Source organism: Gymnoscopelus braueri (assembly GCF_963280865.1).
Source record: "Gymnoscopelus braueri genome assembly, chromosome: 2".
In the NCBI taxonomy this organism is placed as follows: domain Eukaryota; kingdom Metazoa; phylum Chordata; class Actinopteri; order Myctophiformes; family Myctophidae; genus Gymnoscopelus; species Gymnoscopelus braueri.
Genome location: NC_137604.1, coordinates 37,318,317 through 37,462,495, shown reverse-complemented (window position 1 = coordinate 37,462,495; position 144,179 = coordinate 37,318,317). Strand labels below are relative to the sequence as shown.

At 41.1% G+C, this 144,179-nt stretch overlaps 2 protein-coding genes across 6 annotated transcripts in view; both read right to left on the bottom strand.

The window, feature by feature from the left end:
• LOC308100270 (prolyl hydroxylase EGLN3-like) overlaps positions 1–5,739 on the bottom strand; it is an 18,144-nt gene extending 12,405 nt beyond the window's left edge. For both annotated transcript variants that reach the window (XM_080449253.1, XM_080449254.1), the window contains exon 1: positions 4,718–5,739. In XM_080449253.1, coding sequence (XP_080305379.1) covers positions 4,718–5,503 — 786 coding nt within the window. In that variant the 5' untranslated portion in view covers positions 5,504–5,739. The remainder of the gene's footprint in view (positions 1–4,717) is intronic.
• A 42,033-nt stretch (positions 5,740–47,772) lies between these two features.
• sipa1l2 (signal-induced proliferation-associated 1 like 2) lies at positions 47,773–142,285 on the bottom strand. Of its 4 annotated transcripts, none has more exons than XM_080415133.1 (24): positions 142,134–142,285; positions 129,153–129,256; positions 100,130–101,793; positions 96,999–97,126; positions 94,906–95,094; positions 91,647–91,821; positions 90,981–91,084; positions 89,009–89,166; positions 88,130–88,316; positions 87,630–88,025; positions 86,334–86,608; positions 84,197–84,439; positions 77,704–77,850; positions 75,391–75,470; positions 74,889–74,986; positions 71,767–72,191; positions 70,315–70,530; positions 66,541–66,664; positions 63,226–63,460; positions 61,129–61,260; positions 55,163–55,213; positions 54,172–54,286; positions 53,563–53,644; positions 47,773–51,631 (listed from the first exon to the last, which is right to left on the bottom strand). In XM_080415133.1, the coding sequence occupies exons 3-24, from the start codon at positions 101,487–101,489 to the stop codon at positions 51,485–51,487; spliced, it is 5,067 nt and encodes a 1,688-aa protein (XP_080271259.1). In that variant the 5' UTR covers positions 101,490–101,793; positions 129,153–129,256; positions 142,134–142,285; the 3' UTR covers positions 47,773–51,484. The 4 variants fall into 4 exon arrangements, with proteins under 4 accessions (XP_080271259.1, XP_080271260.1, XP_080271262.1 ...); XM_080415134.1 differs by having other exon boundaries at positions 100,130–101,788; XM_080415136.1 differs by lacking the exon at positions 55,163–55,213.
• Between the last annotated feature and the right edge of the window lie 1,894 nt (positions 142,286–144,179).

Genomic DNA, 144,179 nt, shown 5'->3' with positions numbered 1-144,179 from the left:
GGGTATAGCTGTAAAAGAGCATTGACTTCCTCCGATTACATAAAGATAACGTGGTTTCTCGAAAAGTAGAACGCCAGATGGTAGTTGTTGTCACTTGTTTTTAAGATTCCTGGAAAAAGTATACTGAACCTAGTGAGATGATCCTACTCCAGTGGCACATCAATTTGACTTTTCTTTTTTTTTAATGACTCCACTGGTGGACAGACAGATGAGGACCGAGACATTATGTTTTCATGTTGTACATCTGTCTGTCCCTCCGTATGTCCATCTGTCTGTCCGTCCAAATACTGTGAACACGATATCTCAGGAATGCCTGGTGGGAATTTCATGACAACGTCACCTTGGACTCAAACATGAACTTCGTGCTTAGATGTAGGTGGTAAAAGGTCAAAGATCAAGGTCACTGTGACTTCAAGTCCATCCCACTCTTGTGAACGCAATATCTCAGGAATACGGTATACCTGGAGGGAATTGAATTTTGCTAGAGGTTATAGCCGCTCCATATATGATGGTGATTTTTCTAGAGCTCCCTATATGGCGCTGACTGATTTGTTTGCCCCTGATGCCATGACAACTCATTGAGGTTAGACAACACACTCCATACTTCACACTCCATACTTGGGCGTACTGTAGGTGCATTTGGAACTCCTTATATGGTTATATGGCCGTATCAGGGGCCCAAAACCCACACAAATCGTGTCATGTGAACATGTATCATTCCGCTTTTTCATATTCCATTACGATTATGATTGTCTTCTAAATTTGGCAGAGGGGCCCATTTGACCAAAAATGGCAAAAGTCATCAATGCAGCACCCAATCTACCCCAAGTTTGAATCACACATTGAGGGAGTTCTAAATAACACAGAGCGATTTCACTTCCACCACAAATGTCACTGTTGCAGAAACACAATTTGTTTCCTCCGCACTAGGTACAATGGTCTTGTGAGTCATGTGAAAATGACTGTCAAACGGAACTGTCACAGTAGTACGGTAGTATTTGTGTTTGTTTGTGTGTGTGCGCACACACACACATGTATGTGTGCGTGTGAGCATTGGTTGATGTATTGCAGCTGGCCTCATTCCAGACAGGCAGAGAGCTACGTGCGGAGCGTGATACTGCTCCCTTGAACACTGCCCAGTCAATCCTTACACACAGACTATCCTGAAACTGCAAGGGTGTTCAGAGAGCACGCCAGGACAAGCAAACACACTCAACACAGTAGGAGCAGAGTTTCAGCCAACCAATGAAGGCCTTGCATTACCTTGCTGGTTCAGCAAAATAACTTTTTACAAGCCTCTTCATTCACATCTTCCATTTCAATGTTGCCAACTTGTTTTATATAATGGAAGATGTTATGCATTTTGCATTTTGTGGTGTTTGTGACTGTGTATTTGCAGTATCTTTTTAAATCTACCACTGTGAAGCCAAATTTTAACTAAGAAAATAATCAAATTGCCTTCACATAGTTTTCCACATTTTGCAGAGCAGTAACTGTATAGAATCTTAAAAACAAACAAACCACCACGCAGTTACTAAAGGTGTGAGTCTTCACTGCCCTCAAGATTTGACGTGGTTATGATTAACCTATAAACGATTTTATTCTACGATGCATGGCGATGCAGAATGGTTAAGTAGGTCAGATTGTCCAAAAATATCAATACATCTACAAATCTCTGTATCTGTCCACCTATGGGCAGTGAAAAGCGCTTTTGAAACTGGTCTCGATAGAGGCCCCTAAACATCCGATTCCAATTTGGGGCTAATTTGATTTTGCCTTCACGATATATGGCTTTTTTCTTTTAAGAAAAAAGAAAAGATATGCACCTCCCAAAAAGTTTGCATCGAAGTGAACGTTAAGGGGGGAGACGTGAAAAGTTTGGGAGGTTGAAGACCTCTCAAAACTGAGGACCAGTAAAAGGTCCATGGGGTCACCAAAATCTGTAGTCTTCATCCTAAGATCTGCCTAATAGATTCATTTGAGATAAATTGTATGCAAGTGGAAGGTTTGTACTAAGGGGTGGCACCAGAAGAAAGGCCATGTGGTCACCAAAATCAGTAGGGGCCATCCTCCAGATAGGTGCATGTGTTTCATGGCAAACACCCTATTAGATTTGGACAGAGATATATTCTCTGCCTCTGGAAATGTTGCCCTAATGGTGGGGCTAGAGGAAAGATCACAAAAATCAGTAGGGGGCCAGATTGTGTGTAGAGCATGAAGTGCAAATTCCATGGTAATTCAGCCAGCAGTTTTCACGATATCTTAATTGGGAGTCAAATGGGTGCAAGTAGACATTTTGGCCTAATTGTGACCATAGAGGCTAGAGGAAAGGCCATGGGGTCATAAGTAAGCAGGGGTTACCAACTGACATCCTTGGAGCCCTGCTGCTAGTGGAGCAAGAAAGGTTACATATTCTATTGTGTAAATAAATACAGCTGAGCTGAATTTTACAGTTGAGCAGAATTGTATTGTTGCTCCAACTAATTGCTGCACATACTGCTTTCTGATTGAGAGAGAGAGAGAGACACACAGAAAGAGAGACAGAGAGAGAGAAAGACAGAGAGAGAGAGACAGAACATGCCATGTTTCTTCAGAACTTCAATGCCAGTTTTCCCCCTTACTGACTTGGTAATGTTTTAATAAGTTATATAGTTGCTCTCGGGTGGAAACCGCATATGTCCAAAACTGTTGGGTTTCAGAATTCAAAAGTAGCGAAAATAACATATCTTCAAGCGTTGCGTGTACCCTGAACCTTATCGCTGCTCACAGGAAGAGCTGCCAGATCTCTCTCATTCGATCCTGTCGAGTGCTCGCCACACCAGGAAGTAGTATGGATAAATATGATTTAGCCTCTACCCTTGTTCCTGGTATACTAATATAGTCGCTGTTGGGTAGAAACTGTCCAAAAAATTTACCTTTCATGAAATGGCAAAATGTAACCAGTGTTCCAATGGATTCAATGTAGTTATTTAGTCACAAGCTCTTGTTAATACTTTTCATTGAAAACTGTAGAAGATTGACAGGCTATGACTACCCCATGACTACGACCTGGGTCTAATGGGATTTGGAAACAAAGTGGATTTACACTACCATACAGTCAGGAGAAGTGAAATGAAGAAAGGGTGCAACACCACTTCCAACTGCTTGTGTTGGACAATCTATTTTCTTTGACAGTGTGTAGATTGGGGTGGTGGGTGATTCCATATCTACTAATGAGACACTAACAGATAGTTGTACACCATATTTGGGCTGCTTTTGAGTTGTGCAGTAGAGTCGTCCAAATTTGTGAGGGGGTTGACATTCTGTGACATTAACACAATATTGTGTTGTAATAAATATTGTATAGAATACCATATTGTGTACTCGTTCTGAGCTGTAATGCATTTATTCTAGTATTGTCAAATTTTGGCATTAGTTGAAATTTTGGTGGTGGGCGCCGGGCCGGGGCAGCTTTTGATTGATGAATGCCATTTGGGGTCAACGTGTTCTTTTTTTATTTCTCTCATTACAGTTCTTTCTGACATTTTTTATGTATGAAACATGTGTGTTGAGCAAAACTTACCATGTGTCATGTTTAATTTAGTTGGGGGCCAATCACTCAAGTTGAAGAGTTTTATTTTAAAGCTTTGCTATATTTCATGGTTTCAATTCACATTTGAGTATACTAATGCACCAATACTCATATGTCACTATGTAATTCACATTTACGGCTAGTGACAAAAAAAAGCAGGATATTTTGCGGAGAAGTCCACAAGGGTGTAATTAAATATATGCATGCATAAATGCATTGGAAAAGTAGTGCCCAGACGTGGGAAGTTGAAAAAAAAGTCACTTTCTCATGGTTCAGCAAATTGCCTATAATATTGATATTAGTAGTATTAGAAAAATTTAGATTTATCATTATTATATTATCATCATCATCATCGTCTCCGCCAGGCCGAAGGCGTGGCCGATGTGTCCTGTGTGTGTGTGTGTGAGACGTGTGTGTGATTGTCCGTCCATCCGTCTGTGGACAGCTAATCTCCGGCACCGTTGGACCAATTGGCATGAAACTGTACACGCCTTGAACAGAACCAGTTGCCCAAATGTTTCACATCGGCCTGTTATAGCGCCACCAGCAGGCCAATTTTTGCAAAACAATCCGATTATCGTGAAACGTTGCATGCACATTCTCGCTAGGCTAAGGATGAAATTCCACCCTACATTTTTTTGCGCCACCAGGAGGCCGATTTTTTAAAAATACTTTTTAAATAATACTCATACAGATTTTGTCCAAACATCACGCAAATCTGTACACATTATCTACTCTATAGTCATGTGATCAAGACGGATCTGTCCGATGATTGGCATCTGAAGTTCACAGGAGTGGCTCGTTTTGAATAAAATGCCTCAAATCATGAAAGCAGCATTTAGTTGGCCTGAAACTTTGCATGCACATTCCCACTAGGCCGAGGAAGAAATGCCCTACATGTTTCAAATTGACCTCATGGTGGCGCTATAACAGGACGATTCACGTTTTGGCCTATAACTCTGGATTCCCAACATTGCTGGCCCACAATAACATACCTGGCCTGGCGGAGACCTGTGCTCCGAGGAGCACTTTTTCTAATATCATTTATTTTTGAATAGAAAAGTTCATGAAGCAGCCCTATGCATGATTGGCTTTTTTATTATTATTATGATCACAGCATCAAGTTGGTATGTTTGCCTTACTTACTTTCGTCCTTCCATTGATGTTGTAGTTTCCCAGTTTACTATTGCAGTGTCGCACTAAATCGTCCATACAACTCATCAGAAACGCTATCTTCTCACAGCCGGGCTCTTTTCCTTCAATCCAAGTTATTTTGTCCCCTCTTATGTCTTTAATGTCACTGCTCTCAGGGCTCCGTTGTTGGCTCACCAGCTGTCCATCAGTAAATTTACCTGTCTCGTGGAGGGCTCTCACGTCCTCCAAGATCCCCATTCCGGTTTCCTCTCCAACAAAATTATCTACAACACAGATGCCATGCTTGTTCATGCATGGAACTATGTATTCTTGGGACAGTTTATGCGGGGACGACCTCGTTGGTCCGTCAGGCTTAGTGTGGTGGTTGTAAATTCCTTCCCCTGCAGCCTGTCTGCTGTCAGTGGCTCTACTCGCAGAGCTCGTTGCTGAACTGATAGAATCGCTGGTTCTGGTTCTGTCTCCGACCCCGTCCGTGCATGAGCCGGTGCTCTGTGTGTTACTCTGTGCAGCCATGTGACACTGTTGTTGTTCACTGCCCGTTTCCCCCACCTGGGTCGGTACTTGTTGTTGTGGTGGCTGCGGTTCGGCACGTTTCTCTGCTCTACAAATCTGTTTATGTTTCTTCCAGTCCTGTTTCTGGTGTTCCTTGCTGCAATAGAACGAGTTCCGACACCGGCCGCACTTGAGCAAGTTTTCCATCTTGCCACATAGCTCACAGTACTGTGGGTCCCGGTCCAACTCGGTCTCGGGATTCCCCTTTGCGGCGTTTCGCTCCATGGCCAGCACAGAGCAGCGCAGCGTCGCTTTAAACTTGCCTCCACTGACTCAGGTGCTTTTTGAGTTGACAAGTATCAACTATGCGAGTGCGACAAGTGAAACGGAGAGTGTCAGCTTGGGCTCTCCTGGTGGTAAACAATTTCATCACGAACTTAAACGATCCCCTCTTCGGGGTTTGACACTCGTAAATCGTATCGTCGGACCCAGGGAGTTGTAGTAGCCCGTGTGGAGTGTGCCGTTCTGCTCTGGTCGCATGGCGGCGGGCGCCGGCGTTCTGGCCCCCTCCTCTTTAACTTCACTTCACACGTAGTCCAACTACACCCGGAGTGGACCATGACGTCAGCAGCATATATGATGCCGTGGCCGTCGGTATTCTTGAACGTGCATTCCCTTATTCTCAGTTCTGCTAGAAGTAGGCTCCAGATAATCTGTTCCAAATAAAATATATGTAAAGGACCACGTCACCCATTTTCAACCTATCATCATGTAGGCTAATTGGTCCTCAGTGAATAGTGTAATAGTATATATTATAAAAAATGGTACCATATTATAATGAGCATTAGAGGAATCCTCACTAATGCTCATTATATTATGGTACCATTTTTTCCTATTATTGGTCTCGAGGAGAGGGGTGTTCAGAAACCTGCCTACCAGTGACATCATCGGTAGGCAGGCTTGACCATTTCAAACAAGATTTTTGTAATAACCCTTGCATTGTGTTAGAAACCTGCTGGGTCTACTTTGACCCGTGATTTAACAAAATACTCAAAGTTTATATCTTTTTTTTTCTCCCCCACCTCATAGCTGACTTGTTATGCATTCATATCCATGTAAATCCTATTCAAAATATTATTTTGGGTTAGGGTGAGGGATGGGTTTCATCTTTCAATATATCTCGTTTTCAATTGAAAATTGAATTCACTCATTACATTTCCTAGAATGAAGACAATGGATAATGATGTTCTGGCTATAATAGACTAATACTAGAACACACTTCCAAAAATAAATTACTGTTTTTTAACTTTTAAATTGTTAATATTATTAACAATAGTGACATCTGTGGTGTTACGGGTCAAAATATACCCATATACAGATTTTTTTTTTTCATAAACCCAAACTTTATTTTACAATGGCTTCTATACAGGTGTGTAGCCAGGATTTATTTACATTTCGGGTCGACAAAATGTCAGGCGCCTCCGTCTTTCAGCAGGAATAGAAAGCTTTCCAGGAATAGAAAGCCTGCAGGTTCCATTAGCTTGGATTCCCCGTTGATAATGTCACTGGTTTCTGAACTGTCCTCCACAGCCCTCCTCAGACCGAGTAGACAAAAATGGTACCATATTATAATGAGCATAGTAAGGAAGGACCAATTATCCACAAGTTTCGTAGGGCATGCTGGGCATCACTTCCTGTCGATTTGACCTCTGATACCTGATCAAATCGACAGGAAGTGATGCCCACCATGCCCTAGGAAACTTGTGGATAGGCTATGAAGAAGATAGGTTGAAAATGGGTGAAGTGGTCCTTTACTGTTTAATGAACACAAGAACGCTCGCCCCAAGACACACTCACCCCAGGTCAAATCCGACGACCTCCGAACGGTCGCCACCAGGTATTCCTAAACGTAACCTCAGTAAAACTATGCCTAATAGTCAGGGGATATTAAAAAAATCTTGGAATAAATTCCTTACCAAAAAAAATCTTCACCAATGTGTTTGTAAAGGTGTCTAGTAACACATCTCACAAAGACTGAAATGAAGTTTCCCTAGGAGAATTTGTGACAGCTCCTGAAAGTTGGGGTACCCAACATAACCTTATAAACACTCCTTGGGCTAAAAACGGCCATAGCCATCCTTTTCCAGGTATACTTTTTGTGTAAAAAGCCCATTGAGATTGGACCGTTTTTAGCCCAAGGAGTGGTTTTGGTGCAAAACAAATGCTTGCAATGGATTCAGAATAATAAAAACACCCTAGTTTGACCCGTCACATGCTACTTAAAACAGAATTAAAATTGGATTCCCCCCCCCCCCGCATAAGGATATGGTGGGTACCCCAACTTTCAGCAGCTGTCAAAAATTCCCCTAGGGAAACTGCATTTCAGTCTTTGTGAGATGTGTTACTAGACACTTTTACAAACACATTGGTGAAGATTTTTTTTTGGTAAGGAATTTATTCCAAGATTGGAAAATGTTCTGCTAATATCCCCTGACTATAAACCTAACCTTATTCTTAACGTAAGCTCAGTAAAACTATGCTTAACCTTAAACGTATTCCTAACCTTATCCTCAGTAAACGAAAACAAGAATACAAGAACTGCTCGGGGCGAGTGGTCCGTGAAATAAATGGGGGCGAGTGTGTTTTGGGTCTTTGAGTCTTCTGGTTACCAATGAAATACTTCACCCAAAAAATACTTATTTTCTATTAATTACTCACCCTACGAAGCCTTGAATTTATGGAGATTGTTTTTGTTTTTGTCTCATTCCTGAGCCAATAATCCAATAGGCTGACACTGCTGTGGTAGGAGACCAATGCTAAACTATATAAAATAATAATATGCACTCCAAAACAACTCTCACAGTGTAATCACTGAGAGGCCTACTGATGATCCAGGTTCAAAGAGAATGTTTTAAACATAGTATTGCTCTTGTTTAGATTGGTCTCATATTAACTTCAAATAGTCAAATATTGGATTATTCGTTCAGGAATGCGACAAAAACAAAGACATGCAAATGTGTGCACGGACACAGTAGCTCCTTATGTTGTGTAGGTCAACAACTCGTTTGACCAGCATTGAGCATAGGATGCTGGGTTTGATTGATTGATTGAAAATGTTATTAGACAGAAATGTAAAAACAGCACGAGTACAGTCAAACACTTTGTCTTTGGGGTCCTAGGTATTCAATTCATCAACATATTCACCTGTTTCCTAGGCTGTGTGTTTTCCACTTCCTGTCGATTTGATCCAATGAAATCCAATGAAACTGGTCAGATGACCAATGATATCCAATGAAATTGACAGGAAGTGGAAAACACACAGCCTAGGAAACAGGTGAATAAAATAGCACCAAACATTCAATATCATCACAAATATAAAACACTATATGTACAGAGTAGGAACAAAGGGGGGGAATGGGGGGGGTAAAGAAAGGGGGGGGTCGTCTGTTTAAGGGAGAAGTAATAACTACCTTCCCCTTTGGCCTCCTGAAAGGTGAATTTTCAGGGCTGTTTTAAAGGAAGCCAGCCAGTGATAAAAAAAAATTAGGGATGGGGGGCATTCCACACTTGGGTGGCAGTGCTCTTTTGTTGCCGAAAAATATTGTTCTTGATCTTACTTTTTTGATCACCTTTGTTTCCATGCTTTCACGTGTCAGGTATTTGTCAAGAATACAGACCAATTAGGTAATCTCTTCCTTGCTAGAGATTACTGTGTCATCGACTTTGACCTTGAAATCATTTGCCTTTATCTTACTGAGGGAATGTTTCGTCCCAAAAAGAATGGATTCTGTTTTACCAAGTACGGATGGATTTTGGTGAGTTCTGAGCATAGACTGTAAAAAATCACACCCAGTGTGAAGTGAGCGGAGCTATGAGTTATTAATTTCATCATGCATCTCGGTAGCCAATCACAGCACGTCCTGCGAAGTGACGTGCTTAAATTTTTTACATTATTATTAATCTCATCATGCGTAATTCGTTGCTGATTCTAAGATGAGATTCCTTAAACATCACAGCCTAATGGTGTTCATTCCATAGCTTCACTCACTATTTGCATGTTTTAAAATTCATTAGGCCTACACTGTTTACCATTTTGGGGTGGTGTGTGCGTGCATGAGAGTGAGTGTGCTTGCATGAGTGTGTGTGTGTGTGTGTGTGTGTGTGTGTGTGTGTGTGTGTGTGTGTGTGTGTGTGTGTGTGTGTGTGTGTGTGCGCCTGCCTGCCTGCGTGCGTGCGTGCGTGCGTGCGTGCGAGCGAGCGAGCGAAGAGAGAGAGAGAGAGAGAGAGAGAGAGAGAGAGAGAGAGAGAGAGAGAGAGAGAGAGAGAGAGAGAGAGAGAGAGAGAGAGAGAGAGAGAGAGAGAGAGAGAGAGAGAGAGAGAGAGAGAGAGAGAGAGAGAGAGAGAGTGTGTCACTAATGCGTAAATGACAAGGATGAATGTTTCCCCAGTTATTACTGTGACAGGAAAAGGACAGATGAAGACGCATGAATATATTCGTGCAGTTCCTATGATGTCCTCTAGAGTGTGTTCTTGCCCAAGATTTGGATCCCCTTAGCTGTTCTCAGTTGCAGGTGGGGCTGAAAAAGCAACTTGCAATCCCTCATTGCCTGCTGAAAACTAGTTCACTGGCACTAACTAATGAAGTGGGGTTGGGGGGGTGTCAATATTAGCCGAAGACTTTTTGATAACACAACTTAACAAATCTTTCTTTCACATATCCTCTTCAACATTTGTACCTCAGAATTGAACAGGATTAACCACATGATTTTAATTCCTATTCTGAGCATGTCATACTAGGTGAACATTAGGTGAAAACAAGATTTTCAGGCCGATACGCGGCCTTCAAATCCAGTCCTATATTGCACTGATCAGAGCAATGGTCACTGAGTTATGGCCATTTGAAATGTTAGAAACTGTTGTAACACTGCTGTAGTGCCCCACATGTGTGCAATGTTTTTTATTTATTTATTAATTTAGTTTGAGACCATTGTCATGGAACTCCACACCCCAGAGTGTGTGGAGGGCGGGTTTCAAGGCAATCCGACAAACCAGAAGTAGGAAGGAAAAACCGGCAGTGCAAATTTCTGATGAATTTGGAAGTTGGTGGGAAACACCCACCAAGTTTGGGGCCTGTAGCATGCTTGGAACTGGAGTTATGGCTGTTTAAAGCCCAGCCAATAGGAACACAGAGAGGGCGGGGCTTAAGCAATTACAGCCTGTCCCGTAAGACCACCCACCAAGTTTCGACCCTGTAACATGCTGGGAACTGGAGTTACGGTCATTTAAACCCCAGCCAATGGGAACACTGAAGGGGCGGAGCAATGGTGCGCCTGTGGCCCCTGGTGTGGCTATTCTGATGGCAGACCCCTGACCAGTGTTGGTGCCAAGTTTTATGCAGATCGGAGCAACGGTGCGCCTCACACGTCCGCATGTTACGTTTGTGACATCCACCGTCCACCGTCGACCCACCCTCTAGGCAATTTTAATATAGGATAGGCAGGCAAGCATTATGTGAAAATACCCAATCTATAAGCTCAGAACGGGTCATTCTATATTCTGCTAATAGATTTGGCGTGGAGTAAGTGGTTATCAGGGACTATAGCTTTTACCTATGTTCACCTGGTGGTAATAAGTCTGTTTGCTGATTAAAGGACAGGTGAAAATTCAACTTCGGAAAAGCAATTAGGCTAAGAGATTTAAAGTAGGTGAAAGGTCACAGGTTACCTGGTAGCCCACTGCATTTAAATCATTTAGTTGTTCTTCATTTGATCTCATGATTTATTTTTGATGATCCGGGGTTCAGGCTGCAGGGGTCACAGCTGCCCTCCATGCTATTTAAAGATCCCAGTCTCTTGCCTCTTTGTTTGGCTAATTGGTTTGACCTTTCTCTCTTCCTGCTATCAAGGCTTTGTTTAGCCACCAGCAATGCATGGTGGGAAGACAGTGTATCGCCTGTGTGTGTGCGTGTGTGCGCACGCGCATGTGTGTGTTTCAATATGGATCTTTTGAGGCCGATACAATTATGATACTTTGGAGATATCCATAATTAATGTGGCAAAGTCTCTACCCTAAAAGGGATGTGCCTTTCATTTGTGCCCGATTTGACTGTATCAGTTATTCTGATATATCATACAACCTAAAAACATATTTGAATATTTAATCTTTTACATTTCTTTTTTATTATTATTTTTTCAAATACCCTTTTTTTCCGGGATTATTATTGCAATTATTTTACACAGAATCAAATGTTTTATGGTCATGATTCACCAGGAGCCTGGATGGCTTGGTTACAGGCTTAAAATAATTTAGATAAATACTTTTGGAAAGTATGAGTATGAGAGAGGGAGTAAGGATCATGTGATTTACCTTGATGTTGTCTTTGTGTGTGTGCGTGCGTGCGTGCGTGAGTGAGTGTGTGTGTGTGCGTCTGTGTGTGTGTGTGTGTGTGTGTGTGTGTGTGTGTGTGTGTGTGTGTTCCCTACCTGAATCTTAACAGCCACATTAACACAAGTACAAAGTCAGCCTACTATCACATATAATCAAGGATTAAAGGACTTATGTCTGAGCAAGATTTAGAAAATGTCCATGCATTCATCTTCAGTAGACTTGACTACCTCAAAAACTAAATCGATCAGACGACTGTAGTTGATTCAGAACGCTGCGGCTGGAGTCCTTATTAATACCAATGAAGTGGAACATGTCACTCCGGTTCTTAGATCACTGAAAGAATTGATTTGATGCTGTTGGCTTATAATGCATTGAATGGTTTAGGGCCAAAATACATTTCTGTTCTTGTGCTACATCATGAACCATCCAGATCTCTCAGGTCAAATGGGACAGATCTGCTCTCTGTACCCAGAGCAGCAGTTTTCAGTTTTTATGGACCTTCCGATCAATCATTTAGTATTTACAACTTTTCCAAACAGATCTCTCACAATTATATTTTCATTTGAACAAATGTCCATCAAATCAAATACAAGTTTTTCTTCAGAGGAAGAAACAGTGGGATGGGAGAACTGACCTTTAGGTGATACTGATAGCCTTTCTAACAATGCCCTTTTCCTTCCACTTGACATTTCTGCACTGCTCTGTGCTGCTGTTTCTGTGAGTGTGAGTGTGAGCGTGCACGTGCACGTGCACGTGCGTGTGCGTGTTTGTGTGTGACAGTGAAAAAACTAAAGCTCTTTGAACTTCATAAGTAATGGGACAGCTTCTTTGTCGGCTGGCTGATTGATTACTCCTTCAGTTAGAAAGTGTCATGTGACATATTGGCAATTGCTGTGACCTTTCCGTTGCATGACAGTCTCTCTAACCACTAGGACACCCTGTCACCAAATAATAAAGAAGACCTCTATTGGATTTTGCTCTGCAGTCGCTGAGTTCATTCAAATATTGATACCATGTCATTTACTGTACGGTACAGTAGAGTATCAGAGAGAGAACAGTACAAGGATCACAGAACTGTTGCAACCAGAATCATGTGCAAAAAAATGGATAGGAGCGCAACTTCAAAAGGAGCAACAAGAAGGGCTTCAAAACTGGCCCAAATCTATGAAAACATGCAAAAAGGTGTGGCGCTTCATTTGAGACAAAGACTAGTGTACTTAACTGGAGAAAAAAGTGTTGAAGCAAGTCACTACACCGGCACCCCCCTCACACGAGTGAGAAGTCAGAGCTGTCATGGGTTAACCACCGAGACTGGTGACTGTCAGTCTGAAGGTGACGGCAGCTTTATGTTCGAGCAGGAGTTCAGTAGTGAATACATCTCTGCTAGACTGCTACTAACCTTTACTGATAGTCACAGGTGTCACAGTCACATACTTTGCCTGTCTTGTCTATAGTCACGGGTGTCACAGACTTTGCCTGTCTTGTCTAAGTCTTGTATTTCTATGTATGATGTTCATGTTCTAGTTTTCATAGTTGTAGGTCTTCCCCAGCTGTATCTCATTTGTATTCACCCTCATGTGTTCCCCATCAGTCCTGGTTGGGTCATTGTCTTGTGTTGCATGTTTAGTTTGTGTTCTTCAGTTCTTGTCTTTGTAACCTATTTCACCTAACTTAGGTTTTTTGGGGTTCTCACCACACCTGCACACCAGCATGTGACAACAGGGAATTGTGCACATTTAGTATCATTACTCATGACCCAGCTCATGAGGGGTCCGCTCATGAGACATGACAAAAATGAGCTATGGAGGTGTGTCAGATGAGTGGTTGTAAAAGGTTTATATGAGTGTTGAACTACAGTAATTGCATATTGGCCTAAAACAGGGGTCTTCAACAGGAGGTTCAGCGGCTGCCAAATTTCTCTGTGATAGGACCATTTTGTTGTAAATGTCTGAAAATATACATTGACATGAATCCAACATCTTATTAGCACCGATAAGGTGTAAAAAATTAAATTAATAATAATAATACATATTTAATTTACACAACACTGGTGTTGGTGCTGTTAAATTAATCTATGTAGCCATCAAAGCTGCAGCATCACTTATGGAGACAACCCATAAGCACAAGAACAACTTGTGGAAAAAGTCCCAGCTAGTCTCAAACCCACACACATTGATGAGACCTTCAGCCAAATATGGTGAGCTAGCTATGGAAGCCTCTTATCAAGTTCCATGGAAGGCTTTCTACAAAAAATTAAGATAATAATAATAGTGGATGCCCCTGCAAGCTTTGCACCTCTCTCAGCTAAGGGGTCCTTGACCTGGAAAATATTGAAAACCCCTGGCTTAAAATGTACAGTGGAAATACATGCATGTATATGTGTTTTGTGTGAATTAACCCAGAGACAATCATCATAAATGTATACCTTAGGGTCAGATGTAGATATAAATATAGACAGGAAGTGTGTAGAAATTAGTAAGCTATTTTATTGTGTAGGAGTGAGTTAAAAGTTCTGTGTGGAGTCACACTGTCCTCTACTGGCAACGTGTACTGCTGCTGTATACAGTTGATTATTTTATTGCTTGTTGATTATTTTATATGTTCGTCTTTATTACTATTGCAAATGCTACTACTACTACTATAATATCCGAGGAACCAAACACTTAAGAGACTTAAGAGACAACAATTAATTAATTAAGAGACTGTCTGCTAAATGTTTAAATTGTAAATTGTCTCTCACGCAAGGTCCCTAAGCTACACTGTGTGTGTGTGTGTGTGTGTGTGTGTGTGTGTGTGTGTGTGTGTGTGTGTGTGTGTGTGTGTGTGTGTGTGTGTGTGTGTGTGTGTGTGTGTGTGTGTGTGTGTGTGTGTGTGTGTGTGTGTGTGTGTGTGTGTGTGTGTGTGTGTGTGTGTGTGTGCACACATACAGTACCATGCCTATGTGTTTAGCTTGTCACTGGAGGCCATGTGATGTCATCTGAACAATTAAGCAGCTTCAGTTGTTCCTCTGAGCTGTCTTATCCATGAGGCCTTTCATTATTAAAATGCCTGCGTTCACTTCCTTCAAACTAGGCTTATTTGCATGGAAGCAAAACCAGTCATATACAGTAAGTATACAAATATACAGTAACTTCTACTCCACTACATCTCAGAGCCAAATGTTGCACTTTTTACTCCACTACAATTAATTGAAAAGTTTAGTTACAGTTTACTTTATAGATTTAGATTATTATTGCAAACATACATTAACCAATTAAGCCCTATTTTATACTATGTATATTAAAAATAGACAATCTATAAGCGCACTTTGCAAACGATTCATTGTGAGCTGATAATTGTAATTGTATTCATGTATTCATGAAATGAAAAGGAACTTAAGAAAATGCCAGAGCTAGAAAATGTATAGCACTGTATTCTAAACCTCAGAGAAACACACACAGAAACCCCAGCACTAAGCCCAGGGGGAATCAAACCCACCTTGGAACAGACTTTTTCAAATGAACTTTAAGCTGTGGCCCCACTTCAGCTCTCAATTCATTATTCATATCAGGCACTGCATGACCATGTTTTTTATTTTGCCCAGTGATAAGTAGATTGGGGAATTGTAAAGAGATTTGCTAAATAAAAACAGTGTAGATATCCTGTTGCTCAGTTAGGGTATGTCACCAACACAGTGCTGGCATTAGTGTTTTGATTCCCAAAGCAAAGGGGTCGGCTAAAGAAGAAATTGTAAAGCAAAGTTGTAAATTAAATGATGGGAGCTTGTATGACAAAGAATTCATCCACTTTTGTACACCTGCAAACCTGTGATGGATGTGACATTAAAGTTAAAGTGCCATTTGACTAAGCAACAGTGTTGCTTAGTCAAATGTCATATCTATCTACTGGAAGGCTGTATGTGTGAGTCACAGATTGCTGGACCGTTTCGTGACCACTGGAACAACCCTGACGTGACAGTTGCACAAACCCGAGCCAAATTACACATCAGTCCTTAAAGCCTGACAGATAAATTCTCTGCTGAAGGAGTAGAATGTGTTGTGATATTTTCATTACCACGTTCAGAGTCAGACACCCCGAGGGACTGTGTGAAAGCCAGGACAGACCAGGATAAATTAAGTCTCTTGTTCCAGTTTCATTTAATTAAGTTAGGACGTTTGCCACACTTTTTTTGTGTTGAAAGTTCCTTTCAAGGGAATACACGCTTTGAGCAGCAAATGACAGGATCCCATTTGATTGAATGTTGAATATTTATGTGTGGAGGGATATGTGTACTGTATGTATATACAGTATGACATACTGCTCAACTGCAGTTTATTGAATTTTGACTGTATGTAGAGTTACTGCTAGTCTACTTGTCTGTAGTCTTCTGCAAGTTGCTGTTTCTGCACCAACTATCACCATTACCAAAAGGATGTGTACCATTTTGGAACAAAATACAATGTGGATCACTAAATATTCTGCACCATCCATGTTATCCATCTAGTTGAACTATACTTGCACAAGACTGACCCAAACTCAGACATTATAAGTCAGTCTGGATGAGCTAAGACAGCTAAATCTCCATTATCTAAATGTCTGTGATAACATGCAGAGCTTGGGTCTGTCCTGGTCACAGTTCAGACTCAATGAGTTTTGACTGTTTGCCAAGAAGCTAAACAGTTTTCTGTCATGTCTCCCAGTGTGTTGGACTGTTGATGGTCGATGGCTGGTCCCACTTAACTTTGCTCCATTGCAACCCAATGTGCTGTGTGAGTCCAGTGATAGGCGGGTGCAGTTATGGTTTGACCCAAAACAAATTGCAACAAAAGGTTTTTCAATGGATTATTGTAGTATTAGGTGTACTTAATAACATATCAAAAGTTTACCAAAATCGGACCACTAGAAAGGTAACATTTTCAAGATGGCCGCCACCAGTTCCTTAAGACCATTACTCCTTCATTATTCATCCTAGACAAGTAATGTTGGTGCCTAACCCCATGTTTTGGTAATCTTGAAATCTAATTAGCATATATAAATTATAGTCAAGTGATTACAAGTTCAATTTTAAAGGAATTGGTTATAGGCATGGTTATAAGCACATATATATAACATTGTAATTGGACATTTTTCCCTTTTCTACATAATGCCCAGGATTGGTGAATTGGTAATTCACATTCTGTTGAAGCTTTCAGGAGATTTATTTTCATACCAAAAAGGAATAAATTCATTATTACTGGGTGGTACTGTGACATTTGTAAAAACATGGCTGTAAGTGATAAACTGGGAATGTTACACAAATCTTGGAAGAAATTCCTTACCGAGAAATGTCTTCACTATTTTGTTTGTAAAGGTGAAATGAAATAATAATCCTAGTCCACTAGGGCAGTGGTTCCCAAACTGGGGGTCTCACTCAACAGTAAACAAATCAACATACAGTATAAGTGTACAGGGTATCTGCACCTTTCTAAAGTTACAATTTAATGACTCTTAAGACCTTTTTAATAGCAAATTGGCCAAATTCTCAAATATTACAGTGGAGAAATGGCCCCTTATGGACCTGGAGAGGATGTGCAAGTCAGCACAGAGCTATCACAACATTTAGTGTCTACTGTGGGGGCGGCAGTGGCTCAGGGGTAGAGTGGACGGGTAGAGTGAACTGGAGATCCCGGGCTGGGGCGCTCCCCTAGAGTTAGTGTCGAAGTGTCCTTGAGCAAGACGCTGAACCCCTCATTGCTCCCGATGAGCAGGTTGGTGCCTTGCATGGTCCCTCCTCACTAACTATGCCCACTCACGAGTGCCCATCTCGGGCATAGGAGCCAGCATGGAGGTCCACTTGGGACCAGTGGGACTATCCAGTGAGCCAGGCGACATAGGGATACTCAAGCTTCATTTCTGCCTCCTCCTCACTCTGTCCTCCAGCGTGAGGTGAGCGCAGGCTCCCTGAGTCACTTGGAGTGAAATCTGGCAAGATACAAGTGTATCTTTCATGTATCGTTTGGGGAGCTGTCTTCGTTGAAATGCGTGGCGTATAATTTCTCCTCCTCCACATGACAACCCTCCGAGCTCTGGAATAGTCCAGCAATCCAACTGTGTGACACGTCATAATTGTTGTCACTTCAAAATGACGCTCCTTGCCTCCTCGCTCGGAGGCAGGGCTTAGGCGGGAGTGGAGGACTTGAGGATGGACACTTGAAAATTGGAATTTGGCAATCGCGATGCACAACGTGCATCAGGGGCTGACAAGCCCCATTCTCTTTAGCTGCCTATGAGCACTCGTCCTGAGCTCCCAAGTGCCCCACTATAGCTTTAATGGGACATGTCTGAGCCAACTGTTGAAGGTTTTGCACCTCGGACATGGGGGAGAGGAGAGGCACAGGGTCTCCTTGGCTCCTATAACTTTGCTCTTCTGTGCTCCAAGTGCCCAGGGAGCAATCCAGTGACCCCCACTACCCATACTCCCCTGTACCCACCTGAGGGGAACCCTAGGCCCACTAAACTCTACACCAGACCCCATTTTACCTCCTCACACAACCCCACCCCCATACTCCCCTCTGCCTAGGCACCCAGTAGAGAAATGGGTTCTGACAGCTCTGCACTAACCTCCGTAGCCACCCCTCTTTACACACTCACACTGATTGCCTTCCTAATGTGTCTACAAGATGACAGTTTGATTCACATTTGATCCGCAGAGCTATCCAAAATGTTTCAATATTGCAAGCAATACTATATCAACTGACAATATTCTCTTTCTCTGCCACCTTCTGAATGACTGAAAATTGTGACTATTGTTTTGTTGTGTATTGAGGATATCTTGAAGCCTTGTTCCAGTAAAACAAATATAACTAGTTGAAACGGGTGAACATTTCAGAGGGTTTTAATAGAGTCAAAAACAAAATATTGGATTTCACAATTATCTAAATGTATCTCTGCAATTTGGACAAGTCCTGTGGATTTCTATGCCCCCAAAACATAGGGTTAGACACAAAAAGTACTTGTTTAGGATAAATAATGAAGGAGTTAGGTTATTTTAAAGATTTTTTGGCCATTTTGGACGCCATCTTGAAAACAACACCTTTCCAGTGATCAAACTTTGGTAAACTTTTAGTATGTTATTAAGGACACCTAATACTACCAAAAACAGTTGAAAAACGTTTTGTTGCAATTTGTTTTGGGTAAGGTGCTTTTTTTCAATAACTGCACCCGCCTATGAACCTTACACAGCACGGCATGTTACGGCTATTTCTATTGCTTCCTTTTTCATATGTTTTCATGTATGTATGTGCACACACATGAACAAATATGGACAAACATTTCTACACAAACGTATACAGACTCACACACAGTCACATCATCCCCAGAGAGACCTTCCCTAAGACTCCCTCAGTGCTCTGTATTTATCCTGCGGTGCTAGCAGTGAGGTAGGTTGTAGAGTCATATGGCATTGTAGGTGGGTGTGTCAAAGCATGCAACCACAAAGCCTCATCCATGTAGGAGTCGTACCACCACCAGTGGAGTATTGACAACTTTAAAATGGTGTTATTATTTGTTTACAGCAGCTTGGGGGGGGGGTGCTTCCTCCATGCTCAGCTCATAGTCATTTGTGTCACCACAAACACAAACCCTCAGTAACACTAACTATTAGGATCAGTGGACAGCCCCTGAGCAGAACCAGGAAATACAACAAAAACGCAGTCAATTTCAAACCCCAGACCTTCTTGCTGTGAGGCAACAGTGTTAACCACTGAGCCTTTGTGTCACCTGCATTAATCTATTCTAGAAAGACTCCAGTAACCATTGTTGAGCATTGCAGCTGAGCTGCAGCATTGGCTGACCTTAGTCACATCTGTGAGTACCTTAGATAAGTCAGACTTGAGCTTCACTGGTATGCCTTTACGAATGGTGCAGGTCAAAATGTAGGAATCTGTTGTCAGCGCCTGTCCCCATAGGATTACAAGCTGCTTTCATCAGAAAGTTTTGGCGAAAACCTTTTTTTCCACCAGATGTTTAATTCAGCTGTTATGTCCCCTGCTGTGCAAAGAAGCACTTCAATGAAAAGCAGATTTATTGCCTGCATAAACTCACACGTACCACAAAATTACCAGCATATCTCAACCAAATATTTTGATCTGGCCCCAAAGACCATGGCTACAGTCTTTCTTGGAGAATGAATCACATTGAGGACTGGAACCAATTAGGTTTGGGATGGTGGAATTACCCTGGTAAACCAACTCTGAATCACAGCGTACAGACTTGTAGATCTACTGATTCTACTGATTGTGTCTGATCAGTGTTTCCGTCTGTTTTCTCTTCCATGAGATGGTTACTGAATAATTCACTAAAACCCTATAGTGGCTCACAGAGACACACACACACACTCACACGCACACACACACGCACACGCACACGGACACGCACACGTGTGCGCGTGCGCGTGCGTGTGTGCAAAGTAACTAAGTACATTTACTCAAGTACTGTACTTAAGTACAATTTTGAGGTATTTTTACTTTACTGGAGTATTTCCAATTCTGAATACTTATACCTCTACTCCACTACATCTCAGAGGCAAATACTATACTTTTACTCCCCTACAATTATTTGAAAACTTTAGTTACTAGTTACTTAGATTTTACAAAACATAGATTACCCACTTCAGCCCTTGTAGATCTGCTATTTTCAAAAGATTGGTGTACATTTTATTATTTATTATTATTTATTTGAAAACTTTTGAAATGGGACATTCTACTTAATGTGTACTTACTACTTTTGGTACTTTAAGTACATTTTGATACCAATACTTTTGTACTTTTACTCAAGTACATTTTGAATTCCGGACTTTTACTTGTACAGAGTATTTCTACATTACATTGCAGTATTGGTACTTTTACTTAAGTAAGTATTTGAGTACTTTTTCCACCACACACACACACACACACACACACACACACACACACACACACACACACACACACACACACACACACACACACACACACACACACACACACACACACACACACACACACACACACACACACACACACACACACACACACTAGTTATGGGGGGTTTGCATGGCTATAATGTCTGCTGATGAGACACGCCAGAGGAATGTTTAAAAGGAATTGTGGGTTATTAGTTCCTCAGTGGAGCAGAAGTGGAGTAAGTGGAGGAAAGGCAGGAAAAAGACTTCCAGGGTGTATGTTTATGATGCAGGTATGTGCACATGCATGACAGGTTGTGAGAGTTCAGTGGCGTCAGTTCAGCAAAAGCTAAGGTATGGCAAGGTTAGTGTTGCCAACTCCCAGAGATTAAAATAAGGGACACATAAACCTTTTTGGGGGTCAAACACCCCGAAACCCCTGAAATGCATAGAAAACTATGCATTATAACACAATACAAACACAATGGTCTTACACCTGCATTAGGCTACTATTCATGATTATATAAAAAAAATAAAAGTATATATATATATATATATATATATATATATATATGTATATATGTATGTATATATGTATATATGTATATATGTATATATGTATATATGTATATATGTATATATGTATATATGTATATATGTATATATGTATGTATGTATGTATGTATGTATGTATGTATGTATGTATGTATGTATGTATGTATGTATGTATGTAGTTGCAACGTATGTGTATGTGTATGTGTATGTGTATGTGTATGTGTATGTGTATGTGTATGTGTATGTGTATGTGTATGTGTATGTGTATGTGTATGTGTATATGTGTATGTGTATATCAACCCCAAATCGGAATCGCATGTTGAAGGGCCTCTGTAGAGCGCATCTCCAAAAGCAAAAGGAGCCACAAATACGAAAAGTTCAACCATCTCTTGCCAACGCCATTTCACCCCGCAGCTTCCTCGCATCTTGCAGGCTGCAACCCTTGACTGACACAGCCCTGGGTACTTAGGCAACCCAGCCTGCCTGGCAAAGACCTACTGCAGTAAGACCTGCACTCTGAGGAGCGACCTTTTGTAGTTTATACTGTACTTAGTTGTGCACCGTTGTCGTGCAACGACAATAACTGATCGACATGCTCACAATGCGTGAGCATTGAGGGCTTGTAGATCGGCTATTTTTGGTGCACCTGCACGCAACTAAGTATAACTTAGGCTTTATTTAGCCCCAGTTCTCATGGAGACTAGTGGCAGTGAACTATGGTAATGTGATCTCTCACACCTCACGTTCACGCATAATGAGATAACTCCTGTCACAACTCATGACAACAGGAGACATGGTTACCATGGTGATGCGATGCTAATTCACTCTATACAATAACAGGTGCAGCTCATGTTGACATGGGCAAAGTTTACTATCGTTGAATTGAGGAATGGTTCAAAAGCTCTGTTTTGTTTCGTTCAAGGCACTTTAAGCTCATTTGATTCCACTTGTAAAATAGCCTGCATACTGTATAGTTTATCAAATACTTTTGTCTGTGTATTATCTTACTGTATATTGTTATGGGCATTGTGCAGGAAGTAGGCTACACATACTGTAGGTATAGGTGCATGGGGAGTGCCCTTCCTATGTTTGTCATGAAATTCATCTCCCACAGTCAGAACTGCAGATTCACTCCCATCTTCTGCTGCAGTCTGAAAACTCACCTCTTCTTCAAACTCCACTTCAACTCACTCATAATCCTTATTTCTTTGCATCAGTACTTATTTAGATACAGTTTCGATAGATGCTAGTTATGTTGGTTAGTTTTTCCACATATGCTATGTATGTCAGATGCACAGTATGCTGTTTTCCTGCCCAGAGATACAAAGTATGTTATTTAAACAGATGCTATGATTTTTACTCACTGTAATTGCTTTGTAGCACTTCATTGTTTTCTTGGCACTTTGTTTACTTACCCTGCTGTTGGCTGGATTCATGCCGCTTACTCCGATCTTGTACTTTGTAAGTCACTCTGGGTGAGAGCATTTGCTGAATGCCAAAATTAAGAAACATGGCTTGGATGTTGGAGGAGAGTGAAGGTGGGCAAAATATACATATCAACAGTCAAAATGACAAAACACAAAAAAAGAAGTAAACCCATCACCTCCAGTTATGAAAGTGATCTGTTTGAAAAGATGACTGTCTCTTCAAATCATTATAACAATTACCACTCACAACTGTATGTTACAATGCCCTTAACTACACAGTTAACACATGAATGACTATGTCTTTATGTAACCCAGCATCCCCAAAGGGCTTAATAAACTACTCATTCATTCAACCTAATTCACTACAGCCTACAGTCAAATGGAATGACATGCCATATAGTGTACAGTAGCTGCACTTTAACATTTATCACAACATACTGTAGCGTACACCATTTGGTGGAAGCATTTTACTGTAAGTGCCTTGCAGTATCTTGAGTGCATGCATTTTTGACATTAGTGGCCCCAACGGGAATGGAACCCTTAACCCTGTTCGCTAGTTGCCATGCTCTACTCATCCAACTACAGAGACCATACTCGATATATCGGCTGATGTTTTGCACCAGACATAGAATAGATTTCAATAGAACATACCGTTTCTGTCACTGATTGCCAACCTGAAGCAGTATTTTCACCTTCTCTGAGCACATATTACCAGGCCAATATTTCCACCTCAGTGAGCAACACTGGCAGCCTGCATGGAAAATGTACAGAGACTGAAACCAGTGCATTTGTTTAAAAAAAGAAAAGCATGCCCTTTGCTCAATAATAGTCAATGTCTCACTGTTATGAGGAACAATCTAAGCTATATAGGGACATAGAATTATTTTTGCTTTTGTGTGGAGCAACATCGTTGCAACACTGCAGTGACAGTGCAGTCGGAAATTATGTTCATGAAGTGAAATGATTTTAACATCACCTTATTCCTGATTATTTCTTCATTTTGAGATGTACTGTAGGTATCATCTTCTTCAAGAATCATTGATGTAGCTTGTACTCATAAAGAATGATTGATTACAAACCACTAGATGACAAAACTTCACAGTAAAACCCTCAGTGTTAATTTAACTCTGAGAATGTACAAACGTTTTGGTCCTGGGACCTTCGTCAGTGCTAAGTCCTCTGCACAACAAATGGCAGCTGTTCCGGTGTGTGTGTGTGTGTGTGTGTGTGTGTGTGTGTGTGTGTGTGTGTGTGTGTGTGTGTGTGTGTGTGTGTGTGTGTGTGTGTGTGTGTGTGTGTGTGTGTGTGTGTGTGTGTGTGTGTGTGTGTGTGTGTGTGTGTGTGTGTTTGCGCAGCCGCAGGCGAAGCAACATCAGCCAAAATGAATCTCCACTTCCAATCCCTCCATCACCTCTCTGGGTCATCAAGGTTACGGTTTGTCTGCTGAGTCACACCTAGATGGGAACTCTATATGACAGCTAGGAGTCAATTCCAGGGCACAGCTATATCTGTACATTTATAACTGCTGTTTATGAAGAAAATAAATCAATAAATAAAACCTCAGATTTGCTGAACTTTGAGTTTTTGGGAGTGGTAAAGATTCCTGTCAAGGCTAATAATCTTAAAACTTGGACCAAACAATATTGAGCATAATAATGATAATACACACAGTAAAGATAGTGGCAGTGGCGTTATTAAAGATTGCTAGTACGGTAGTAGTAATGTAGTAGTAGTAGTAGCCTAGTAGTAGTAGTAGTAGTAGCAGTATAAAGCACAATAAGCTCCTTCCCACGTCCAAACCTTTTTCTGAAAAAAAAGATAACCTGACACGGCCTGTCCCAAACAGAATTGTTTTCCGACATCGGAAGGAGCATGTATTGAGCTTAACAATTGTTTGTTTTACTATGCTCTTTCTCTCTCTCTCATCCCCCCCCCCCCCCACACACACACACACACACATTCCTCTCTCTCATGCGCGCGCGCGCACGCACGCACGCGCACACACACACACACACACACACACACACACACACACACACACACACACACACACACACACACACACACACACACACACACACACACACACACACACACACACTACAATACTGCTCTGAGTGAGTGTCACAGTGAAGGTTTTAATGGTTAAGCATTTGAGATGCTACCCCCAGGCACTGCATGTGGTTTTCACAATATGGTTTTAACCCATATTCACAGGGTCTCTATGCATTATTTACCATCCCAAGGTCATGTCAAGGACAATGTTAGGTCACCTGCAGTTCAGAAAGAAAGAAAAAAGAAACAATGTAAAAGTTTTAATCAACAAGACAAAAACACTTTTGTGGCTCTGAAATCTTGTCTCTGTTATAAAACCACATAAGGGAAATTCACATCTGATGTCATGTATCGGCTAAAACGGTGGTTCTTAAACAATTTCATATCAAGGACCCCCAAATTGATATGTATTTGGCCACAGACCCCCATGTGACATTATGGACTCCAAGAGAAAATTCAAGATTTTCCAAAAAACGATTATTTTTATTTTCTAATAGCCATATTCGATGTAAAATTATAAAATATTGTTTAAGCGGTTATAATCTCTTAAGAACAGATTCTGCTCTGCGTTTGAATCTGTCGGGGGGGTTCGTCATATCGCGTACGCACTGGCCTACAAGTGGGCGTGCCTTCAGATCAGGAAGCAGGCCGCGCTTTACCCAATCAAATGTAGTGGGCGGGATTTACGTGTCCGCCGATCCTTCCCCACTCGAAACAAACCGAAACTCATTTAACAATAGCGTCCTCGGAGCAGACAAAACCACGGAAAGATATTCACATTTTAACTTGCTCTTTCATCATAGAAACAAGTGGGCTTATAACCAAAACGATCCATGTTCTCTGGGAGGAGTGGTGTTAGTGTTCCGTGTAGAAATATTGTTATTGGGAATGAAAACATGGTCGCACCACCGGAAGTGAAAGGCTGAAGGCAGACCAAAACCCTGGTTTCCCTGCGCACGGGTGCTACGTCAACTTCCTCCCAGAGCCAACTGAGATAGTAAAAAACAGCAGAGGGCGCTGTTTTTCCTTTTCATTTGGCGATGGGTTCCCAGATTGAAGCGGTTATAATGCTAGATAAACTCATTTTGCAGGGGAGCCCCCGGAACCCCCCCGGACCCCTCTTTGAGAACCACCGTTAAAAGAGTTGAACAGATAGTTTCCAAACAAAGAGTTGAACAGATAGTTTCCAAACAAAGAGTTGAACAGATAGTTTCCAAACAAATGACTCACTGCAGCTCCTCCTCGGCCACAACTTTGTTTCCATCAGGAAGTGCAGCATCAGGTTAAGGACACTCTTCCTTTTCATCTTTTACCGGTTCTCATCAACTCATCAAAAGCAGAGTACAAGAGGTTTTTATCTCATTATTTTGTCCTGAAATCCTGTGCTCAAATCCTCATGTTCAAAGTAAAACTCTCTGCTTTGAAGTGCGTTAGAGTTTGGCGGAGGGCCACAGTGAATTTAACACAGAGAAACGTGGTCTATTTAGGATGCCGATAGCTTCACTCCCTTCCATGGATGAACAATTAACAGAGTACTCCAGTCCAGTCTACACCTCTCACAGCTGCTGCATCAAATCCACACCCACTGTACTGGCAGAATCCATTTAATGTCCTCATCCAGGGGATTATAGAGAGAGTAAGGCTAGAGAGAGAGACAGAGACAGACGGAGAGAGAGACAGAGTGAGAGAGAGCAAAAAAAGCAAACATCCCATTGCATCACATGATCATCAACAGTGGAAAAATATGGCGGAAGGGGGAAAGCAAGGAATTGAGACAAAATATAGAACATGGTTGAAGAAGGAAGACAACGTGAGAGGGGGACTGAGACAAGCATCACATGATATTTCACATTGACAGTAACAGTAAGGGTTGGGCAGATAGATGGGGAGATGATGGAGGATAAAGTAGGGAGGAGATCCCATGGGGCACGATGCTCAATCAGTATTTCCCAATAGAGGAGAGAATGAGATGAGGTCCAAATCCAAATGAATTCAGAAACCACTCAGATTCCCAGGCCATCTATTATTGCAGTCAACATAACCTATAGCAATCAAACCAGTCAGGCTGTCCAGGCTGAGACTCATGCTGAATTATGAAGGGGCCATCTCTGTTATGTTACTGTCGAAGTGTCCTTGAGCAAGACGCTGAACCCCTAATTGCTCCCGATGAGCAGGTTGGTGCCTTGCATGGTTTCCTCCGCCATCGGTGTATGAATGTGTGTGTGAATGGGTGAATGGCACAGTCAATGTAAAGCGCTTTGGATAAAAGCGCTATATAAATGCACCATTTACCATTTTACCATTTATGATATGACCTGTCTGTCTGTCTGTCTGTCTGTCTGTCTGTCTGTCTGTCTGTCTGTCTGTCTGTCTGTCTGTCTGTCTGTCTGTCTGTCTGTCTGTCTGTCTGTCTGTCTGTCTGTCTGTCTGTCTGTCTGTCTGTCTGTCTGCCTCTCTCTCTCTCTCTCTCTCTCTCTCTCTCTCTCTCTCTCTCTCTCTCTCTCGACATGTCATGGGTCGAATATGAATGCTGTATGAAAATAATAGATCTTTCTCCCAGGGGTGTATGTGGGGCTGGAGTTGCATGAGAGGGAGGGGGAGGGGCTACGATAAAGGACATACAGTATCAGTGATCATGCTGTCAATCAAACCCAAGAGGGTACAATAACTAGCCAGGCAGAAAAAGAGCATCGCTAGGAAATAGAGTCAATGAGATGGAACATCCATCCTACTTACTGATTCACTTTAACATTTACCTCCTTAGACACTTCTAACGTGTAGCAGCTACTTAGCGTTTAAATATTTAGATAATGTTCATATCCACACAGTGAATAACCAGGGGGATTGAGTTTCTCACTTGAGGGCCCTTTTACAAGACATACTGTATGACTACGGATAGACATGTTGGGGATTGAAAATGTAATCTTTAAGATAATGAACGTTCTCTTTAACGGGTCAACCCCCCAACACGTTCTTATACAAAAGACAAGGTGTATATAGCAGCATCTGGAACAATATACAGTATAGCCTATATATTTTTTAAGAATTTAGTTGCTGACGTTTTGGTGTTTATCAAGTGTATTGATTTCCTCCTCATAGTGTACTTAGTTGTTTACTAAGATGTAATTAGCAGTTGGGGCTTGTGTATTGTTCCAGCTTCTCCATTAAAATTATAGCAACAAAATACAGTGCATTATGTGTGTGTCGTTGCATTATACATGTTGACCCATAAATAGTGGATATACTCATATGTACTGTACAGCACTGAAATCCTGAAACCCACCTAATTTTGTGTCTTCCTATGGGTGACAGTGGCCTACTAACAGTCACACTGTTTCGGACAGCATGCAATACTGTATGTCTATGTGACAGTATGTGTAGCGCCAGTAGGTTGCAGTTGGTTGACTGCAATGCCATTCATTCAGGTTCATTTCAGACTTGTGACCCTTGTCACATGTCATCCTCTGTCAGTTTATTTTTTACTTAAATTCTTAACTGTGCTGTGTAATAAATCAGAACCATCTCAAAAACAAAACACAAAGTGGATTATCCTGCTCCTCTGTTACGACCATGGAAGTATACTGAAACATGAATACAGTGTGCTCATTTTGAAGTGACAAGTTATCAAAACATTGTGACAGCTGCTGCTCTTACAAAGTGGTATCAGAAACAACAATATAACTTGTAACACTATTTTACAGAGATATTACATGATGAAATTCATAACATCCAAAAATGTGCTTAACTGTATCGAAGGGAAAGAAATAACTGTACGCTCTTTTTTATCGCACAATTTTTGTAACCCATTTTTTCACCCAATGCCAATTGCCTAAGCTGTAATCCTGGGTGCTACTCTCCCTCTGCCAGCCTGGGGAGAGCCCCGAACTGAGTTCATGCTTGAGCGCTCTTTTACAGCAGCCTGTTTCATATACATACGGTCACATTGCAACCACGGGCTATTGGGCCTACTGCTGGCCACTTATCCAACGGGCTTGAGGTGCTGAAGCACAGGGCACCAACCCTTGGGGGGGCACCAAATGGCGTCATCCCCCCCCCCCCCCCCGCTCCGGGGGGCACCAAACCGGGTTCAAGCACCGGGCACCACGAAGGGTTAATCCGCCCCTGGCCACTGAGCAGTTCAACTGCAGTTGAAAGTTAAGCGTGTTAACCTACAGTGTAAGTTAACCTACACTGACGTTCCCAGCTTGTTCGGCCAATTTAAACTGTTCCTTTTTCAGCCATAAGTGCACCTCAGGTAGGATAGGTGGGAACTTTGCTCACCCAGCATCATACAGCATTAACAACACACAACATAGTAAAAAAAAAAAAGGAAAAAAATATGCAGTCTATAAAGCAATTACATATTTCACAATAGTAAGAAATATCAGAGAAAGAAAATATTGACTTTCTTTCACTTAACAAAAACATATAATGGCCAAACAATTGTTGCTGAAACAACAAATTCCACAACAAACCAAGGGCAGACTTAACAGCATTTACTCTGACTGGAGCAGAAACACAGGGTCTCAAGCATGTATACAGGGATGTCCCTGAGGAATGCTTGGACTCCCCTGGCTCTCTCAGCACTCATGGAGAGAGATGGACATGGAGATGGACATGAGCTAAATGCTGGAGAAAGTATGTTGGGGAGCCTGGCTGCCTGCCTGACAACCAGGAAAGACCCCCCACCACCACCACCCCCCCCCATCCCGACTGACCTACATACTATGAGACATGGACAATATCCCTGAGACAGCACGCGGTCGGCCGAGCGCAAGACAAGCCATTACGCAAGAAGGAGAGATAGCGAGTGGGGGAAGAGAGAGGGGAGTATGGGATCAGTGACAAGGCGAGAGAGAGAGAGAGAGAGAGAGAGAGAGAGAGAGAGAGAGAGAGAGAGAGAGGTGTGGCTGGTGGTGAGACCAAATGCCAGAATCAAAATCATTCATTCATCCATCGTTTTGGTGACTGGCCTTCTAATAGGGGGCTGTGTTTTTTCAATTATTTTTTTTCATTTATTTTTTATAATTTCTTTGGAAATGGAAAAAATAGATAAATAAATCAAACAAAATAAATGAAAAAAGTAATTGAAAAAACACGGCCCCCTCACGTATTAGAAGGCCAATATCAGTCACCAGGTGTTTTCAATGAATCTAACATGGCTAAAATGGAGTTTGAAGTTACAATGGGTTTGTATAGGAAGGGGGCGTGTCTGATAAAAGGAATATCAAATATCTGTATTGAATCAAGCAACTTAAAAACTGTCTTGACATATTTGAAAGTGAAATATCCCTGTAATTGATCACAGATAATATTGTCTTCTTATGATCAGCCACACTTATTAAATAGAACCACATAACAAAATTACTTACTGTATGTATAGTTACACAAAGAAATTATTTGACTTCCATCATGGGGAAATTTGTCCTCTGCATTTGACCCATTCTAAGTGTTAGGAGCAGTGGGCAGCCACTGAGCACGAGCAGCACCTGGGGACCAGCTCTAAGGCCAGTATGTCTCCAACATGCATGTATTTTTGGTGTAGGAGGAAAGCAGAGCAAACCCTGGTGAAGGACATAATATACACTCCACACAGAAAACCCCCAATAAGGTTAAAACCAATAGGACCTATTATTGCTGTGAGGCAACACTGCTAACCACGGATCCACTGTGTGTGACCGCTGACATGAAGATACATACAGTATATCATCAGTCTTCAGGCCTTAAGGGCTGTTCACATCTAGCACTATAACTATAAGGACTATTAATATCGTTCACCATTGTCTTTGGGGATGTTAGAACGATTTCTTCAGTTATAGTGCTTGATGTGAACAGCCCTTTACTCACAAAATGGTGACACTTTTTGCACCATTTCCATTTTTGCATTTTCTATTTTTTTCCTTTCCTTTCCTTTTCTTCTTTCTCCTTCTTCCTGCATTTGATCAATACAAAAATGTTAAGCTTTAATATCTTAATTTGATATTTAATATATTTTATTGCCAGGTATGTTTGCACATACTGTACAATGAATTTGTGTCAGTGAGGTCAGTGCATTATACTGAATATAAAACATAAAATATATAAAATATATAACGGTAAATATAAAGATGAAGACAAACTAGAAAAAGTGCTCCTCGGAGCACAGGTCTCCGCCAGGTCAGGTACGTTATTGTGGCCTCCTGGCGCTATAATAGGCCAATGTGAAAAGGGTGCCATTTATTCTTAGGTCTTTCACGGCAATCAGACATTGCATTCATGATTTGAGGCATTTTTTTCCAAAAATGTGTTTTGCTAAATTAGACCTGCTGGTGGGGCTATAACAGGCCAATGTGAAAAGGGTGGCATTTCTTCCTCGGCCTAGTGGGAATGTGCGTGTGAAAATTCACGGAAATCGCAAGCTGCGTGCATAGTTTGAGGCTTTTTGTTCAAAACGGACCAATCCTGCAAACTTTGGAAGCCAACCATAGGCAATGAGGATGGAATATGGGAAATCGGACAGATTTGTGTTGATCACATGACTATAGAGATACTGTGTACCAATTTGCATGACGTTTGGATAAAATCTGTAGGAGTAATGTAAAAAAAAGGGTTTTGCACAAATCGGCCTCCTGGTGGCGCTATAACAGGCCCATGTGAAAAAATTGGGGCAGTTCTGAATTGGCATCCAGGGAGTGTGTGTGCACAGTTTCGGAGCGACCGGGCCAACGGTGCCAGAGATTAGCTAATAGCTGCTAACACACAGACAGGACACACGGACGGACGGACGGACGGACGGACGGACAGGGGCGAAAACATACTCTCTCGCCATGCCTTTCGGCCTGGCGGAGACAACAATACAGGCTAATATGGACAATGTGGTTAAAGGGACTACACCATGAATTTGAACTTTTTCTTCTTTTTTGTGTGTTTTTGGTCTCCCCTACCTCTCTTCTATCCCCAAAAATACCCCAGTTTGAACACTCAGGCTTTCACAGCAAATCTGGGGTTTTCTGTAAATTGGTCTCTAAACAGGCCAAACTGATTTGCACCCTGACGTGATGTCACGTCAGGGTACAATACCTCCCGTTTTTCAGTTCCACACAGAACCAGGAGATAACATGCATACAAACTGGCTCAATAGCGCCCCGTGCCAAACAGGACAATGTGGTATTGCAGGTGAAAGTGCTTTATAAGCCAGAGAGAAGTTAGTTGGAATGAGTATATCTGAGGCTTGATTTAGGCTCAAACCTTTTGAAAAACGTTAGAGGGACATAAACAATATGATATATATATATTTTTTTTTTAATTCATGGTGTAGATCCTTTAAATAGATAAATATGATTATTGCATGTCGTGTTATTTACACATAAGTTATACTGTATAGCATACATTCCAAATTGCACTTCTTTGTATTATGTACATACACACAAGTATTGTTTTCTGAATCCTTTATTTAACCAGAATAAATCACATCTTCCATCTCTTTGTCAAGTGGGCCCTGGCTAAGAGCCCAGCATACATAGTTTCAAACTAAATGCAATGTTAGCATGCTTCTTGTTAGTATGCTTTATATTTTAATGAATCTTAGTATGTCTTCTTATTACATTAAAATATGAACGTGTTTGAGTTTGAACATTATACAACACAAAAAGAAGACATTGTTTATCCATTTAGTTATTAATTTATTGTGTTGTGTTGTAGAGTCTGACTGCAGTGGGCAGGATTTCTGCTTTCAGCCTGTTTGTTCTGAACTGGAATTGTGTGATTTTGACACTATTTGCGCTGTTCCTTTACCAATGTCACCAGCACATTGTACTTTGGAAAATAAAGTAATTGGTTGCATGTGTTATACATATGACATTATAGACCAGGAAATAATTTAAAGTCATTTAAGAGAACGGAATTTCCTATTTTCAAAACAATTCCACAGGGAATAGCCAATGTGTGCCTTTCAAGTAAAAAAAAGGACAACATAATAGTTGTGTGGTCTGGTGGGGTGGGGTGGCGGGGGGGGTGGCGGTTCACTCAGCAGGCATATAATGTACCATGAACTCACTGTGGTGTGGATCGGATTAAGTCAAGAAATTTGTCACATTACATGTCACTCGACATTTTAGTTTGCTGTGTAGAAGAAACAAATTGAGGCAGGCAGACAGGCAGACAGACAGACAGACACTACATTCTTATATATTCACCTAAAAATCTGATTTTCTTTCTTAATGTGAAATTAAAATATATGTTTGAATAGTTGACAAACTTGAATCATCTCTATCACCGCCCACTTGCAGTGATACTTTTGGTAATATGGAGGTATTTCAGTAACTAAAAGAGTGGCAAAAGAGGACTTATACTTCTTTCTTGCCTCTTTCTTCGTAATATTTGACAATTTGGCCAATTTGGTGTTAAAAAAGGTCTTAAAAGTCAGTAAATCATAACTTTAGAAATGTGTAGATACCCTGTATACACTTATACTGTATGTTGGTTTGTTTACTGTTGAGTGAGAAAACAATGTTTAAGCTAATCATCTGGGGACCCCACAAAATAATTTGGGTTACTGCTAAAAAGACTGTTTAAAGTTCAATAAATGTTTGATGTTTCCAAAGTCAATAAGTCATTGTGTTAAATAATTAATTAATCACACTAATTATCTGCCTCCACGTGAAAAGTTAAGAAATTAATGTGATAGCCTATAATGATGATAAAACATTATGCATAATTTGGGGGTCCTTGACATGAAAAAGTTTGAGAACCACTGTGCTATACATGAGGCTGTGTCTCCTATATTAGTGAAGTTGCTGTTCTCGTTGGCACATCGACGAGACATCAATGTCACAGTGCCCCCCTCCAACAACCTTCATGAGGAGAACTGTTCCTCTGAATCAGCCTCTGCCTGAAACACAATACATCTGTTTGGCTGACCAAGGCACCTTCACTCACCTGCAAATGAACTACTGTAGCATCTCTCTCTCTCTCTCTCTCTCTCTCTCTCTCTCTCTCTCTCTCTCTCTCTCTCTCTCTCTCTCTCTCTCTCTCTCTCTCTCTCTCTCTCTCTCTCTCTCTCTCTCTCTCTAACACCATGATGAGCCTTAATTCCATCTTAATAATGTGTGATGCATTTGTCTTTTCACTTGCTTATCCTGTGCTTTCAGTTACTGTACTGTATGTAGGTCCTTTTGTTGCAATGTTAAAGCATTTTGTAATTCTAGAGAGTCAAGAATGGGTTGGAACTGTTTTAACATGTTCTAAAATTATGCTGTCAGCCCTCCTGAGATTGTACAGTAAATGGCCTTGTAGTGACATCCCACAGTACCTTGGGCTATAGTAATGTCTATAGGAATGTTCCAGCCTCAACCCTATTCCCTAAAGCCTCTGAATTCAGACTACCACTCAGCCATTAGATTTATTACGGGTGCTAAATATGACAATCATCACTGTGTAGTTTATGTACTTTATGATATGGTTGGTTAGCCTTCTCTTTCAGAGAGCCACAAAAACATTGTTTTTTATTTATTTAAAAAAAATCACATTGGGAAACTTGTATTCCATCAATCTGGGATGATGTCATGGAACAAAGGGAGATGTTTTACAAGGTCAAATGAGCTGCTTTTACTGAAGTTCCCACGGGTTTACACTGTCATTGGTAAATGTGCTTTCCCATTTAACTCCTGTAACTCCTGGAATGCCCTCCAACACATTTAAAAATACATATATTATTATATTTCCAAAACTGATATTTTTGCTGTTGTATTGTTGCTTGTATAATTATGCATTGCTTGACGTCACTGTAAAGGAGTAACCTCACTGCCCCTCAAGCATAAAGGTTTGAAATTGAATGAAAATCTTGAGCAGACCGGCCACAGTTTTAACTACGACACAGTAAACTGCGCAGGGATTGAGCTTTAGGGTGAGAATATCTTCTGGACAACCGCTGATCCAACCGACTTCCTAATCATCACAACACACCCTCGGGTCCTCTGTCACACACTTGCCAAGTCGATCGTTCACACATTTCTCGAATTTTGCGTGAGAATGACACACACATAGATTCCGTGCATTTCTATCGATAGATGACAGTTGAGTAAGATAGGAATATCAATCACATATTAATATAAGGCACAAGGCAGGTAAGTATAAACATCAATGTCCAAAAAAAGGGGTTAAACTATATGCATTTTGGTGAGGTTAGCCGTTACAAAGAGTGAGTAGCCTACAGTAGCCTACAATTGGGTAGGGGTGCATTGTCTTGCTCACGGACACATGGCTGCAAAAGGGTTCCAACCCTGAGACCTTGCAACCACTCAGCCACTGAGGCACCTATACAGTGTATGAATGCAAAAGTATTTTAAACATCATTAGTCTATCTGGAGCGCATACAGTCAATGTGTGAATCCAACCACTCTGCCAGGGTGTAAATGAGTGCCAGACATCTCAGTCTCAGCCGACATACAGTATATCACCCCCCATGTGCTACAACTTGAAATGGGGATGGGTGTCACTTTTGTCTTTCAGTTACGTGATGCCAGGAAGGGGGGCAAGCCATATGCTTTATGCTTTAGTTGTTACCAGCACTTACCTACTATTTAAAATTAACCTCAGGTGTTGATTGTCTCCGCCAGGCCAAAGGCATGGCCGAGACCATGTTTTCGCCCCTGTGCATCCGTCCGTCTGTGTGTCCGTCCGTCATTCTGTCTGTGAGCAGCTAATCTCCGTCACCGTTGGACCAATTGGTGTGAAACTGTGCACGCACACTCCCTGGAGACCAGAGCAGTACCTCCGCACCAAATATTTCACATCGGCATTTTTTTATATTATTTCCACAGATTTTGTTCAAACATCACGCTCACAAAACTCCTGCTCACAGCGCAAGGTTTACTGAGTGGTAATACATGTATTGTATAGGTGATCAGATAGGATCCACATAAAATAATGTTTGAAAATATGTTTTTTTATTATATATTTATCATGTGCCAGAGGAACAAGGCCTTCCGTGTAATTAAAATTTAGGGAGATCACAGAAAAGTATTTGAAATTGAATGTGGTGTGAATGGGTGATTGACAGTGATTGACAACTTACCTACATTAATTGTCCAGATGTGCCAGGGTTTCCCAAAACATAAATGTGGTGGTCTCTCCCCGGGACCTAAACGTACAAACATACATTATCCCGATTACTCAAGAGGCATATAAGAGACATAGGACTGCTACAGATGTTCACATTAAAACCTACTAACTAGCTAGCTCTCCCAACTTTTCTCACAACGTTTTCTGTCTTTTTTCGGCAGGGTGGACCAGTCATTAAGAGTATCTGTCTTGTGATGGAAAAGCCAGGTTCATTTGCTGCAGAAAAATTCCCTTGAGCAAGACACTGAACTCCTGGTCACATATTGTAAGTCACTCTGGATAGAGCATCGATTTTGAACCCTTTTCATTTCAAGGACCCCCCAGTTTGATATGCATTATAGGCCATGGACACCCATTTGATGCAATTCTATTTCACTTGTTTCTGTGACCTCAATCTAAAACTGTAAAATCCTTAGTGTTAAGTACACTCTCAGACGTACAGACCAGTAAGGGTCCATTAAGGGGTGGAAAGTAACTAAGTACATTTACTAAAGTACCGTACTTAAGTACAATTTTGAGGTATTTGTACTTTACTTGAGGATTTCCAATTTCCAATACTTTTACTTCTACTCCACTACATCTCAGAGGCAAATATTGTACTTTTACTCCACTACATTTATTTGAAAACATTAGTTATTAGTTACTTTTTAGATGTAAATTATGATATAATGAAACATACATTAACCACTTTAACCCTATTTTATACCTAGGCTATTTGAAAATAGCCGATCTACAAGCTCACAACGCGTCGCATCGCGACGCGTTGTGAGCTTGTAGATCTGCTATTTTCAAATATTTAGTACTTTTACTTTTGGTACTTTAAGTATATTTTGATTATTTAAGTATAATTTTGTACTTTTACTCAAGTAAATTTGGAATTCCGGACTTTTACTTGTAACGGAGTACTTCTGCATTGCAGTATTGGTACTTTTACTTAAGTAAAGAATTTGAGTACTTTTTCCACCACTGATTTGGACCCCTGGTGGTCCCCGGACCCGATGGGATAGAGGCCACGGTGAGCTCTGTATCGTGCTGATACTGTGAGCTGCTCTGGTTAACGGACTTATGAAATTGCCTGGATTATGCATTTTCCACAATCTTGAACAGAGCCAATTTGATAAATGATACAGACTTGCCCTGGAGGTAAGAATTAATTTCAGTAATTTCATCAGAATTGCAGCCAAATGGAGCAGAATTCTGACTGACAGAATAAGACCCGAATAAGATACCATCCTCCCTGCCTTCTGTCTAGTCAAACAGTACAGTACGTTTGCTTATGCAAAACAGCCCATACTAATGAGCTGCAATTCCAACAAGTAGGCTACAAAACAAGTGTCTTCAAATGCAAAATGGAATTGAAAGTTAAAAGAGGTAAAAAGAAAAGGAAAAAAAAAATCTGAACCCTGTCTGCAAACTGTCCAACGCTGGAGAAAACATGGAGAAAAACAAATGAATGGGGAGAAACCGTCACATGCAGGCCAACTGGGCTACTGTGAGACCATCCACAGGCTAAACCAACAAATAGACTTTCTCTAAGATTTGTTCTCATTAGCTTATCCAGACAGAGACAAGTGGACAAAGAGCAAGGCAAGAGGGGATCTTCTTAAAATGAAAACCATTAGGGGGTCTGACTAGGCTGTTGGAATGCCATTCTCACTATAAACAGAGTAGGAGGAAGGAGGAAGACGCATTAAATATCGATGTCATGGTAACTGGATGAGGAAGCCTTGCTATGCTCCATCACAGGGCAGCAACCGCCTTTTCCCCATATGGGGCCGACAGAGCTCTGCCCTGTAAAGCCAAAGTGCAGTAACTGTATGAATGGTGAAACTGAAAAAAGACTATCTTCCACGTTTATCTCCTTCTCTGACAAAACAGCATTGGTACAGATGTGGATAGTGTAGGAATTGATTTGGGTGTAAGTTTTGTTGAAGTGACATATAAATGCTAAACAGAACCTTTGATGTTTGTAATGTGCAAAAATAGGAAGGCTACTGCTGGTTACCTTCTGCCTCTGCTTATGGCCATTAGTGGGCATAAACTCTTATGCAAGTAATGTTTTTAGATTGAAGGGTTAAAAGAAAGCAGATTTTTCTTCTTTGATGCCCATGTACAATATTTTTGAATTTATAAGAGGGCATTTAAATAAAAAAAATCAAAACTCATGAATACAAAATAAAAACATTTCCATTCCAGTTAGTTAAAGGCCAATGTTGCAATTTCATGTTAATTTTTCAGTTTGCAGTTTACAAAAAAAACATGATATCACCTGATATCACAAGATATCACAACAAGTCAAATGATTTCATTCAAGATAGTTGCTGTGGATAATAGTGGGGAGTTTCCCATGAAGCAATATTGTTAACCACCATTTTGGCAATCCAGCATAACGTTATATTCTAACATTTCAGGACAAGAATGGATTGAGGGAGCAAGAGAGAGGGCAAGGAAAAAAAAGGAAATGATTAAGAGTAAGGGAGAGATGATGATAATAAATAATAATAATAATAATAATCAACTTTATTTTATAGCACTTTTTTAAAAAGAGAGTTACAAAGCACTTCACACAAAATTTTAATAAAAACAAAGAAATATGCAAGAAAACATTACAAGTGCATAAAAGGAAGCAAGTGTGCAAGAAACAATAAAAGAACATAAAAAGGGAAAAACACAAACAGACTAATCAGGTAGTGAAAGCAAGTCTATAAATTTGTCTTTTAATAAGTGATTTAAAAGAGAACATTGAACTTGATAGACTGATCTCCTCAAGCACAATACACTCAATGTCAATTAAAATCTGAGAGTGTAAAAATGTCACCAGATGGACCCGCAAGTGAGGAACAAGATAGAATGATGAAACAGAGAGATGACAGAGAAAAGGAGCTCTGATGCATTGGTCCACGGTTTCCAACCCAGTAATAGAGAGCTGTGAGTGTGTGCACTCATCAGACGCGGCTCTGAGCATCTCCCTCAACTAGAGTCTGTGCTCGAAACTTTTCTGCTCTTGGCTACTGACCTTTGCTGCGTGTTTATTTGAAGAGGTTATGTGAATTAGATGTGACAAATAGTTCTATTTTTTCATGAGCAAAAGGGTAGAGGAAGGAGCTTAGCAATGGGAAGGACATTACTTGAAAGACATGAGTATATAGAAACAAATCCACAGCATAGTTCTAGTAAGTTCCAATGTTTTTTTTTGTTCGTTTTTTCATCAAATCATATAGCAATAAAGAGTTCTAACAATCATGTGTGTCCTTAACCAAGGCACTGAATTCCTGTGGTCCTTGCTCCTGGAGCAGCAACACAAATATTACATTATTCTCTCACTTGGATACCAATACTTGACTCCTTATTCCTTATTGTCTCCACCAGGCTGAAAGGCATGGCGAGAGAGTATGTTTTGCACCCTGTCCGTCCGTCCGTGTGTCCGTCTGTGTGTCCGTCCGTCCGTGTGTCCATCTGTCTGTGAAAGGCTAATCTCCGGCACAGTTGGCCCGCTCGCTGTGAAACTGTGCACACACACTTCCTGGATGCCAATTCAGAACCTTTGCCCCACATTTTCACATGGGCCTGTTATAGCGCCACCAGGAGGCCGATTTGTGCAACAACAATTTTTTTGATATTACTCCTACAGATTTTATCCAAACATCACGCAAATCGGTACACAGTATCTCTATAGTCAGGTGATCAAGATGGAAGTGTCCGATTTTCCATATTCCATCCTGATTGGCTAAGATTGGCTTCCAAAGTTTGCAGGATTGGTTCATGAACAAAATGCCTCAAATCATCAACGCAACGTGCGATTTCCGTGAAATTTTGTACACACATTCCCACTAGGCAGAGGAGGAAATGCCACCCTTTTCACATTGGCCTGTTATAGCGCCACCAGGAGGAACCTACCTGACCTGGCGGAGACCTGTGCTCCGAGGAGCACTTTTTCTAGTTTCTATTTTATTTTTTGTGTGTTTTTATTTCATGCTGAGTAACAACTGACCAAGCCAAGTCATTTGTTGATGTTTTTTTTGTTTTTTGGAAGTTGTATGCCTAAAAACTAAGACAGTCCAATTAAACATAATGGGAATGCAGTGCAGGGAAGTTATTCATCTTAGCCACTGTGGCAGCAGCACCCAGGAGATACAAACAACAGACGGGTATATGAGCAACAAAGCAACAAAACTAATTTGCCATGTACTAATCAATCCCACTGCTTGTTTATCATGCAGAGAAAGAGAGCATGACAGGAAACTAGCCCTCCAGTGTTTGGTCTACTTTTCAACTTCTGACTCAATACTCAAAAGGCAGAGGTGACGTAGACACGCAGTCACAAGATGTCAAAACACATCGGTTCATTTCATGAACAGGCATGCTGTTATGCTATTTGTACAGCTGAAGAAAGGGACTGGCCCCTGTTCCCTTGGATCATTAGACATTAGACAATCAACTTCTGTCTCAATTTTTGAGGCTCAAGAGATTATTTCACAGAGGAGAAGGGGATGATGCGATGCTCAGTCAATGGCATGTGTCATTCATATTCACTCCCACAAACACTGATTCTTGACCTTGACCGTGTGTCCTTAACCTTTGACCCTTTAAAATAATCTAGATCAATGCCCGTCGAGATTGATGCACACCTCACCCGGTTATGCGGTTGTACCCATGTATATGTCTGTCTGTGTCCATTTTATACCCATACAACAGTATATGGAGTTTCGTGTCAGGCATGCCCAATTATGGAGTCTAGGCCATATATGTGGATTTTCTGTTCCATCGATATTTTTTTTTTGATCCGCTGATCCAACCAACTTCCCACTCGGCGCATCATGCCATCAGGTCCGCGCCGATACACATGTGTGTTTTAAGTCGGTCAGTCCCATACAGTACATTGGCCCATATATTGTATGGGCATGGTTGGATGGTTCTCAGGATACGTGAACTACAGTGCAGACACACACATACGCACTCACACACGGACTGTGACGGACAGAGATTTCGCCCATTTATAGTAGGATGACAACAATAATGAACAGCAAAAAGACCATTAATTCCTACATTTAACTAGTAAACAATAATCAAGACTGACATTAAAGCCAGATACCTCTGTTATGAGAGCTCTTGCTTATCTTATTTTTAATCTGACCTACATCTGTATCCTTCTGCCATTTACTGTGCTTTCATCCATGTATTGATGTGTTGGATAAAAAGCTAAATGGATTCCCATGAATAAGTTAAGACGCACACCTCAAATTACAAACGTAAGTCAAAAGCCCATAGGCAGAGATCCCTACAGAATGTGAGTGACCTCCATTCATAAAAAGCTCACCAGAGCAATGATGGTACAGTACAGACGAACTATAAAAATAGAAAAGCCTACAGCATGGTTGAAATCTGACAGATAGAAACACTGAAATAGGTTTTTAGTTTAATCTTTCATGATTTCTCTGTTGTACAGTTGAAAGGTTTTTGAACTACTTATGCCCTATTTTATACTTTGAAAACATAACTATACTTTCAAAACATTTAGCAATGTGTTGTGTTGTGATGTGTTGTGAGCTTGTAGATTTGGATTTGGATTTTTCTTTTTTTAAATGACATGCCCAAAATAGGTTGAAAGTGGTTAAAGGACCTTGTTGGATCTAAACTTTACACAGAAGCTGTTACTTTAGGATCAAACAAATTAGGAAAGCCAAAGTTGTGAATTTTTTTGGCTGAAAATAAGTCTGTTACCATTATGCCATCATGGCATGCAGCCAACAACTACTTGAAGCGTACTCTATCAAACTAATGAATAGAGCAGGTGGCATTGAACATCCACCAGCTATTTGAGGACTTTGAGAAAAAGTCTGTGCTTTTATAAAATACATCATGGCAGTTCAATAATAAATGAGAAGAAGTACACAGAAAGACATCCTGAACCAACAGGGAACCAATCTCATACACAAATATTTCTTAGAGATGCCATAGTGGCTGTAACATCCTGACCTGAGAAAACAATAGAGGAAAACAGACACTCACCATGTGAAGAGTAGTACATCCACCAGGCCCAGTTCAAACAGGTCCAGTTTTGTCCTCAAATGGGAAAATTGCATGACAATTCCTAGAACTCAAAACGTGCACATAATAAATATAATCATTCATCATTGCCTGAGCATATCGAACCAAGGACAGGTATATCAACCAAAGCAAGAGCCATGTGGCAGCCAGCCTCTCCATTACAGAGCTATATTCTGTCGGAGGACACTGTTTTCCTCTGTTGTGGTTACTTTGTCGAATCTCTGGTATTCCCTCAGTTGAGAATTCTACCACACTATCGAAAGCAGCTGTGTTTGGTGGCTGAGTTCCATCCATGTTTGACATGATGAGTTCCTAAAACTAATCTCGCTAAGCTCTCTGCCTCAGAGTTAAGCAGAGAGTTTGCTCGCAGTGCCATTTCAGCCAGCCTTGCCACCTTGCTACAGTCTCATTCTTTTTAGCACTCCTCTTACAAGATAAAGTAAACACTGGATATGTGATAGAAAAGGCAGAAACATTTAGGCCACATTAAATGAACCATGGAAAATGCCATTGCCCAGAAGTCCCATTAGTTAAACTCCTTGCCAGCACAGATGTTCCACACTCTACTTAACAATGGGGCATGGTTTGGTGCAGAAGCAGTGGTTGTGGGAATACCTGCTCCAGTACACAGGATTTCAACCCCACACATTATTTTAAATGAAAATTATTCATTTTATTAATACATTTTTAATTTACTAAAACATTAAACACGTGAAACAACATTTCGGTCAAACGCCTTTTTTAAGACAGACAGACAGACAGACAGACAGACAAAAAGACAAGACAATACTATAGATATAGATACAGTAGATAGATAAATTTTAGATATATTCCCCCCCTTTCTTTTGTTTCTGTGTATGTCTCTGTGTGCATATGTGAGCAAGTTCTCCTGCTGTTGGTCTGCCAGTGATATTAGAAACACAGCAGCCCATGTGCCAAGTTCTTCTCAGATGACATGCTTCAGAGACACAATAACCAGGTCATCTGCTGGCTAATGTCAAACACTCTCAGTGTCTCAGCAACAGGCTTTATTTGGAAGCGGCACAATGTCAGCAGAGGTGAAGGTGAGTATGTGCATGCACATGACACACTACACACAACAACAGTAATAATGATAATGATAATAATAATAATAATAATGATAATAATAAAAAACTTTATCAGTAGCCTATATACACACACTTTATCTGTAGCTCCCTTCCAAAACAACGTTTATAAGGTGCTTTACACTGTAAAACAAACAGGAATCATTCATTCGAGTGTTAATCGTAGAAACAGTAAGAAAAATAGCACCTCCAGTAAATAAAATCAATAAAGCAATAAAATAAAATTCATAAAACATTATAATAAACACAATAAAACTAATATTGTGGAAATAAAGCAATAGAAAATAAAAGCAAAAGCAATAAAACAAAACACAGTATAAGCATAACAATAAAACAAATGGTGAGGGAAATTAAAGTTAGAAGGATCATGTGATGGCTAGGCTATAAAAGTGGATTTTAATAGATAGACCAGCCGTCCTAATCTCCTCTGGGAGGTTGTTCCAGAGGGGCCCTGATGGAAAACGCTCTGTCACCTTTATTCTTTAACCACTTGAACCCATAGCTTCCCTATTCTGGGGGAACATTTGCCGAAAATATATTTTCGGCAAAGACATTTTGTAAAAAACAATGTCAAGTAGAGGCAACTCAGGTCAAGTTTAAGGTTTTAAGTTGGCTCTATGAACCACCAGTAGAGCAACATTTGAGAACCCCAGGGCCTATGATAGCACATGCGGGATATAAAAGGTCAGAATGATCAAATCAACTCTAAAACTAACACGCAGCCATTGCAAAGATGAAAGAATAGGTGTAATGTGTTGATTTTCTGAACCTAAAAATCCTGGCAGCTGCATTTTGGATGAATTGAAGAGAGGAGAGATTATTTACTGCAGACAAAGAAAAGGGAGTTGCAATAATCTTACCTTGATGAATCAGGTTTTTGGGGAACAGAAATTTTAGAGATGTAGCATTACTGCACAGTATGACATGATTGATGTGGCTGTTCAAAGTGAGGTTGCTGTCAATTAAAACACCAAGGCTTCTACACTTCAGAGCAATACGATGAAAGTATGAATTTAGTAAGTTTGTAATTAGAGTGTTGGGGTTGTCAGTGGCAATTTTAAGAATGTCAGTAGTTTTTTGAGCAATCCATTTATGAATGCCCTGAAGACAATTTATAAGCGAGGAAATTTCATTGAGGTAAATCAGTTTAAAAATGGAAACTGAAGTTGTGTGATCTTATGAGATGACCTTAAAGGCAGATAGTAAATGGTGAACAGAATTGTGTAAAGCACTGAACCTTGAGGAACACCACAATGATGCCTGCATGGGTCTATTAATTCAAGTTTATATGAGCTTATCACGACCGACCTCTGTGAACTCTTAAGGAAGAATTAGACATCTTGTGATAATGTGCATGATCAAATATGCATCTACACCCAACACGCAGACCAAACACACGCAGCCAGAGCCATAGCGATACCTAGAGCTATACTCCCTTCACTATTCATCGCACAATCACTAGGACGCTTCATTTGTTGCTCAATTTGAATGAATCTGGAGAGAGAGAGAGAGAGAGAGAGAGAGAGAGAGATAGAGAGAGAGAGAGAGAGAGAGAGAGAGAGAGAGAGAGAGAGAGAGAGAGTGAAAAGTGGAGTCACACTACTTCTTGATGACTGAGCTTTAAGCCACTGAGAAGTTCCCTGCCTTTCCAACATGCACGTAGCACGACAAAGGTGAACTTTCAGTTTATGAATTAATATTTAATTTGAAAATGAAATGATTACTTCAGCTCTGTGGTTTTTACTATATCTCATTCTGGAACAAAACTCATCTGCAAACTAAACCTTCATTATTATTATTATTTGCATTTGGGGGAAAGCTTCATCATCAACATACATTCTTTTTCCAGTACGTCTTTCAAACATTATTCATACTGTATATGTATATGAAGCTGCTCCAACCCACCCACACACTCAGAGGGTACAACAAAAGAAAAAGTAAAGAGGTAGAAATAAATAATTGGTGAGAAAGGACTTGCACAGTCCCTGTACAGGAACGTTTGGAGAGCATGGCAATTTCCCCACACACACACGCACGCACGCACGCACGCACGCACGCACACACACACACACACACACACACACACACACACACACACACACACACACACACACACACACACACACACACACACACACACACACACACACACACACACACACACACACACACACACACACACACACACACACACACACACACACACACATCCAATAATTGCAGTCTCTTCATTGTCTATTGAGCAGTACAGTGTTCCATTGTTGCCCAGAGAGCAACTTAGAGCAGTTGGGCATTTGGTAGGCCTTTTTTGGCCATTTTGACCTTTTCAGATCGGTACAGGTAAGAATTACTAGGCAAGACATTCAGGCAACCAATAACACCTGAAAAGATGTCTTGTAGTGAAAGCACATTTGATTGTGTACAATAGGTACTAGGTAAAGAAATAAGAACCAATGTGCAAAGCACCTGGAAAAGCTTTACTTATTCAAGTCAGCAGGCTGAAAGGAAACTTGGTAGTAACTAAAGCGGAGCTTGTTTTATCCTCCAATAGCTCCATATAGAGTAGTTCTCTCTAAACTGCTGAATTGATCCGTTCTCGTCTCTCAGCAGTTTTCTTTTTTGGGAATAAGGCCATCAGCCTGATTAATTATTTAAATATAAATGACAAATCCAGGCACTTTGCCATCCAAAAGTCTTTGAAGCTGTGTACATCTCGTTACTTAGAGCTACAAACGCTCCTGTATGGATTTTTCGTTCTATTTTATTTATTTATTTTTTGCGTGCTCTGCATGCATCTAGGTATAAAGTGTGCATCCATTAGGACTTTTGCTTCACCGGGTTGCCACGAGCGACTCTCGTGCATCGCTCTGTGTCGCGGAAGGTCACAACCCGCCACAGTAAAAGCATTGCTCAGGTGTGTTGTGTGTTTCACTCGTAACCTATCTTATTCAATCCATAATGGAAATCAGTTCAGTGAGGTAGGAGCCTGGGGGTTTGGAAATGTGGGTTAAAAGATGCACTTGAGTGTTGATGATGGAACATTTTTCTTGTTTTCCTTTTCTTTTCCTTCAAGCTTAGATAGTTAGATTGCCTCCGTCTCTTTATAATATCTCTTACAATTTACAAATCTCTTCCAAATAAACATTTGAAACAAATGCCAACAACCCAATTAGACCCAAAGGATGCATCACTTGTAATGTGACCTATCAACACAAACATATACCCCTCTAAACACAAGCACACACTCGCTCCTGCACTGCAACATGACTTCCTCCGTCACCCTGGGGGATAGAAGCTCTGCAGCTTGAGGCTCCATTCTAAAATCAGTGTAGTCTAACGCACAAAACTGGGAAGCATCATGCATATTTGCCTATGCATGAACTCATGCGACAACAGTGCTATGCTTTTAACTTGCAGTGCAGGATTCAGGGAAAGGATGCACAAGCATGCGGAACAAGAATGTATGGCAGATTTCTCAGCTGACCTGAATCTGAGAGGTCCAGAACTCCAGATTCAGGACCTTTCAGATTCTGATAGGTCCAGAGAAAACACTTGGTAGCGCTTATAAAGATATAAATACGTATAAGTACAACCTCTTGTTTGTGTGGATTACAGTGTTATACTGTACATGATTACTATAGAACATGTCATTCTGTGTGGCTGTTATGGTTGTGTTGGGGGTGGGGGGGGGGGGGGGGGGGGGGTGGAACTGACCAGGTGGCTACCATGCTGCTCTACTGAAGCAGTGGGCGAGTTAGTGCATCATGTCACGCACCAAAAACAGGCGATCTGCAAACTCATAACATGTTGTGCTGTGACGTGTTGTGAGCTTATAGAGTAGCTATTTTCGGTGTGCAACACCGGTGCACAACTAAGGGACCTAAATCTTTCATTTTCCTGGCTCACATGTTCCCACTTGGTGCAAGAAATCGGAAATGAAATTCAAGCCAAATTGGCAAAACTCTCAGCAAACTTTAAAGTTAGCATTTTAAATATTTAGCTGACATCTAGAGAGGTGAGAGAGGTTCAGCGTTTTGCCCAAGGGCAGTCCAACAGGACGTGTACCATAGCTGATCAAGGTCAGACACTAGCTGCAGCTACAGAATTTAACCTGTGCCCTTGTGGGTACAGGACGGTCTCAAACCACCAGGCTATACTGTGTCTGACACCTTATCCCCGTCACAGCCCAGGGGTCCACATGATACAGCTGTGAAGCATTTACCTCATTATTGCACTACATTATTCAAGAGCTGACAACAGAGGTGAGGTGGTAGGTCGTTGTCACACCACTGGTCCCTGCACGCCCAGTGAGGAACTAAGCCCAACTAAGCCCATTGTGGTTCGCAGGGGTAGCGTTGACGGCTGGCCAGGAAAAGGGGACAAGGGGAAACCTGGTTAAGTTACCTGTTGAAATGATAAACATGGCTCAATTCAGGCCCTTAATATCATTAACTCCGTCTTTTACATTCCACTTTTTACCCCATTAAGACCTGAGGCCGATTCTAAAAATGTTTTCTAAATCCAAAATGTTTTTTGAAAAAATATATTAAAAAAAAATCTATTTTCACGATTTTTCAAAAATAGCAGATCTACAAGCTCATAGCGCGGCACTCGGTGCCGTGCTATGAGCTTGTATATCTGCTATTTTTGAATAGCCAAAGAAATCTAAAATGACACAGACGCGTCCCCGGTCTTAATGGGTTAAAATAGTATTTGGGCTTTATTTAGACTGGATAATGAAATGAGACAGGAGTGAGATGAGAATGAGGCGGTGAAGCTCTATAACTGCTTAAGATATAAAGAAACGCCTCATTACGAAGTTGGTATGAAGATGATAACGAAGATGTTTGGTGATGTAATTATCCAGAGTAGAAGCTGGATAAAGACTTAAGGGACAACTGTTGGTAAGCTCTGTATTAATGCGGGAGATTCTCCATGATAAATGCATGAATGGACTATGCAAGAAAATTAAACAGCTCAGTTGATTCAATTTGTTTTCCAAAGTCCTACATTTATTTAAAAAAGCAAACACTTTTTTGTACCATCTTTCAACAAAACATTTGACAAAGAAACAAAAGGCATACAAAACAACGGGCTGACTCCTAGCAGCATCAAAATGTTAAAACGTCCCAGAAATATCCACTTTTATAAGCATTTATATTTATATCTTTTTCCTTTGCCAGCTATACACATAGTTTTGCCAATACAGTTATTTTATTTTTTAGTGCAGAGAGGAACAAAATACTCTTACCAAAATAAACAATTTCAGGAGGGTTAAATAAGCTTAAATAAAAGAGTGTTAAATACAAGTCACTTTTCTGTTGTATAGTACAAAGCCCATCACACATTTTGGCATTGGATAAAAGTGGTTTCACAGACATGGGTGAGGCGTGTTCTTAAAAAGAAAAAAAAATCTCTGGTGCTGAATTTAAACCTGTACTTGAAGCACAATGCTTCATAAAAATGCTGTGAAACCTAATGATTTGAGAAATATGTTGTGTGTGTGTGTGTGTGTATGTATATGTGTATGTATATACATATATATACATATACTGTACATACACACACACCATTATGAGGTGTATTTGAATTAACATTTTAAATGGGTAAACATATACTGTATGTATGAAGGGAACATCATGTGTTTCTATGAAAAATATAAAAATCACAATGGAGTCAAGCATGCTAATGAGAACTGAAATAGAAGGGTGAATGGCAGAGTAGTGTTTCTGCATATACTGTAAGCAAGGGATATCGTTTTATATTTTATGAAGGGTTTGTTAGCTAGTGGGGCCAAGTACAATGATAACGTATATTACTCACAAGAACAATATTTCAGAGCCTAATTTATACTTGCACGCTGCAAAATAACACATTTTCAAATGAAAATAACTTTTTGTTGGCAAATGACACAGTTGAACAAAGTATAAAGTAGACCACCTCTGTCACAAGAAACAAAACAAGAGGAAACATTTTTGTGTTTCACTTTTTCTTTCTTGAATTCAAATCTACAGGGTCATTTACTGTATGTTTTTAATTAATGTTATGACCTTATAAGCCTCGACACCTGTTAAACCCCCGTTTTGTAGCTTTAAATGGCCTCAATGAGATGAGAATAGTTTCTTTATTCATGGTAAGTATACCTTTTACAGATGATCGCCAATGGTATTAACCCATTAAAACCGGGAAAGCTTGTACATCTGCAAAAAAAAAATTGAAAAATCTTGAAAAGTTTGAGAGCTACTGATTTAGAAGGCATTTTGTAGAATCGGCGTCAGGTCTTAAGGGGTTAAGGAGAAAACTCCAAATTGGAGACGAACCCAACTTTCAGGGTCCAGATGCTCCAATTCCATGACAGCAGTATACTAACCGTTTTCCCTTCAGGTGATGGGATTTGAAGAAGGGCTGCCAGATGACGGTTTTGGACCAGTATGTCTGGTTTTCATTATTTGGGCAGGGCTGGTTTGAGATGCCGAACAGTGCGAGTATCCAGTCAGAATACCGGCTTCCATCAGCTGAGTATCTGTCGGCAGGAGTTGCAGCCTTCTCAACCGAGTTTGGAGGTGTAAGGCAGAAATAGCAGACAGTAATAGTATGTGTAGATGTGATGTGTGCAGCCACCACATCCACTGAAATTGTATGTTTTTGTAAACGGACATTTGAGAACATCCATGTACACAAACATGCACACAGTCCAGTTTTGACACATTTAAAATCTGGCAGCCCTAACTGGAAGTGATCATCATAGCCATAAAATCTACGAGTTTCTGACAGAGAGTTAGAGAAAAAAAAAAGGATGAATGGAAATTACAACAGCAAACTAGCCACATACCATTTAATGACAGGCACGTTTTGTTCCTGCAAAAATAAATATGTAATTCCACAACACAAAAAAAGAAATGATAAAAAAAAACAATCAGTGCTAAATAACAGTTTTGTGACTATCACCTTATTATTGCTCGTCTTTTTCTCTTCTTCTTCCAATATCAGTGGTATTACTTAAAACTAATTACAATATAAAAGATGTTTGTTTCTTTCCAATACAAAGCACCTTGCGACATTATACTTGGTTGTCCCGTCTTTTAATAACCCTGCAAGCTCATGCTTGAACATATTTTAATCAGCTAAATTTAGCTAAATTGAGTGGTTTGCCACAGTGACATTTTTATTTTGGCAAAGGAATATGTTCTGACAAGAATTACATTCCCTTCTCTTACACTTGTGTATGATCCCAAATAGCTCAGAATCATGAGATCTGCTACATTCTTCTGTTCAGCTTTCCTCTCTTTAGGAGTTTAATTCCAAATAGATATACATATACCAGGACCTTTCTGACACCTGTCCAGACAACATAAACATAAAACAAAAAGTTCGGACATTTGTGTTTGGTAGAACATGTTCTGTTGTAACAATGCTGCTTGGCAATAACTGTTAAACTATTGGAAAGCCTGTTTATTGATAGACTTCAATCATCCAATCCACTAAACAACACCAAAGAAGAGTCAATACCAACAGCAGAATAAGCTGTTTGGCATCGGGGGAGAATATGTTGCAAATGTTTCATGAGCTGTGATGCTCATTTCACAAATGCATGTTCCTTACAAATGGGACACCGTTTAAAAATGTTATTGGCATTGTTACAACAGAGTCATTTTACCAAATATAAATTTCCAAACTTTTTTTTTAATGTAGCTTCAATAATATCACTTATGTTATTTGCTAACTAAATATACAAAACTGAATTTAGAGCATGTTTTCATGTGTTTTTGAAATATTGAGCGATACACATCAAGTGTTTTTTGAAAAATGACGTCACATTGTCAAAATGGATATACATATACACACACTGGTTTGGACTGCAACTCTTCCAAAATCTAAAATATTTGATCTCTGCTACTCTAAGCCCTTGTGTCCATCAGGCACCTCTGCTTTTAGCTAGCCAACAGCACTTTATGGATGCTCGTGGGAAAAGCTCCTGCCTATTGGTCAGTGCTCCGCTAGCTAAAAACAGGATTAATCTCAGAACTGTAGGCATCGTGCAATAACACATCCTGTCCACTGACAACAATGAGAAGAAGAAGCTGTACGCTGTAAAGAGAAGTTTGTTTTAGACAGCTAGTCTAACCACATAACGTTCTGTGATTATTACAGGCATGTCAGAGTGTCACTGATACTATTGCTGCACTCCAGTAATTTAACAATAGACTGTTTGAAAGTGGCTGGTGATTGCATCGATGCTAATAGTTCTTCCATAGTGCGCCGACTTTATTTCAATAGTTAACACTTGCTAACGAGCATTTACACCCCCCACCCCCAACAGCTGTACAAAAGCTACAAAATTTCACTTTGAATCACAACTACAATCCCCCCCATGTCTAGCCATGTGACTGGTACAGTAGTGTGTATTCTTATGTTCACACGTTTGTGTATGCGTGTGTATGCACCTAGGCAGATGCACACATTTGAGTGTATGCATGTATGCCGCTCTATGTTTGCACCTCTTTACAGCACACGTGTGTGCGTGTATGTGCTAATTGTATAAGTATTTGAGTATGCATAAATCTACTTTTGTATGCATGCATCTGTGTGTGCAAATACGTCTTTGTGTGCCATATATGTATACATTATGTATGTGTGTGTGTGTGTGTGTGTGTGTCTATGTGCATGCGTGTAATGTGTTAATGTCCTCTCAGGTCTTCCTGTCGACAGACTGGAGGAACCACTCTGTGAACCTGCGGAGCTGAGCAGCGGCTGTTTGACTCTCCTCGTGGAGACGCAGGTTGTCCTGTCTGAGGTTCTGCACCTGCTCCTGCAGATCTGCCTTGTCTTCCTGCTCCTGGAGGGAGGAGAGCCAGGGGAGAGGACAGTGTTAACAACTTTCAACCTGCCGTCCCAATTTTGGGTGTCATTATATTATCCCAAAAATAATGTAATGGTGAAAATAGCCAATCTACAAGCTTACACGGCATTGCGGCGCGTTATGAGCTTGGAGATAGTCTATTTTCACTATTTGTCATAAGACAAAGTATACAGGGCTTAAGTGGTTAAGCGCTGTTTGGGCCATAAAATATATTGCAGCTTACAAAAGAAATTAAAACAGACAAATGTGCTTACATTCTTTTTTTTTGCACTAAGAAGCATGCATGTGTACACAGGCACACACATGCCTATATGAATGTAAGCAGACAGATGCAAAAATGCTTTACATGCTATCAGTATAGCTTGCTCATTTTTGTCATCTCAACCAGAAGATCATGCTTTCGTCGTTGCGTGTCTGTATATGTGTCTGTCTGTCCGTCCACAGCTAAACGCAAATAAAACTAGGCCGATCAGCATCATATTTATTCTGCATACTGACAGCAGGCCAAGAACCTCAATGTGTTCATTAAATTGGTCAACACAACTGTCAATTGTTTTTAACCACATGAATCCTAGCATCCCTTTTCTGGGGCGAGCATAGCAAAAATAGCTTTGCAACGCTCGGCACAGCCACTCGCTCAACTGATGGCTCACACGGGGTGACTCAAGTCCGCTTCAGAGGCCACACTTCGGTCATTTTAAGTGTTTTTTTAGGAGTCGTCAACCTCTTACACTTACAGGTTGGGTTTGACGACGGTAATTCCGCATTCCACTGTGGGCGAGATTAGCGGGACCATTGTAAAATGGTCGGGGGTACCTGGTGGTCAGATGTTGTCTCAAGCCGTCACTATAGAGTGATATGTTGCCTAAAAATCCTAAATCATGAGAGTCTTAATGCCTGCCGCTCACCCATTCAACTCAGACTAAGCGGTTTTAAAGGGATATTTCTCTTAAAAATAATTTTGGGTCATTTTATCGTCTACTCAGGCTTTTGGGATCACCCCGGACAGTTTTTAAGTTGCTTGATTCAGTATTTAGATATTTGATATTCATTTTATCAGACACGCCCCCTTCCTATACAAACCCATTGTAACTTCAAACTCAATAAAATAATATAAATGAAAAAAGTAATCGAAAAAAACACGCCCCCCTCACGTATTAGGAGGGCAGGATGCGTCACCAGAACCAAGGACGGATGTTTTTCATGAATCTAACATGTTAAAAATAGAGTTTTAAGTTATAATGGGTTTGTATAGGAAGTGGGCGTGTCTGATAAAATGAATATCAAATATCTAAATACTGAATCAAGCAACTTAAAAACTGTCTGGGGTGTTCACAAAAGCCTGAGTAGATGATAAAATGACCCAACACTTTTTTTAAAGTGAAATATTCCTTTAAGTCTTTAGCTCCCTTTACAGAGTTCAGAGTGCTGACAATTGGCAACGTTTGCACCAAACAAACTATTATAGCCTAATACAGTGCCGTCTTGAAGAGTTTGAAGAGTTTCTGAATAAGCACGTTGGATTTGAAAATAAAATATTTTGGGTGATGTTATCAGGACAGAGAGAAAGATAGAGACGCGTAGACAAGAATGTGTATTAGAGAGAGGGAGGAAGACAATAGAGATGAACAACTGGTTGTCAGATGCTGCACTACTCTTTCATGGCCGAACGTAGAAATGTGACCGAATACATTGCTTATCATTAGGGCATGCTCCCTGACGGAGATTTGCACTCTACTGAGTGCACCGTTCTGCCTTTGTTTTACTTCAGTGATCAATGTCTTCTGGATGCCTGTTCCCCACCCTTCACACAGCTGCTCAGTCTATGTCGAATCTCACTGTGCTTCAGGTGATGTGTGTACTAGTGTCGATTGTCATTAGTGCAGATCCAGTTAAGAGTAGCGTACCTTTCGTAGGTCATACTGCAGCTGCAGCAGGATCTCTTCCAGCTGGTTGACTTTGCCAGTGAGCAGGGCAGGAGCAGCCTCTCTGCAGGAGAGGACAGTAGGGGAGAGGAGGGGAAAGGAGAAGGCAGGGCAGGGGACGAGAGGATTCAATATCAAGGTATGAAAATATAATGTGGCTTTCAAAAAATGTAAGGTAACATCATTTTCCAAAATCATGTACAGCCCTAGTTCTCATGTAGGTAATGTAGAGCCCTACGGTTGTACTGTAGTATCCAATAGTACCATATACAGTGGTTGTACTACTGTACCATACAGATGTAGTAGTCTCACGTAGCCGTATCGGAGATCTCAAACATAGGCCCACTGCTTTAAAAACCAATCCTGATACCATTCCAATATGAAGGACCTAATATATTAACATTTTGTTTTTGCATTTCTAGATTGCTTCTACCCAGTTTTAGCCCTTTCATTGAATTTAGATGTCACCAGGTGTATTGATAGACGGAGATCTCTGCTCGTCTGCTTATGCAAGACTAGAGACATAGCAGCACTGTAGCTTACTTTATAGAATCATACAGTTAACAGTATCCTATAGTTGCAGTACTCTACCTGGCCTCCAGGGTGCTCTCTGTAGCAGCCATCCGTCGACTGAGCTCCTGGGAGAGCTCTATAGCCTGCTGCACCTGTTCAGCTTCCGACATGGAGCACAATGATGCCTGGTCAGCTGGAGAAACAGAAATACGTGTGTCAGGGGATTGGAGCCAGACACCTTTTGATCAATAGCCCAATCATCTAACCTTCAAGTTACCACCACCCCATTTTTTATAACAGCCAACTGAACAGCCAAATGAAAACAGCCTACTGCTCAAAGCAACATCTTATAAGACAAAGATAGATGGCAAAGTTGCACGGCTCTTGTATGACAGAACAATTACTCAGATTAATAGACGTACAATTGAACCACACAGTCAAAGTAGAATTGTTAGCTGAGGATCTGCTAAAGAGAAAGGAAATGTGAGGTAGGTAGGTCAAAGGAGTGAAAAGGAGTGAAAAATGTCCATCATAACAAGCCATGTTAACTTAGTTCTACTTTTGATATTTGTTAAAATGTAACAGTGAAGCCAAATGCAAATTTCCACACTAAACGGTTCAATTCTAAAATATCTTGCTATGATAGACATTTGTTTTCAGAGGGAAAGAGAACTGCAGCAGCCAACCAGCATGCAGGTACAGTTGGACCTATAGTCTAGATTTGTAGAAAGAGATGAGGCAAGGCAGTAGAGCTTGAGAAGCAAAAAGGTAGTTAAAGGAAGGAAAATGTACAAGAGTGGGAGTTTGCTGGTCAATGCTGTCAGTTTATATTAAAAAAACAGAATAAAATTACTTTATAAGTGATACATACAGTATATCATTCATCAATACATTCATTCTTTTAAAAGGTTAGTTTTGATTCAACTCCACTTAATAAAAAAATATTTGGTTCAGTTTTGTTTTATTAGTAAGTCCTGGGAGAGTGAAATGCAGGTGGAATATATTAGAGAAAAATAAAGCAATTTTCAGAAACAGAAGAGTATCAATTTGATTTGGTGCGTCCAGTCACCTCCTTGTGTGCCTTTGTTTTTATGACTGGCCTTCTTGTCTAGGTCCATGCCTGAGAATAGACAGCAGACAAACAGTTTTCAGACACACATTCAGCTGGATTCATATACTGCACCGAGACCATATTAGAATAAATAAATAGGCAGGAGGTTTTAGTTATGTAAAAACAGACTTTCTTTTCCTCTTTTCTTTTTCTTAGAAGAAATCATTTCTGATTTCAATGTATGGTTAATTCAATAATTGCACTATGACATTGACTACAGATGACAACTTATTTACAACAGCAACTGATGAATGGTGGAAAAAGAGATTAGACAAACTTGGCTTTCTTCAGGCACACAATCAATCTAAAAGCCTTTATGTGTAGCACATGGAGTCAAAAACAAGACAAAAACACAAAGATTAATGGTATTTGGCCATTTGGGATCGTTTACCAGAAAGTACGTTTCGTTCTGGACACAAACAGTAAAGTGCAGTTTAATAAAACAGCAGTTTAATAAAACAGCAGTTTGTTCCGTGTATACAAAAATACAGCTCAGCTGCTAGGACGGATGTTAGAATGAGTGACAGAGGCAATGTTGTAAATCACAGAACTCGCTAGTAAATAAATAAAAGGGTAATTTTACTCCAGATTGTAAGATTAGCTACATAAAAACATAATCTGTTGTTGACGCTTGGAGTTTACATACTTACAAACAAGTGACTCCAATATAACATACGCAATGTTTGTGAAATATTTTAGAAGACTGATAGCAGACTCTAAAAAATTAAGATACTTCCTAAAAGAACATTACCCGTAACCACCAACTCCATGTCTTTCACCACTGTACAAAATTAAACATTCTACAGTAGAACACAAATGCTTTTTGATGGAAGTCCTTGACCAGGATGTCAGAATCCACATAAAACAAAATGCCCTCCTGAAAATCCACCACAACCCCACCCTGGGATCAATATTCCAACTGGCTCCATCATCAGTGGCTATTGTAACTATGGTAATACGGGTTAATAGGGTCACCACGCAGAGTTTAGAGGTTAAAAGGCAAGTGAAATTGATTTAACATGGTTATGACCAGTCGCTCTGGGTCCTGGTCTAAGCCAGCTACAGCACAGCACAGCAGGACCGAATTGATTACCTTCCAGATAGAGAGCATACGACAACTCTGAATGACAAGAAAAAGAGAGAGAGAGAGAGAGGAAGGGAAGGGAAAAAAGGCAGATGGAATGAGAGAGAAAGAGAGGTTATGAGCAGAAGATCTGTGCGACTGGTATCACGTATCCACTTAGAAAGCCAGCAGCTTAGAAAGGAAATTGGGGTTAAGCTCCTAGCCAAAGGCCAGCCCCTGCATCTGGGATATTCTCCAGCATGATGAAGGGAGGTGATGCGACTCTCGGATGAACAATAAGATGACAGAACTCAAATTGAAAAACGTGGATGAGGGGGAGCAGATAGATTGGAGTCTTGAAAGAAAGACTGCTTTCTTAGAGGCCTAACTGATTTATTGTGGACTAGGAGGGGTTCTCAGCTCATCCCAAATTGGCACTTGCGCTGTTGCTTGGCTTTTGAATTTGTTGACATTCATTTAAGACCTTTGGCTGGCTGAGTCTCTTAGCTCAAGTAACTGGAGCAACATAAGTAGATATGGTTAACACTTGCTCAGTTACACACTCAGTTACACTTGCTCAGTTACACTGAGCATGTGTACTGTAGTACAGTACGTGTGTCAAGTGTACGTGTGTATATTGTGAGCTTGCACATTTCAAAGAAAACTTTGAAAACTTTAAAGCTGTGAAGATTTTCATCTGTGCTCAAAATAGGGATGCCAGGATGAAAGAGGTTATGCCTAATTTGTCCTTCTGTGAAACAGTCATGCGACACACAATGTTTTACAACACTGTGTGTAGGAGAACAGGAAGTCTACAAAAACATGTAGGCATAACTGAGGAAGGACAACAGTCTGTCAAATAAATGCTAACAACCGTGCCCCGTGACTCAGACACCACAACTCATAAGGTTAAGTGGTTTTCTGATGGACTGAAGGACAGCATCTTAAAAACCCAAACTGTTACTTTAATGGCATGCACACTGAGAGCTGGTCTGAGGCTGTAGCTGTGAACATCCAAACTATAATTACACCACTCCCTGTCTCTTTCCATTTCTCTCTTCTCCATTACTCCCCCTCTTGCTGTGTCTCTCTCACTCTCTCTACCTTTCTCTCTCCCTTTTTCTCGCTCCTGATTAGTGCGCTCTGGGTTTTAATTGACACTCAAGACTCGTGTGAATGCTCGCTGACATCAGTAAATCTCACACAGAGGTGATTATTACAACAGAAAACCCAAACCCAAGGGAGGTGAGACAGAGAGATAGGGAGAGAGAGAGGTGGAGAGAGGGAGAGAAAGAGAGAGGGCTGAGAACAGAGAAGAATGTAAGAACAGAACGTGAGAGAGGGTGTGAGAGTCTTGATTTCAATTATCGTGATATAATTCATCGCTGCTGTTGACAACATGATTGTGGTCAATAATTACTTTTGAGGACAAGAAAAGTGTATGATTTCACAAAATGTATTTGTGAAACCAAGTACCATGTTAAAAGTACCAAAGCTTGTTTTAATTGGTATTGGCTCTATGGAATCGGATTCAAAAAGCTCACAGCGTCAACTCCCTTCCGAAGCATCCAGGGTAATGACTGCCAGTGTACTAGATTGTTTGCACTTGGCTTAGCAACGTAGCCCAGAGAGACAAACAGCCAGTGGTCGGTAAACAAAGCTAGCCATTACAACCCACACGCCAGCTACTACACCAGTCTGCAGTCCCAGTTCAACAATATTTGACAGAATTACAAAAAAAAATCTCCAGCATTTTCTGCTTTATTTGACAGTGAGCAGAGAGATAGGAAAGGCAGAAGAGAGTGAGGGGATGACATGCAGCAAAGGGCCACTGGTCAGATTCTAACCGGGGCCAGCTGTGGGAAGAACTTTAGCCTTCTGGTAAGTGCTCTACAAGGAGAGCCATCACAGCTTTTATTAAGTGAGTCCACACAACAGCACGTGTGCTGTTGACAATGACACAAGACACTAGATCTGTACCTTCTGACATTCCTAAAAGGAAATACAAAATGTCAAGGACTCCCATACATAATAGCAGACAGGCATTGGACTGTAAACATGCTTTTGACACGTGAATGCATTAAGTGACAGAGTGCTGAATGTACACAGTAAGTGATATGTTTAGTCTACAATGTCTTTCCCCCTAGAATAGTATATGAGGTCCTATTGTTCTTGCACAATGAGCACCTGGACTGTGAGAGCTGACAAAAAAAACAAAACATTTATTGTACGTGACAAACAAAGTTATTCTGTTAAGGTATAGTCCCATTTGTGAAAGTGGAAATTAAATGACTTTAGCCTGGAAACCAGACGAATCTGCCGGAGAGAAAAAATGAAATAAATAAAAATAGCTCTGTAGTGATATTGGTCTGGCCATGCCAGGATAAAATGACTTTGCACAGACCTTTACACAACTGAGGTGGGGAGAGAGATTTTTATACACTCATTAGGCTCACTTCAAATCAATGATGATATGAGATAGTGGTTCAATGAGTGATTCAGGTCTCGCTAAAGGACACTTCAACAAGACCCATGAATGTTGATGGGGATAGATCATGTGACCTTTTCATTGAAGGACACGCTCTCCAACCGCTACCTGCACGTTACCGTTTCTGAAATTAAGAATGAAAGTGAAAATATTGAGGCGGCAGTAGCTGGGTCGGTAGAGAGGCTGCTTGGGAATCAAACACAATCGTTCACAGGTTCACACCACCCGGTCCACCCAGTCTATGTGTCGAAGTGTGCCGGAGCAAGACGCTTAACCCCATAGTTCTCCTGGAGGAGACGTTCTGTCAGCCCCATGTTCATGACTGCCATCAAATACAGGATGACAGCCTATAAATCGCTAGAACCACGCGTCACTGCTCTGACTGAGTGACTGAGTCACTGCTCTGACTGTGGTTAAAAGGCCAAAGTCGCATCTTTTTACACTGCTGTACACCAACCATCATCTGCTGTTACAACTATGGTGAATGCAACCTGATTTTACACAGTGTCTGCATGCCAAACATATTTTTGTAGAGTGATCTACATTAATGGTGTATGTCTATTGTATCATGTCTTGTAATTATGCTGTAACTTATTCACATTCTTCATATTCAGTATAAAGGGCTTTTCAGACAGGGAACGCCTGCGTTCTTGCTTGCATCCGCAGGGTCACACTGTGCTCCTTGTGTGAATAGACGTGTTTTAGCGCATCGCATAATGCGTGAGATGAGCACGAACACGACAGTTTCACGGGAGTTCGCCCGCTTATCGCACCGCCTGTCAGATTCCCCTACTGTACCAACAACAACTGTACTGTATAGTACAGTATACAGTATTATCTGAAAGCACACACTGTAAAATCCCTAGTGTTAATTCAAGTACCTTTATCTGAGTTAAATGATAATTGTGCTATGCAGTGGTGGCATTTTTGCATGCATGTTGTGTAGAGTGATATGCGTTGTCTTACACTGCTCCTTTGTATAACTTTAGTACACCCACTCTCTTTGTGTTTCTCTCTCTCTCCGTTTACAATATTTACCACTAGGGGCAGACATGCTCCAGCATTCTTTCCTGGCTCAGTCAGAGAAAACCTAATTATTATCAACTGTTACAGTAACAATTGCCTGTCAGCGTAGAGTCAATTCAACCTCTGATGCAGTTCTATCTCTCGGGGCAAGAGAACAGACTGGTTTTAAAATCAGATACTGCCATAAGCCAACAGGTCAAATACTGGTCATGGGACCGCACCAGCCACTTTGTCACAGTAGCCAATCACAATTTGGAGGTCCTATTCTGACAGAATTTTTGTTGACTGATAAAATAAATAAATATATATATAAATGGTCAAATAATTGGTGAACAACATCCTACATTGTATCTCTCCATACAAAGTAGTTTTAATGCTGTCAATCAGTATCAATGCAATCCATTTATTCTGCATTATTTTAATTGTGAAGATCATATGGTGACCTCTTTCCCAAAAACATCATTACCAGTTATTGTATGACCAAAGTACTAAAGACACCTACAATCCTTTTAAGATATCATTACATGTTGTTGTTTTTTGTCAAAAGGACATGACAAATATATCATTTTAACTAATTTTGGAACAGAACTCTCTATTTACAGTAGACCTTGCCAATCCCTGTAGGTCAAAGGGAAGTCAGAACAGGAAACCATTTTGTGAAAATGACATGGGTACAAGTCACACACACCTATCTTCACCAGAACCACAACTTGCTGTCCTTGCTGCTCATAACCTTTACACATAGCAATCCCCTCAGACACTCTCAGAATGTGGTAGAGAGGCTGTAAATTGCCTGAGACAAAGTGTGTGTATGTGTGCGTGTCAGGGAGATAGGCTGCAATTAAGACGCTGAGGTGGCATCAAGCCATTTCCCAAAGTGCTTCCTTGGTGCGCTCACAAAGTGATAATAGCTTCAATTTCTCATTTCCCGAAATACACACGCATTCTCTTTCTCTTAGCTTCTAATTATCACCTAGAGGTAGGAGTAGCCTCCTCTCTCTTCACAGGCAGAGAACAGTAAAGACTTGTATTGGGTCAAGATGACCGGGGGGTCAGCCAGCTTAAAAAGAATGCAGAGGAAGTACTCGACCAAATGACTTTGTTGAAGATTAAATAGCACATTCAAAAGGACCGTCAATAACCGTCTTATCCAGTACATTATACAAAACAGCTCCCATCCAAGCAGCAAAGGGTGGATATAGTATATCAGATAAGCAGGTGGCTGCACTATACAGTATGCCAAACATAAAAACACAGAGAGCTAAAGAATAATCTGCACTTAATGCCAGACAGTATCACCCATGGTGCACAGACAGTCATTCAGCAGGTTGAGATCTTAAGCCATACCTTCAAACGCCCTCGCAGCGTCCAACAGGTGAGTCCAGTCCAAATGGGAGGAGGGACTTGGGAGGGTCATCAGCCCAGCCTCTGCCATCTTGGATCGCTCTGCCAGTGAACTGTCAGAGAAACACAGCTCATCTGAAGAAGGAAAAGACACTTGGTCAGTTACCTGCACAATGCCTTAAGTCAAGTTTATATTTTGAAATCTAACTAGAGGAGGATAAGCCCCTTGTGATGCAGCATCTCGTTTTCGAGGGGGTCCTCAGTTAATGGAAATGTGAGTAAAGTGACTTAAAGCAAACTTAAAATAATCCCGACTGACAGTCACTCCTGCTCTTTGCATTATCTTTCTAGGACCACAGGAATATTGTCTGGGGATTAATGGTTTGACATTGGTCAATGTTTGCATTTGCAGTATTCCACAGAGGATGAGTGCATGAGCTAAATGCCTGACAATAGAATGTAAATCAAAGAGTACTGTGAAATTAAATGTATTTTTTCTTTTAATAAAATCCTGTCATTGTACAACTGTACAATTATAGTTAAGTAAACAGACACATCACAAAATATAATGGACATGTTTCCATTATATGCAATATGTGATACAGCTACTGAGATGAGATCTGAGCTACAGTACAAACACATCTGGACATGTCTTCAGATCAATATTGGACCCAACTGTGTCATTAAAGACATTTCTGAGAAACTCCATTCTAGGCCTGCCTGGACCCATCTTGAGCTAAAAATGAGAATTCCAACCCTGCTGACATCACTTGATCCTTTATTATTGTCACCGTTCCTGCACACTAAACCTTCAAATCCAAAGAATAATCAAGATACTGAGGGAATTTATCCTAATCTTCACTGAATGGTGTGCACTGAATGGGAAAATATTACATTGGCAATATATGTCTGCCCCAGTGTCACCACCATAAGTTCCTGTGCGGTTATTGTGTTTGGAGATTCTGAATCTGATTTCCAAGTAGCAGGTCCCGGAGTGTAAACGGTACTCGAATGTGTCATGAAGTGATCCTTATGTAAATAAAGATGAAAGTGGTTTGGTTTCTGGACATCCTATAACAAGAGTTGACATACTACTGCCAGCAGCCTCATTTCTACAGACAGCTATTGATATGATTTGATGTTTGGCATTTGACATAGGGACATTAACTGACCTTCTCATCCAGGCAGACTTACAATGAGCCATTAGAAAAGTTAGTTTCGGTGTCTTTCTCAAGGGCACTTCAACAGGACACACTGCTATTGCAGAGATTAGACAGGACATCCTGTCAACTGAAATTCACTTAATCTTTTCTTTGTCTTTGTTTCTGCCAAAAAATAACCGGACCCAACAATCATACCCTCACACAGCCGGCTTGATGCCAGGGACCAGTGCTACCTTCCGCCTGCTATAGAGAAACTCCTTATTATACAGGCAGCCTAACAGGAGATTTCCAAACTCAGACACACAATTAACCTGAGCTAAAAAGGGCAACAGCATCTGGGGAACAGATTACAGTATGTCTGGGGGGTGGGGTTGCGGGGGTTAAGGAGAGTTGAGGGGGGAGAGAGGACAGATTCCCGTACAGCAGAGGTGGGCAGCCACCTCTCTTTGATCAGGCGATCAGATTGGGCTACTGAGTTGATCAAAAACAACCATTATTGTTTTATGTGCATAGAACATTTCTCCCCAGATAGCCTGAAGTGATCTTAATTTATTATTCATATGAAATGATTGACTCGTTCTTTTATTATTAAATTATTGACTAATCCTATGCTTGTATTAACCTAATAAGCAGCCTATAAGTCAACTTAGAAGCAATGGTGTTTTACACTGTCTGACACGCCAGGCTTGGAATATGGCCAAGTGATCATGTGCCATGTGCCTGCTGTACAGCTACTAGTGCTTTAGTCTTAGCATGCCTTACAATCAGACAGCAGACAATGTATTAAGCAACTTAGTAAAATCCTAGGTGTTAATTTAACTCGGCTAAACGGACCGTTACGGGTAAATTTATACACAGTCAATTAACACTGAGGATTTCAGTGTGAACCATCAGTTGAATGAGAATACTGAATCCCATGCAGGGAGGGTGCACTCACTCTTTCGCAGTGGAGCCCATAGGCGAAGGCTCGTGCGGGGGGGCAGGGTGCTGTGGTAGGGTGCAGCATTGCTGAACAGGATGTCACTGGGCAGCGCCTGGTCCAGCAGAGAGGTACGAGAGCTGACCAGGGACAGCGTTCTCCTATAGCTGCTGCACAGACTCTCGTCCGACAGCGTCCGGTAGATCGTCCGCCGCGGGGATGCCGGTAAAACGCCTGAGACGCAGCTCAGATTCTAACAGGGGAGAAAGACATGGTGCTCCATTAATAATTAAAACTCACATCTAAACGAGAGGTTACAATGTTCTTAAGGAAAGGACAAGACAAACATAAGACAAGGAATATGAAACAAGGGGGGTGGAGATGGATGGAGAAAGAAAAGATGGATGACCCTTAGATAAGAATTTGAACCACTTTCAATGCCTTTCAAATCGCCCTTTTCCCTCTGTCTCAGGAATATTGTTTTACATCTATTGTCATGGACTCTTTAACCCTTGCATTGCATCCCTTGCTGGCTGCTTGTAATGTTTCTGTTCTAGGAATTTAAGCTCATTCTAGGTTCACACTGTATGCCATTTTGAATAATAGCCTCAGCTAAAAGCTAAACTGTAAAGTGTACATTTGTACACTCCCAGTTAAATGAACACTCAGGATTTGATGTGCTGCAACCATACTCTGGATCGCACTACTCTCAAACAGACAGAGCTAGAGCCTTGTGAATAACAAATATGTATAAAGTACATATACTATAGTGTGCAGCATATAAAGTACATACTGAGTATACAGTATATGTACAGGGTAGCACACTTTCTTTCTTTCGTTATACATCATACAGTATGTCTCCATGAATTCAAATGTGAAGTCCCTGTAAAATGTGTGTCAGTATGTACTTTGTACTGTGAAACTCAAGGAAGTTGTCTCTGCAAAAAAGGAAAGACAAGCTCCTCTTCTGGTGACTGGATTTAGCCATTAGAGGGATTCTGACTCTCAATCTAGCCACACTTTGCCTCGTTTCCAACACAGGAAACATTAACATGTTCATCAGTACTAAGACAACATCTTCCCTAGCCGTTGATTATCCAAAGCAAGCTGTTAACTCAGAATGTTTGTTTAGTCCATATGCTATGACAGCTGCTATCTCACTCAAGCTCACTTCTCTAACCTTTAAGCCTGATTTATACTTAGTCACACCTCATACGATGGTGTTCTGTGTCAAAAATAGAAGATCTACAATCTCACGGCACATTGCGAGCCTACCACAGCCCCATTTTCACATCATGCTGTATGTGGCCTCCTGGACATGGTCACATTGTTTAAGCACACAAGATGTCAGCCATGTTAAAGAGGATACAAATGACCTTTAACTTGCGTTTGTCAGCGAATGTGTCATCCCTGTCGAGCTGCCCTAGAGCAAGGCACTGAACCCGTACGTGCTCAAGGGTTGGATTGCTACTGGCTGACCGCTACTGGCCGCTACTATGTAGTGATGTGTGTGAGTTCTGCATGTGCATCTCAGATGGAGAGATATGCAAGATAATTGCCTTGTAGATGCTTAAGTCCACGAAGAAAAAAGAAAAGAAAATGTGTGTATGGTTGTCACGATATGCATTAAGCCTTGGCAGCGAACTGGCCATCTGCCGTCCGTTCTCATTCCAAACCTGTGCTATGCTCGTCATGCTGTAGAGCAGTGATGACTGTGCTGTATGCAAATTGTGTTATGAATTTAGACTGACATGTAGCCTGTAGTCTATATGTGATGAATGTAGTCCTAAATCAGCATGTAGTTGTCATCTCCTCCCGCCAACAGACCCTAGCAATTTGGAAATCCGCACCTGCATGGAACAATTACTTGCTGTCCGGATGGAGGTATTAAGGCATATTATTAAAGATAATGCGCTCTGGTTGGCTGGCTGTTTCTCATTCTCGCGTTATAAGTGCCATAATATACATTTGTTGCACCTAACAAAGCCAGCACCTGAATCATCATAGTGATTTCACTAAATCTCTCCCACATCTCTCTTTCTTATTTTGAAACGCTGATTTTCTCCAGTTTTCTTTTAATAACACGGGCTAGGAAGGTCGGACGGCGACAAGCCTCCAACGCATCCACTACCATTTCCGTCGGCCTTACCGTTCGGCCGCTAGGGGCAGTTGAATTTTTTTTGCTTTTACGGAACCCGAGGCTCGGCTCGGCCCGACTAATTAGCATACACTTTCGTTCCGGCCTGAAAGCGTCACGTCGGGTCGGGTAGGGTCGGGTTCTGTCTCAGGAATATTGTTTTACATATTGTCATGGACTCTTTAACCCTTGCATTGCATCTCTAGTCTTCAGACTACGGCGGAAGATTAAGCATTTTATACTCCAGTTGTATTACAATGTCAAACAAAAGCAGCGATATTTTCTTTTAAAAATTAGGGTAGCAAATTATTTTTTATCCCCATTTTCTCTGAATTTAGTCGTTATTACAATTAATTCCTCCACACACACATTTTCTGTGTTGTCACTGCTGTTGCATCCTGCCAGTGAGGAGCCCCCACCGGGAGGACGTATAGAGCCTTTGTCCTACTCCTCCCGCCCCACAAACTCCCTGCTGACAGGTGCCGCCCCAGCCCGTAGGAGTACATGCAATGACCAAGATATCACCCTCCCCGGCCGGCTTCCCTCCCCCGAACACGGGCCAATTTTGTTCGCAACTTCGCATAGACGCTCGACAAAGCTGGATGTACCACGGTGGATTTGAACCCACAACCTCAGTGGTAGTGGGCAGACCTTTATTCCATTATAAATGCAATTCTGCACATTCCCCATTGCACATTCACTGTAGCTACTATCTTGCTTTCTTATTTTATTTCATACAGTTTTGTAATATTCTTATAGTGTGTATATTATGCATATTATATGCACAGTGTTGCGAACGATGTCCCCCCAACATTTTGCTGCTTGTAACTATATGAGTGACAAATCAACAACTTCATTCTTGCTATTTTTGAAAATGGAGATTTATTTTAAGATTTCGCCCATAATGAAGAAAATGTTGACATTTCTTTTGAAAGATTTCGCCCATAATGAGAATATGGAAGTCAGTTTGAAAGTGGTTAGGTCTATCTGTGGGTTTTATACATATTTAAACAATGAAATGTATTAAAAAGAGCTTGTGACTAAATAATGACTACATTGGATCCAGTGGAACACAGGTTGTAACGGGTATGGACATAAAAAGGTTTCCACCCAACAGTGACGATATCCAACCGCAGTAGAACTGCAGGTAAAGGGAGTGGACAGCAGGAGGAGGAGAGACGGAGCTGCAGGCTCACCTTCCCACGGTCTCCCGGCCCAAGGGAGCTGTCGACCAGCATCATCTTCAGAATGGCCTCCCTGCTTTGGCCTGGCTGGAGCTGGAGATGGAACTGGCTGTCTGAACCCAGCAACGCTTGCAGTCTGGAGGCCATGGAAGCCCCATGGAGGGAGAGAGAATAGAGAGAGAGAGAGAGAGAGAGAGAGAGAGAGAGAGAGAGAGAAATTTTAAGGGGTTGGGCAGAAGAGGAAGATGGATGGAGATGGGGGAGAGGGGGGAATAGGGGGTTGTGGGAGTAGTAAAAGACGAGAAGAGAGAGATGGGGGGAGTTAAAATGGACGAGGAGTATAGAGAAGAGGAAGAGGTGGTGAGGCAGACAGATGAAGGTTGTAGGAGAGAGAAAGGGGGGAGGGTATAGAGGAAAGCATGCAAGAGGTATAGAAAGAGGGATGGTAGAGTGTGGAAGAAGGGAAAAATGGATGACGAGCGAGCGGAAGACAGTATGGGGTGAGAGTGCACAGAGGGAGAGAATGAGTATGACAATGAGTGGGCGGTTTAATGAGAAAGAATGGGGACAAAGAAAAATGGAGAGAAAGAGAAAGGGGGGGGGTGGATGGATGGATCGGGGGGGGGGGGGGGGGAAATAACAAAATGAGGGCACTTTATGTACAGGCAGTACGCAGCGCTACTTAACGTAGCAGTTAACCCATTCAATCCGGGAACGCATCTCTGTCATTTTAGATTTCTTTGGCTGTTCAAAAATAGCAGATATACGAGTTCATAGCGCGGCACTATGAACTTGTAGATCTGCTATTTTTGAAAAACCGTGAACATTTGTGCAAATCTTTGAATATATACTTTTTTTAAGCGAACATTTGTAACTCAAATCTTTGCTTCTGGGGGGTCCCTGGAACAATATATTTTTAGATGGGGGTCCGCGGCCAAATACATATAATTTTGGGTGGTCCTTGACATGAAAAAGTTTGAGAACCACTGACCACTGAGCAACATAAGTTTAAAAAAAAAGGATTTAGCAGACATTATTTTGTAGAATCCCCCAGAAGCAAATATTCAAATATTCACTTTAAAAAATATATATACATTCAAAGATTTGCATACATTTTCACAAATGTTCAAAGATAGCAGATCTACAAGCTCATAGCACGCCACTCGGTGCCGCACTATGAGATTGTATATATCTGCTATTTTTGAATAGCCAAAGAACACAGATGCATTTCAGGTCTTAATGGGTTAAAGACAGATTAGTATCATCCAGGGGTACATAGAGGGACAGGCTAAACAACAAACAGGCTGCAGGCTCAGGTCCACTCTACTCATTTAACCTAAAGTAGGACGACAGTCTGCGTACGGCGTACGGTAGCTGAGCTAAAAGCCCTCAATTGGTTTACAGGAAGTACTCAACCATACAAAACAACAAACTATCCACTTTTCATATGCTGAACCATTTGCCGTTTCAGGTGGACTGGCAACAGAAGCTATACAGAAAGCCCGATTTATATTTAGTTCCACGCCAGTGTTGCAAACAGAAAATAATCGATCTACAAGCTCTCAATGTGTCACGCTGTGACGCTTTGAGAGCTTGTAGATCTGCTATTTTCTATTATAAGCCCTTAAGAGTTGGAACAACTGATGGTAAACGTTAATAGTGCTGGTTTGTTTCCTATGCAAGTACAAATAGAAGGTGGGTGTTCAAATTCAAGGCTTTACCTTAGTGTTTTTAATATTTCCTAAGGCAAGATATTTTCAAAACCGCTCTTGACTGTTCTTGTTATCTCACCCCCAGCACACATTGTCCTTTATTTATCTGTAGGTTACAATTTGCCTACAGTATGCAGATAAATAATTACAACTTAATTACTGGGGAAAGTGTGCTCGCAGCAATGCGTACAACAACATTATGTACATCCAAAGCAAACAGCATAATACAGGAGAGATATGAGCCACAATAACATGGGGAAAGACAAATTGTTCAGTCAATTTGGTGATCAGTGGTTCTGTGTCAAGTTCAGTGGTTCTGAACTAGAGCAGGACAGACAGTGAGGGCAGGAGTGGCAGGGCAGAGGGACAGAATTCAGGAGAGCATGTGCATCATAAGGGATTACACAGCTACTGTACTTTCATTTCACTGTCTGCTGTTCCTGAGGTATGAACCTGGTAGTATGTACAGTATGTACAGTAATGATCTATAAGTAACAGAAATATCAATCTGTCTAAGGCTAAATCAATGAACACGTGGTTGACTTAAAGTTCATTCCTTAAGAATGTGAGATTGTTTCATCAGCCCCCAGTGGGTATATCGCCTGCATACTTTTTTGAAAGAAATGCTGAATATGTAGTAATAATAATAACCATGTGAATATACCAGGTAAAACTAGGGCAGGACAGTGAATTAAAGTGCAACCAGGGTAACATGGTAACCATGGTAATATTGTTCTACCTGGTTCTGAGAGTTAACGTCTTTATGAAAAAAGACAAACCGCAGTCCTCTCCACTGACCGAACATCAATACGGTGAGGAAAAAGAAAGGAAATAAATAATAATAATAATAATAATAACACACAAGTTCATGAAGACAGAGCTAAACAAAAGCAATACAAATCTTCACATCTACATTTTTCCCCTGGCGTGGGTGCCTGTAAGCTGGTGGACTGTAAGTAAACAATGGACAGTGGGTATGTCACGTCACGATGGACTTAAACTCTTAAGCCCTATTTCAAAAAGAGGATTTTAAGAAAAACAGCTGAAACTCGGTTTCTTTTTTTTTGCATTGAAAACCACTAGTTTTCAGCGGAACGTTGTCGTTCCTATGGATACACAGATCCCTCCGCTAACCCACAGGGACTATTTTGTTTGTGTTTTTGGGACACAATGTCGGTTCCACGGCGTTTCAAATATCATCGGATTGAGGTAATTATACGCTGGCAAGGGGATAGAAAACTATGTTTAATATCTTGGCAATCAATGTGTTAACTATGGCTATGCCGAAAATAGGTTTTAAGTGGTTCACTCGTTCACTGCCAATGACGCGTTGGTGTTTTCAGTGTTTACGCTAGATGGTGCTCTTCGCTAACCTATGAGTCACCATTTGACTCCCAGTGAAGCAGTAAATCACGTGATAGCAAAAAAAACTGCCACATTCACTTCCATTCGAACAGACTTTTTGGCAAAAACCTACATTCAACTGCCAATAACTATGGAACGGATTATCGCGACGGCATGCAGGCAAAGTCGGCTATTAGACGATATTTTATTCTGGCAGTGAATGAGTTAAGTGAAGCTTTGACCAAATACAACTCTCACCCCTCTATGAGGGAATGATGTCTAACAGGCTGGAAGAGGCAGTCCTGCTTCTGAATAGGGAGTCAAAATGTCAACAGTTTTAATGACATCACTGAGTTAATGAGTCAGACAAAGTGCCAAATGGCAGGTCTGGCTGGTTACCAAAATAGTTTCTGCAGCAAAACAAAGTCCATATTTTTCAGCCAATGTCTTCCAAGTCATTGTTAAACTACTTCAATCTTGAATGTTTATCTTAGATCTGATGTTTCTGTAAACAAGTGACGATTATGAACGAAATGAATATTTGAAATTGTGCAGTGGGGTTTTGAACAGGTTTGAAGAATCATAAAATCACCACAATTATGCGTTTTGAACATGAAATCAGTTATACGGTGTAAGAATGTATGACTGTATGACATTCCCAGTATAGGGACACTTGGGTCCAGGTGGTTAAAGTCTTCACTTAATTAAAAATCCATATAATTTCACTCACCTGTTCGCTTCCTCCAATAGGGATCTATTGCCGTCCTCCGTTTTGTTCCAACTAATCCGATCTTCTTGTGCTGGAGGTGGCCGTGTCTGAGGGGGGCGGCTGAGCCCTGCTCCTGGGGTTGAGACTCCGGGTGAGAGGAGGTAGCCTTTGGAGGAGTCAGTGGAGGCGCTGCTCTTTAAGCCGCGGTCCGAGGGACTCCCTGACCGCCGTGAGCCACTGAGAGAAAAACAGGAATGAATTTAGTGTCCATGTTTCATCTAGGTAGTCTATAAAGGAAAATGTTCCAGTCCCACACAGTCTTCCATCAATAAATAATACAAATCTTCACAATTTCTTTTCTTTTCTTTATTTTTTACATATCCTTTCTCATATCAAAAGGGAAAATATAAAACAATTTAATATAATCCACATAAATAAGTCAGCCTACAGTATGCTGCTCATCAATACCAACATAATGTCCAAGTTCCAAAGTCAAGGCAATATTCCAGACCTCATCTGGGCACACAAGTTCCTTTTCCTCTTGGGCAGATTATTATTTCATTTAATTTTTCAGTACTGAGCTCATTTTTAATCAAACCATGTGGTATTATAGTTGGCATTAGAATGTGTTAATTGAGCCAGGGCCCACACTAAGAACTTACTGCAAGAGCAGCACTCTCTACTCTCTACAATGCCTAAGTGTGATCGTCAACTGCCATTAGTTTTCTTTTATAGTAAAGACCAGGGGCGGAGCGTCCGGGGAGGCCAGGGAGGCGGCCGTGCCGTCAGATAATAAATCGGTAAAATCAGGCAAAAATAAGAATTAAACAACATAACCCTAACCTAACCCTACCCTAACCCTAAAACCGAAATAAAGTGACAAAAAGCCCCCCAAAAAGTGACCGAAACCGCCGCAAACCCGGAAATTGTTTCGGGCGCACGCTTCGCGCGCGCGCGTGGGTGCGCAGGGGGGGCCTGATCACTGTGCTGTGCCTCCCGGCCCGGCTTTCATTTGTTCCGCCACTGGTAAAGACCCTGAAGCGCTGCCCTTTGTAAGATAAGATACTGTGGTTTTACTGAGGGGGTTTTGCTATGTAGTAGTAGTAGTACACAGTAAAATCTAGAGTATTACTTAAAATGAAGAGTTTACAGTGTAGTACAGTAGTTATACAAATATTAGTAATAACAGAAGTAGATTATAGTTTTAGGGCAAATTTCCATAATTCCTCACTATGTCTGCATTGGTCTAGTTCTGTTCGCTGAGTCTGGTTGTCTCTGGAGTACCAGTGTGGTTTGTAGTGTCAGAGTGCATCAGCAGCACAGCCACTACGCTGCAGGGAACCTGGATGATGTTGTGGCTACAGAGTGGCTCTTTCACAGTAGAACATCACTTTCTACACTGGCACAGCATGGAACTGGGGTCTATATCATCATATTATTATGTCTTTGGCAATGCCTCTGGAAACTTCCTACCTGGACAGAGATGAGATCTCACTGAGATCCCCCAGACTTCCGTCAGTGATGTTACCAGCCGAGGTGGCCTGGGTGATACTCTGGGACAAGCCGCCGTCGGGCGTCCCTGATCCTCCACCGTGGTGGTACCCCTCTGGGTACTCCAGTGCCCACTGTTCCCCCGAGCCCTCCTGGAACATCACACGGGAGCCTCCTATGGGGAGAGTTGGGGCCGCAGGAGGAGGAGGAGGCGGCGGCATACATGGAGCGGTGTCGATCCCGCTGTCTGTTGACGCCCCTTTGATGTAGGTGAGGCCCAGAGCCTCGGGGTCCATGGGGTCCGCAGAGCCAAAGTGCTTGTCCTCACTGCCGCTGGAGGCATTACTGGATAGAGTATTACTGCTGGAGCGACTGGAACACTGGCTGGAATAGCTCTTATCACCAGACTGAAGAAGAGACAGGCAGAGACATACAGTACATTCACTTCATGTCTTTCTGCCTTTGTTTAGCCCCAGATATAAATGTAAGATTGTCTGTAAATATGACTACTAGGAGGTGTTGCAGCTGGACAGCTTAACCAAACAAAATTTGCTGCCAGTAAAGTAGAAGAACAGCTCTTGTTACGCGGCTGAAGGAATGACAGAAGAATAGATTGCTTTGAAGCTGGATGGAGACTTGTTTGTCCCAACAGACAATGATCAACTAACAAAACACTCATCAACTCCACTTCATGAATAATCACACGACAAGATGTCCAGCTGTTCATGGAGAGGAGCTGCAACAGACCAGAGTCCATACCGCTATTATTGTCCTTAAATCATTAATGCAGCTTGCAAATTCAGTGAAATTTTGCACGCACATTCCCACTAGGCCGAGGAAGAAATGCCACTTGAACATTTTCAAATCAGCCTCATGGTGGCGCTATAACAGGTCGATTCATGTTTTTACCTATAACTGCACCGATCTGTGTAAAACTTTGTATACACGCACTCTCTAGAGGCCAAGGAAAAACCTTTGCCCTGCATTTTTCACATCTGCCTTTTATAGCGCCACCAGGAGGCCGACTTATGTCAAACACATTTTTTGATATTAAGCCTTCAGATTTTATCCAAATTTCACGCAAATCGGTATATATGATCTCTATAGTCATGTGATTGAGACGGATCAATTTTTTTCCTATTCCATCCTGATTGGCAAAGATTGCCCGTTTTCTACGAAATGACGCAAATCATGAACGCAGCGTCCGATTGGGGTGAAACTTTGCACGCACATTCGCACTACGGTGAGGAACAAATGCCACCCTTTTAACATTGCCCTATTATAGCGCCACAAGGAGGCCGATTTTTGCAACACTTTTCTTTTTTATATTACTCCTGCAAATTGTGTCCAAACATCATGCAAATCGATACACAGTATCTCTATAGTCAAGTGATTAAGATGGTTCTGTCCGATTTTTCATATTCCATCCTGATTGGCGAATTCCGAACATTGCTAGCCCACAATAAACTACCTGACCTGGCGGAGACCTGTGCTCCGAGGAGCACTTTTTCTAGTTATATCTGCTTCTGTGTCACATATCCATAGATTTAAGAGTCTAAAGCGCAACGCTGAATCAGAGCTCTACTTTGAAGAACAGTTAGACCACTTCCACTGAGAGAAGATATTTTAAGTATAATTATTAACCAATTACAATTTCAGGACTAGTATTGTATTCCAAGTATAAGAAACATTGCACTAAATATTGCACCCCCCCCCCCCCCCCATTAGCAATTATCTGAATGAAGATCATATGACAACAGATGCATTATTTGTAGCCCCATAGCAGTCTTGAAACTGACCATCTGTTGTAAACAATGGGATCGACAGTGAGGCTATTTTACAAGGTCTAGAGATGAGGTCATGGATCCAACTGTCCAGACTCCAGAGTCGTGTTGCAAGGTTGCCTGTGTCATGTATGGAAACATGATACAGAGTAGAATCTTATACCTAGACAGTCCTTAGAGCCAGTCTCATGAGACCTTCTAGTATTACAGGACATCACCACTGGGACACTTTCACTTAATAGTCCTTTAGTTGGTATGTCTTTGAAAACCCTTTGTAAACTATTTTTTTTAGATTAGTGCGAGATAAAGAAACCTTTATTATTATTATTATTATTATTAACACATTGAATGCCAAAAACGGTCCGGACCGTTTTTGAGGGTCCAAACGAGAAGTGCCGAAAACGGTCCGGACCGTTTTTGACCCAATTCTATTTTTATACATGTGGGCCACGTGGGGCGCTAAAACGAAACTTTGACATCACCCAAGCAATTTCTGAGAAGAAGAGGCTGGATGTGGCTCCATGTCAAAAATCCTTCCGGTCGGCGTTTTCAATGTTATCTCCTTGATTAAAAGCTTAATATCTCCATTTCTTTTTAATGTGGTGGAAACGAGCCGTTTTCGATCGGCGATCACGCTGCAATGGAGGGTCGCGTTGGAAATATTATTGTTCCAGGCGTTAGTCGGGACCCTCCGCCGTCTCGCACGCACGCTTTGTTTACATGCACTTCCGCGTCAGGGCTTCTCACAGCACGAAATGTATAACGCAAGTGGATGGAAGAAATGCTGGCACTCAACGTATAATATTTTAATAAACCTCTGGCACCCAATGTGTTAAATTACACTTTTATACATGTACAGGGATTTGAACCGGATACATTTTTCTTATGAGAAAAATGTAAACATTATTTTCAAGTCCCTCCATGTTGTATGACATGTTTACAATATGATATATTGTAGACCTATTGGTAGTATAGAGCCGAACAACTGAGCTGAAGAACCTTATAATAATTATAAGTTCACAACTTCAGTTACAATACTACATGTAGGCCTATATACGTCAAGCGGTCCTCAATTGCAGGACATTGAACCCCCTTCCCTATCCGATCACGCATTCTATGTTTCTCTGTGCAATCATCAGCTAAATATGCAAATGTGAGTATATGAATTATTTTCGAACTATCAGGGAAGTACCGGTAACTGCTATGAAAAAAACAAGGACAATAAGGAAACCACAGTTACAAGGTATTAGCTTACTCAATGTAAAATGCACGCTGGATAAGAGCTAAATATAAAACTCAAAATATCAAAACACTGCTCACTCGTTGTAGCTTGTTGCTGGCGTCCTTCCCACCCTGTCTCTGTTGACCTCGTTCTCTCATGTTGAGGATCTTCGTTGACGGATGATGCCACTTGGCCTCTGCAAGGGGAGAAAGAGGAAGTCATTTTGGAGCCTGTTTGTTTTCATTGAGATCTCACATTCCCATTTTCGACATTCCTGTGGTACGGGTTGATCACACTGTCCGGCAGATATGCGGTTTGCTCCGCTTCCACAGGATTGGAGTCCAGTTCAGCCTACCAGCTGGGATTTTTTTTACATCCATGCCTCGAGGCGAGGTTTTTAGTGTGATCACATTAATTGAGCTTGTTAGAGATCTAACCATCATACTATAGCAGTCCCATGTGTTCTATGCATAACATGGGTACCGGAGTAACGTGTAAAAATGTACCCATGTTAGTAAATTGTTACACTTTCTGGGTATATTGCTGAGAGTAATGCTGGAAATAATGGCATGAGATGACATCTGTTTCTTCTGTCCGTACCTGCAGACCTGGTCCTCTCGAGCTTGGGTTCTCTCTCGTCTTTAGTACTTGCTGGCTCAATAAGGGCGGGAGATGGGCATCTAGAGCGAGAGAGAGACAGAGGCAAACACACATATTGAGGAAGGAGCAGAGTAAATGGTAAATGGTGCATTTATATAGCTTAGATTGTGCATTACACCCATTCACACACACATTCATACACCAATGGCGGAGGAAACCATGCAAGGCACCAACCTGCTCATCGGGAGTAATTAGGGGTTCGACACTAACTCTGGGGGAGCCCCCCAGCCCGGGATCGAACTGGGAACCTTGCGGTTTCCAGTTCACTCTACCCGGCCACTCTACCCCTGAGCCATTGCCGCCCCAGAGAAAACGCCAGAGAAAGACCATTTAGACCAAAGGTACTTGAAACGTCATTGAGACCGAAATTTAAAAACACATTTTTAGAACCATGAATTTAATTGATAACTTCCACTAAAGGAGTTGTGCTAAATGTTTGTCTGGACTCCAATATGGTTTCTATATTTGGCTCATCCCTGCATCAGCCAACATTGCGGTCATACTGACCTTGAGCAAGACACTGAACCCCTACTTGATCACTCATTATAATTAACCCAGGATAAGATCGTAGCCTATGAGTACCCAAGTAAATGTACCCATTGATCCGTTACAATTAAGTGCACCGTTAAAGAGAAGCATAGACACGAATGATCATGGGAGCCTCATCTGTGAACATTGTGCTATCGCTATAACTAGTCTATTTACAGGGCATTCCCTGTACAGTGAGTGTAATGAGATACTTTATCACTATTGCTGGTCAGACACATATTCTAACAACGGATGCTGTGGGATATGTGGCAGGAATGCTGGGAAGCTGACACCTGAGCTGGGAAGATTTGCTCTGGCCACAAGCTTGGCGACAGCATGGCTGTCTGGATGGCCGACGGGACATCGACCTCCAACTAGGGAAAAGTATATGTGTGTGTGTGTGTGTGTTAGTCAGGGGGTTACGGTGTGTGACTGTGGTGTCCACTGGGGGCCTGGGTAGAGTTGTGCGTGTGTGTGTGTGTGTGTCTTCAACCACACCAGGCGGAGATTATGAGTGCAATGTGTGTGACAGTACGTGCTTTCTAGTTGTGTGTACATGTGTCTGTGAGTTAGGTGGTGTTAGGTGTGGGTGCAGTGGCGTACCCACTGTAGAGGCAGGGCAGGCGGTCGCCTGCCCAACTAAGATCTCGTCTCCCCTAAACAACCCAAATAACCCGAAGATGTCATTGCGTGCTTAATGTCTTCAAAGTCACGCATCCAACAAGCTTTGAACTGAGCAGATTGGACCTTCCGTTCCAGAGATAATGGCCAAAACATCTTGAAAACGGCCACTTTCGCCGGTTTTCGATCGCCGATTTTCGATTGAGTTGAAATTTCTTTTTTGGGGGTTGTATTAGAGGGGGGGGGGGACTTACTAAATGTAAGTCATGGGAACGCCACTGTGTGGGTGTACACGTCTTTGTGCACACAAAGGTTGTACTACTGTAGATGTGTAACAGTATGCGTCGGTGATGAAAGTGACATAGCATTGTGTCTCTCAGTAGATGGAGGGGAGGTAATAGTTTGACATGTGCCAGTAGTTCACTTTCAATAATTAATACTTTATTAGAAAGCCCACAAGAGCAAGACAGTGTGCTGCATAATACAGTTAACTCTATATGAAATCCCTCCTCAGTACAGTATGTGGGCCAACGATTATCACTCTGACCGTTGCAATGCCCACTGATGGTTGCTTTTAATGTTGGTGATGTAGGAATTGAAGCTTGTACTAACGCTACACTCATCATATGGCCCTATAAATAAATGCATACAAATATTTCTATGATTTCATGATCTGTACCGTATAATGTTTTCATGTGTACTTGAACGTTGATGAAACACAACCATGCGTCACATCCATACAGTCACGATGATTCCTATCACGGAAGCTGCTCAGCACAAACTAGGGCACTGAACAGCTTCAACTGAGGCGAGGAGATTTGAACCTTCCGGTCACTAGGCCGTTTCCCTCGGCCCATAGGCTATAGCTTACTGGTTCGTCTGGTCTGGGGACCACCAGGGGTCATGGACCCTTACGCGTTTGTAGATCTGAGAGTGTACACTCTCAGAATTAAATAAACACTGAGGAATTGACCGTGTAGATTGGGGTCCCAGATATCTATGTTTTTTTTTAAAGTATCCAGTGGCGGTATGTGGCCTAATACATGTCAGAATGGGGATCCTTGAAATGAAAAAGGTTGAGTACCACTGCTATAGTTTACTTACCCATTGTAGACAGCTTTCTGGCACCAGGTCCCTGTGGGCCCAGGGTCACTGGAGGTCGACTGGTTGCTAGGGGAACTGCAGAAGATCTGCCCTGCCTCTCCACGGCCCCGAGGTGCTGATGGAGATACATCGTAGTCCTGGAGGATCCTGATGGGAAAAGACAGAAAAAGGACATTATAGAGAGATTGATAACACTTGAAATGTAATTGCAAGCTTTGACACCATTGATAAAACCCTATAGATATTTGTAAGTGGTTGTAAGCCAGCTCTATGGGGGTTTATACCTATGAACAGGGTTTTAGGTAATTGGTGATAAAAGGGACACCAATTAATTGACAAATACCAAATGGTTAACTATTGTTTGAACGCTTAAAAAACTGTTTATTCATGATTATTCTTTCTTTATAACCCCTTTTTCTCCCCAATTTAGTCGTTTAGTCGCCAATTGATTACTCTCCACATACTGTACATTTCTCGACAAAGCCGGATGCAGCATGGTGGATTCGAACCCCCAAACTCTGCGGTGGTTCATGATTACTTAATTGCTAATATAGTTTTATTATTCATATAGATTTATAAGTATGTTTGTAGTGCTTTATAAACACAGGCATTATGTAAAGTGTTTTCCACAAACACATTTGCTTCTTTTTTAAATGCTTTATTTTGTGTGGACCTGGGGGAGGGAGTTCTGTATTATTAAACCTACAGTCTGGACACACTGGCTCTGAACCTTTTACTCCTACTCCGTACCATTGACTGTTTGGAATGTCTGTGCGAATTTTTGCTTATGCCAGTGCTTACTGTTAAGTTTCTCTGGATCAGAATATCAGCAGTGTAAATGTGCTGCAACTGTCCTGGGACACATAGTATATAGTTCACAGAAATAACATGGACAAATATGGCCATGTCGTCCTACACTGCTGTTGTTGCGGTGTCGTATTCAGTTGACTGAATGGCACTGTGCTGTAGACCCATTCCCAATGACATCACCCCTCTAGGGCAGACAGCTATGTGAGTCAAACACCAGACATAATGATGTGTGTATGCAGACACAATGTCCTGCTGTGAGCTCCTGCTGTCCTTGTGCGATATGTGCCTGTGTTCAATTCTTTTGGAAACACGTTCCTGCCCCAATGCCTCCAGTTATCATGCACATCTACTGTACTTGCTGAGCTAAGTGATTTTGAACTATGAGACTGGCTCTATACTTAGCCTACAGGAACTCTGGAGTGTAAGCCCACGTTAGCCGGAGTGGATACTACATAATCTCTTGAGATGAAACGGGACCCACCAAGACATGCACGCGTATAGCCGTATACACACACACACACACAGACACACACACACACACACACGCACAAACGGAATCCCAAGCCTCTGGATTTTATGGGTCATATGACAAGCTGAGGGAAGACGTGGTGTTGTGACAGGGAAAACTGTCAGCTACACTTTCCTGTGAACACTTATACAGTAGTATGCCGTTTCACTGCAGCTTTTATGTTTATGATTGATGTTGTGTTCTTCACCTGCATGCCTTTCTTTACTCAATGGGACATAAGAATCCCTTGTAACAGGGACAGAGATATTTATATGCTTGTATGCTCTCAAAAATAGCCAACCTACAAGCTCACAACGTTATTATGATGCATCACCTTGTGAGCTTGTGTGACATTGTTGTACGACAAAGTATTTAAAAAACTCAAAACAACATTTTTGGGTCAATTGGAATCATTAAAAAACTAGAAAAAGTGCTCCTCGGAGCACAGGTCTCCGCCAGGTCAGGTAGGTTATTGTGGGCCAACAATGTTCGGAATTTGCCAATCAGGATGGAATATGAAAAATCGGACAGAACCATCTTGATCACTTGACTATAGAGATAATGGGTACCGATTTGCATGATTGGACAACATTTGTAGGAGTAATACAACAAAGAAAAGTTTTGAAAAAAATCGGCCTCCTGGTGGCGCTATAATAGGGCAATGTTAAAGGGTGGCATTTGTTCTTCAACTTAGTGCGAATGTGCTTGTAAAGTGTCACCTCAATCGGACGCTGTTCATGATTTGTGGCATTTTGTTCAAAACGGGCCACTTCTGCAAACTTTAGATGTCATTGTTAGCCAATCAGGATGAAATATGAAAAATCAAACAGTTCCATCTTGATCACATGACTATAGAGATCATGTGTACCGATTTGTGTGAAATTTGGATAAAATGTGAAGGCTTAATATCCAAAAATTTGTTTTACATAAGTCGGCCTCTTGGTGGCGCTATAAAAGGCAAATGTGAAAAATGCAGGGCGGATGTTTTTCCTTGGCCTCTAGGGAGTGTGCGTGCAAAGCTTCACGCAGATCGGTGCAGTTATAGTTAAAAACACAAATCAGCCTTTTATAGCGCCACCATGAGGCTGATGTGAAAAATGTCAGGTGGCATTTCTTCGTCGGCCTAGTGGGAATGTGTTTGTAAAATTTCACGGAAATCACAAGCTGCGTTCATGATTTGAGGCATTTTGTTCAAAACGGACCAATCCTGCAAATTTTGGAAGGCAACCTTAGCCAATGAGGATGGAATATGGGAAATCGGACAGATCCGTGTTGATCACATGACTATAGAGATACTGTGTACCGATTTGCATGACGTTTGGATAAAATCTGTAGGAGTAATATTAAAAAATGGGTTTTGCACAAATCGGCCTCCAGGTGGCGCTATAACAGGCCCATGTGAAAAATTTGAGGCAGAGGTTCTGAATTGGCATCCAGGGAGTGTGTGTGCACAGTTTCGCAGCAACCGGGCCAACGGTGCCGGAGATTAGCTGGTAACACACGGACAGGACACACACACACACGGACACACGGACGGACGGACAGGGGGTAAAACATACTCTCTCGCCATGCCTTTCGGCCTGGCGGAGACAATAAAAAAGCTTCTTGATTATTCAATTAATCATACTCCATAATACTGGATGTTTGCATTGTTGGCACTCTAGGAATGTTATATTCCTCTGCATTTCTGCCAATGGTAGGATGCAGCATTGTAAATGTTGAAGCTATGAATGCAGTGTGAGAGTGTGAGTGAAGGATGAGCATTTCCATATGGGCTGGGTGAGAATCGTTGCATATTCAGCAGCTTCCTAGGCGGTCCTGGGTTCTGTTAAAAGTGCTGGCAGCTGTGAATTGACTCAACCAATTAACCGTCTGGCAACACCACGAATGCTACGAATGGTGTCAAAGCTATGCCAAAGGGGGACAGCCTCAACACCCCTTCAACAAGGGGTTTAACTATCAATTCAATAGAAAACGTCATTGTCCTTTAAGTAGTATTAGGTCTACAGGTTTTGTTTATGATAAAGACATTAAACAAGTAGTGGCACTTGTGGCACTACACAATGATCAGAGAAATCACCACAATATAAAGACAATAATTGTTAAATAAGACCAGACATGCCGTCAGTACTGTAGCTCAATACAATCCAAATAAGGTCAGCCATTAATGCAAGATATGCAAATGCCAATTCCATTGAAGACAAATGAGTCCCTGGTTCTTTTAATCTCATCTTCAGGCACTTACAATACAAAGCATCCATCATATGACAAACATTATTATTCAGGTTTCCACCCTTTTGATCCATGGCTTATTTCTCACACTTTCTCAACATCATTTGGTGTACATTTTTATCCCAAGTGGTTTACTCTCCTTTGAGTGCATTCATTTTAGCATAGGTGCCGCCCCATGGGGAAATAGTGAACAACTAACCCTGTCGACACCATTTCATATTTGCTGCGGTTACAATTTTTGCCATTCTGCTTGATACAACTAATGAGGACCAGTTGCCACCCCAAACCACAAAACTATGGGGAAAGCTGCAGTTGCAGAAATGGTGCCTAAATATTGCTTATTGCATTTTTCAAGTCGCGTGTTAAGTTGACAGTGTGATCGTAAAGTGTTCCTGCCCCACCATTTGGCAACGGAGAAGGGAAAACATCCCCCTCTTTTTAACGAGGAAGGCTGTTTAGGAGCTCCAAAGACATTAGGTTGCCATCATCATCTCTGTCTTTATCTCCATCAGTCCCAATAAGATTAAAATCAAATTAAGTGCTAATTATTCTACCTCTGCCCTCAAAATAAGTATCTTGGCGAGTCTGGATTGTATGCAGTGGCCTTCGTTTTAGACTCCATGTACTGTATGTGTAGAGCAATATACAGTATAGCTTACTAGATCAGCTGACATAAAATTACAATTTAGGCATTTAGCAGACCCTCTTATCCAGAACACCACATCTTTCTCCGTCATTTGCCTCTTACAGTATGTTTCTTTTATGTGTGTGTGTGTGTGTGTGTGTGTGTGTGTGTGTGTGTGTGTGTGTGTGTGTGTGTGTGTGTGTGTGTGTGTGTGTGTGTGTGTGTCTTATTACTGTAATTTTTTATGCTGCTACAATGTACAGTATGAGGAATCGAAACAAAATAATGTTAGTTTTATGTACTTGTACATAACATGTAACAATAAAGACACCTTGACCGTGACCTCTTTTGTCTATTTAAGTTTTAACTTCAGTTCATCCGTTTAAGTTTTAAGTTGGCATTCATTTTTCTACTAAGATTTCTAAAATATAGACATTTCTGCAACAATGTCATCTGGACATAGTGCTGTTTTGATTACAATTATTCTGATTCTGGTAAGCTCTCTAGGGTAACAAATTTCATCCAGCAATTAAAAAAACCCAATAGTAGACGAGAATTAAGCACAAGCTAAAGAGCCACTGACCACTGAACTGTCACCATGCCAAACGTGGCCACCACGTTTGCTGCCTTGATCAAACACAATTTTTTTGTTGTCTTTGTGACCACATAAGGTTATGGTTATATTATAAACAAATTATCTCCCCGTCTTTTGTCGTGTAACCCACCTCGGGCCCGGCTGCATTATACATGATACAATGGCCCTCAGTTGGGTAACCTTGGGCAAGGGTGATAATGTATATATACGCCATATATGTTTTATGCTGACACAGAAAATCATTGAACCATGTTGTTTTTTATCCCACCAGACTCTTTCTCAGCTTTCCAGTCATATTCTCACAACTTGTTAATTTTATGCTAATCATATTAGAGGACCTTGACCTAATTATTCGCACTGTTATGCAAATTAATCTCAGGGCTGATGATTAACTGATAGAGGGCCCCATTGAAAGGTTCATGAAAGGCGCTATATACATTCAAGCTATTGTTAGTGTCCAGCAAGACAGCTCTATAATATGACAAAAAATAAATATACATTTAAAAACAGAGTATATCTTTTGAAAGATGCCACATAGAGTCCCTAACACTTACTGTATGCAACAAGAAAGGAATGAAGTCAGAGTACAGGCTGAGATCATTTTAGTTTAGTTACTTTTTTTATCTGGTATTTGTAACATTAACATAAGGACTGACTGTCAATAATAATAAAACAAATCTGATCATACACAATTTTGCTGTCCTGCACTTATAACTTTGCATCTGTAATCACACAGCTACTGCTTTTTGTATGCGCTATCCAAGATACTTGAAAGACCAATAGATTCAGTCATTGTACAGCCATTTTTGGTATACAATGTGAGGACGATTAACTTCCTAGGACATTATGCAATCTATATCGCTTATGTCACTCTCTTAGCCAGAAGCCTCATTTTAATTAATTGGAAGCAGACTACTCCTCCCACCTTTAAACACTGGGTCAGAAATGCATTGCAATGCTTGAAGCTGGAAAATATCAGATTTGCTTGACGAGGTGCTAAGGATAATTTTGACGTAGGATAATAATGTATGGCAACCTGTCATGTGACATCAGCTATCTGCTTGAGCAGCTACGAGATTATAATAGTGTTTATTCTCAACATTGTTAGAGTTTGTTAACTACTAACCGCAGGCACACACACACATTACATTACAGTCATTTAGCAGACGCTTTTATCCAAAGCGACTTACAATAAATGCATTCAACATGTGCATTCACACGCGCACACACACACACACACACACACACACACACCTTGTCAAATGTTATTATTGTTGTTTTGCCATCTTTAAATGTTTTGTAATGGTTTTTTTCTTCTTCTGTTTACTGGGTAAGAAAAATATGTTTTCTCGTGTATGGTAGGTTGAATCTTATTCATTCTTATGAGAAATAATACTGTATGACATTGATGCTAAAGGTACTAAGTATAGGCAGTTATCATCAACAGCACCAAAGGACTCATTTATCAAGGGTACTTATTTTATATAAATAATAAAAGTGTTTGATGTATATCTTAAAACAAGAGCAAAAAATGTACTACAGTTTCCCGATTAATCCAAGACTTGGCATAGCAGCCAAAAAAAGCATGCACTACCTTGCTACATGACAATTTAAAATGCATCTTTGACTGAACTCACAACATTTTATAACATTACTAAAAGCAGACAGTGACTTAAACAGACAGTGACTTAAACATCTCAATGGGCAGAAACAGGAAAAGTACCTGGCTCCGTCCTTTCTGTCAAAGGAGGTACTCCGTGAAATAGTTCCATGGGCGTACTGGAACATCTGCTGCCCAGGGCTAGGACCTTGACTGGGTGATGTTCGAGACAGGGGAGGAGCTCCTGGGATGGCCGAGACCCTGTGCCATGCCTGGGGGGTTGGGGCCATCCTGTAGGCTCCTTGGGCCCCGTCTTGCTCAAGCTTATACTCCACCATTGGCACACGGTACACCTCTGACCAGCTCCTGGACAAATAGCAAGTTGATGGGTGAGTTCAACTTTACAATGCATCACATATGTTTGATCGACTTAGTCCCTCATCTCCTCCAGAATGTTCAACAAGACATAGTTGCAACATCATGGGTTTGTATCCAGTTGGACTCTGCCCCGCCTTTCCCATCTCTCTCCAGTGTAACTGCTCCGAATTGTCTACACACAGATTCATACTTAATTCAAGCAGAGATACATTAACCCAGATAGGGTAGAAGTGGGGGTTTTTCTTTGACATTTAAAGATTGTCCATGCAGGCATTATTCACTGAGCTCTGTGCTGTGACATAACTCCCCATGAAGAATACGACGGAGGCTTATTTAAACCAACAATGGTATTTCACTCAACTCTCTCAATAACAGGTTATCTTCCAAGTCTGAAATAAATCTCTCCTTTCCTGCCAGCCCAACTCCAAAACAAAACACACGCAACCCTTTCCACAAGCCACATTACCATAATTACTAACCTCGTACATGGTAAATCTTCACCAGATACGACACCCACTGCTCCTAATGCTCTCGTCCCCTGGCGATTGGATCGTGCATCACCAATTTGTAATGGTCACAATACAATATAAAAATAGCTAGGATCCCCCAAGCTTAATTTCTGTGCAAATAAAAGTAAATCTGATGCCAATTTGTTTTAGCACATCCTGACAGCAACTCTTATTCTAAGAAAAAAAAATTAAGGCTCTGATAATCTCTGTATCCATTATTATAGCTCTTAAGACTTCCAAAAAGACAGAATAGAGAGACACAGCATTGCTACAAAGGTCAGCTCCTAGCGGAACAGTTGTTGCAGATGAATTAGTAATAACCACAGTATTGTTGTTGCTCCAATTTATTATTATATAGAGAATCCGCAAAGGTTTGCAGCAGGTTTTTCAGCACAAACACCACAAATCATGTCTCAAATCGACCGGCTTCTTCGATAATCATGTGCTTATAGTTTATTTGATATTTATTAGTCAAATAAATTTGACTATGTATGTCTAAGGGAAAATATAGGTTTCCATTCAAGTCGTCTTCAGAATCTGTAAGGGCTGCGTTTACGTTATCACACTAGGTAGAGACAGCGCTATCATGCCTATATCTCTTGAACCTTAGGTATTAGAATTAAAATGTGCTTTTCACTGGATTCCTTCGATCACAAGGCAACGCCCCATATAGGCCACACCCATTTCCACAACATTATTAATTTTATTTAAAACAGTTTTTGCTACTACTCCGCTGGACATGATCTTATCATGTCCAGCAATTACAGCAATAATGTTTGTGGGTGACACCAAGTCACCCACAAACAACCCAGAATTAACAGACTGGCAGATGATGGAGCCTGAGAGAGACATAATCCACTAAGCTCACCAAAACCAGAGGATGACCCTGTCTGCTGCAACAGGAGCACCAGATTCATCACAATTTAATTATGCCACATCACTGGGTATGTCCGCTTGATTTCCATTGAAAATGCACAGGAGATAAATAAAGAATTAAATGGCTGAAGGTCAAAACATTTTATGAATCAACAACCTGTGACTATGACCGCTGAAGAGGACTGTGGTTGTAATTAAATTAAGCTTGTTGTTCCGTCTATGGTATTACATTCTGTGGCTGTTATTTTGGGCCTGAAAATGTTTATACGAATAACATAATGCCAGATTATGTTTAGAGGGTTATGTTTTAATGATTATTACTTTTAGCTCAGACAGCCTCAGTGTTATTACTGTTATTACAATGCCAAATGGTTTAAAAATATCCTGACCAACGTCATTACATTTCCCTAAACCTGTAAAAGCGTTTTAAAGGACATGGTGACTAAATGGACAAAATGCTAACCCATTAACACTGGTTTACACCCGAGCCCTCTCACCTTCGAGGATTCCCATCATCATGAGGCTTTAGTATGACTACGCTGACCACGGCCGATGTCCTCAGCAGATCAATCATCTGCTCATGGGACAGAGTGGCTACAGCCACCCTGCAGATCTCCACCAGTCGGCAGCCAGGGCGGAGGCCAGCCTGCCAGGCGAAGCCGTAGGGCTCGACATCAGCCACCACGCCCTCAAAGTTGACATGGAAACCCAGCTGGCCAAGAGCGTTCCTCCTCAGGGTCAACTCCACTGCCTCACAGCCCCGGCTCACCACCTGGACACCACACGCAGCAGGACAATCACATTATTTTTTTTACATGATCATCAAGGGTGAATATAACAAGTATAAAAAAAAATCTGGAAAATCTAATTAAATTACAATTCAAGTTAATTTGATCAGTGCTAAATCTCAATATGTTGACTCAAGACACTTTACATAAGCAGAGACACAAGCATTTGGTGACAGTGGCAAGGAGAGAAAGGTAATGCTACATTTGAGTTATGTGTAAATGTGTAAGTGCATGTCCTAGTGTGGTGACGGTCTATGCCTCGACAACACCAAAAGGTGCTTCACAAGAACAATGTTGGTGTATTACATTTTTTTAACAATGCGTTTCAAATACAATCCAGCAGACAGCACAATATAATATATAGTATAATGACTGGTTAACCACTTTCAACCTGGCATCCCTATTTTGGGTCATTATAGGCATTTCAAACATTTTCAAAAAATTGCAAAAATAGCATAGCTACAAGTTTACAACACATCGCGATTCATCTCGAGGTCAAAGGGTGTTTTTTTTCTTGGCTATTATAATCCACACACAAATTCCCATGGCAGATTAGTTATCTGTAGTAACTGAAACTATTCAAAACTATACTGATTCTATTCACGGTAGACTGAGTAGAGCTTTGCCAAATAACTTGGCAAAGCTTCTTAAACAGCACAAGGATGATGGTCTAACCCTAATCCTAATAATAGACCATCATCGTCATTAGTTCTACTTCCAATGGCTTGAGAAGCGCAACGGCTCCAAGTTCACTAAATGTGCAGATAATGGTGTGAGACATAATTGCTCACACTAATAGGAGCCAAATAGAATTACAGGGTTTGCGAAAACCCAATTTTAAGTGTATACTGGCCCAGTATGGCATCTACACTGCCAGGGTGAGGAGATTCACTAAATTAGGGTAAAGAATATTGGTTATGTTTAAGAAAAGCATTTTTATATCCTCTAACTATTTTTTATTACGGTAGGTGTTCTGGTGCCAGGGACCAACCACAACCCTCTTACCTCGAGCCTCTGCATGATCTCCTTGCCATCCTCCCAGCATCCCTCCTGGGTGGAAAACACGACACAGTCCCCTCTCTCATAGAACACCTTCACAGTCCCGGCCACAGCGCTCCATCCAATGAGGTCACGACAGTAACAATTAAACACCACCTCTTTGCTAGCCTCTTCTATCAGCACCACAAACTCGTTGGAGATGGCCAGCAGGCAGCCGGTGTCGGCCGAGTGGATGAAGTCCCGGGCCACCACGGCCCAGGACACAGCCCCGCTGCTCTGGAGGTGGGCGTTTCTCCTCGGCCGGGTACGCTCTTTCTTCTTCCCTCCCATTGTGATGAAACTGAACTTGGCACTAGCAGAGCAGTCCACTGGGGTTGCACTTACAAAGTTCTCCGCCAGGTCCTATGAACGATTATGTGTTATTATAAAGTAGTATGAATTGTGAATCAATTTAAGAAGAAAAATGGTAATAAAAAAAGTGAAGAGCTCAAAAAACAAGTGCATACCTTGAGGTACTCCTGTCGTGTGCGTGTCGCCATGGCACGGAACTTTTCAGACTTGTGTGCAGAATGCTCTCCGTTGATCATCTTAGCCAACAGGAAGTCTCTAAAGGCTGGGGAGTGAGGAAACATCAATCCCGGTGGGACCGTGGGGCCGAAAACTGGCACATCTTTTGATCTTGTTACAGCAACGCTAAAGAGAGAGAGAGAGAAAGATTCATGGAATACAATAATGACATTTTACATTATTTTGTATTTCTAACTGATATACTACATAAAAAATGACTTCTGATGAGTCAGCAGGAAGGGAGGTCAGTCTCACGTCAAAATGTGGTTGTGTCTGGTTCATTTGGGCCAATCATGGGAACGTTTGGTAAATGTCCACTATGTTATCCTAATAGCCAGAATAACACATCTGATTACCCAATAAATATGATTAAATTATTATTGTTAAATTAATATCTTTATCCTTTATTTACTCTAGAAAGATTTGCAGAGTGTGCGTGTTCTTGCTTTACACGGCCCTGCTTCACACTCATTTTGTTACAAACGTGCTTTCTCAGTACAATCACATTCTTGTGTTGTTGGCCACTGGAGAACTTGGGATTTTATAAATTGTGCTGATGGGCAGCTTGACAGTAATATTTGAGAAACATGGAGAGTGTTATTCATGCATCCCTCCACCCAGAGGTTTCTTGTTGATCCAGGGATTTGATCCTAATTATCTTCAGACCATGGTTGACAAAATAATAACATTATGTACAGAATGGATTATTTATATTACAAGAAAGTGGAAGACTGGAATGTGTAGATTTTACCTCCCAAAAAGGAGGACCCTTTGGATAAACTCTCCTTATTTGTATTTAATTTTGTATATTTACTCACCTGTAGCAGGTGCCGTCTGTACAGGGATTGTGGACTCGAACGATGATGAAGATGTGCTGGAAGTGGGAGCGAATGTTTTTGGGTGTGAAGGGAAGAGCTCCAGGCTCCTGGAAGATGACAGTGACTATGTCATTGCCGATGTGCCGCTTCCTCAGTAGCTATGTAAAGAGAGGAATACATGATAAACACAAGGGTCAATGTGTTATTTACTGTGTATACACATGTAGAAAGCTGAAAAGGTTAAGGGGAAGCACAGGTTAACTACTTGACCATTAAAATTGATGCAAATGTACCTGATCAGTGGGCCATGAGGTACTGTACTGTACTGTAAGTTACAGTATGCTATACCTTTTGGTCCAATGCACTGCTCACCATATCTCATCTCCAAATGAAACCATTCATGTGTGTGATGCTGCCCGAATGTATCAGGTTGTGGAATAACGAATGTATTTCCGTAGAGCAATTATATGGACTACTGTTATACGCCTTGCACTGTGTGCACTTTATATTATGTCCTGTCGTTGCAGCACTGTACTATGTGTCATTATGTATGGTCTCACAATGTTACTGGCACCAAGACAAATTCCTTTACATTCATTTACACCCGGCAAATCAGATGACTCTGATGAAAGCACGATTACAGAGAGCAACGATCTTCCATCTTTTCACGTCTTGATGTGTTCCAGATGAGGTGTGGGTCGCTATCCTCTAGATCAGAACAGATCAGTAAACAGGATTGAGAGAGGAGCAGTCTGGCTCAATGAGGGATCAAATGCCCAGGAGCCTCCAGAGGGTTTCATGGCTTATCCCGGACTATCAACCATGATCCAAGTTATCCAGCACCAAATCCAAACAAATCCTTCTAATCAACAACTAAGACACAGGCAACGCATCCGAGACCCGGCTTGATTTCTTTGAGAGCTCAAAGCAAGAAAGGACATTACGTCCTGACCTGCTTTCCAGGGATTACAGCTATTGACTTAATATACTACAATCCAGTAGGCCTTTATACTGTAGTAGTAACATATGTACAACAAGGATAAGAAACCGGTTATGTGGCCCGGGCGGCTGGCGTAGCCGTCTGGGCACCTAGGCTGGTAATCCTGGTAAACCCGACGACCTTTGCTGTGTGTCACCCCCCCCCCTCCATCTCTCTCCCCATTTCCTGTCAGTCTACTGTATACCTATCAATAAAGGCAGAAAAAAAGACCCAAAAATATATTTTTTTAAAAACGGTCATGATAGTAGAACAGTACTCTGCACGTACCCTCACTCCCCAGTGTCATTACACCCCCACCCCCAGCATCTCAGATTGACATACTGTACTACATCCTCCGAATCCAAACAAACCACATCGAGGATCAACTCACGGCTTTGACATACATTAAACCATTAGCGGTCAATCTACACTTTAATTAATAAATATGTTTGAGGTCACAGGCATTGCGTACAACAAGCATTGGGATCAAAAGACACCATTGTTTGGTTGTCTTTATATTTGAGCTGTGTATTTGTCTGCTGGTTGTTTCCCTCATCCGGTCCCAGACGCATAATGACCAGATCTCACCAGGAGCATTAATTGGCGGCTGCATGCCGAATCGTTGCCACGGCAACATCTCCAGCAATAGAAATTCCAATTAACGACTGACTGCCAACATGGGGAAGCAAGAGGCTGCCTGTGAAATGAGAAGTGCCAGCTCTAATGAGGAGAGGCAGGGTGCGACTAAACGGGAGAAATCACCAGCAGTTATGTTGTTATGATGAGGGAAACAACTTAAGTTAATTATGGACTTTGATTATGGCTGCAGTGACTATTATTTGATTCTCACAATATTGCCATTCTTGAATGAAGCCTGCCTAACCTGCGGGCCCAAGTTAACCTCTCCCTCATCACAAAAGAAGCTTGTATCCAAAACATGATGCAGTGTGAACTATGGACTGTTCGAAAAAACACTTCATAACACCGCAATACCTGTTGTCGGTTGTTGGGTGTGTACGGCAGCAGGGTGGAGACGTGGAACATCAGTTCATAGTCTTTATAGGTGGTGTACAGAGAATGGGTACCTGTGGAATCAGCTGGTAGACAAACAGAAAGCCTGACATCAGAGACAGTCACTTAACATGTACAATGTCATTAATGTTCTTGTGATTAATAAATCTCCTCAAGTGGTTTTACATAGAAAGACAAAAGTTATTTTGATCTCTTGGCTGATCTTTATTTAAGCCCTTTCTTCTTTATAAAGCGCCAACAACTCAAGGATGAGTAAAAAGTCATTTATAACAAGTCCTACCCACTTAAACCCTCTTCACTTAGTAAAGTTAACCTGAGTTGGCTCTGTATTTGGTCTGCTCTTTTTACTCTACACCAAATCTCTTTTAGCGGGAAAATAGCTGGTCGAGAAGCTCACAACATGTCGCGTTCCGACATGTTGCGACGCATTGTGAGCTGTGGGCATGTATATCGGCTATTTTCAGTGAATGTTTCCCCAAAAATAGGGATGCTAGGGTTCAAGTGGTTAAATAAAGGGGGTCTAGCGTGATGAGAGATCTCCGTCTTTCTATTATAAAATTCCTTATCTACTCATCTACTAAATAGAATAGAGTACATGTGTACAGAACAAACAAGTGTCTTCCTTACTCTTGGTATCCAGTTGGGCTTTGTACTGGTTGAAGCCCTTCAGGCGGACCCTCTGACCTAGCAGGTCCAGAAACTGCTCCAGAGCTGGACTGGCACTCTCATTGTTGTACATCTCCTCCTCTGTACTCTGACCAGCTCTGCAGTACAGGATGCCCACCTTGTGCTGGAAACTCAGCTGGGAAAAAAATAAAACAGATACAGTATAAGTACATTTTAGGCATAACATTAGCCACTTAAACCCTATTACACTTAGTTGTCCAAAGTCCCCCAGGGTTCTATATTAGGGACCCTAGTATTTCCCACTACAATAAAACCCCAAAATGGCCGATATACAAGCTCACAACACGTTGCAACGCAACAGAAAGGGACATTAGGGTTCAAGTGGTTGGTAATGGGAATCTGTCTCAGGTGCTTCTATATGAAGTATACACATTTAATGCATATATATTTAGTGCTTATCTGTCTACTGTAAAGATAAGATTCTTAGATATCCAATATTAGAGCCATCTAAAAGTAAGTTGCAATGGCCCCTAAGCCCCCCAAAATATTCCTATAATTATGTATGATGAGAAATATATCTCCCCAACAATTACATTTGTCATCGCTGTCGGTCGTAAACCTTGCATCTCCAAAACCATTACTATTCAGGAAATGTGTTCAAATGTATCCAATGCAGCAATTAAAGTTATTATTTAGTCACAAGCTCTTGTTAATACTTTCAGTTGGTTAAATGTTTATAAAACCCACAGACAGTCTTAACCACTTTCAACCTGGCATCCCTATTTTGGTAAATACAGGTGAATATTTTCAAGATTATCGATGCATTGTATATCAGTTATTTTTCCTACTTTTGCGTGATACTGTCATCTGATGAAGTATAATTTAGGGCATGAATTGATGAAAAAACGATAAAAAGATGAAATATGGAGATACCTACAGCAACAACATATATACAGTATAAACTGTAGGCAATATACAATAATGATGTAGCCTCTTGTGATTTAAGTACTTTTCCATTTAGCAGGGATGGATTATTTTGATGTCTTGAGGTTTACACTTGTATGTACTGTATGCGGTTATACAGTATAACCTTATCATCGCCGTCCTTCTATAAAGCGGTTTGTGGCTGCAAGGCCACAGGGTGTCAAATTAGCCAAAAACGCTCCGGTAGCAGCCGGCTAGACACCGTTTGACTTGATAAGGCATTTCATCTCCGGTTATCAATATCCATTACCTGACTCTGTGGGCTGAGAGAGGAAAGCTAAGTGTGTGTGCTATCAGTCCGAACAGGGGAGCCAGCAGCACAAAGGGAGAGTAATTACATTTCCACTGGCCCCACAGTCAACAGCAAACAGCTGCTCTTGAATTATGTATGAGGCTTGGAAAAGAAAGCTTCAACAAGTGATTCTCACCACCCACCAAGTTATTTAATAACTTGGTGGGTGGTGAGAATCACATTTTATTTTCACAATGGGATATCCACCATTTAAAAGAAAAGACTGTGCAAACTTTAAACCAATGATGGCTCTTTTTGACCATTAGGGAAGATGGGATCCACTATATTTTTAAGCTATTCATGATGAACATCAAGAGTTTGGTTCCTCAATGATCACCGTTTTAAAAAACAACATCCAACAGGGGGATTGTAAGATAATTTAAGTCACTGGTTGATGATTAAATTGATATATATTAAATAAAATACCCATGCATAAAAATGTTATTCTATGTTTTGGAATATCTACATGTTCATGTTTTTTTAAGAGGCTTGGTTCAGACGATATGCCATCTTGAGTGGAGCCAGGTTCATCTCTGAGATGTGACACGACAACCTCAACATCACAAAATCTATTTATAAAACAAAATGTCAATTTCATGTCGACTCTTGGTGGCCACCATCTAACTTGCAGCCAACACTGTGGCGATCAGTGATCACTATGACAACAGTACAAACAGCCATGCATGTACTGGCATCATTTTTGACTGGGGGTACAGGACCTGTGGCGTTAAGGACATAATTCAAGTGGTGAAAGCACAGCAAAAGAAAGACAGGCAGCATTTGAGACACTACAATCATGCTGCGCTACAGATTTTAAGCGTTCAGCTAATATTCTCATCCACAGGTTCAGTGCCCAGCTCACGGACACTTCAAAAAAGAGAGGACCCCTTGGCTGTGAAACTGAACCTGTGAACTTCTGGTCACAGTCTCCTACAGTACGAGGCCAAACCTCACTGTTAGTGACCATTAATAACTTGACCCTATATCTGTATTAAACATGACTGCATTTAACATCCTGCTTAACCACGTAAACCCTATAAAACGTATATGATCGGGGTCCACCAGGGTTCTGTACTTGGTCCCCTGCTTTTTTCAATGGAAACCAACTCTTCGTCAAAAATAACCGATCTACAAACTCACGTGTCACAACGCGATGATGTGATGTTCTCCCCCACACTAGGGTTCATGTGGTTAAAAGTCCAGTTATAGAAGGCAAAATATATATTAGAGTATTTAAATGTATGAATATGTCGGGTCTGGTGTTTCTTCTATGCTTTGAAATGTCCTTCTGCATTTGTGAGATTCTGTTACATCTACTATACCATGCATGTATGTCTGTACTGTGAATATCTTTACGCAGCCATATACTGTATGTCTGTACTGTGAGTATCTATATGCAGTATGTCTCTGCTGCAATTTTACGGTGACAATTAAATCATTCTGAATAAGCCAACAGTATAAACAAGTACTTTGAAAAGAAAATACGTATGCATGATTGTAGCAGAGATTAATAAATGAAATGAAAATAGAAATTCTATTGGCCTCTATATTCTTGGAGGCCACAGTTTTAACCTAATAACAATAATCACATTTGTTCCTTTCATACTTCCATCCATCATGCTAATTAATGAATCCGACAAGGATGGACTTTTTTTTTAATGTCATCACAACTGTCCCAGCAGCCCAGCAAACACTGACATGGAAAAGACTGATTTATCTCAGCATATAACTCAGTTTTGCAGTAATATCACTTATATTGTTTTTCATCCCCTCTGGAGAAACAGAGGGGGCTTATATTACTATTAGTTACAGTAAGAGAGGAAAGGAGAGGAGAGGAGGACCAAGACATTTATTTTTCTGCATGTTGCAACCAGGGCACTAGGGCCTTTTAAAAACTCCACGTGTCCATGTGTATATGTACATATAAGTTACATTAATTGATTGATAGGCAAACATTTGCATAACAGTGTTGGCTTCACTCACCCCTTGCTGGTCCAGTTTCAGCAGCTGTTCTGGGACCTTTGGGGAGTGGGTAGCCAGGCGGAGACACTGGATGTTGAGTTCAGGGACCACATACTCCAGCACTTCCTTCAGAGGAAGGCCTCTAGTCGTGCCGTGCTTGGAGGTAGAGGGCACAGCGTCCTCTAAGGTGGCGCCACGCAGAGTGGTCAGCTGGGAGGAGAAGGAGGTGTCATGGGCTTCATTTAATTAAACATCTGTGATGGGGTGCAAGCTCAATTACGACGACAATGATATATTTCTCATGATTCACTCTCCCTCCTGAGGGACAATATACCCTGCATATTCTGATCTATAGTTTAGAAGGTGTGACCAGTACATCTGCAACTAATGATTTGAGGCAGATGAATCTGTCCATTATGTTTTTTTTTTATTCAAATAATCTATTGGATTAAAAATCAGGGTAAAAGAAGCCCTGGTCACCCCAACTGACCAGTCCCCATGAGTATATGGTGTGACATCAATAGAACATGATTGATTTAGAAACATTGCACCTAGCCACCCTGCTGTCATAAGCCAACTGTATGCTACAGGCATTGACCACTGCAGGCATTGACCGCTGATGTCCTGGACCATGAGGCTAACCAGCAACCGGTACAGTTTAAAATGTATGCATTTAGCAGATGCTCTTATCCAGAGTGACTTACAAGAGTGAGATCAGAAAAAGCAGACTAAGTATGAACTCTAGTCTAGACAATAAACTAGAGGTAAATAGGTAAATAGTCAAATAGTCACCAAACAATGTAGTGCCTCAAAGAAACTAGGGTAACAGTTTACAAGCCTGTACACCAAGTGAATTTGTTTGAAACAGTGCTTAGTCAAACCTTTTGTCACAGTAATAAGTAAGTTGACCTCTTCACTTTCACCCACGACATAACAGCAATACAATAATGACATTGAATTATTTATCTCAACAGTTGCTGTGCACTAAGACTTGAACAATATTCCTCTTGACAGCGCAATAATGACGTGTTTATGTCATCCAAGGCAGTGTAAAACAGATATCAACTAGAAAAATGTACTCCTCGGAGCACAGGTCTCCGCTAGGTCAGGTAGCAGGAGTCAATCTCAGCCAATCAGGATGAATTATGAAAAATGGACAGGTCCGTCTTGATGACATGACTATAGAGATAATATAATGTGTACCGATTTGCATGAAGTTTGGACAAAATCTGTATGAGTAATAGAAAAAAATGTGTTTAGCAGAAATCGGCTTCCTGGTGGCGCTATAACGGGCCAATGTGAAGTTTCATGGTCGGCAATCAGACGCTGCGTTCATGATTTGAAGCATTTTGTTAAAAACTAGCCACTCCTGTAAACTTTAGATGCCAATCTTAGCCAATCAGGATGGAATATGAAAGATTTGACAGATCCGTCTTGATCACATGACAATTTGCGTGATGTTTGGACAAAATCTGTAGGATTAATATCGATGTTTTTGTGTGCAAAAATCAATCTCCAGGTGGCGCTATAACAGGCTGATGTGAAAGATTTGGGGCAGAGGTTCTGCTCTGGCATCCAGGGAGTGTGCAGTTTCACATCGATTGGGCCAACGTGCCGGAGATTAGCTGTAGCGGTGGAGACAATTATGCTTCGCTGAACACTTTTCCAAAATCCCTGGAGTGGATTACTGAATTATTAAATGAACAATGGTGTGCTGTTGAGTTCAATCACTCTGGTTGGAATACTGTATGTAAACAACGTCTGCACATCTTTACAAACATTTGCAATTAAATCTGGAACGAAATGGATTCTGTTAATTTTTCATACCTTCAAATGGGGATTTCACTGATATATGATATGAAAGATATTCCAGAAGCTAAAGTGTAACACCTCCTTTCCTTCATTTTTCTCTAGGTGTGTCCTTTTGTTCAGAACCAAACTGACAACAAAATTTTTTATATATATATATTTACCTTTTTCTGTTTTTCTCCTCCGTTTTCCATCTATTGCATTTAGATCTCGCATCTTCTATTTCATGTATCCTCGTTCTTACTACTGTGACAAACCAATTTTCAAATAAAGTTGGTCTTGTCTTCTAAATGTGATCTTCTTACCTCGCTGGTTCTGAAGATGAGCCGGTAGTTGTACTGTGACCCGTCCTTGCCTTCCTCCAGCTTCTCCCTGCGGACGCTGAGCGACACTGGACCCAGGTTCTCATCAATACCAAAATAATTCTGGTGCTCTGATGGAAACAGGAGGAATCTAGTTATAGACACAACCAGATTATTTGTCCTTGTCTGCTGCAAGTATTAGTTGGATGCCAAACAACTACCTGGGTAATGCCTGATTTATACTTGGTTGTGCGCCGAGCGCACAGAAAATATCAGAACGGCAGAGCTTGTAGATCTGCTATTTTTGGTGCGCATCACCGAAACTTTACTTGCGTTGCAGGTCTCTTCCTAGGGTTAAAATTGTAAACTAAACATCTGCATTGATCTCAAATTACTCTCGGATATGACCTTAGACATTCACACTATGGTAAAACATCGATAAATCTATGTGTGGATGGATCTAGTTCCATGTGGTAAAGTATCTTGTACCAGTCAATGAGCGTACTGACGTCAGGGACATACTGTAGTGTAGATATATCAATACAGATACTGACATCAAGTATCAGGACTATACCAGGCTGCAACATCGCACCAGTATCTTTTTTTCCGTCTAATGGAGAACTAAATTGATTGTAGAACAAAAAGGTTTCGTTCAATGACCCCAAAATAATGCAGGTCAATATAATGAGATAAAAGCGCTGGCTTGGATCAGTACTTGGTAAGAGGTGATTCATGGCCACACACTTGCCTCCATGTATGTAGAGTACACACACTTTTAAAATGTGTGCGCACATGTCACAAATATAACTCACATAGGACCACAGCAATACATAACACAGCAATATCACAGCAAAACATAATATAAAACTACCATTGACTTGGAGGGAGCCGGCCCCCACCTGGATGGAGAGGCCCCCCAACAAAACAATGCTCCCCCCTCCCTGAAAGTCAAGTACATTTTATTTTGGTGCCAAATCAAAACAGAAGTTATTACTTCAAAACACTTTTGAAGTTATGTATCCAACTTGAAAATCCTGCTTTGTGAAAGACTTCACAGATATTGATTCAATGGTTAAATATACATTATTAATTTGTTCAAGTACACAATATTGACTTAATTTTTTATAATAATTAAATGTATGTATTTCCTAGGACAAAATCTCATCATGTTTTTATTTTTAAGATTTAGTTTTTGCAATTTAGGCTTTGCTTCAGATAGTCTGTGTTGAGAGACAGGAAAGCAAGGGCAGGGAGAGAGGAGAGAGACAAGAGAGAGGAGAGACATGAGAGGTGACGGCGTCGGGTTCAAACCCTGGTGGTCCTCACGCTCACAAGGAGCATGTTCTGTGCACGAATTGGCTAAACCAGTAGGTTCTCAAACTTTTTAGCCTGTGACCCAAAAGAGAAATTTGGTGTCTCCCCGGCACCCAAACTGGTGAAAATAGCAGATCTACAATCTCACAACGCGTCGCCACTCACCGCGTTGTGAGCTTGTAGATCGTCTATTTTCACTTCGGCTTAAAAGTCACATTTGTGGGGTTTTTTTTCTATATATATTTTTTTAAATAAACATACTCACGACCCACAAAAATCTGTCCGCGACCCACAATTGGGTCCCGACCCACTGTTTGTGAAACAGTGGGCTAAACCACCAGGCAAGCACTCATCATTATGGGTTTTTAATGAGAAAAAGTTCATATGAGCACATCCTGCAGTTCTAGTCTACCTGAAACTGAAAGGCATTGGTTTGGCTTTAGTCGTTTCAGTTTGAGCTGCAGTGGTAATCATTTATAATTATTGCTGTGCATTGGTGTTATCATGACTGCTGCTGAGTGGCTGTTTCAGTTTGGCTATGAAGTTGTAAGCAAAATCTAAGTATTTATGTAGAGGATTCTACCCAAACTGCCTTGAGGTACCATGAATGCTAACATTGTAGGCATGGGGGGATATAGTACCCCAAACCCTGGCAGATTCAGTGGCATGCCCTACTAATTTTTTAGCTGCATTAGGAATGCAAACTTTGACTGTCATTCTCATGCTCTAGCCACTGGTCTAAAAAGGATGAAATAACCTTATTACTTATTGATTTACCAATGAATAAAAACATATGAGGCACAATGTTTTATCCAACTGGAGATTAAAGTTACTGAAGCTGAAAACAGATGTCTTAAAATTCCTTTCCAGTGGCTTTAAGCACATGCATGCCTCAACTGACACTGGCAATGGCTTTGTATGATTTATTATATCCAAACTATACCTTCAGGCATGACGCGGTTTCTGTCTTCAGTTTTAAAAATGAGTAGTTCACCCAAAGAATTACTTATTTTCTATCAATTACACACCCCATTTTATAGTTTGTCGCATTCCTAAGCCAATAATGGTCAATTGTGTCTCCTACCGGAGACATTATCATCTTTCCGTCGGTCATCAAATTATTGGTTTAGGAATGCGACAAAAACTAATGGGGTGTGTAATTGATAGAAAATAAGTATTTTTTTTGGGTGAACTACTCCTTTAAGTGGGATTACAATGTGGTTAGTGTGAATACATTATGTATGCTGTATGTATTAATTTTTCTTCAGAAACCTTTTGTTGTGCAAAATGTTTCACTTTGTGAAACAGGGTTGTCAAAATGTGTCTGCAGTGTGTAACTGTTTCTGTAAAACTGTGTACAATCCTACAAATGTATTGTATTTTCCAATTCAAAGGATTCTCAACTCATGCACTGCATTGCATGTCAGTCAACGAGTAGTGTGAAGATTTGTTACTAGCAACACACACTTTGACATATGACATTTAAGCAGGTCAATGTGGCTGAAGGTCAGAGGTCATGTAAGCAAAGCATATAACAAGCTCAGATGATTTCAACATGTTCTGCAAAAGTGTTTTGGGCAATGCTGTGCTTTACAATCGCTTCAAAGTTAGTTCTAAACCCATGAGAGCATAACATTCACACTTTTGTTTGGCAGATCATTATTTAGCCATAGTGAAAATTCTTAAAATCCAAATGATCTGCCAATGCAGGATAATATGAGTAGAATATTTTTTAAAGAAGCCTGAATGCAAGTAATAATCACGTATGAATTGAAAAAACAAAACTAAAGAATAACTTTTCTCAAAACGCTATTTCTTACCTTTATTGTAGAAGTACTTCTGGTAGTAGTATGCCCCTTGGTCAACATGCTCTATGGTGTAGCGCTGCATCACGTCCCTTGAGAATGCTTGGCTTTCCCTCGGCATCTCCAGCACCGACACCCCCGCATTGGTGCAGTGGCTGCTGAGTGTGGACTCAATAGAATAACCGTCCCCTCCACTCCCATAGAGGGCACTGTTGGATCTGACCAGTTTCCTCTCGCCTTCTCCTCCAGTCTCGTTGCGAAAGAACGGGCAGTTGAGCACCAAATTGTTGCTCTTACCATCCCCATCGTCTGCATCCATGGTCGCTTTGAGTCCGAGGTCCTCGCAACTTCCTATTGGGGATTCAAAAATGGGCATACCGGGGTCGACCCCCATCCCCATCCCACCTAAAGAGGCATGGCACTGGGAGGCGGCAGATGCCCCTGTGGTCGTGTTCTTCCTCCGCGCAAGGTTAGCCCGGTTGACGACGGCCTCGCTGATGTTAAAAAGAACACTCTGCACATCGTAGTGGGAGAAACACTTCTGGAACGTCAGTGCCCTCCCACCAAATTTCAACTCCTCTGGGTCCACATAGTCCCCGTCAATGTTTTTACTCCTCAACCTCCGGAAGATGGATGTCTCCGTCTTCTCACCCGACTTTGTCCTCGGGACAAGGGCGCGCTCCCTCTCCCGGCTGTAGAAGAGAGAGCTGTCCGCGTAATCGTAGCCGGAGATGCAGACAATGTCACCCCGTGCAATCTGTGCTGCGGTCTGCAGACTCGGCGAGAGAGGCGACGCATTGAAGCGCAGCAGTTCAGGGTAATTCTGCTGCTGCTGCGGAGGTGCGCTAGGTTGCTCCACCGGGTCAGACCGGTAGGCCTGCACAGTTGCTGCGAAGCCCTCACTGGATAAACCCTGGCGGTCCAGGGATGAGGTGCTTCCATACTCACGACGCAAAGTAGCTCCTGTGTTGGGATTGATAGAGGTGTGATCCATATCCTCTGCGCCTATATCACTGAGAGTCACCTCGCTGTTACTGCGCTTAAACCTTGCCATACCCCTCATGGTAGAGTGGCTCAGGAGGTCACAAAGTGGGTATTTGGTTTCCGGGAATTCTGAGCAATCCAGCATTTCATGGCTCTTCTTGAGCAGGGCAGCGGTAGCAGGATTAGGAGGTCCATTAGGGAAGCTTGGTATCAGGCTGTCGTACCTCATAGGAGGACGCACCTCCCAGCCGTCCTTCCGCTGAGGATACTCTGAAACTCTTGCACGAACGCCCATCTTGGGCATAGCGGGCGCTCCCTGGACACTGGCAGTAGGAGGTCCCATGTTCTTTAGACCTCGAAGTTTCTTATTGAACAGGTTTTCGGACTGCATCAGGCAAACTGCAGCCTGTTGATTCTCTGGCTACTCTGCTTAGATATGGGATGTCCTCTGATTTTGGGGGCTAGGTTTGTTCATACCCTGTGGGCACTCTGCACTTCCCAGCCCTGAATTTAAACATGACTCCAGTTACATCTCTGGTGGTTGCACAACAAAGAAACAAGAAAATACTTTGGATTCATACAGTCCATACTCCATTGAAGGCCAATAGGTAAACTACAAGGTAGCATGGGAGTGTTCCTCTCTGGTTGGTGTGAAGCTCAGTAAAGCCACACTGGGGTCTTCTGTGGACACTGATCTGACAAGAGACAAAAAAACAAAACAACTTCTGTGAAAATACCCTTAAACAGCAGAGCAATTTAACATGTATTTATTTATTAATTATTCAGGGGAATTTAACTGAGCAGCGGCCTACGTCGTGCTCATATATAATACATTTACACCTTTGAGATGCCCAGTAGCCCAATACCACAGTAACATTAACTGACAAGGCTGTTCAAAGATTTTCCAATATTATTTCCATCAGCTTGGAGAAAAATAGGATATTAAACTACAGCATCCAAATAAGTGTCATTTCAAAGTATGACGGACAGGTTGGTATTCCAGGAAATAAACAGGGCTATATTGTAAATGTTGCATAAGCCACTCAAGCAATGGCATAACTTTAAGATTCGTCTCTTAACCCATTAACTGCCAGAGGTATTTTCATATTTCTTTAGCCAGTGCCAGAGTTTTTCATTGAAAAAGAAAAAGTACTCAGGAGCCGAGATACAGAATTTTTAAGTTTTAATTTAACAAGGAAGTGGATAGGAGTCTAGATCTTCGAAAAATCATATCTCCTTGGTCTTTGGGTCAAATTGGATGTAAATATTTTTTTTAGTTCACGTAGATCTACGCGATTGGCACGTGGCGGCTTTAAATAGGTTCGCGTAGATCTACGTGATTGGCAGTGAATCAGTTAACGATCACAGGGTGACCATGTGTTAGTTGTTTCACAGGGAAACCATTTTAAGCACAATGCACCAATTACAAAACTTAGCAACAATGTTATACTTTCAGGATTTATATATGCTCACTTTTTATGGAAGGATTTAACTGATCAGAATTTCACTGCTTCTCACTTCTATAATTTCTTTCATTAACACCTGGGAGCTGTGCTTTGGGCTGCTGAAACTCATTTAAAACCCATTGTATGATTTAAAAAATACATGGATGTGTGTCAGTAAGAAAACAAACACTGTCACAGCAGGACAAGTAGGCAAGTTTACTTGGTTTATAAAATGTAAAACGTCCATGTTAATTCTCTTATTCAAAGACCTGGCAGCATATAATCTGACCCATATCTACAGTAGCATTAGTTAACATGTCAAGGGTAGTCATTTGACTGTGAATAAATTGAGGTTGACATGGTCTGAAACATCCTATATTAAAATTGGCTTAAGGGAGGACGGGCGACCGGCCGGGCAGCTCTATATATATATGGGCATATGCCCATATAGTGGCATATACTGATGACATCAGGGATCTCCATATATGAGCATTAAAGGGACGCGGACTAACGGATACAGAGATCTCCAAAATGGGCATAAAAGGGACAAGGACTGACAGATACAGAGATCTCCATATATGGGCATGTCAGTCGGACGACGGTGCATTTTTGGCTTGATGCGATACCCGATGACATTTGAAACCAAAACCAGAGGTATATTTTACACATACTTTTGATGATTGCTCGAAAAAAATCTAACAATTAACTGGAAAAAGCTAGATGCACCCACCCTGGCTCAATGGACACAAAGACTGAAGCAGGTGTACAGGATGGAACATTTAACTGCTCATCTACAGTTGAAAATTGACATTTTTGAGCAGAAATGGACACTTGTAATACTGCATCTTGGAATTTGTGCCGGTTTCTTTTCTTCTTATTTCAAGTCATCATCTATTATTTCTGTAATTTAAGGTCTGTTTAAAAAAAAATGTGTGTCAATCATTTTAACCCCCATTTAACAGATCATAGAGTATGTGTCCTTGATAGAGACATTGAAACCCATCTGTTTTGCTAAGTCACATGACAAAAAATACCCTAATCTCCCAAAGTAGAACAGCGACTTAAAAGCCAAGAATTAATGAGCCCCAAATGCTAGAAAATATTCTAGTTTTACAAACCTCAGTGCCACGCCTTATGACTCTCATACAAAGAGCTTAATTACACAAAGGAGATCGACCATTTGAAACACTGCCATCTCTACACAATGATTGTTGTGGATATAAAAAAGTAGAATGCAATATGGAATATTATTGAGGTTATTTACTTGAAAATCTCATTATCATTGAATTTTTTTATCAAGCCATGAGGCATCATGCAACATTTTTTAAATTGATAGTGTTTTCTACAGAAGCCATTTGGGCTATATCAGTAATGAGTTTGTACTGCTCATTAACGCCGTCATCTGTTGACAAATCTAGGACAAAATGAGTAACAATCTCCACTGTAACACTAATATTTCACAATGATGTGTGGATGCACAGCATAACAAGACTGTTTTTCTCACCGTTCTATTTTTAAAAAAGGAAAGAAAAACAAAAAAACAAAAACAAACACACCATTAAATAAAAGCATTGATCTGCCCAAGGAAAGGACAGACAAGGTTATGGTCCATTTTACAAATATTTTTAGCAAGTATTTTCGGTGTCGAGCCGCCCCCCTCCCTTCCCCCGTACTTTTTGTTTGACCTATAATCCATAAAGACAGAGATTAGAACCGCTGGACTTTATGCCTCCAGGGCCTTTGAATCAATCAGCTCAAACAGCTCTCTCTGGCTGACTGGGCCTGTTTCCAAGCAGGGTGTGTATGTGTGTGTCTCTGTGTGTATATTGTGTTTAGCGGTATGCAATCGTGCATTCTAAGCACTAGGGGACTATTCCAACACCCTACATGGGTAGCACCCCTGCTAACCTGGCAACCACCACCACTGGCACCAGACACCATTTGTACAGGGATTAAAGCAATGGACTCCATCCATTTTCTCCCCTCTTGGGTTTTTCTTTGCCTTGTTAGGCCTGATTTATACTTAGTTGCGTGCCGGTGTCTCGCACCGAAAACAGCATATCTACAGGTGAGCTTGTAGATCTGTTATTCTTAATGTGAGACACGATGCGCAACCAAGTATAAATCAGGCTTTGGTCTAGAATCTCGTACATTCCAGTTTCACAGAGCGACTGACATGTCCACGGTGAAGACCCAACCCTGTAAAAAATAGCTTCATCTTAACTCCGTCACGGAGGGGATTTGTGTCAGTATTAGTGCCTTCTTCCACAGTTATCTATCTATACTATAATTCACCCAGAAATGTGTCCCTGGCATAACTCGTCCACCCACGAATATCTGTATCTGTCAGCCAGCGGGTCTGAGAAAGACGCAGAAATTCTCTGTGTGTTCGGGAGATTGTATGCATAGGCTTCCCTGATTGGCCAAACCAAACCACCGACTTCATGGATTGGTGAAGCGTCACATCAGGTTTGTGCCACTAAGCCAGTATAAGTCCCTGATTGGCTAACCCGACCCATCGGCTTAACTTATTGGCCGAGGTTCGCATAACCTTTGTGCTGCGCAGTAAATATAAATGGAACGATGATTCCTGACATGTGATGCTGAAATCAGCTTGTAACTGAAAATGTCTCCCAATAAAGAAGTCTTAAAAAATTAAAGTTTAAAAAACAGCTATCCTCCTTCAGAACCATGCCCTAAAAATATATGTTTTAATTATTTAGCCATTATGAGCCAAAATGAATATCATCCTGCTGCTTTTAGCTAGCAATGCAGCCATCTCTTGAAGCAAGTGTTTATAAAGCTATTATTATTCAAATCAAAACACAAGATTACATAGATTCATTAGATCATACACAGTAGATTAGACAGCTTGGTTAAAAGCATTAGATAGACAAACAGACAGATAGTGTGAAAGTGACCAAAATGAAATTCGATTACTAGATTTCCATTAATAACGATTATTCGAATATTCTGACCCATCCCTAACAGATAGCTGGATGTTGTGGATCTACTTTATTCCCCCAGTGCCTCTCTGCCTCCTGTGCCACTGCCAGAGGTGGAATTCCAGGGAACAAGAGAGACGTGGGATTGAACTGAGATCTCACACACACACACACACACACACACAGGCTGAGATCACATTGTTGCTGAAGTGTGTGCTTGAATGGCAGGGAAGGCTGTTATTAAGGCATGTCAAAAGTCTGTGTTATTGCACAAACTGCATAAGTAAATAGGGCATGTGAGAACACCTCTCCTACTGCCTATGCCGGCAACTTATGTTAATTTGTTTCCCCGAAAATGTAACGGTGTCCATATCTGAACATCCAGTAGGTTAAGACTTGACTGGAGTCACTGGACTGAAAATATAATGCAGTGCATGTGTGTAAGAAAAAAAAGATACCATGGGACTGCACTGATCACTCTCCTAAAAAACAAGCACATGGTCCATAATGCATAATTAAACTTATTTCATGCATATCTTCACACTCAGCAGAAGTTCTCATCATGTTTAACTGGTCCAGACACTAACCAGGGCCCCTTTGCAGCTGCAACCATGTGTCATGTTGCTGCCTGAAGGTTGAATATGTGTATGTATGCATGTAGAGTGGCATGCATACTATACCATGTATTGTATTTCTTTTGCTTTTGCTGTCACGCATGTGACACCCTGTTGTCCTTGTACCATTTGTGCCACCATGTACTTTATTACGTGTCATTGGTTGTCAATAGATTTCTGCACAAAATGTCCCCAAGTCAACTTCTACTAGACTATAATTAATGTTATTCTAAAAGAGGGATGATTAAGCCAAAGTCACAATGGGGTCAATTTGGGGGGGGGGGGGGGTGTTTAGACAAGGAGTTGACGTCTTTAGATCTAGCTCTTTAGCATTTGGAGCTGTAGGTTTATAGTGTTGTTGCCACCTCACCATTTGCTTTATTGCTTACCAAGAACAAATAAAAGCTGAAGGAAGATGACAAGGGGGCAAAGTTATGAATGCTGAATTATACTGTGACAGTTTAATTATTTTACGCACAATGCTGCATTCACCAAATAAATGACCCACCCTTGTTTGCGCGAACTCAAAACTGTCGTTTCAAACATCCATTCAGCTGAACAAACAACAGAATAACTGATCTCCACTTCAACTGGGATGGGAAAGATTGGCCAAGGTTCTTTATTTTGTTACATCTTGGGAGTAGCCTTTGTGGTTCAAATTAAATCACCAAAGAGGAGGGCGGCTAATTTGTTCTTCATCATATGACTGTGTCACAGAGTTCCGTCACCCGGTCGAGCAACGAGTATAAATTAGACTCAACATTAGTGTACTCGCTAGTTACAGTATATCTGTTTGTTATGGAGGCCAACTTGTCCCATACATGCTGACAGTGTCTTGCTGACTGCGTGCGTCAGAGCTCCTCTGGGGCTTTGGCGAGAGCCATGCATTGAGTTTCAGAACTGCCAATAGTGCCTTATGCAATCAATGCCATCTTTACCAGTTCTTCTCCCCCAGCATTTTTTTGCTCTCACCCAGCAAAATATTATTTAATCATTAATTTGTTCATTCATTCATTTTTCATGTAGATAATAACTGGGATATAGACCAGGAACCACAGTTATATTATGCATCTACTGTATATTGTGTTGCTTTTAAATTCTACCAAGGTGAAGCCAAAGGCATTTGCCTTTGGCTTCACGTTTCTGTTCCATTACATTCTATTCTAATCCTTACTTGTCAGGCTGTATCGAGACTGAGAGAGTGTCTCTGTTCTCTGGCTGTTCCCTGTTGGCTCCCATCAGCTGTTCAAATAAATCACCGCCAAGACACCAGCAGAAGCTCCTCTCCTGTTGCCGGGAACAGCCCCGCCAAGCCAAGAGCTCCCAGCTGAGAGCAGGAGGCAGTACATACACATCATGGGAGGTTTGAGGTGTGTTTACACTAGATAAGCTCCTGAAACCTCCAGGAATAGGCCTTTCTACAACTGCATCGGCCTGTCACAATCGTCATAATCGGTTCCATGTTGAAAAATGTTCATAAGTTTTCAAATATTTTCAAAAATAGCGGAAATGGCAGATCTACAAGCTCACAACTTGTATTCATAATAATATTATGAATACAAGTTGTGAGCTTGTAGATCTGCCATCTTATTGCTGCTGCCCAGTATGGCTGTCGACATTTTTGTTGACGATTAATTGTCATAGAAATAATTGCGATTAACGATTTTAATTGTGTTTTTGGCATTGAACATTGGAACATATTATGTTCCAATGTTCAATGCCAAAAACACAATTAAAATCGTTAATCGCAATTATTTCTATGACAATTAATCGTCAACAAAAATGTCGACAGCCATACTGGGCAGCAGCAATAAATGATTAATTCAACCATCATATAGAACAGTATACACCATTATACAGTTTGCCTCATTTCTGTTCAAAGTTCAACTTCATTCAAGGGTATCAATGCCCCAGCAGCACCTGAATTACTAATGGCAGCCAACATAAAGCAATGCCTATGGTAGATACATACGTAATGTATTGCATTTCATAAATGCGTGCCAAGGATGAAATTGATGGAGGCGGGATATGGATTTTTCTCAACAAAAGAAAACTAGCTAAAATAGCTGATCTACAAGCTCATACCGTGTCACACTGCAATGTGTTTGGACTAGCTTATCTACTACTTTCACTATTTTTGACATAGGGCTTTGGCCAAAGTGGTTAAAGTCAAATTTAAAGTCAAATTTACGCTTCAGTGGAAAAGTGTCTTAGTACACGCTCAAAAATGATGACCCAAGTACGTAGTCTTTTTTTCTTCCTGGCATTCTTTTATCATACAGGAGTATTTGGTTCATCTAAGACCTGAAGCCCATTCTGCTGTTAGTGTCTCACTGGATAAAAGCATCAGCTAAATGCCTAAAATGCAAATGCCGATCTAATCTGTAGTTTTAAATGAAGAGTGAAAACTACTACTGCTACTCATACAGTCAGTCGACTCCTGGCTAAATTCACTTAGTTTCCCGTTGTGTGCCATTAGTTTGTCCCACCATCTGAGTCTTTTGGCTGGAAAACACTCTCACACCTCACCCTTATCCTTAAAGAATAACTCTGAATTTTCAGCAAGCCAATTAAATGTCACGCTCAGTTACTACACACACACACACACACACACACACACACACACACACACACACACACACACACACACACACACACACACACACACACACACACACACACACACACACACACACACACACACACACACACACCTTTCTCCAGCAGTAATCCCAGCCTTCCAGCCATATGGCTCACAGCAACATCAGTGTTTCAGAAGGGAATTTTAACACTTATTTTAACAGACAGGTTAACTCAGGGCAATGCATTCACAAGAAGCCCTGGGGGGGGGGGGTACAAGAGGAGTGGGATGGGGGGTGCGAAGAGGAGAGGAGAGGTGAGCTGGAGTGTGAGAAGGGGAGGGGAGGCACAAAGAGGAGGCGAGAGGTATGAATGGGAGCATATGGAGGCAGACAGTGGTGTAAGGTAACGAAGTACATTTACTCAAGTACCATACTTATTTTCTATAAATTACACACCCCATGAAGCCTTGAATTCATGGAGATGTTTTAGTTTTTGTCGGATAAATTAGCATCTTTCCGCCGGTAATCACATGTTTGACTTTGGAATGCAAAAAAAACTAAAAAATCTCCACAAATTCAATGCTTCATGGGGTGTGTAATTAATAGAAAATGTGTTTTTTTTTGGGTGAACTACTCCTTTAAGTAAAATGCTAAAATACATCTCAGACAAATATTGTACTTTTTACTCCTACAATTATTTGAACTTTGGCTATTTGAAAATAGCAGATCTGCAAGCTCACAATGAGCTTGTAGGCCTGCTATTTTATCTACTATTGTTACTTTTACTTTAGTAAAACATTCGAGTACCTTTTTCCACCACTGTGTAGGTTACATGTGTTCACCATGCATCCTTCCATTCAACACACACATCTTGCATCTTGCCCTCCAGCATCAATTATTCCCGTGTTTGTAGAATAATCATGTATTTAACAAGAAAATGAGAGAGAGAGAGAAGGGTGGATGATGTGGGTACAGTGAACCAGAGAGTGGGGGGGATTGGGAAGGAGGAAGTGAGGGCAGCTATGAGGAGGAAGGAAGAAAAATGTGAAGGCGGTTGGTTCAGAAGACATACCTGTGGAGGTGTGGAAATGTTTAGGAGAGACGGTGAGGGTGGGAGTTCCTCACTAGATTGTTCAATACAAACTTGGAAAGCGAGAGGATGCCTGAGCAGTGGAGAATAAATATACTGATACCGATTTTGAAGAACAATGTAGTTAGAGGAGGGAACCGGTTGAAGAGTCTGGCTAAATAAAGTTGTCACTCCTAATGGGAGTGCTAAGCCCTATTGCCCATGTTATAAAAGATGGTGACACTTGCATTCTACAGCCAAGCCTACCTGAAATTTTCCCATCGGATTTGAGTGACAAACACATGATTGTCTAATCAAGTTTTGAAATAAATTGAATTGCCTACTAACCACTATTAAACTAAATAAGGAAGAATTGACCAAAGTGATCTGTATGGACAATAAGCTACAGCTTCCAGGCAAGACTAACGCAGGAAACCCACAGCACACGCAAGCATAAGCGCATGGACGCTGCTTTTCTTCCACACCATGTTAATGAATGAAGCCGTTCTCACTGGCCTCACACACATGAAGATCATGTTTTCTGGGTCTGGGTGGAAACCTGCGTTGGTGGGTTCGGTTCGTAAAGCTAGCAGGCAGCTTATAGTCCCAGAGAGGACAGGTGCTCAAGATAAGACTGTTTTCCCAAGATAATTACCCATCTGACCTCCCCCAGAAACACAACCATACACAAACCTCCAAACACCCTCCCTCTCTCTGTTTACCAAACAGTTCAACTGTCACTGATACAACCTCTGCAACAGAGAATGGCCTGCAAAGCATTCACAGAGCTGGAGATAATGCTGCCCTGCAATGACACCCTGCAAACAAGTAGAGCACTAACTACTACAAGTCACGAGTAGGGTTTAAATTTCACCAGAGCAAACATCAATAAATAAAAGAGATCAAAGTATTCTCCTCAACTTCAACATTGCAGTTCTTTTTGCATTGAACACACAACACAGAAATAGGTCATAGTTGCCCAGCAGACGTAGGGTGACCAAATATTCAGCCCCTCAAACTGGGGCCCATAAATCAATGTGCACGTTTGTCGTGCGGCCATTCATATACGCACCATAGGTGTTGCATACAGGCAACGACTGATTGACAAAAATCAGCCTCAACGTTGAATTCAGACATGCATTTATTCATGTTTTCTGATTGGTTAGGTGAGCATGTTAACATGAAAAGAACATGATAAACGTCTGTGCAACCACTGAAAGTGAAAACAACTATTATTTTTTTAATTTTGGAAAAAAAAGGGACATTTTCATACTGCCTCCCCCTGGCCAGCCGGGGCGCCTGATGGAGGGGAAAGGAACTGGTTGGAATAACGTGTTCCTTCCACACGCTACGTCCAACCAGGGAAACTCTCCCCTGTCAGGTGACAAGAAGGTCAGTTGGCTCTCATGCATTGAAGGAGGCATGAGCTCGGCCCTGGCCTCCCTAGGTTGGCAGAGGGAAGCTAGTGCCCAGGATTACATAGACAATTGGCACTGGGTGTAAAAAATGGGGTTACAAAATCGTGGGATAAAAATTGTAAGTAAAATTTAAAAAAGGGACATTTTCGTAGTGAATGTTATAAAAACCGGGACATATTACAGTTTTAGAGATATTTGTCGGGACTCGGGACACTGCAGCTTGAAACCGGGACAATCCCGGCCAAACTGGGACGTCTGGTCACCCTAAGCTGACGTGACACCGTGATTAGTGGTAGCATCTTGAACATGGCAGCAGGCCACTGAGTCATACCTGGCTGTTGATGTTCAGCAGCCCCAGAGCGTTTGCCTGTGTGTGCCTGTGTGCCTGTGTGCCTGTCTGTGTGTGTGTGTGTGTGTGTGCCTGTGTGCCTGTCTGTGTGTCTGTGTGTGTGCCTGTCTGTGTGTCTGTGTGTCTGTGTGTCTGTGTGTGTGTGTGTGTGTGTGTGTGTGTGTGTGTGTGTGTGTGTGTGTGTGTGTGTGTGTGTGTGTGTGTGTGTGTGTGTGTGTCCACTAAGTCACCTGTGAGCATAACCTGGCTGGACGGAGCAGACAAAAACCCTGTTCCGTGGTATAATTAATTTTGGCACAGCCAACCCAGACAGGCATACAACGAAGTGAGAGACAGAGAGAAGGAGAGAAACGGTACGAGAAGGATGGAAAGAGGAACAGGCGGAGACAAAAAGAGACCAGGGAGGGTGCGATACCGACAGAGAGAGACGGAAGATATTCCAGTCCCCCATGGCCACCAGAACAGCAGGTAGCTGGCCTGAGTCCAGAACTCTGCTGTGATTCAGTCAGTCCCACCCCAAGAAACACCTTTACACCAACCATCTGCTGCGTGCGTGTGCGCGTGTGTGTGTGTGTGTGTGTGGGGGGGGTCCAACCAAAGTCTTGTCTTCTCCCTTCCCCCTCTACTCTCGTCTATCCCTAGAGTTCCGCTGCCTCCTCCTCATTAGCATAAAAACACACCACCGAAACATCCCCGAATGACATTCTTTCACCAGCTGAAGACACATGTAGGGCAAGAGACAAACAGACAGCAAGAGAGAGAGAGAGAGAGAGAGAGAGAGAGAGAGAGAGAGAGAGAGGTGGGCCTTCCCAAAGTCACAAAATGGATGATTATCCAGCTGGCTAGCAGCTGGATAATGGATCTGGTAGCCCAAAAGTAAACATGCTAGGGAAGTTTTAACCCCTAATTAAGGCTGTGGTTACATTTGGAGCCTTTCATTCCAAATGAGACATTTGGATAAATGTGACAGCTACTCTTACAGTGCAAAATTACAACAAATTACAAGGACAGTAGGTAACTTAAGTCCTTGGTTGACAACATGATCATGCAGCCTGGAAGCTCTGTATTATGTATTTTTTGCTAACTATTTCCCACGAAGAAAAAAAAAAGTTTGTGATCAGCAGCAGTCAATGTATGTGTGTTCGGGCTGTCAAATAAATAATCAAGCCTCAAATTATCTGCAACTTTGGGGGACAAATGTGCAATCGATTGTAAAAACATATATTCGATTAGTAGGCATGGCTACTACTCAATGTTTTATAATGTCAACTCAACCAAAGCAGTGTGCAGTGTCTTTGATACACCGCTGCACAGCCTTCATTTAGTCTGAATCACTTCTGTCACATGACAATCTTTGTATGTTTTCATCCTAGCCTTTTCAAACAGCCTGGAGTATCCATGCTCGAGTGCGCTGTCACTAAAAGCTGTATTTTTTTGCTACTGAAACTTTAGTGACATTAATGTTCCGGTAGGCTACGGGTCATTATTTTATGTTTGACAACATTCAAGTAGAACTATCACAAGGGGAAATAATGGGTCACTCTACAATGGTTTAGCTATAGATTTCCAAAGTCAGTTAAACTCTGAGACATTAATAGTTAAATTATCTTTTTTTAAGCTTGTTCTCAACAATCGGCCGCAAGCGTCCTCGATATAATGGTACTGAACAGTTCTAACATTACATTATGTGTAAGATATACAAGATATACGGTAATGATAAAAAAAAAAGAAAAAAACTTTTAAGACAAAAATTCTTGTATTGATTGTAATTGTGTGCGCGTGTGTGTGTGTGCGCGCGCGTGCGTGCATGTGCGTGGGCACGCGCACAGCCGCACACACACACATCTCCCTTTAATTCCATTAATTACACTGTGACACACTAGCATGTATATATTTTTCTCTTCTCTATTTATGGGAGCTGCCATCTTTCTCTTTGTGAGCCCTTCTCAGAGCAGACAAAAAAGAAATAGACCACCTCCACCTGACAACGAACGAACCCCCCCTCCCCTCCCCAACTCTGCTTTTTCCCTTTTTCAGACAAACCCTTTCAGCGGCCAAGCCAAATGCAATTTGGGGTAAAGATTTGCATGTGTATGGAGAGAGAACGGCAACGGCCTGACATTCAGCTCATCAACGCGCTGATAAAAACCTGATTGTGTTGGATGCACAATAACCTTTAGTCCCCTGTGTCAGCCCCTCAATTTTCTGCACTCTGAAAGGAGGCCTTAGCGGATGAACAGCGGGACTTCAGAACAGCCCTTTTCTTTTTCCTTTTTTTTCCTCCTCCAACGTGGAGCAAAGAAAAGCCCGGGCCCTCCAAACTTCCTGAGGTTTTCTTCTTTTACGGAGGCGGCACCAATAAGGGCCGTCTATAGACCATATGCTGCGTCTGCAGAGTCTCTGACCCCCAATGGTCCAGAGGAAAGAATGGGACAACGGTAGGGAGGAGGGGAGGTGGTATTTTTGATGGAGAGGAATGCTGACTCAAATGCAAAATACAATACGGACACACGCTGGGGTCACAGGCAAACCCCGTCCCTGAGTGTGTCTCATGTTCATGTATGTGAATAAAATCACAGTTGGAGGCTCACAGACCGCAGGCCTGTCCAAAAAAAATATAAATAATAACTAGCAGAATTCTGCAGCATTCGGTAAGTTACATGACACAGACACGTCCTTTACCTTAAAATGTCCTTAAATCATGCTGATCCACTTTAATTCTGCTGTGTGCATCCTTTTTACTCTGTGCATGTAGGTGCATGCGTTTGTCTAACTCAGGGATGGCAAACTCATTTTAGCTCAGGGGCCACATGGAGGAGGGCCAGAGGGCCAGAGGGCCGGACCGGTACCGGACCGGTAAAATCATGGCATAATTACTAATAATAAAAATAACAACAACTTCAGATAGTTTTCTTTGTTTACTTTACTTAGTCTTAGTTAGTACAAGCACATTCTGAAAATGTAAACTTCACAAATAGGGATGGCCAAATGGAGACATTTTATTAACCGTTTACCGTTAGGCCTTACCGATTAATTAATCGATTACCGTTAAGAAAAAAAACATTGTAAAAAAAAAAGTGCCAAAATACATTTTATTTCAAAGGGCCAAGTCTACACAGTTTGTTTTGTGTCTCCAGCAGAGTTTCTAGTGTCTCTATCTCTCTCTGGAAGAGGCTGCACATGAACTCTGCAGCCGCACTGAGGCGCTCCAACACAAACAATACCAATACAAAGACGAGGAAGAATAAGAGGAAAGTGGAAGTTACGTGTGGTTGCAGGTGTAGACTTGGCCAAAAAACTATTAAAACATTTTTGGCACTAAAAAAAAAAAAAAAAAAAAAAATGTTTTTTTTTTTTTTTTTTTTTTTTTTAATGCTTTGCAAAATCATCTCGCGGGCCGGATTAAACTAGTTAGCGGGCCTGATCCGGCCCGCGGGCCGTATGTTTGACATCCCTGGTCTAACTGATACACGTGCCTGGGTCTATATGAGTAATGTGCATGTATTCCTGTATGTCTACCAGGCCTGTGCGTCAATGAATAAGCGTCTAGTCTCAGCCCGTCTCCCCGGAGAGTGCATTAGAAGTCAGACAAGAGCTAATCCAGGTCAAACAAGTATGCTTCAAAAGAAACACGCTCGACAAACTCAATGAACAAAAGAATTATACTTGTACCCTTACTACCCTAATCCCACTCAAGCCACTCGACAAGATAAATACGGCAAGGCTCTGCACAAACAAACCACTTCTTTGTCTGTTTTTACAGTCGTTTATACAGTATTAACTAATTTGGTGAGATCATAGAGAGCTAATAAAGAGGCGCTGCTTCATCCGATTCTTAACTGGCAACAGACGCATATTAAATGGTGTGTTTTTTCCACCGTGTGAGTGTGCTGAGCCATACCCATACTACAGTATACCGACTTCAGAGTTGGAACTGGGAACTGGTACTGATGAAACACCAAATAATTTGGACACTGGCCTACTTTCAAAGGCTGGTGGCACCATCATATTGAATCTAGTTATTTAGTTATTGATTGACACAAAAGAGACAACACAGCTATGGCATGTTGAAAATCTACTCATTATAGTAGTATAGGACTTGGTAACATTGATATGTTTATCAACTAGAAAATTTGACATGCGATTTTCCAAACAGATATTGTGATATTTATAGGTATAAAGTCTTCTGTTATTGCAATATTTAACATGTCGCTCAGCCCCGTCGTAGCATGTATCGCAATGGCCCTTCAGTCTGTTTGTGAGGTCACTGCAACATGTGTCAGTACGCAGTCTGAAATGATGTGTTTTTATCCGCACAGTGCAACCCCAGAGAACAGATAAAGAGAAGTCAACACAGGGAGCAGGCAGGATGAGCCAAAAAGACAGCATCTGGAGCCAGCCAGATTGTTTGGCAACACCGAGGCCATGACTAATTCTATCTGCTGCCCCACTCCTGTGAACAGAGGAAACCAGTCTGCATGAGAGAACCATTAGATCAGTGTGCCATTCAGTAACCTTTATTTAACACAGGCAGGGATGACTGAGCACACATGCTACTGGTTTTTAAAATTAACACCCTGCTTCACTGCTATCGTATATGTTTTTTACTCAGTTGTGTCTTTATAATGGCTTTTTCCATTTACCTTGAACTTCCCACAAATAAGTGGTTTGGCACAACGACAAAAAAAAGAACAATAATATGGCTATTCTAGAGACACAGGAATATTTATTACATACAAGTAAGTGAGTAGATCGGAGTGCCTTATTGTCAGTGTCGGCCGAGGACGAGGCTGTCTACTGTCTATCCACTTTTCAATGGCCCTAGAGCCCTGGGAGATGGATTGCTGAGGTGGAGCACAACCATCAGCTCACAGTACTTGGTTACCCGAGCCGTGCAACTCATACACAGGCAGCACCGGGCCTGTGGAACAGCCTCCAAGTTCCTATCGATTTGAGAGCACCGCAGACCCTGGACTCCTAAGCAAAACGTACCATTAGCCTAACTCCTTTTAAAAGGGGGTTTATGTTTTTGTTGTTAGAGAGTGAAATAGTTAAAGCTCTACATAGTAATCATTGCTATAGAGTACTAGGGTTGTAAAAAAGTATCCATACTTTGATACTTTTTCTATTCTATATGTTGAAAACAATACGATCTGTTCATTATATATTTATTAATATCAGTTACAATCAGTTTTTCAACCTAAGAAAATCCACTGATCCCCACCCTGTGGCTGTTATGATGTGAATATCACTTGCACCGCAGCAGCTGCACTATGCATGCACGTGTGGATGTAAACACTACCAGTGAGAAGCGATTTATTATGAAAAGATTCATTAGTCATGGTCCCTAACATTAGTCGAAAAAGACAGTCGGAGTGGTGTTTGGTAATAGTTTGTCTATGAGGCAGATGCAGATGGAAAGGCAAAAGGGCGGATCTGATGTCTAAACATCATAAAAGACCAGCATCCAAATCTCTTCAAACACTTGAGAGAGAGGTAATGCAGTTGCATTCGTTCAAAAAGTAAAAAGTGTATAATCATTCATGAAAACCAAGTGGCTTACAAAGCTGAAATGTGGTGGCGAGTTTCTCCTAAGCGATCAATCTATACTTCATCACACGACTGTGTCACATGCCGAAAAGAATAGATGTTCAAGCTAACAATGTGACACAGCTATTGTCGGCAAGTGATGCGTGATGGAGTATAAATTTACCATTATTGTCCTGAAAAACCAAATAGCAGTACAGTTTTTTATTACAAATGTATTGTGTTCAGTGACAGCACCATGTGCAAGTTCTTCCTAATAGAAGATAAAGCAATTTCCCCCTTTTACTATGGTATCTAGGTATCGAATATCTTTTATCTTTATCTTTTTCAAATCTAGCTAGGTATCGAGTATCTTCAAAACTTTGAATAGAAGTTTAAATTCTGGTATCATGACAACCCTAATATAGAGTTTCTGTCCAGTAACAGGTGTCTCCCCATCTCTTTATTAAACAGAAAATACATGTTTTTATCCACTCAGGAGAGAGAACCCCGTCAAGATAATTAATCAGCTTCAATTTTATAGTGTCCTGCTCATTTTATTTGTTTCATCAGTTCCAATTTTACTTGTTTATCCTGTATTTTGTATGTGTTCTCAGGATATAGAGCAAATTAACACATATTTTAACAAAAATAAATAATGTCGGGAATCTGGGCTAGAAATATGTGCTTAATCTTCGGCACCCATTAAATCGCTCTGGCCTTCAGTCTCAGCTAACGGCACAACTCTTGATGTAGTATAACTGTCCAGGGATCCCATCAGAATAGCTCAGGGATATGGGAGTGTTTCCACTCTGCTGTCTCACTCATTGCAAACAACTGAATAAATGTCTGAAATCTAAAAATGTTAACCTAGTCCTAGATCATTCCTCCACTTCTCGTGACATTCCTCTTTTGCCAGAACTACAAAGGAATTCCCAGCCTGCAGCAGAGCAGACAGGGGTTAAGAGTAAAATGGTAAAAATCACATAGCAGAACAGTTAGCTGAGCAAGGAAAATTTATGTTCACATCTAGGTTATGTAGTGGAGTTGAGTTATGCGACTCCTGGTGATTTCCGGAGAAAAAACGAAATTCCTTTATCATTTTATTAGTAACAACTAATTGAAAAATGTTATGTAAATATGCCTAAGAAAGTCAACACAGGTCACAGGGCATACACCTCGTAACACCACCATGTCCCAAATTGACACTGTCTGTTCAAATTAAACTCCATGGCTTTGGGACTTTTTTAACTGACAGGACGGCCCACTGCTGATGTCACAGTAAGACCCTTTCAGGCCCATTTTGACAGTTTCAGAATTTGCTGTGGACGACAGGCACTCATATGGTGCTCTTTGCAGAGCACTGCTGCAGAACATCTTCAGCGTATGGTGGTCTTTAGAGAGCACCGCTGCAGAACATCTTCAGCGTATGGTGGTCTTTAGAGAGCACCGCTGCAGAACATCTGCAGTGTGTTTGTATGTCAAATCAAGTCATCTTTATTTATATAGACTTGACCCCAAAACAACATGATAGCCATATAAAAAGCAAGTTAAAAACAAGTAAATTGCAGTAAACAAAAAAAGCACATACTGTAAGTGTTGCCCCATAGTTTAGGGGCAGGGACATAAAAAGGTACCCTAATCCCACTCAAGCCACTCGACAAGATAAATACGGCAAGGCTCTGCACAAACAAACCACTTCTTTGTCTGTTTTTACAGACAAAGAAGTGGTAACACTTGCTCTGGATAAGAGGAAAGTGTCACCTATACAGTAGTTGTCAAACATTTTCATGTCAAGGACCCCCAAATGGCTATGGATTTGGCCGTGGACGCATAATCTGAAAATGTTTTGTTCCAGGGACCCCCAAAAGAGAAGATTTGCGTTAACAATAATTCTTTTTTTTCTCACAAATAGCAGATGTACAAGCTCGCAGAGCGGCACAGAGTGACATGCTGTGAGCTTGTATATCTGCTATTTTTTAATAGCCAAAAGCCAATGTATAAAATATGGATAAAGGGGTTGAAATGATTGTGATGCTGTAATAACAAATTTAGCAGGGGACCCCCTGGAACACCCTTGAGGACCCCACTTTGAGAACCACTTAACTAAATACCAAAACCTTCTACATTGCTCCTGCAATGCAAATACTGCATACAAAATAATGTAATAGATTACATTAGAAGCATACAGTACATGTCTGTGTGTGTGTGTGTGTGTGTGTGTGTGTGTGTGTGTGGGGGTGTGTGTGTGTGTGTGTGTGTGTGTGTGTGTGTGTGTGTGTGTGTGTGTGTGCGCATACGTAGCGTCTTGTGATGAGCAGCAGATGTTTGGACCAGTTGACACTCCCATGTACAGAAACTGTGCTGCAACTGGCCTGGTGTCGGCATGCCAAAATCAACAAGCTCCCAACCCCACTGAAGATAGACGGGGTGTGTCTGTGTGTGTGTGTGTGTGTGTGTGTGTGTGTGTGTGTGTGTGTGTGTGTGTGTGTGTGTGTGTGTGTGTGTGTGTGTGTGTGTGTGTGTGTGACTGTATGCGAGTTCATGTACAGTACAGTATGTACGTTTTCAAGTCTTTCAATGGGTAGAGCTGTGTAGTGCCTCTAAACTTTCAGCTCAAAATCAAATAGAACTTTATATCAGTGAAAACCGACAGGAGCTTAGAATAACAACGGTGTCAGCACATGTGTGGAGTGGACCGAGGCTAAGGTTTTAGTGTGTTTGTGTGTATGTGCACATCAAAGAAATAAGTATGTGTGAATGTGCACAGCACATCAAAGAAATAAGTATGGTGAATTCATGTGGAAACATAAGTGATAAATATGCATTGCTAACATTACTCTAACAAATGTTATAAGAGTAATGTTAAGGAGCTCAGATGGCACCGCACCTGCCCACCACAGTGGAGACTAGGGGTTGGAATCTTCCACGGAGCCTCCGGCTTGCTCCAACAAACCCAATTGGCCATGTTCACGTTCACGGGAGAGAAGCTGTGTGGGTAGGGCGATGTCTGCCATTGCACTAGGGTCGCAACAGTTGATTGAACTAATAGACTGAATCTATTATAAATAAATGATTGAGTATCGATAATTTAATAAAATAATCTATTAATAATCTGTCCCCTACTACAGACTAACAACGGGAGATCAGACATCAGGTATAAAGGCCACACACACACACACACACGCGATGTCTGCCATTGCACTAGGGTCGCAACAGTTGATTGAACTAATAGACTGAATCTATTATAAATAAATGATTGAGTATCGATAATTTAATAAAATAATCTATTAATAATCTGTCCTTATTTTGGGCATGTCAGTGTAGGTGAAAAGATTCAAAAATAGTACAAAATTGCCGATCTACTAGCTTGGAACACTTCGCAAAATGCAACTTTTCAAAAAGAATTCATGACACCATTGTGCGACTATGTATAAAATAAAGAGTAAGCGGTTGAACTTGATATAAAAAGAGTCTTGATTATTCAATTATATTAATAACAAAAATTGATAGAATAGTTGCAGTACAGCCTACACTGCACTAGCAACTCGTACGGGTTGGGGAGCTGAACTGAGAAGAATAACGTGTACCTCTGCAACACCTCCTGGTGAAACTCTGGTAGGTGAAAAGAAACTAACTTGCAGACAGTCTGGCATCGCAAGTGACACATGCTTGCACAGCACAGCATCAATGGACTACAGTACAAAGGGAATTAGGAACGATTAAAAAATAAATGCAAAAAAATACGAGTCATGTTAGTTTAGTAATAATCCTAAAGTTAAATATTTCTTAAAAAGCCTGATTTGTAATGACAGCATTCACGCCACCAAAAAAGTATATTAATGAAAAGAAAACTCTCTCCTGTAGTCAAATTCTCATAGAATCGGGTGGGATATATTAATAAGTGACACTCTCCCATCTCTCAAAGACTATTGTTGAGTTACTCTTCAGTAAATGCTGATGTGAAAGCATGCTGCAGTGCATTCATCCTCTCGGGATGAATGAAAACACAAAAGGAGGCATGGTCTGAAGGCTCTTTCAATGGTTAAACTTGCTTGTCGTCAGGATTACAGTCAGTCTGCATGGAAATTAAATAACAAAAAGCCTAAAACCTTTCACACCCAAACTCTAGTTAGATAATTTAGCTTTGGTTGCCTTCACTAAGGCCCTTACACACCCAACTCACTTGTCCTAACTCCTGTCCGACTACTACAGACTAACAACGGGAGATCAGACATCAGGTATAAAGGCACACACACACACACACACACACACACACACACACACACACTCACTGGGCAAATGCAAGAGAGGCCCGCCCTTATCAATGCCAACGTCAATTTAGCTTGAGGGTTGGGTGAACGATCCATGCAGATGCCTCACTAACACAGACAGCTCATGTACACAATCTACAACACATTTTCAGCCACAGGCACATCAACGGCCAGACATCGGCTTGGTTACTTTTAACCTTTAAGTTCAGATAATACTGTAAAACAAGTATCTTAAATGATTTGTTTGCTCAGAGAGCTGAATCCGTCCCTGCTTTATGCTTTATGCAAATATTGCCCAGAAGAGAACAAAGACGATGCAATTCTGGCAACGTTTGCAATTTTTCTGTCTCTAGCATTAACTATAGAGCGCTCCTCAGTCCTCTCAGTGGACTACAAGGAGCAGGTGCTAGGCGAGGCAAGAGAGGGCAAAGGTTTTTCTGTCTCATTCTTTACCTGTAGCAAGCCTACCTGCAAAACATTATTACATGATTTAAAGCCACCACTTGGTATGGCATAGTTACATTGCACCGTCAGCATCCCTTGGTTTTGCACTAGAAAACTGAGCAGGTGTCTGTGCAGAAAAAGGACATAATGACAAAGTCTCTGCCAGCACCCTTAGAAATTGAACGAGTTCCAAATAGTTCTGGCAACTGTACCAGCTAGCCATGCTTGTATCATAACCGTAAAGCAGTGGTTCTCAAACATTTTCATGTCAAGGACCCCCAAATTGTATTTTGACCATTGGAAAATAATTTGCGGCAGGAACCCACGTAAGAGAAGATTTGTCAATATATATTTTTTAATAAAGGTATGAGTGCTATTTTCGAAATTGGAGCTGAGCAGATCGGGTGGGACCCCCTGGAACCCCCTGAAGGACCCCTGGGAGTCCCGGCCTGGACCCCGCTTTGAGAACCATTGTCGTAACGGGCTATTGATGAACAGGTTGTATGCATACCGGCCTGACCACAAGCACCAGTAGCGTATTGCACACTGGACCTACAGAACCTACAGTACCAGTACACTTCTAGCATGCTTACACTGAGACATTAACATGCATGCACATAGCTTAATGGAAAATACTGTGCCAGTACGGGTTTGGAAAAGGTACATGTATGTGTTGGGGGAGGGGGGGGGGGCTCCTGTGCAGCTGGCAGGTGAGTCAGTGTGGTTTGGAAGTTCCCCTGAGGATCGTTGCATTTTCCAGGCCATATCGCCGAACTGCAAAGTCAGCAGGTGATTCCCATTACAGCACACCAGGATCATTAGTTCTATCTATTGTCTCCAGGTGCTCTGGCTCCACCTTTGCACGCTTTGCTTTTGGTTACTTTTTAAAGTTGGTAATGAAGGATTTGAAGCTTATTCTAAAGCTGGGGTTCTCAAACGTTTTATACCAGGACCCCGTTTTGCGGGGGAATTTGTTTTTAATACCCCACACTTGATTTATAGTGCAATTGTTTGCAATCATGCTGACTGTGTGTCTTATCAACATAGTTAAAAAGCTATGGGAAAGTGTTAATGCAGGTAAAGAGAAAGTAGTTTATAGAGAAAGTTAATAGAATTGCAAGCCACTTTTTCTTTATTTTAGTTGGCCTACTATTGATAATCGCTAAGCTCCGCCCCCACCACAGGCTCGCTCATTGATTTGAATGGGAATATCATGAATTTTCCACATAAAATATTCTATCATTTTTGGAATGAGAACTTCAAAATCTCTTCCAAATCCTGTCAACAAGGCCTGCAGTATGCACTGGAAAAATATGTGCAGGACATACAATTTCTTCGTGTCCGGGTGTGAGAGTCGGTAGAGCTCTTGCCTTTGGACCACAAGGTCATGTATTCGACAAACTTCCGACAAACTTATTTAAGTTTTTTCCCCATTCAGACACATTCCAGGAGATGACTCGTGTCATATTTCCATAAAACAATAATTGTTTAGTTAACACCACTATGCCTCTCTTTCTTCATAATATTCAAGAGAAAAACAAACCTTATGGTATTTTGGAACGATACCGATGGGGTCGGTACCGACCCCATGGCCTTTAACTCTTACCCTGCCAGAGTTTTTTCAGAACAGTCTGTAGCCTTTGCCAGGGTTTTGACCGATTTTGGTACCTTTTCGCATAGCCACAAAATATTTTTCTCAAGTATGATTGATCCCCAGAAAAATTCTAATCACAGATGAGATTCAGGTGTGGTTTCACAAATGTCAACGAGGTCAATTTGACCTTGTTGTCATGTGTTGTTTGATGTTTGAAAATAGCTCAAAACCAGTGGTTTCAAACCAAAAAACATTGTGAATTGTTTGTCCGTTTCAATTTTAACATTGAAGTGGATGGAGCAGCAAATCTTTGGAAATTGTTATCTCCTTATTCGTTTGGAATATCGAAAAGGTGTCAATACTAAATAATTAGAGAATCTTTTTTTAATTTTTTTTTTTTTTTTTTTAATTTTTTTTTTTTTTTTTTTTTTCCAGGACGTTTTTTATACGTCTTTGGCAGTTATAGAGTTAAGTGGTTAATGGATCGGTTTTCCGGAACGGTTAATTTGGCAGCGACCAATCAAGTCATTTTGAATGAAAATCGGCAGATTTAAATTGGTGGCCGATCGATCGGAGCATCACTTGCAGATAGAAAGCATAATGGATTAAGTAGAAGCAGACAAGAATGAGAGGCAGATGGCAAGCAAGTGAGCAGACTGGACTGAAAGGAGAGCTAGCACTAGCAGGACAGAAACAAGACAGAAGCAGAGAGTCCAGACAGACAGCTAGATTGAATGAGAGAGGAGAATGCATGTTTGATGTCTCAATGCGGCCTGGCATCCTCAGGCCATTCTTCGCTTAAATAGTTTTAACAGTTCACATACACACACGCACACACACACACACACACACACACACAGTCTTCTCTTTCACCCACTAGCCTACTTCTCTCCTCTGCATCTGAGACTGCTCAACCTGTGTGTGTGTTTGTTGTACAAATGCCTAAAAGAATAAGACTCAAGGCTGTAGCATACTTCAAAAGAAGTTTAAAAGAAAATCAGTTTGCCAAAACCGAAAATTATTTGTACTCAATGTGACTCCACTTTGAGCGATGAATGTTACATTAGTTGAGTCCATTAAGTATGGAATATGAATTTTTGACCAATCACACACAATGTTTGTATTGGTGCCATCTGCGGTGACGTTTGGCTCGTTAGAAAATCTGACGGCACAAGAAGTGCTGAAAAACAAATTTGGCAAGGGAATGAGTTCATTAGTTTTCTGCAATAAATGGCAATAAATATTTTAATATTTTTATTATAGTGCCAAACCATAGCATCTTGTCAGGCAGTAGACAGGCATAAAGTATATATATGGTATTAGGGGCCAGGTTAGGCGATATGACTTCAAATCTATATCACAATTATTTCAAACTTTAACCTTGATTTCAATAATTTTTTAATTAGTATTATTTTTTAACAACTGAAAAGGTCAGTACAGTAAATATGCTAAACTGACATTGGATATTGGATTGTCACAAGTTTGACCCCTACACAACTCATGTTTCCATCAATAATACCATGTCCCTGAATGAGACGATATGAAGCCCCTTCCTGCAAACTAGTATTTTCACAGGATTAGAGCATCAGCTACCCAGCTGAAATGTAAGTGCAGCATATTATCTGGCTGTAACATATCTAAGACGCTGATCTGGATTAAACGCTTACACGTCAAGTCTAACAGTGCCTGCCGTGTGACAGAATGAGTTACTGCCTGAGCTGAGTGAAGCAAGTTAACCTCCAAAAAGTGATTGCTGATTCAGAGGGATTAGTAGTGAGCAGCACCCCTTACACACATGTGCACACACACACACACAACCACAAGTTCTAAACAATCCTGAGCTCTTTTGAAACAATCATTTATTTAATGACTTAAGCTCTTCCAATCAAAACCATGCAATATTTTCAAGTGACAAAAAGAACAGAGCTACAAGCTAACCACAATCAGCCAGGGGCGCCGATCCTGCGGGGGCCTTCGTGCTCGAGCCCCTGGGAGAAATGACGAGCCCCCACCACAATATCTGTCACGCGACCCATATTTACGGCGGTTGGCGCTCGATTCGAGTTGAGCCCCCAGGAGCGCGCACATAATTTGGCGCCTATGCAATCAGCACTTTACTACTAAAACATCGCTTAGCAAAATACAAGCAAATCATTCCTGATGAAGCCAGTCAATTTGACATACAACTTGTGTGTGACTGTGTGTGCCGCGAAAACTGTAGGATGAGAAACGCGGCAAACTTTTGGGGTTGCTAATACTAAATGATAGAGGTGAGCAAGATCAAGACTGTGGTTACCTAGAGGCAACCATATTGAAGTGGATTGGAGAATAGAAAACACGTTAACGTCGGGCCCTGAGCAGTCAACAGCTTCCTAGCTCTCAGACAAGGGTTAATGCATTTCCTGACAAGCACAGACCACATGCTCAGTCACCAGTGTAATTAGCAATCATTTTACGCACGCACGCACGCACGCACACACACACACACACACACACACACACACACACACACACACACACACACACACACACACACACACACACACACACACACACACACACACACACACACACACACACACACACACACACACACACACACACACACACACACACACACACACACACACACACACACACACACACACACACACACACACACACACACACACAACTGGTCCATTTGGTTCCATTTGTACACTCTAAGTGAAACTTAACACTGATGATTATCTCTGCCAGACTAACAGCCCTGTCCGTGTGTTAATCCTGAAGTGTTCAACATCAAACCTTGAATGCACACTCCCAGTAGGCCAAAGAACACACTACACATTTTCCAAATCAGCCTCATAGTGGTGCTATAACAGGTGCCACCATAATATAATGCACATAAAGGTGAAATTTGTCCTCTGCATTTTACCCATCGTATGAGCAGTGAGCAGCAGTTGATTGTAGCACTCAGGGAGCAGTTAGGGGTTATTGTCTTGCTCAGGTACACTTGGGTGTCGCTGAGGCCTGGAATCGAACCTGGGACATTTGGTTTCTCATGCAGGCTCTCTAACCATTCAGCTATGGCCGCCCCAAATATTGAAGTAACAGTAACATTATTATGAAGTAATATAATGTCCTCAAATCTAAATTTCATCAAAGTAATTGATCATATCTGTCATAAGTGGACAAATACAGAGGAATAATCGAATACAAATATTTAAGAGGACACCACTTTCTACAACATTCCTGAGATAGGGATGAGTTGTAGTGAAATTAGCTTTGAGTATATAAAGTCTATCCTGAATAGATGGGTGAATGAAGATAAATTAAGATGGTTATTTGTTGCAGAGGGGTCATTTCATCCGGTCAGTAGTCAGATCACTCTTTGCTTCATCTACATTCAATCTCAGTCTAATTAAGCTAGAGGAGAAGAGTGCTGAGCGACTGCTCAATAATACAAATTAACCCTGGCCAACTTCCGCCATCTTCAGCCTAATGACTGACTGTGTTCCTTGAAAACACACGGCATGCTTTCCCAGCAATTCACTATCCAGCAATTCACTATAAACATGAACATGTTACACATATAGTATAATTGCCATTTAGTAAGATTGCCTTTAATCCTGGTCTTGTATTTCAGATTTTCTATATACTGTATTTTCAGTTTATTTATTATTTGTTAGGTTTATCTTTCCGCTTTGTTTGTATTTACAGCACCTTTCATTTTATCTGCACAATAACTTGTATTCTTGTACTTTGCTCATTTATTTGTGTAATCGTTATTTATTTTTTTCCTTTTTATTTAGTAATGTTTATGCTCTATCTATGTGGACAGAGAGCAGGGAAAAGACATACAGCAAAAGGTCCAGTGGGCCGGTAGTTGAACTGGGGACACGCTGTAGAAGGCATTTCGGATCCACGTGGCACACTCCCTAACCATTCGGTTCTCTCAGGTCGCCCCGTAACTTGGGTTTTGAAAGGTGCTCTATAATTTAATTAGCCTATAGTGTTGTCGTTGTTTTTATTATCATAATCAATTGTCTTTCAGTGCCATAAATTCTTTTTTTGCGTGGAGCGGAGATTCAACACTGTCAGTGCCTTTTAGTGACTCACTGAACTACACATGAACCCTTAACCCCAGGGCTGTTAGTGCCATGCTCTAACCACTGAACTACACATGGGTCAGGCTGACCTCTAACAGCTGTAATGAGGCATTGATAACTTTCTGGCTAAGAGGTCAGCAGGGTCAATGGGCACGCTGAGTGTTATTTCGTCGGAGTCATCAGCAGCAGAGAGATTACGTTTCATGCCCGCCAGTGGTGGTTTGAATTTGTACCCTGTGGAAAGTGCCCACACAGCCATGTGTCGTGTCCTGTCCTTGTCTGTAAGCAGCACACTGCTCACTTATAACCATGATGATGCATGGTGAAGCACAGGCCTGGCCTGCCCCTTGTGGTCTATGGCGACCTAAATATCAACCCGATTCATATTCTCTTAACCCATTAAGACCTGAGGCCGATTCTACAAAATGTATTCAAAATCCTAGCAGTTAAAAAAATATATATATGTTACTATATCAGTGGTTATCAAACTTTGATATGTATTTGGCCGCAGACCCCCCCATCTCAAAATATTTAGTTCCAGGGACCCCCAGAAGCAAAGATTTGAGTTACAAATGTTCACTTAAAAAAATGTAAATAATATATATATATATATATATATATATATATATATATATATATATATATATATATATATATATATATATATATTTATTTATTTTTCTTCTTCAAAGATTTGCACAAATGTTTGCGATTTTTCAAAAATAGCAGATTTACAAGCTCGTAACGTGGCACTCACAGATGCGTTCCCGGTCTTGTTAAGTCAAGATTGCCATTTTGCTGTAAACGCAGCAAATAAGGACTATCTGAAACTGGATGTGTCATAGGTAATTCTGTTGTCAACCACCTTATGTATGCAGATGATTTAATTATCTTTTCCCCGTACAGTGCAGGCTTACAACAGCTTCTCAGGGTTTGCTCCCAGTATGGCATTGATTTTAATATTAAGTATAATGCCAAGAAGAGTAGCATCATGAGTGTGCGAAGTAAAGATGATAAAAAGGCAGTATTTCCTCATTTTATTCTCAGTAGCAACATACTACTTGTGTGCAGTGAGATTAAGTACCTTGGACACTGTATATCCGATGATCTCTCAGATGACAAAGACATCCATAGACAAAGATGCAAATTGTATGCCCAGGCAAACATACTAATGCGGAAATTTCACAAATGCTCTGTACATGTCAAGGTATCACTCTTTAAAGCCTTCTGTACACCGTTGTATACGGCTCACCTATGGAGTAACTACAAAGCTAGCAGCATGCGAAAACTAAAAGTTGCATATAATGATGCTCTACGGTTGCTGGTGAGGGTACCAAGATGGCACAGTGCCAGCCAGCTGTTTGTAAACCTGGGGGTACCTACCTGTCAAGCCCTGTTAAGAAATTTTATGTACAAATTCATATGTCGTCTTGAAGAGTCTGACAATCATGTTATTAAGATTTTAATTAACCCTGTCAAGAGTTCTACTCGGTTCTCTTCCATGATATGGAGACATTGGCGTAACAGCCTCTACTGACTATGAACAGCTGTAGTTGGACTGTTTATGTGTTTTTTTTATTTTCTTGCTTTTATTAATTTTTATCTCTGTGTGATTGTCATCCTGTTTTGTTGTATGGACCCTGAGTCTGAAATAAAGATTGAATTGAATATCTCACAGCCACCAAGTATTACAGAGTACTTACCATATAAATAAGGCTTCAGTTCTCACAGCTGATCCTGGGTCCAATCTGACTTCACTGCATGTCATCCCACCTCTCTCTCCTGAATTTTCTGTCACTGTATCTATCTGAAATAAAGCATAGCATATAACAAAAAATATAAATAAAAAATAGGCATTAAGGGTTTTAGTTTCCACATTCAATATCTTTCACTGAATACATCTGAAATAAAACGTAAAGAATTCCAAAAATATAAATATAAAATAGGCAGTATAAGGGTTATAGTTAAGTATAGTTTTAGACTTTTCAGATCCACTTTGCTTTGCTGGCATTTCAAACACACACAGAAGACTGCTCTGTGTTATAGCATGGAATCACAGACCTACAAAAATATAGAAGCCAATGTTGAAAATCATGATAGTGACTCCATCAACGGAGACTCCTGGGAATTCCGAACAGGGAGGTGGGATCTGATAACACACTGATAACACAAATGTCACAGATTTGAATGTTAACTGTCAAAAGCATTCTTACATCGACATGTTACAGCAGCCGGGGGTGATAATGTTTCATTTTCCCAGCGTACTGCCCTTTAAAGATTCCCACAGGGTAATTGTAATTCACTGCATACTGTGTTATATTTAACTTTTACTGTTGTACAGTGAATTGTGCTTTACATGTTCACTGGCAGCAAAAACGAATATTTCCTTCACACACATTAAGGGAATGAAGGATTCAAGTAAGTGTTCCGTTTTATTCCCCATTGATGGTGTAGTGATTAAAGACCTCTGGGACTGAATCTCACTGATGCCTTCTTCCTGTCCCTCCCCTTCACAGTCTCCCATCCTATCAATTTACTCTTAGGATTAGAAAATATATACCATATGGACCGCCCACTCCCCTTTTAAATAGAAGAAATGCTTGTTGATGCAGTTTTATTTCTGTCATCGGCAAAGTATTTTATTCAATTCACTACAGAAAACAGGAATACCACAATGCCCCCAGCCATCTTAGTTATAAGAGGAGTTGCACACGGTGATCAAATACACACTGCATGAATTATATATTTCTGACCCGATCCGGCTCCATAGTTCACCAGCATAAGAGATGAGCGAAGCTCTTCAAAAAGACTCAAGCTGGTCTCTGGGGCAAGACCCAAGAATTGTAAGCAACCTCAATGTAAAGTACACACTGGGTGACAAATACCTTATGTTGTGTGCATTGCGATGAACAGGGATTTTAGGATGAGGTTTATAAGTATGTCTAAAGGTTAGCTAGCATAAAACATAATACATGTGGTGCTCGCAACACAAATAAAGCTGTAATCAAAATATTTGCAATGATCACTAAATACTAGAGCAGGTCCAGATGGACTGTATATGAACTAAACAAAACGTTTTCCTGTTATACATGTATTGTGATGAATAGGGTTTTTTAACCCAAATATTGCTGGTCATGTATACAATAAATGCATACATGTAGTGCTCGCCAAAAACAAAAATGTAATATAATCAAAATATCTGTATAGTAACAAGAATATTATAGATAACAGGATGAACTAAACATCTGGCTCAAGAACTTTTAAAATACATCAGGTTTGGCAGGTGCCATAATGACATGGAATAGTTAATTCAATAAAGAATATTAGTTAAGGTTCATTTTTAGTGGTAAATGGAGCATTTATATAGCGCCTTTATCCTAAGTACTTTAGTGTGCATTACCCAATCCCACACAAACACATGGAGGCAGAGCAGTGCCAGGGTTAATTGATCGGCAGGTGTAATTGCTTCTCAGAGCTGGGCAGGGGACATAACAGTTCAGAAACCTTGCTCTAATGACATTGGCGGTGGTAATTTCAAACTTGAAAATTTTTTATAAATTATTTTATTTATGCAAGACTATGGCGTCCATTTCAGTGTGCCAACTTTCCTGGAAGATAAAGAATGTTTCCAATAGCTAGACAGCAATGGTGCCATCTAGGGATGGGCAATATTATCGATATCACGATATATCGCGATATTCTATTTCGCGATACTGTATCGATACTCCAGTATCAATATCGCGATTAAAAAAAAAAAAAAAAAAAAAACTTTTTTTTTTTTTTTTTTTTTTTTTTGCTTTTTCAGATACAGGCTTTATGAAAAACATTCAAAGAACCTATCACAGATCTGCAGCTACTCAATATGTAGTGTATATATAAACAATATGTAGTTGTGATATATGTATATATCGCAATATATCGCAATATATCGCAATATATCGCAATATATCCCAATATCGTGATACGACCCAAGTATCGTGATGCGTATCGCAATATAATCGTATCGTGACCCAAGTATCGTGATACGTATCGTATCGTGAGATTGTTGCCAATACCCATCCCTAGTGCCATCTGATAATGAGCATTCCAATTATATGAAGATAAGGTTGAAAAAGGGCTCTTTTAAAATGCATTGAAGCTAAATTTTCACTTTTCTAAATAATCTGAATTTTTTAGACAGGCTGTGGGATCTATTGTGCCAGTTGGTCCCAAGTGTCCAGTATTGCACATAGTTTAGGTGAACAAACTGCACATATTCCCTGGGTAATGGGGTATGGAATATAGTTTCATTGCGTTACTATTGTTTCAATGAACAGTAAACAATGCCATTGTACAGTATGTAGTACTTGACAATGGCAACTAAGAGTTAAAGTAATAATTATCTGCATAACCTTTTGTAAATAATAAAACACAATGATCTGATAAACATACATTTCCTAATGGGAGAAGTTTCAAGCTGAATTCAACTGCAATAATATGCACAGTCCAAAAATGTGCCTCTTTAAGATCAACTGATACTTTAGTGTTGCATAGTTATGCAACATTATCAATATCAGTATCAATATCAGTTACCTGGAGGGGACCTTCATCAGCATCTGTTTATATTAAACAGATAAGTCTACCACCACATCAGTAGAGGAGGGGTCCCTAACAAACTGCATGAAGTCTGCATCTCTGCAATTTATCTAAAAACTGACATCACAGGATGTGATACATCATGTAGTCCCTAATTAAACCCAATTAAGTGTGCAAAGATTCCACTCAAATAACATACCTCTGCTAAAGCAGGCACATCTGCTTCCCAACCTCAATTTCCACAAACATGCATTTCTCCTTCCGCTTCTTTTGAATTGACGGTTTTCTGTATCCACTTCACTTCTCTTTTTTTCCCAGATGACTGACATTTTGCCAAATGTTAACCTGTGCTGCTGTAAATGTAACTGTTAAATATAAGTGTGCTGAAGTCACTGAACTTGTCAAATAAGACAGTTACCAACTGAGGCAGGAGACGTGTTGTTGTGCCAGATTACGGCTGGATGTTATAGCAGCTTCATTCCAAACCCATTCATTTTTATCATAAAATGCTCGACTCCCCCACGCCCCTCCCCTGTGACCTGGCAACACTTGATGAGACCACTTCCTGTTTGATTAAAGAATTAGATCAGTAGCACAGAAGAGGCAGGGCAGGAGGGGCTCAAGGCCCCCAGGGAAGGTTCCTATTCAGATGTTGCTTCCGCCTTGAGGGGGCGAAGGCATTCACAAACTGAAGCTAATCTTCCCTTTATCTACCCCACTGAAGACCCACGGCAGATGAGGTCATCCCTCCTCCTACTGCTGAGCAAGCATCGAAGCCTGGGATTTATTTTTCACACCAACTTTGTCTCACAATCACACAGGAGAGAGCTCTTAAAAATGGGTAGTTCACCCAAAAAAATACTTATTTTCTATCAATTACACACCCCATGAAGCCTTGAATTCATTAAGATTTTGTTTTTGTCGCATTCCTCCTGAGCCAATAATTGGATGACCGGGTCATCGGTCAATAGGAGACTCAGTAGGATACTTTTGAGTCTCGTACCGGAGACTCCGCCGGTCATCAAACTATTTTGATTGATTGATTAAATATTTTATTATTAGGCAAAAAAATTAAAACAGCACAGTTACATTTAAAATACTTTGTCTAACAGGTCCGTTCATGAAAGTCCTTGCGGTCTTGTTTCCAATGAGGGCAATTATAAGAATGTGACAAAAACAAAACAATCTCCATGAATTCAAGGCTTCATGGGGTGTGTACTTTCTTTGGTGAACTACTCCTTTAATGTGTACGCATTGTATCCTGACAACAGCCTAGCCTGAATTCACACGCACGCGTCTATTACCAACCTTCCCCCAGGTCACCTGCCAGAAAAAGGAATCGAGCATGCCAACACAGCGTTTCAACCTCAGACTGGGGCAACAGGGTGACAGTGGTTAGAGAGACTTGTCTTGGAATGGAATCTCACAAGTGTGATGTTGTGATTGGCTCCAGCAACTGGCATTCTTTTTAAGCCATACATGGTGGCAGGGGGTGGCTGAAGAGGCAGTGCTATACATGAAGATGACAGGTTTGCCCTGTACAAGGAGTATCTATCAACAGCCAGCTGTCCTGTCAAAGTGTCCTGGAGGCTGGAGCAACAAACTACCACCTTCTACCTGTTAACCACCTGCATGTTGCTCTGGATACAACCATGAGATGAATGTTTTTGACTCTCCGGTTGCAGGACAGTTTTGGAAACCCAGCCTCAAATAACATTGTCCCCCAACAGGGATTAAACCTAGTTTCACAGTGCAGGTGCTGATGGTGCAACCAGGTGCTTATCCAACCGAGCTATTTCTGAGCTTTTATTCATAGCTGGCACTGGAACGAAACCACCAGGCTCAAATACATTTAAAACATGAAACATGCACACAAACATCCGTTAAGACTAAGGTGTGCATCACGTGGAGTGTTAAAATTATAATAACAGCCCAGTTGACAAGATGATTCTGATTGATTAGAGTTGAGTTGCGTATATATGAAAAGCTGAAATGTTTGGTTTTGAAGTAGTGTCAACAAATTATAATCAGTAATCCCATATCTATCTACCCCCCCCATCCCCCGAAACAATCCTAGTGAAAAACCTGAACTTAAAATGACCTTTTCTAGGACGTCAAGAAACAATACTGACAAAACCAGCAAATGTGGGTAAAATTCAACTAAAACCTTACCTCACCCGAGTTCACAGACTCAGGTGAACATTATTACGGTTATGGGTATATTGCACATGCCATTTTGAAGGCATGAGCTTGATTTTCTACTTGATTTTGTAGTGCTACTTGATTTTGTAGTGCTATACTACAAGCCATTCTGCTACACAAGTATAGTGTAGGGCTGTGAATCGTCTGCTATCTCACGAATCGATTCGATTCCGATTCTTGGGGTCACGATTCCGATTTTTATCGATTTTTTCAAAACAAACGATTTTCGATTCAAAAGCGATTTTTTCCGATTCAAACGATTTTCGATTCAAAACGATTCTCGATTCAAAACGATTCTTGATTCAAAACATAGGATTTCAGGATCTACTCCAATCTGCTGGCATGAGAACAGAGTACATTTATGTAGCTTTTATAATTGTAAAGGTTTTATCAACTGATAATAATGTAAACACACAAAGGTAAATCCAAGATCAAAAAAATAAATAAATTTGAAAATCGATTTTTTTAAAAATGAGAATCGATTCTGAATCGTCCAACATTAGAATCGCGATTCGTATTCGAATCGATTTTTTCCGACACCCCTACTGTAGTGCTCCGTGCTACTTAACTCACACAGGACCAGTCTAAGAAAAGATAATTCATTGAAACATTTGTCTAGTTGTTGTGACACTAAATCATAACTCCTTTAAGGTAAAGGTAGGACAAGCAGTTTGATAGAAAGAAATGTCAGACTAATTCCTAGCGCACCACAAGATGAGGAGGAGTTTGATGAGTCATCCAAACACAGAACATTCTACGGGCCACAATGTATGATGGGAAATTATTTTGTCTATTTGCTGAAATGATTGACGTAGTATGTTTTGTATCAACAGACTCAGATGAAGTTACTGGTGTGCAGGTTGCCACAGGGTAGTGCTGGTTGAGTAAATATTGCTCAATCCTCCACTCATAACATACAGTAGGATCAGGATGTGCATAAGAATAAACGGCTTAAATTCCAAGATATTGTATGTCCATTAAAAAACAAACAAACCAAAAGCGTCATCATCTAATTTCTGTTAAGCAATGACTTAAGTGATCTTTTGATTTTGTGCTGTTGTCAATTGTGTCTTTGTTCAAATAGTGGAGACCCTATTTTGACACAAAACTCCCAAGTACAGAATCTGCAAACAAGAAGTCATGAAAGAAGGGTAGGGTGCACTGTCCACGACTAGTTCTGAGTACTGACAATAAAGCATTGTAACAGGGTTACATACAGCTCTTTTGTTTGTCTTTCTGCACAAGTTCATGACAACAAACCTGGTGCTTTCCTGTACCACCCGTCACTCTCTGGGCGGGTGCTGTACATGTTGCTGCAGACACTTACACAAGGCCCCTCAATGTGCATTGTGTTCCTTCATACACAAACACACAAACATGCACACACCTACCTATCGAGAAGAGTTAGTCATCAGCTGGTTAGCCAGGTGGAAACGGGGGAAGTTGGAAAAATCTCAAGCTTTGACGCAAATGACACAAAGCAGTCGGTTGAACAAGAAGACAAAGACATCTACCGACGTTGCAGTTCTTGCTTACACTTATCTGACACTCACTTCTGCAGGGTAACTTATAGAGAATACGCAGATATGGGCAATGCCTTGCTCGAGGATATTTCAACAATGGTGTGTGTGATGATGTGTAAACTGCAGCAGGGCTGCGACCTGAGATCTGTCCATTATGGGACAGTCACTCTAACCACGAGATAACCATGCCACCAACCTGTTTTAATATCTCGAAAGAGTGTTTGGCAGGCCAAAAAGCTACATGCAATGGATTCCAGAATCATAGGCAGCAAAAAAATATTTAAGCCTATTTTGTAATTTTCAACTTGTAAAAGAATCATCAATAATTTCTATATTTTCACTGGATACATACTATGTGTGCTATGATGAATGGTCACGAGTCACGACAGCACATAACAAATTAAGCCAAGCCATAGCAAAGTCCCAGCAGACTCCTTTGATAAACAAACACTGGTACATTGTGAAATATTGAAGAGCTCAGCCGTAGATATTGTTCTTGACCCAGAAAAGAGAGGATGGAAGTCAAATTCCTGTGGATGGATAGACAATGGATCCATAGACAATGGATAGCAATATTATATCACTGTGCAATATTATATCACTACTGTCAATTTGGAGAAAAGTATATAACGAAATAAAAATCATATGCTGCGCTTTGCAAGGTAAGGACATGGTACCAGGACTGGTCTCGAGAGTTTTCCCTTGACAACAGTGATACGAAGGGGAAGCTTAGTTTATTGTTGTACAATAAACTTTAATTTTGTCCCAGGATATACATTTGTGGACATTGTGGTAACAGCACAATTAAGGACACAAAAACAGCACATCCAAATAGCAACAAAACAGTTATTAAATTGTAAATGTATATAGCGCTTTACAATGATTGTGCACTACATTCACCCGCACACATTCATACACCGATTGGCGGAGGAAACTATGCAAGGCACCAACCTGCTCATCGGGAGCAATTAGGGGTTCAGTGTCTTGCTCAAGGACACTTACTGTAACTCTGGGGGAGCCCGGGATCGAACTGGGAACCTTCCAGTTCCCAAGCGCCCGCTCTACCTCCTGAGCCACTGCTGCCCCCGACAAAGATTAATCACTCGCATTGTAATAGCTTTTCTTTTTTTTAACCAGCGAGTCTATACAACCACCAGATGAAGTCAAATAAATAAATCATCCATATTTGTTGATTTTACACTTTGCTACATTGATATGTAATGTGGGGTTTCATCAGTCATCAATTGCCAGAGACTATGTGAGTAGACTGCCAGTTGGAATGTAGCCTGAGCCTTGGTGTCAGGTAGCCTGACAGATGGCTGCATGGTTCAGACGGTCTTTGACAGTACATAGACCTACTCCTCTGGGGGGGGGATCACAGCAGAAAAGGTACAGAGTACAGACCCACATTCACACTGACCCTGGCTTGTTGAAGACACAGGAAACGGGAATACTTTGTTACATACACTATATTGCCAAGACACTGTGGCTCTGGCCATTGTACTATGTCATGTTGATTACTTCTAATGTTGGCTATTTGATCTTATTCAGTCATTGGAAGTCAACTCAGGATGACAGCATCAGTGAAATACACATTAAGTCTAAAATGTTGAAAGAGGCAGAGGAAGAGTTGCTGATGCATAACAGCTACATGCCTGATTTCAACAAATCTATTTGTACATTTAAGACTTATGAAGTGCCACTGAATCAAACTGACATGATGTTGTGAATGGGCTGTCCAAAGACGCTTGGTTCTCCTCTGGATGTCTTATTGACAACTTTGCTTTTGCTCCCTGTGTACCAGTGCAAGTATACACCAGCAGTCTATTTCTGCACTCAATTATTTTACTTTAAAATCCTTTACAAACATTTGACCAGATATTTAAGAACACGTCTCAGCTAGATGCAGAAAAGTATCTTAACTACCAACCATCATTCTTTATATAAAATGAGGAGGTACCTTAGTATAACGGGTGGTGACTCTGCGATCACAGAGGGAAAGTTCCAAAAGTTCTCCACAAAGCAGCTAATTGGTTTAAGCCATTCTACTTAAAACAAGTCAATCAGTATAATTGACATCTCAACTCTAATCAACACCTCTTACCAAATGTTACAAGCAGGTGCTTTATGTTTTAGGGGGGGAATTGAACTTTAAAAAGCCTTAATTAATATGCAAATTCAGTAAGAAAAAGCTTGATTTCTGTGCAGTAATAAAATGATACAATTACTCAGGAAGATGCAATTATATCAATGACTTTCCTTTTGTTGCCAAATCTTCAAACATGGCATTGGTAGACTAGCCGTAGTCCCATATGACAGATCTGCATTATTATAACTGGTAGTGTAACCTAATTTCAAACAACTCTTTTGCTGACCTGACCTTCTTGTTGAAACCATGTCTGCACCTGCTGCTACTAGCAGATTCCTAAACTCAGCAAAACCTACAAAGCTGTGAACACAGTTAAACATGGTAATCCATTAAAGTCCTCAGAGGCTACAGGTCCCTGCTCACTGCTGATGAATAATGGCCAGTAGTTAGCTGCCTGAATAGCTAACTGACTGGCTGAGTATTTGGCTGGTTGAAGCATGAACACACTTGACTAACTCCCAGACTGACTACCAAGCTGACTCGCTGGCTGGCTGACTTGTTGCTTCTCTGGCGGGCTGCCAATGCCGTATGAATGTCATAGTCAGTTTGGTGGAAGTGAGAACAGCTCTATTCCCAGGCTGGCATAGCCTCTTTAAGGCAGCCTACTCCTGTCACACAGAAAAAGCCATCACTACACAGCGCTCTGTGGGCCACCAGAGTAAGAATCGACAATTTGTTGTTGCAACCCCTCCTCTCCTTTTAAAATCGTGTCCAAGAGTCCGACAAGGCAAGCGGGATGTGTAGCTAAAGCGTAAGGCTTGGTTACCACAGCAACCACGGTGATTTACACCTGATCTCCCAGTTTGTTTGTTTTGCCTTCACCCAGCTCTCCCTGGATCTGATTTCTTTACCTTGCTGCTACTGTTGGAAATCTAGGAATACATTCTATTCTTTCACTCATTGCGAGTCTCCCTGGATAACTTAATACCTTGAATCATTTGAGGTTCAAATCATTTGAGGTATTAAGTTATCCAGAGAGATTTACATTTGAGTCAAATATAACAACTAAATTGAAGGGAGAAAAAAATGTGACAGTGAAACGTTTGGGCTATCTTGGAACAAATTGTAATGTAAGTAAGCATTTGTTAACTTGTATTGATCCCCATGGGGAAATTCGTTCTCTGCCTTTGACAGACTATTGGGAACAATGCTCAGCCACTTAGCACTCTGGGAGCAGTAAGAGGTTCATTGCCTTGCTCAAGGACACTTCGACAGAAAGCCAGGAATCGAACCGGGGACGGTCCGTTTCCCAGATGGCTGCGCTACCTCCTGAAACACTGCTGCCCCAATTGGCCATGACATTTACCATAAGTGTATATGTAATTGTATGCGGATTCTGGAGCAGTTTAATGAGCAATACTGCTTGCAGGAGTAACAACATGAAATGGTAAATGGGATGAAATAAATCAAAACAGCTGAACTGCAGTATTACCATTTGCCAAGCGCAATACATGTAGGAATGTTGTCTTGCAACATGAAATTGTTAATGTACAGTACAAAATTAGAAAGATGGGTATTGATATGGGAGATATGGGAGATATGCTGCCTTATAATCTTGCCCACAGTACAGATACTGCTGTGTGGATTTACAGAGATGGGAGGGAATGTAGCCTATGACATCTTGTTTAGTCTACAGAAGTTTGGCATGTAGGGCCTCCTGTCCCTGGGGTTCTCTTCTCTCTACTATGACCTGGTTCTGAGGGAAACATGACACATACAGGGGTGTATTATCATATCATTATAGTTCATCATACCAGGGATGCATCAGTACTATGAACGATGCAACATCCCTGTTTAATCGAATATTGCTGGCCATACTTTGTTTATTCACTGTAAGCATACTCATTTGTGAAAAGATGCGATTAGCGCTTGGTTTGCGCTAGAAAGTTTTGGTTGTATAGTATAAGCTACTAACTGAGTGAATTATACTAGCTGCATGGTCACGGCTAAAAATATCTATCTTAAAAAGGTAGGGTAAGTGATTTACTTTGGTTAAAATAAGTGTTAAATAGCTCTATATTCTGATAGTACTCATTGCTATAGAGTGCTTGTTCAGTAAAAGAAGTCTCCCTGTCTCTTCCAGCTCTTTATTAAAACAGAAAATGCATTTTCAGTGCTCTCTCCTGATTGGCTTAAAGGTTGTCACATACCTGAAAATGTACTATATTCTGTTTACTAAAGAGCTGGAGAAACCCCTGTAGCAATGATTACTATCAGAGTACTTCAACCTTTTTAACAAAAAATAAAAATTTACCAAAAAATATCACTTATCACTTTAACAAGACATTTAATCATGTATGCATGCATCCAGTAGTACAATTCATGATGTGTTTTTCAACTAGCACGTACAGTAATTCAGGTTAGTTGCAACCAGCTCCCAGTTTGAGCTTGAACATTTTGGACCAACAGACTGACACAGTGGCTTTTACCAGCTGCATGGTTGCAGCTACATTGTTTCTTGAATGGTGTGACTGAATTTGTGACACTGTGACTAAAATGTGCTAATTTATGTCCAAATGCACTGGGAACATTGTTATTAAATTATCACAACAAAATGGCAGATGCTTTTGTTTGTTTTAAGAATAATACTTAAGATGGATAGTTTTGCAATGTGGTTGCCTTTAGAACCCCAAAATCCCACAAATGTTGGCTCAGGGGAGCAAACCCAGAGCTTTAATATAATGACAACTCCAGTGACTGCAACAGAGTAAAGCTACAGTAATGCATTATTTATCCATGCTTGCAGAGTCACACACCGAAAATAGCAGACCTACAAATGTACAATGTGCCGCGCTGTGAGGCATCGTGAGCTTGTAGATCAGTGCACAACTAAGTATAAATGACTCTTAAGTAAGTCTGTTTTACAACACCATGAGACGAGGTCAGAGTTGAGTAGGATGAAGATGAGTGGATTAAACTGTTCTCCCATAAGCACCTTGTTGACTGCAACTGTCCTGACAGTCCTTCCACAACCCAGAGGAGACTCACTCTGGTGATGGACAAAGCCTGTTCTGGATTCAGATACAAAACTAAATCTACATCTTTCCTTCTTTCCTTTTTTTATGATGTAGTCTAGGTTTTGTTTCAAGGACTTACTTGAAACAAGTTGCCTCATGCCAGATATGCCTACTGCCTACAGGTGATCACTTGCTTCAGATAGTGTCACTCAAATCAGAAAAATACGTTGGCCCCCTTTATTTGCACTGGGAAAATAATGTCACACCATAGGCAGGTTTGTCACTTGAGGAAAAACAAGTGCTAGTGGTAGTTTAAATAACTTTTTCGCAGTGTGGGTCTATAGACAGCTTGGCACGTCTCAAATAGTCCAGAGTTAGAAACCAGAGCTAAAACAAAAGCCTTGCCTTTTAATTAGCTTTCCTTCACTCAAGAGAAACTTGGAGAGATCCCAGGGGGCTGTCATTTAAAGGGCTGAGTGCCGACATCCCCTCCTGCCAATTCAGATAAAAAGAAAAGTCATCTGTTCGAGCGATTTACTCTTCAGCTCGTCCTCGGATCTCAGGGCCCTTTGGCATTTGGACAGCGATCCATCTTCATGTGAGGAGACTCATGGCACAAGTCGTTTGCCAGGTTAACGAGGGGGGATTTTTGGGCAAATGTATCAAAAGTCTCATGTGCACAACAACACTTATCTGACAGACCCAACAAACGCTTATCAATGTGTTTCTTTGTTGACCGACAAGAGCACGAATAGGGAGAAAGTGCTTCGCCTAGATTGCATGCAACATGTGGGTGTTTTTGTTTAACTTTGCAAGACACCCTTGCAAAAGGCACACTATCACTCATAAGCAACTCTAAAAGCGAATGTTTATAATAATGTTTGTATAACCTACTTTGCATGTGGTTGCTGGCTTACATTATAGGATTATATGTGGTTTGATCTGGACAATGAATGTTAAATAACAACCTAATTGAATGTTAAATTAACCGTAACGAACTGAAAGCATTTATAGCTCATGAATGGACGAGGGAAGCGAAGCCAGTTCAACCGCTTTAAAAGTTGCTGTTGTTGACAGTAGTCTTTCTTTACTCGACGAGTCTAGGCGTCTAAAGCAGCATTTGTACGTGATTTTCAGTTGTTCATTACTAACACCAAGACGCTTCACTCGCCATAATAAGGTCCCATTGGTAACAACACACAACCAACAGTGAGTTTCAGGGGATACAACATCAGCAGCGCAACGAATAAAGTTATTAGTTCTGAAGAATTGTCTTACCTCATACAGAGGATGTACATTTCCAGTGAATCGACTTTAACAGCTCTGCTCCAGCCTCCAGTGATAGTTAAAATCCTTACTTCTTTATCAGTGGTTGGTTACAAAAAGCAGTGCGTACGTCGCTCTGAAAAAGTCCGCTTGCCTCCGCTCTGAGTTGCCTTTGCATTGCTTTGAGTACTAGCCACTAGCCAGCAGTTGGAGGTGTTACTCCGAAAGTAGTGACCCATCGAATTATGTGGCCATAGAGGCCACTGTTTTGCAGCTTTGGAAACAATTCTTACTCTCATTTATTAATGTTTATTTATTTGGGCGTTTAATGTATTTGCCGTATTGAACCTGGGATGATTCCATGTGTCACTGACAATAAATCTAGCGTAATTGAGAAGGGATATGATCGGGTTTGACCTTTTATGTTAATTCTCCCATTTTGTTTACATCCAGTATTATTATTATTATTTTATTATTGTTATTATTGTTGTTGCATCGGAACATGCCATGACAACATTTCGATGCTTGTACCTGTATGATCAGTGACAAATATCCTCTTGGGAATCTTCTATCTTGATAAGGGGCGTGTAGGCCCCTGATCTGACATCACATCATCAACCAAACATTTTCAGTTGACTTTCCATCCTCATTCCTTTGTGCACAGTAACCATGAATTTGCCAAAACTGCAAACTAGTGACATGTAAAGCTACATATTTCGATAGGTTACTGATTTATGTGTAACAAGATTGAAAGTCCGCCCCTTCCACAGTTATTTCAGTGAAAGACCTACAAATGAACGGATTTCTATTTTTACCAGTGATTTTAGCTTGTTCTTAATTAATTGTTGCAAAAATAGCTAAGACTAGCTAAGATAAGCAGACCAATTTCAAATTCACTGTGAATGAAATTGACTCTAGGTAAAATTACAGTCTTGTCTGGATTCAGATCTTCATTGATTGAGCCTCTCAGACACCAGAGAACATAGGTATCATGTGAAAAGTTGATGTTATACTGCCCCCTAGCCACACTATGTGGAATTAACTCAGTGGTTCCTTATGGGAAAAACATGATTTCTTTCAACCCAAGGCTGTTGTCCATTATATATATATACAGTGGTGTAAAGTAACTAAGTACATGTACTCAAGTACCGTACTTAGTTACAATTTTGAGGTATTTTTTACCTACTTTATTCAGTATTTACAATTTTCAATACTTTTATACTTATACCCCACTACAACTCAGAGGAAAATGTTGTACTTTTACTCCACTACAATTATATGAAATCTTTAGTTACTAGTTACTTTGTAGATTTTGATAATTATTACAAAACACATTTAACCTATATATATTTCGGCCATTTGAAAATAGTAGATCTGCAAGCTCACAGTGATGCATTGTGAACTTGTAGATCGGCTATTTTCAAAATATATTTTATACAACTTGTGAAATGGGACATTCTGCACAATGAGTACTTTCAATACTTTTGTACTTTTACTCCGGGGGGGCGGGGACCCCCAGGGTCCTTGGGGGGTCCCAGCTAAAGTAGTGGCAAGCTTGTAGTGGCTTGTAGATCTGCTATTTTTGAACATTGTTGAAAAATCTTGCATTTCTTTTACACTATCTTCTCTTCCGGGGGTCTGCCGCCATCATTTTGGGGGTCCTTCCTTGGTATGAAAAGGTTTGAGAACCACTGCTGTAATTAACTTTAGAAGGCAAGGCCATTTGATCTTTGCATTAGCCAGCATCATCCATCCATCAGGTATCTTTGAGCAATTAAGACCCTGAATACCAAAGTCCTATTTTGGCAATGGTTTGAGAGACTGTCATACGACATAATAGGTTTGATACAGTATGTGCCTTCTGTGTGTTCAATGTGACCACCAAGAGACACGAGTGTTGTTTAAAGGAGTAGTTCACCCAAATTATTGGTATTCCTAAACCTGAACCAATAACATTTGATGACTGGGTCAACGATCAGTAGGAGACTCAGTAGGACTCTGCAAGTCTTCTACCGGAGACTCCGTCGGTCATCAAATGATTGGCTTCGGAATGTGACA

Bases quoted from the DNA above. Each gene is read 5' to 3' on its own strand.
- sipa1l2 (XM_080415133.1), bottom strand. From the start codon at position 101,489: ATGCAGTCCGAAAACCTGTTCAATAAGAAACTTCGAGGTCTAAAGAAC. The intron at 95,095-96,998 runs GTAAGAAGATCA...TTCTCCTCCCAG, and splicing joins TCATCTTCAGAACCAGCGAG to CTGACCACTCTGCGTGGCGC. The intron at 91,822-94,905 runs GTGAGTGAAGCC...TTTTTTTCCCAG, and splicing joins TGAAACTGGACCAGCAAGGG to CTGAGTTTCCAGCACAAGGT.